This window comes from Hemiscyllium ocellatum, chromosome 11 (genome assembly GCF_020745735.1).
Source record: "Hemiscyllium ocellatum isolate sHemOce1 chromosome 11, sHemOce1.pat.X.cur, whole genome shotgun sequence".
Classification (NCBI taxonomy): Eukaryota; Metazoa; Chordata; class Chondrichthyes; order Orectolobiformes; family Hemiscylliidae; genus Hemiscyllium; species Hemiscyllium ocellatum.
Genome location: NC_083411.1, coordinates 40,274,447 through 40,418,625, shown reverse-complemented (window position 1 = coordinate 40,418,625; position 144,179 = coordinate 40,274,447). Strand labels below are relative to the sequence as shown.

Here is a 144,179-nt window from a genome sequence, read left to right as displayed (position 1 = left end):
AGAAGACAGAGGTGGTAGTAGATGGAAAGTATTTTGCCTGGAGCTCAGTTAGCAATGGTGTTCCGCAGGGATCTGTTTGATTAGATTAGATTCTCTACAGTATGGAAACAGGCCCTTCAGCCCAACAAGTCCACACCGATCCTCCAAAGAGTAACCCACCCAGACCCATTTCCCTCTGACTAATGTACTTAACACTATGGGCAATTTAGCATGGTTAATTGATCTGACTTGCACATCTTTGGACTGTGGGAGGAAACCGGAGCAAACCAACGCAGACATGGAGAGAACGTACAAACTCTACACAGACAGTTGCCCGAAGCTGGAATCGAACCTGAGACCCTGCTGCTGTGAGGCAGCAGTGCTAACCATTGAGCCACTGTGCCACCCATTTCTGGGATCTCTGCTCTTTGTGATTTTTGTAAATGACTTGGATGCAGAAGTGGAAGGCTGGTTAGTAAGTTTGCCCATGACACAAAGATTGGTGGAATTGTGGATAGTGTGGAGGGACGTTGTAGGTTGCAATGGGACACTAACAGAATGCAGAGCTGGGCTGAGAAGTGGTAGATGGCGTTCAACCTGGAAAAGAGTGAAGTGATTTATTTTGGAAGATTGAATTTGAATGCAGATTATAGGATTAAAGGCAAGATTCTTGGCAATGTGGAGGAACAGAGGGATCTTGGGGTCCACGTCCATAGATCCCTCAAAGTTGCCATCCAAGTTGAGAGGATTGTTAAGACGACATATGGTGTGCTGGTTTTCATAAGCGGGGGATTGAGTTTAAGAGTTGTGAGGTTATGCTGCAGCTCTATAGAGCACTGGTTAGACCACATTTGGAACAGTGTGTTCATTCTGGTTGCCTCATTATAGGAAGGATGTGGAAGCTTTAGTGGGTGCATAGGAGATTTATCAAGATGCTGCCTGGACTGGAGGGCATTTTTTATGAAGGAAGGTTGAGGGAGCTAGGGCTTTTCTCATTAGAGTGATGAATGATGAGAGGTGACTTGATAGAGGTGTACAAAATGATGACAGGCATAGCCAGAGACTTTTTCTCTGGATGGAAATGGCTATTGTGAGGGGGCATAATTTTAATGTAATTGGAGGAATATTTAGTGGAGAAATTAGAAGTTGGTCTTTTACGTGGCGGAGGGGGGGTGGTTGAAATGCACTGCCAACAGTGTTAGTAGAATTAGTAGTGTTTGGGTCTCTTGGATAGGCACGTAATTATACTAAAATGAAGGGTATGTACGTTAGTAAAAGTTTGGCACAACATCGAGGTCCAAAAGGCATATTGTTCTATGATTAGATTAGATTCTCTACAGTGTGGAAACAGGCCCTTCGGCCCAATAATTCCACACTGACCCTCCAAAGAGTAACCTACTCAGACCCATTTCCCTCTGACTAATGCACCTAACACTATGGGCAATTTAGTGTGGCCAATTCAACTGTCTGCACATCTTTGGACCGTGGGAGGAAACCCCTCACAGACACGGGGAGAATGTGCAAACTCCACACAGTCACCTGAGGCTGGAATTGAACCTGGGACCCTGGTGCTGGGACAGCAGTGCTAACCACTGAGCCACTGTGCCACGCAAGTGTAATTCTACAAGTACAAATTCACCCCACAAACTTTTATGTGTATGTGTGGGTGGGTCAGTCGCTCAAGTCAGGAATTGAACCCAGGCCCGTGGCACTGTGAGGCAGCAGTGCTAACCACTGAACCACCATGCCGCCCCAATGTTCTATGCCCTGCAGCAGTTCCATGAAATCCATGCCTCTGGCACCAGGGAGTCAACATAACATCCTGGAGTCACATTTCATACCCCAGTAATGGCTGCCTGATCATAGAATCTCACATCACTTTTGCTATTCTTTATTTTTCTTCCTCCTTTGTACAGCAGAGTCTGAGGCTTTTCTCCGGCTGTGACCCCTTGAGGAACCGTGGCCCACACCAGTCTCCAGAATGGAATCCTGATTAAGAAGCACAGTAGATTCAGGAGACTCCCGCACTGCCTGCCTGGTTTCCTTAGACTACCTGGCAGTCACATTGCCTCTTTGCCAAATAGTCAATGCCATTCCCTCTGCCTTCATGTTTCTAATCTGTCAAGTGACTACATCCTTAGACATGCTCTCCATATAGTTCCCTGCCTTATGGATACATAAAAATAACTTCATCACTTGTTCAAACTTGGAACACGGAGCTCAAACCTGTGCAACCAGTGACACTTCCTGACGATGTGTTTGTCTGGAACACATGGCACATGCGTGTCCATACACTCCCATGGCCCTGCTGAATTGCATCCAGTTAACTCTGAAACTTTAGAATAAATGTAACCTTACTATAAAAACCTCCAAATAACAATTTTATATCACTTACATTACTTTTTTCCTTTGATTTTATTATGTTATTTTATGTTGATAAAACTTAATTTTACCTCCTATTTGCTCGTGTGTTTTTGTCATTTCTACAATATACAGTAAAAACAAGACACCGTTCTCCAGGACCAAGGTGTTACATGGGCAGCACAAACTACACAATCTACACAAGCGGCGTAAAGTGCCCAACTAGCTGCTGCTTCTTCATAAATGACATTGCATTCTTTCTTCATTATATTCGAAGCTATTTGGACTCACTCCCAAACAGCAATTTTTGACCACCAAGGAACTTACAGATATCCCGTGACATCACTGATAGATACTCGTTTTCAAACTCAGCCTCTCTGGGTGCAGTGTTCAGAATGAAGTCACACTGTCGATTCATCACACTCTTTTTAAATTTGCTGCCCCTGTTTTGGGTGTTCTGCTCCAAATGCAGCTACTCCCAACTCTCTTTTTGAACTTGTTGCCTCCTCCTTTGGTGCTGTGTTCAAAATAAAGCCCCTCCATCGCTACCACGCTCTTTTTAAATTTGCTGCTACTGCTCTGGACGTATTGCTCAGAATGCAGACACTCCCCATTCTTTTAAAGTTTACCGCCTCTGCTCTGGGTGCTGTGTTCAGAATAAAGCCACTTCGCACGCTCTACACTCTTTTTAACCTCACTGTCCGCTCTCTGGGCTGTATTCAGAATGAAGCTACACACAGATCTCTGCGCCCATTTTAAATTTGCTGCCTCTTCCCTAGTGCTGTATTCAGAATGAAGTCACGCCTTACTTTCTACGCTCATTTTAAACTTGCTGCCAGTTCCCGCGGTGCTATATTCAGAATGAAGGCACTTCCTGCTTTTTTTAAACTTGCTGCTTCCGATCACAGTGTTCCGTTCAGAATGAAACCACTCTTCATAGAAACATGGAAAATAGGCAGGAGCAGGCCATTTAGTTCTTGGAGCTTGCTCTGCCTTTCAATATGATTATCCAACTCAGTACCCTGTTTCCATTTTCGTTCAATATCTTTTGACCCCTTTCGCCTGAAGGCACCTCCTTCTTGAAAATATTCAATATTTTGACCTCAACATTGTGGCAAAGAATTCCACAGGCTCACCAATCTCTGGACAATGGAGTTTCTTCTCATCTCAGTCCTAAATGACCTACCTCATATCCTTAAATTTATGACCCCTGATTGTGGATTCCCCAGTTATTGGAAACATTCTTCCTGCATTTATCCCATCTAATCAAAAAACAAAGAGAAGAACAACACAGGCAGAGGTCCTTTGACCCTCCAAGCCTGTGCTGATCATCATGCCCTAACTAAACTAATAAAAAGCTTCTGCCCTTATTCGGTCAATATCCCTCTAATCCCAACCTATTTAGGTAACCACCCAGATGCCTCTCAAATGTCATCAACATGCCTGCTTCCACCACCTCTTCTGGCAGTGTGTTTCAGGCCCCTACCACTGTCCACGTGAAAAACCTCCCTCTCTTAAACTTTTCCTCTCTCATTTTGAACCTGTGCCCCCTTGTAATTGTAACTTCAACTCTGGGAAAACACCTTTCACTACCTACCCTATCTATGCCTCTCATAATTTTGTAACCCACTAACAGATCTCCTCTCGGCTTCCATCTTTCTAGTGAAAACAATCCTTGCCTTTTTCACCTTCCCTCATAGACCTTCCCCTTAAGACAAGACAACATCCTCGTGAGCCTTCTCTGCACTCAATCCAAAGCTTCCACGTCTTTCTGGTAGTGTGGTGATCAAAACTGCAAATAATACTCCAAATGCAGCCATAACAAAGGTTTTATATAGCTGCAGACTCTGACTCTGACTCATCAGAATCTCACTTTCTCCTTTTATATAGCTGCAACATGGCTTGTCAATTCTTGTACTCCATGCCCCTGTTGATGAAGGCAAGCATGCCATATGCCTTCTTAATCACATTGGCCACCTTTGTTGCCATTTTTAGGGAACTGTGGACCTGCACGCCCAAATCTGTCTGTATGTTAATGTTCCAAAGGGTTTGCCATTTACAGTATAACTCACACCTAAATTTGATCCTACAAAATGCATCACCATGTATTTGGATGAATTAAACTCCATTAGCCATTTCCGTGTCCAAGTCACCAATTTATCGATATCCTGTTGTATCCTTTCACAACTGGGCGGCACGGTGGCACAGTAGGGCGGCACGGTGGCACAGTGGGGGCGGCACGGTGGCACAGTTGGGCGGCACGGTGGCACAGTGGTTAGCACTGCTGCCTCACAGCTCCAGAGACCCGGGTTCAATTCCCGACTCAGGCGACTGACTGTGTGGAGTTTGCACGTTCTCCCCGTGTCTGCGTGGGTTTCCTCCGGGTGCTCCGGTTTCCTCCCACAGTCCAAAGATGTGCAGGTCAGGTGAATTGGCCATTCTAAATTGCCCGTAGTGTTAGGTAAAGGGTAAATGTAGGGGTGTGGGTGGGTTGCGCTTCGGCGAGTCGGTGTGGACTTGTTGGGCCGAAGGGCCTGTTTCCACACTGTAAGTCTAATCTAAAAAAAACTGTCAGCACTATCAATAACTCCACAAATCCTGTTAGAACTTTATAGATTTCTGTGAGATCTGGATAATCCAAGATGGAGGACGGAAAAAATGTGTCTATAAGAACTGCTCCCTTTTTGATGTAATTTAGGTGTTGGAGGTGATTTCATCAAATTCTGGGAGCAGCAATTATTGTTTTATGTGCTTTTGCATTGTTTTGGAACTTAGAGAAAGAAATGATCAAAGCAACAACACTTTAAAAAAGGAGAAAGACAGACAAAGGCAGTGGTCAGGAAAAGATTGGGGATGGCACAGTGACTCAGTAGTTAACACTGCTGCCTCAGAGCACCAGGGACCTGGGTTCGATTCCCGCCTCAGGCGCCTGTCTGTGTGGAGTTTGCACATTCTCCCTGTGTCCATGTGGGTTTCCTCCAGGTGCTCCAGTTTCCTCCCACAATCCAAAGATGAGCAGGTTAGGTGAATTGGCTATGCTAAATTGCCCATAGTGTTCAGGGATGTGTAGGTTAGATGCATTAGTCAAGCGTAAATGTAGAGTAATAGTTACCGAGACCTGTCTTTTGATTAAATTTTCAAAATATAAAACATAAGTACTAAGTATCCTGGAGCAATTTTATTTTAGCAATTTTCTGGGTCTACAGATTGTGAAGGAGCAAAGATGGCCTTTAGTAGGATAATATGCTTTTCCTATCGGATGTGGGAGTTTCGGGAGAGTTTCTGTGTTACTGATGATTATGTCTGCAGGAAGTGTCTTTGGTTGCGAATCCTATCACATTGCATGAATCAGTTGGAGTGGCAATTAGAGGCAATAAGGAAGTCATGGGAGTTAGGGGTGTGATGCAGTTGAAGGAAGGGAGAAAAGCCAGGACATTGGGTTAGCTCCAGGAATGGTAGGAGAGGAAGGCAGGTAATGCAGCACTCTCGTTTGGCTAACCCCATCCCAAATAAGTATGTTGTTTTGGAAAATGGAGGGGTGACGGACTCTTAGGGAATGTAGTACAAACAGCCAAGTTTCTGGTACTGAGAAGGGGTACATCAGTTTCCAAGCAATCAATTGTGATAGAGGACTCTCCAGTCACAGGCACAGACAGATAGCTGCCATAGAGAAATCAGAAAGGTGTGTTGCTTCTCTAGTGCCAGGATCAAGGATTCTCGGAGAGGACGCGGAATGTTCTCAATGGGGAGAGGGACCAGCAGGAGATGGTTGAACACATTGGAACTAATGACATAGGAAGGGAAAAGGATGAGATTCTGAAGGGAGAATATAGAAAGTTAGGCAGGAATTTTAAAAGGAGGTCCTTGAGGGTAGTAGTATCTGGATTAGTCTGGGTGCTATGAGCTAGTGAGGATAAGAATAGGAGGATAGAGCAGATGAATGTGTGGCTGAGGAGCTGGTGCATAGGAGAAGGGTTCACAATTTTGGATTATTGTAATGTCTTCTGGGGTAGAAGTGACCAGTACAAGAAGGACAGACTGAATTGGAAGGGGACCTGAATTGGCAGGGAGATTTGCTAGAGCTGCTCAGGAAGATTTAAACTAGTAAGGTGTAGGTGGGACCCAGAGAGACAGTGAGGAAAGCGATCAATCTGAGACTGGTACAAGTCAAACAGTCAGGGCAGGCAGGGACAAAGCAGAGAACAATGAAAGACTGATGAATTAAACTGCATTTACTTCAATGCAAGAGGCTTAACAGGGCAGGCAGATGAACTCAGAACATGGTTAGGAACATGGGACTAGGATATCATAACAATTACAGAAACATGGCTCAGGGATGGACAAGACTGGCAGCTTAATGTTCCAGGATAAAAATGCAATAGGAAGGATAGAAGAGAGGCAAGAGAGGAGGGAGAGTGGCATTTTTGATAAGCGATAGCATTACAGATGTACTGAGGGAGGATATTCCAGGGAATACATCCAGTGAAGTTATTTGGGTGAAACTGAGAAATAAGAGAGGATGATCACCTTATTGGGATTGTATTATAGACTCCCCAATAGTCAGCGGGAAATTGAGAAACAAATTTGTAAGGAGATCTCAGTTATCTGTAAGAATAATAGAGTGGTTATGGGTAGGGGATTTTAACTTTCCAAAAATAGACTAGGACTGCTATAATGTTAAGGGTTTAAATGAAGAGGAAATTAAGTGTGTACAAGAAAATGTTCTGATTCAGTACCAGAGAAGGTACAAAACTTGACCTACTCTTGGGAAATAAGGCAGGGTAGGTGACTGAGGTGTCAGTGGGGGAGCATTTTGGGGCCGGTGACCATAATTCTATTCGTTTTAAAATAATGATGGAAAAGGATAGACCAGATCTAAAAGTTGAAGTTCTAAATTGGTGGAATGCCAATTCTGATGGTATTAGACAAGAACTTTCAAACATTTATTGGGGGCAGATAAAGGGATGGCTGGAACACGGGAAGCCTTCAAAAATGAGATAATAGGAGTCTGACGACAGTATATTCCTGTTCCGGTGAAAGGTAAGGCTGGTAGGTGTAGGGGAATGCTGGATGACAAGAGAAATTAAGACAAAGAAGGAAGCATATGTCAAGTATAGTAGAGATCGAGCGAGTCCTTAGAAGAGTATAAAGGCAGTAGGAGTATACTTAAAAGGGAAAGCAGGAGTGCAAAAAGGGGACATAAGATAGCTTTGGCAAATAGGGTTAAGGAGAATCCAAAGGGTTTTTGTAAATACATTAAGGAAAAAAAAGTAACTACGGAGAGAATAAGGCCCCTTTCTCCTCAGAGAATAAGGCCCCTCAAAGATCAGCAAGGCAGCCCATGTATGGAACCACAGAAGATAGAGGAGATACTAAATGAATATTTTGCATCACTGTTTACTGTGGAGAAGGACATGGAAGATATAGAAAGTGGGGGAAACTGATGGTGGCATCGTGAAAAATGTCCACATAACAGAGAAGGAGGTGCTGAATGTCTTAAAATGCATAAAGGTGGATAAATCCCCAGGATCTGATCAGGTGTACACTTGAACTCCGTGGGAAGTTAGGGAAGTGATTGCTGGGCCTCTTGCTGATAGATTTGTATCACTGATAGTCACAGGTGAGGTGCCAGTAGATTGGAGTTTGGATAATATGGTTCCACTATTTAAGAAAGGTGGTAAGGAAAAGGGAACTGGAGACTGGTGAGGCTGACATCAGTTCAGGCAGCATCCAAGGAGCAGGAGATTCGACGTTTCGGGCATAAGCCCTTCTTTATGCCAGAAACGTCGAATCTCCTGCTCCTTGGATGCTGCCTGACCTGCTGCACTTTTCCAGCAACACATTTTCAGCTCTGATCTCCAGCATCTGCAGACCTCACTTTCTCCAGGCTGACATCAGTGCCACGTAAGTTGTTGGAGGGAATCCTGAGGGACAGGACTTACATGTATTTGGAAAGGCAAGGACTGATTAGGCATAGTCAATATGGCTTTGTGCATGGGAAATCATGTTTCACTAACTTGAGTTTTTTTGAAGAAGTAATGAAGAGGATTGATGAGGTCAGAACAGTAGACGTGATCTATATGGACTTCAGAAAGACATTTGACAAGTTTACTCATGGCAGATTGGTGAGCAAGGTTAGATCTCATGGAATACAGGGAGAACTAGCTATCTGGATACAGAACTGGTTCAAAAGTAAAAGACAGACAGTGATGGTGGAGGGTTGCTTCTCAGACTGGTGTGCCAGAAGATTCGGTGCTGGGTCATTTATATAAATGATTTGGATGTGAACGTGGTAGATGCAGTGAGTAAGTTTGCAGATGGCATCAAAATTGGAGGTGTAGTGGACAGCAAAGAAGGTTACCTCAGAGTGCAGCGGCATCGTGATCAGCTAGGTCTGAGGAGTGGTAGATGGAGTTTGATTTAGATAAATATGAGGTGCTGCATTTTAGGAAAGCAAATCTTAGCAGGACTTATACACTTAATGGTAAAGTCCTAAGGAGTGTTGCTGAACAAAAAGTTCCTTAAAAGTAGAGTACAGGTAGATAGGATAGTGGTATTTGGTATTCTTTATTTTATTGGTCAGAGTACTGAGTATAGAAGTTGGGAGGTTATGTTGCAGCTGTACAGGTCATTGATTAGGTCACTTTTGGAATATTGTGGAATATTCTGGTCTTTCCTATTGGAAGGCTGTTGTGAAATTTGAAAGGGTTCAGAAAAGGTTTACAAGAATGTTGCCAGGGTTGGGGGATTTGAGCTCTCAGGAAAGGCTGAATAGGCTGGGGCTATTTTCCCTAGAGTATCAGAGGCTGAAAAGTGACCTAATAGAAGTTTATAAAATCATGAGGGGCATGGATAGGGTAAATAGACAAGGTCTTTATCCTGGGATGTATGAATAGCAAGGGTTTAAAGGGATATGGGCCAAGTGCTGGCAAATGGGGCTAAATTAAGTTCGGACATCTAGTCAGTATGGACGGGGACGACTGAAGTTTCCTGTTGAAGGGCTTACTCTCGAAATGTTGATTCTCCTCCTCCTCAGATGCTGCCTGACCTGCTGTGCTTTCCCAGCAACACACTCTCTTCTCTGATCTCCAGCATCTGCAGTCCTCACTTTCTCTGAGTTGGAATGAAGGGTCTGTTTTCATGCTGTACATCTTTATGATTCTGTCTGCCCTCATTGTTCTAAACTACAGTAAATATAGCTCTAACTGATCCAATCTCTCTTTATACATCAGTTCCACCATTCCAGAAATCAGTGTCAGTCTGGTAAACCTGCACTGAACTTCCTCCAAAGCCAGAATATCCTTCCTCAGATAAGGAGATCAAAACTATAAGCAATACTTCAGCTGTGAATTCAATAAGGGAAATTGCAGCAAGATGTCCCTGCTCTTGCACTTGATTCCCCTTGCAATTAAGGCCAAAATATCATTCGCCTTCTTCACTGCCTGCTGCACCTGCACGCTTACTTTCAACGATTGGTGTATAAGGATATCCAGGTCTCATTGTACTTTGTCCTTTCCTAATCTACCGTCATTCATATGACAATCTGCCTTTCTGTTTTTGCTACCAAGGTGGATAACCTCACATTTACCCACATCATATTTTATCTGTCATTTAGCCATCCACTTAGCTTGCCCAAATCACAATGAAGCATCAGTTCCTTCATGGAAATTATTAATATATCATGAATGATTGGGGTCTAAGCAATGACCCCCGTGGTACTCCACTAGTCACCAGCAGCCACTCAGTTTATTCCTACTCTTTGCTTTTGTCTGCCAACCACTTCTCTATATATGTTAGTACACTACTCTTAATCCTATACACTTTAATATTTCATGCTAATCTCTTATGTGTCACCTTCTTGAAAGTCTTCTGAAAGTGCAAGCAAACTAAATCTACTGCTTCCCCTTAACTATACTTGCTACAACCTCAAAAAATTCCAGTATGTTTCCAGCATGGTCTCCCTTTTGAAATTCCATGCTGACGTTGGTCAATCCTGTCACTGCTTTCTAAGTGATCTGCTAATAAATCTTTTATAATGGACATTAGCACTTTATATTTGTTGCCCTCTTCCTCCGCATTGTGTTCAAAATGAAATTACTCCCCATTCTCCTTGTTCTTTTTAAACTTGCTGCCTCGCTCTACACTGTGTTCAGCATATTGTGGAATACTATACTCAATTCCGACTACCAGATCATAGCAAAGATATTCTGGCTGGGAGGATATGCCAGGTAAATTTATTAGGATTAATCTGAACTCCAAGAGTGTGATTAATGACAGAGAGTGCAAGTTCATAGCTCCTTGAAAGTGGAGTCGCAGGTAGATAGGATAGTGAAGAAGGCGTTTGGTATGCTGTCTTTTATTGGTCAGATTATTGAGTACAAGAGTTGTGCGGTCATGTTGTGGCTGTACAGGACATTGGTTAGGCCACTGTTGGAATATTGTGTGCAATTCAGGTCTCCTTCCTATCGGAAAGATGTTGTGAAACTTGAAAGGATTCAGAAAGATTTGCATGGATCCGTCCCGCGGTTGAACACTTTAACTCCCCCTCCCACTCCGCCAAGGACATGCAGGTCCTTGGCCTCCTCCACTGCCAGACCATGGCAACACGACGCCTAGAGGAAGAGTGACTCATCTTCCGCCTAGGAACTCTCCAACCACAAGGGATGAATGCAGATTTCTCAAGCTTCCTCGTTTCCCCTCCCCCCACCTTATCTCAGTCCCAACCCCCGGATTCAGCACCACCCTCTTTACCTGCAATCTTCTTCCTGACCTCTCTGCCCCCACCCCCTTTCCGGCCTATCGCCCTCACCCTCACCCCCTTCCAACTATCGTATTCCCAGTGCCTCACCCCCAAATTCCCCACCCCCCTATCTTTTATCTCAGCCCGCTTGGCACACCAGCCTCATTCATGAAGAAGGGCTTATGCCCGAAATGTCGATTCTCCAGCTCTGATTCCACCTCCCACCACCAAACTATCATCTCCCAGACCATCCATAACCTCATCACCACAGGGGATCTCCCATTCATCGTCTCCAACCTCATAGTCCCACAACCCTGCACCATCCGTTTCTACCCCCTGACCAAAATCCACGAACTACGACTGCCCCAGCCGACCCATTGTCTCAGCCTGCTCCTGCCCCACGAACTCATCTCTGCATACCTCAACACTGTCCTGTCCCCCTTAGTCCAAGAACTCCCCACCTACGTTCGGGACACTACCCACGATCTCCTCCTCCTCCATGATTTTCACTTCCCCGGCCCCCAACGCCTTACCTTCACTATGGACATGCAGATCCTATACACTTCCATCCACCATCACGAAGGCATCCAAGCCCTCCGCTTCTTCCTCTCCCACCGACCCAACCAGTACACTTCCATTGACACCTTTCTTCGACTGACTGAACTAGTCCTCACTCTTAACAACTTCTCTTTCCAATCCTCCTACTTCCTCCAAACCAAAGGAGTAGCCATTGGCACCCGCATGGGCCCCAGCTATGCCTGCCTCTTCGTAGGATATGTGGAACAGTCCATCTTCCGCAGCTACATTGGCACCAATTCCCTACCTTTTCCTCCATTACATCGATGATTGTATTGGCGCTACCTTGTGTTCGCTCGAGGAGGTTGAACAGTTCATCCACTTTACTAACACCTTCCACACCGATCTCAAATTTACCTGGACCGTCTCAGACTCCTCCCTCCCCTTCCTCGACCTTTCCATTTCTATCTCAGGCGACTGACTCGACACAGATATTTACTACAAACTGACCGACTCACACAGCTACCTAGATAAAACCTCCTCCCATCTTGCCCCCTGTAAAATCGCCATCTCACATTCTCAATTCCTTCAGCTCCGCCACATCTGTCCACTACCGAACAGCCCAAATGGCCTCCTTCTTCAAACACCACAACTTCCCCTCCGATGTGGTTGACAATGCTCTCCACCGCATCTCCTCCACTTCCTGCACCTCCACCCTTGAACCCCGCCCTTCCAATCCCTACCAGGACAGAACCTCACTGGTCCTCACCTTCCACCCCACCAACCTCCGGATACATCGTATCATCTCCATCATTTCCGTCACCTCCAAACAGACCCCACCACCAGGGATGTATTTCCCTCCCCACCCCTATCAGCATTCCGGAGAGACCACTCCCTCCGCGACTCCCTCGTCAGGTCCACACTCCCCACCAACCCAACTTCCACTCCCGGCACCTTCCCCTGCAACTGCAAGAAGTGCAAAACGTGTGCCCACACTTCCCCCCCTCACCTCCCTCCAAGGCCCCAATAGATCCTCCCTCCCAAATCGCCCCTCCCCCAAACTCCCCCCCCCACCTTTCATATCAGTCCGCTTGGAACATCAGCCTCACTCCTGAAGAAGGGCTTATGCCCGAAACGTCGATTCTCCTGCTCCTCGGATGCTGCCTGGCCTGCTGCACTTTTCCAGCACCACACGTTTCAAATCTGGTCTCCAGCATTTGCAGTCCTCACTTTCTCCTCCTTTACAAGGAAGTTGACAGGGTTGGAGGATTTGAGCTATAGGGAGAGGCTGAACAGGCTGGGGCTGTTTTCCCTGGAGTGTGAAAGGCTGAGGGGGGACCTCATAGAGGTTTACAAAATTATGTGGGGCATGGATAGGATAAATAGACTAAGTATTTTCCATGAGGTCGGGGAGTCCAGAACTCGAGGGCATAGGTTTAGGGTGAGAGGGGAAAGATATCAAAGGCTATTTTCTATGATTTCTAGCCCTAAGCCCTAAGGAATCTTTCAGACAGAAGATGGTACGTGTATAGAATGAGCTGCCGGAGGAAGTGGTGGAGGCTGGTACAATTTGGATGGGTATACGAATAGGAAGGGTTTGGAGGGATATGGGCCAGGTACTGGCAGGTGGGACTAGATTGGGTTGGGATATCTGGTCGGCATGGACGGGTTGGACCGAAGGGTCTGTTTCCATGCTGTACATCTCTATGACTCTATTATATAAACTGATAAAATAAAAATGATAAGGTTCAGGAATGATTTGATTGAAATTTTCAAGGTATTGGGGGAGCAAGGAGGCTAAGTACAAAGTATTTCAGTTGGTTGGAGAACATCAGCTGAGAGATCATACCCCCTGCAAGAGAACCAGGTCTTTCTGGGCTCAAGTTAAAAGATGTTTCCCAACACAATGTGTGAGAGAACTTTGGAGCACTCTTCAGCAAACATCAGTTGCCAGATTAATTATCAATTTTCAATCTGTGACTGATTGCTTTCTATTAATTAAAGATATTAACATAGAGTTTCCCAAATTTTTACCCATCGTTATCAAGCTTGTACATCAAGCTTGTTAACCCTCAGTAAGATCTGTAATAATAGGCAGAGATTGAGGGAAAACCTGTGTCACTGGATTGGGTGGGGGCGAGAGAAGGGCTGGTGTTGAAGGGAAACCTGTGAGAGTTGATGGGGAGTGAGGAAAGACCTGTGTCACTTGGTGGAAAGGTGAGGGAGACTTGTGTCACTGGGCGGGGAGTGAAGGGACACTTGTATTCATGAAGTATAAGCAAGTGACCTAAGAAAGTTTGGGAAGGGCTGTGCAAGTTAGGAGAGTGGTTGACTATTAAGGTGCACCTTTGCTCTAACCCATTAGATCTCCACGGTGGCCATTACAGTAATGAATCTTGCAATCTGAAAGTTATGGCTTGCGATCCCACTTGCCAGTCTTGACCCCTACTTTGGGAACTACTGTATTAAAGAATGTGGGGTAAAAAGTGGGTAGCTGGAATTAGGCCAGAGATCAGATATGATGTTTTAAATGTACAAACAGGCTCAAGGATAATATGGCTGCCTCCTGTTGTTTTGGTCGATTTATCATGGTTTGTATATTAACATTTGTTGTGACAGGGTATTGTTAAATTGCAGGATCTGGTGAAGACTCACCTAATGTTTGCAGTGCAGGAGGAAATCAGGATGTTGAAGGAGCAAATCAAGGAACTGGTGGAGAAGAACTCAAATCTGGAGCTGGAGAACAGCTTGCTGAAGAAACTGCTCAGTCCTGAACAGCTCCAAAAACTTCAGTCCCAGAACAAATACAGTGCAACTGAAACAAAGGTTGGGTCTCGTACAGTATCATAGAATCCCTACAGTGTGGAAACAGACCATTAGGCCCAACAAGTCCACAACGACCCACTGAAGAGCAACCCACCCAGTCCCATTCCCCTACCCTAATACTCTACATTTACCCTGACTAATGCACCTAACTTACACATCCCTGAACACTACGGGCAATTTAGCATGGCCAATTCACCTAACTTGCACATCTTTGGATTGACCATGCAATACTCTTGAGTCTGGGTTTAAGAAGCCACACTGGGAACAACAAAACCACATCACGGTATTGACTTCTGCAAGACAGAAAGTAAGACTACAGCTCGTACTGATCAGGTGAGCATTCCATTGGATGCAATATACGTCAACATAATTGACAACCTCCAGTAAGCAAATTTTTCACTGGGACATGGAACAAGCAAGGGTGGGTGGGGGGGAGGGTGGTGGGTTGGGGATTGGGGGGTTGGATGGCATCAGGTGTATCATTCCTTTAAGCCACACAAGCCATAACACTTTGACACTGGCCAGGACCAAGAGAAAGTGAAGTTCAGAAATGGTCACTCTGTTTCACATGTTCTAACGAAGCTGTGATGGAATCTCACAGATTATTGTGGCATTCTGCAACTCAAACAGTGGTGAGATTCTGGGACACTGAATCTCCCATGTATTGTGGTGTACATCACATTGCGTTCTTCCAGAATCCTGTGACTGGATCATTTATGTTTACATTAGTGGTGCGATCAGGGCGTCACCTGATATTACTGGGCTCAGATTGCTTAAGTAGAACTGCAGAATCCAATGTTATCTTCACCAGTGAGTTTGAGAAAGAGGAGCTCAACTTTCTTTTGGGAACTGGCTTGGTGTCAGAGAAATGGGAAACATTAGGAACGAAGCTGAGGGACAATTTCTCCTACTGCTGCTTGGAAGACTGTGAGAGGTCACAAACCATAGATTGTGGCTCAGGATCACATGAGTGGGATTGTATTTTGTTTCTGGGCTATTAAGTCGTGTCTGTAAGTCGATCATATACAATATAATAAATTAAGCTGTTCTATAATCTGGTCTCTTTGTCTCCTCTAATCACAGCATGTTTACAGAAGGCCATTTTACCTGACATGTCTATGCCTGTTTCCGCACTCCCCTGTCTTTTCCCTGTAAACCTGTTATTTCTTAATTAGTTATTCAATTCTTTTGAAATGCCTTGATTGAACGTGCCTCCACCATACTTCCAGGCAATGCATTCCTTACCACTTGCTGAGTAAAAATGCTTTCCCCCATGTTATTCCTAGCTCTTTCATTGATCACCATAGATTGACTGGTTCTCAAACATTCCACCAATGAACTCAATTTCTCACACCCTACATTCTTTCTCCATACAGATGCTGCCTCTCATGATGAGTTTCTTTTTTAGCATTTTCTATTTCATTTCCACCATTCACAGGACCTTACTTTTCATTCTGAGTTTTGTATCCTCTTAATAACTGCCAAGATACCATCTGCTTTATGTAACAGTTTTGCAACTTGCTCTGCCACCTCAAACTGCTTCTTTTTCTTTTATCTTTCATGTGATGTGGGTGTTGCTGGCAAGGCCGGCATTTGCTCCCATCTCCTTAATTTCTGCTCAAAAGGCAGTACCACCCTCTGCATGAAAAAGTTGCCCCTCAGGTCAAGGATGCACATTCAGAAACAATGGACTGACAGAAGAGACACAACAAACAGTGAGACAAAGTACCGTACCCCTGACAACAAAGAAAAGACAAACACACAACCTCAACACCAAGGAGAGGGAAGCACTAAAAACATTAAGAAATGATAAGAACATAATCATACTACAAGCAGACAAAGGCAGAATGACGGTCATCCTGGACAAAGCAGAGTACATCCAGAAAGCACAACAACTACTTGCAGATACCAATACCTACGAAAAGAGAGAGTTTGACCCCACCCCACAGCTCACCAATAGGATAAACAACACATTGAGGAACCTGCAAAAATACAGACAGATAACCAGATTTGACCTACAGAGAATGAAACCTGAAAGCAACACCACCCCCAGATTCTATGGACGACCTAAAGTGCACAAACCAGGCATCCCACCAGGGACACCATCACATAAACTGGCTAAAGAACTACAACAGAAACTGAAACACCTGATCAGCGGATACAGTCAACACAGGAATTCTTGGACGTCACCAGAAATATACATATAGACAAGGAAGAAACTATGGTCTCATTCGATGTAACAACACTGTTCACCTCTATCGACAAAACCCTAGCCATATAAACAACAGCCAGCCTGCTGGACATACAGAACAGACAACAAGACCGGGAACCTATCAACAAAGACTGTATACTCAAACTGCTGGACCTGTGCCTCACAACACACTTCACATTCAACAGACAAACATATGAACAAATTAAAGGCACACCCATGGGCTCACCCATCTCTAGACTCATAGCAGAAGCTGTAATGCAAAGATTAGAACAAACAGCCTTACCCCAAATTCAACCCAAACTCTGGGTTGGATATTGGAGATGACACCTTTGTAATCATTAAAAACACAGAAATAGAAAACACACACAGGATCATCAACGCCACACTCACAGGAATCCGATTCACTAGAGAGGAAGAAAAGGACAACAACTCCCATTCCTAGACGTCATGGTACAGAGAACACCGAACGGAGAATTCACCACAAAGGTATACAGGAAAGCCACACACGCAGACCAAGTCCTGAACTATGAAAGCAACCACCCTAACATACACAAAAGAAGTTGCATCAAGACACTGTTCAAAAGTGCCACAACACACTGCAGTACACCAGAACTGCAAAAAGGGGAAGAAGAACACCTCCGCAATGTATTCGCCAAAAACGGATACCCCTGCAATTTCATCAACAGATGCCTAAGGGAAAGCCAACGGAATGAGGACATGCCACAACCCAAAGGACTAGCCACGTTACCATACATCAAGAACATTTCTGAACTGACAGCCAGACTACTACGACCACTAGGACAGCCGAAGATTTCATTGCATCTTTCCACACTTTCTCAACCTGGTCTGCTGCCTTGAAATCTTTCACCCTTCTGTCCATGTCCTCCTGAAGTTTGTCATTCTTCCCTTTCCAAATCACAACAGTTTTAAGTTTTGTGTCATCTGAAATTGTGCTCTGTACACCCAAATCTTGTTTGATTAATATCCATCAAGAAAAGAAGTTACCCTCTTACTGACCTCAGGAATCTATTTTATGCCTTCTTCCAATGTGGAAAATAACTGTTCACCACCCCTCTCTGTTTCGTGTCATTATCAGCCCCATATCTGTGTTGCCACTGCTCCTCTTATTCCACAAGTTTTAGGTCTGCAGCAGGCCTGTCATGTGGTACTCTGTCGAACATCTTTTGGAACTCCATGTATAACACATCAACATCATCAAAAACCTCAACCAAGTTTGCTAAATACTACTGCCTTTCCTTAATGAAACCACACTTGTCAAAGTGATTGTTTATGAACTTCTGTTTTAGAAGACAAATTTTCAAAGCATTCCCATAATCCCATTGCAGACTGGCCTGTAGTTAATGGATTTATTCTCATAATCGTTGCTGAACAAGAGTGTAGCATTTTCAATTCTGTAGTCCTCTGGCACCATTGCCAGAATTGGGAGAAGGTGAGAGGTTGTCTTTGCGCTTTTGTTTTGATTTGTAGGATTTTACCTTGACATTACGTCTTCTTTAAAGGCAGCCATTGTCCAGATGCAGTTTTGATTCTAATTCACTGTGGCATTATTTGTTCTCAACTCACTGAAATTGGCCTTATTGAATTAAGAATGTTTATTCTAGATTGTCCCTTGTCCTTTTCCTTAGTTCATTTTAACCTTATAAATACTATGAACAGATCAGTTAGATCCATTCTTGCCCTTTCCCTGAAAATGATTTGTCTTCAGATCCATTACATTTGAAAGCATGATTAAATCTGCCTCCAGAAGCTATTCAACTGATGTATTGCAGAGCCTAACCTCTCTCTGTATAAAATGTCCTTCCTCACATCACCATTAGTTCTTTCATCACTCACCTTATATTGGGTAAGCCCTAATTCTCAATCTTTCCACCAATAAGAACAACTTCTAAGAAATGGGAGCAGGTGTAGACCATTCAGCTCCTCAATCCTGCACCCCCCCCCATCATTATAGATCATGCATGATCATCTACCTCAACACCACGTTCTCATGCTATCCCCATATCCCTTGATGTCACTACTGTATAGAAATCTATCAATCTGTGTCTTGAATCTGCGCAATAAGTCTCTACAGTTCTATGAAGTAGAAAATTCCAAAGATTCACTAACCTTTGAGTGAAGAACTCTCTCTTCATCTCATTCCTACATGGCTTGCCTTTTATTCTGAGACCATTTCCCCCGCTTTTAGACTCACGAAGTCAGGGGAAACATCCTTTCTGCATCCACCCTGTCACACCCTCTAAGAATTTTTAGGTTTCGATCAGATCACTTCTCAGTTTTCTAAATTTCAGAAAATACAGACTTGGTCTCCTCAGCAACTACAGCAAGGCAGTTTCATTGCTATACTCAAATTCTCTCTCGACACTGTCCCTGAAAATTATGATCAATATTCCATAAATGATCATGACTGACACTTCTCCCATTTCATTCCCTAGAACTAGATTCAGCAAAAGATCTTTCCTCAATAAGCTGGTTCAAGACTATTTTACTGAAAAAAAATCAGAAATTCTTCCAAAACTCTCCCCTCCACTCAGCCTTCTGCCTTTACTCTATACTGAAACAAATAAATGTAAGACCATAAGACCATAAGACATAGGAGTGGAAGTAAGGCCATTCGGCCCATCGAGTCCACTCCGCCATTCAATCATGGCTGATGAGCATTTCAACTCCACTTACCTGCATTCTCCCCGTAGCCCTTAATTCCTTGTGACATCAAGAATTTATCAACTCTGCTTGAAGACATTTAGCATCCCGGCCTCCACTGCACTCTGCGGCAATGAATTCCACAGGTAAATTCTGAATTTACCCCCTCTAATTCTAAGGCTGTGTCCACGGGTCCTAGTCTCATCGCCTAACGGAAACAATTTCCTAGCATCCACCTTTTCCAAGCCATATATTATCCTGTAAGTTTCTATTAAATCTCCCCTTAATCTTCTAAACTTCAATGAATACAATCCCAAGATCCTCAGCCGTTCCTCATATGTTAAACCAACCATTCCAGGCAACATTCCTGTGAATCTCCGCTGGACACGCCAGTATGTTCTTCCTGAGGTGTGGGGACCAAAACTGGACACAGTACTCCAAATGGGGCCTAACCAGAGCTTTGTAAAGTCTCAGTAGCACAACGGTGCTTTTATATTCCAACCCTCTTGAGATAAATTTTTTCCCAATAATTTCCCAACAATTTATTCCTCTATATCTTCCTTACTAGTTTGTTGACTTTTCCTGCTGTCTGGAGTACTAACTATTTAAGTCAATTTATTGAATTTTTGATTTGACGATATTCAGTGAACTTTATTTTTAACAGTTCCCCAAATACAGGTAACAACACTAATGCCTTGTCTTCAGCAATAAAATTGGACTTTTATCTGGTCTAGCTTTGCTTGTTGAACACTTTTCAAATATGTTTTGGCCAACATGCAAGCTTTGGTTAGTTTTTACTTCTTGGAAACATAACACATAGGTCAGAAATGTTGTTTCTGAACTTTGATTTCCAATTTTTTCCTTAATTAATTCAATTTGGCCTCTCACCTCATGTCCATGTGTCAGATCATAAGGTCTGAACATTGTTGACTCATTAAGGGCATTCCAAATGGCAAATAGTAGTAAGGGCACCTTTTATATAAACCATTAAGATATTTTTGATAATAAGCTCTAATCTCAGTATTTTCAATGCCATCTTTCCAATGCTCCTTGAGAATATGAATGCTAAACCGAGAATATAATTTATTTTACTTGCAAACTTTTCATCATTGCTTTAAACATTCGTGATCCCAAACATATCTTTTTTCTCTTGTTAGTTCTACAAATGTTTGATTAGGTTTCTTTCTTAGAGTCCTATGTTTTAATTGACAAACTTTAGGTAGAAGTTTGTAAGGATTGGGTATTGTTCATTTACCAGTCTGTAGATTATTTTTCTAATAAACCTGTGCACACTTTCATAGCTATATCTATCAACGCATTGTAATATTATGGTTTTTGGCATTTAACTTTCAAGTAATCTTGAAATGAGGTGAAATATCTTTCAACACCATCCTCCGTAAATTTCAGCACTAAAAGCAGTTTCTACTCAAGTCAAATCCCTCATTGGAACAATAATTCTAGAGCTCATACCTTTTCATTCTTCCTTTCTTCTAGGTCATATCGTCAGATTTCTCACTCTCTTTAGAATTAAAGTACATTTTAATTCAATTTCAATTTCCTTTCTTTTTGGTCCTCCTCATTTTCCAATTCAAATTTTCAGTTCCATCAGACCATATGACATAGGAATGGAAGTAAGTACACTCCACCACTGAGTCATAGCTGATGGGCATTTCAACACCTCTTACCCACACTCTCCCCGTATCTCCTTTCCTTTCCCCTCCCTTTCCATTGCTTTTTTCTCGCCATTCTCAACCCTTCCATTTCTTTTTTACTTTTTCTCCTCTCACAAGGCTGCCAATGTACTTTTAAGATCAGAACTAAAGCTTTGTAACACAAAGAAACAAAAGCTACATATAAGAACATTTTGAAAGATCATAAACAACAAAAAGAACTATTCCATGCTAATTCACATGAATAATGATTTCAGACAACAGACAAGGTTGTAAGAGTTTCCTTTCAGTGATTTCCTGCACATTAACCAGATGTGATTCTCTCTATCTCTCAGATACACAGACTCAGGCTAACTGTCAAGATATTTCCTCTCATGGTTTTGTAGACCTCAATCAGGTCTCTCCTCAATCTCCATCTTTCTTATGAAAATAATCCTAATCTACTCAACCTCTCTTCATAGCTAGCACCCTGCATACCAGTCAACACCCTGATGAACCTCTTCTGTACCATCTCCAAAGCATCTGCAACCTTTTGATAATGTGACAACTGAACTGTATGCAGCATTTCAAAAATTGGCTGAGATGAGGAGAAATTTCTTCACCCAGTGAGTGGTGAGCCTATGGAATTCTGGCAAGAACTGAGCCTATGGAATTCTGGCAAGAACAGAGCAGGAATGATAGCTCAGTATTTCTGGTTAGTGTGTTATGCCCAGGCTAGACCCCCTCAAAATATTTCAAGAAGGTAGCCTCTCCCCTAACTCTTTCTTATTTCAAAGGTAATTGAGAAGTGGATGTTCCAGGTGTGATGCAACTGGTCAAACCTCTTTGCTTTAAGCAAAACAGAATTTATTTAAACACTATAGTTGAAATATGAACAAAAGAAAGCAGAATTTCAAATAACTTAATTATTGGAAAACTTAACTGACCCAATACAACAACTTAACTAATTAACTGTTCCAATATAGTAACATCCCATAAACACACCCCTTGGTAAAAAGCTAAATTCAAACACAGGAACTTACAGACAGGATAGAACAACATCCAGAGACAGAGATTTCAGACAAAGTCAGTTAGGAATCATTTACTGAAGATTGCAACCTTTCTGGACTCCAACAACTTGTGACTGCTACTCTTGTGGAGATGAAGGCGTGTATTGTACTTTTAAGAGCGAGTGCAAGTTGAAAAGCTGGCAAACACCTGCAGACACAAAGTGTACTGGAAAATTTAAAGGTGTTACATTTGAGCTGTAACTCAGAACAACCATTCAAATTCAACCAATCAGTTTAGATTATGCACCAAGATACTAAAACCTGATTGAATTTGAATTTTACTGTTTTGACAATGTCAAACTAATGAGACGATCCGTTGTTTTGGGGTATAAAAAGCAGGCATTTTAGACAGTTAGCCAGAGACCAAGAACACCTACTGCCAACAATAGGCTGCCCGCAGACCCTCTCTCTAAAAGGCACCTTTTTCATATGAAACATCTTTGCAGCAGAAGACCGGAGACAACCTAGGGGAACTCTACAGACAGAGAACGTTCAATACCTGAAGATGACAACTGGTTTTGAAAAGTGATTTGCTGTAAATTTTATAGGTGCTTTATTGGATCAGTATATTGTTATAGAGTGGGAGGTAGATAACAATTTTTAAGAGAAAGGAGGCTTATAGATGGAGATGGTTGTTGTTTAATGTTCTCTTTTGGAGTTAAATAATAAATTGCTAGTTTTTTTCTTGAAATAGTGGAATTTGGATAGTTCTGTCACTCATAATTTAAAGATTAAGAGGCAAGATGAACTTTTCTGTGCATTTGGTTTAAATTAGCAAAAAAGCTCCATGTCGTAACACTGGAGCTAAAATAACTAGAAAACTGGAACTGGGAGAACTGGCCACATCACTTCCATTGTTAAACTGTTAAAAAAAAGCTCCCTACACTCTTGGAAACCTCGGCTTTTATAACCTCTCTTCAAATGAACTCAGGACAAAATAATCTCTTTAAAGTGACAGCATCGGCACAAGTATTTTCAGACTGGACGAATATGGGATAAATTGTTGAGGAGAAAAGAGGGTAATTTGCATTAGTGGTTAATGAAGCAGTCACAGCATGAGGAGAGATAAGCTGCCAGACGGGTCATCAAATTAAGCCATAGCAGTTAAACTGAGGCATAAAAAAGGGGGATAATTATATTGTTGGAAAACTACCACAGGCCCAGAAATGTCAGAGGGAGATTGAACACCAAAAACACAGGCAAATTGTTGAGTAAGACTTGGAGATGCCAATTATCTTGATGTTACCTGAGATGATATCAGTATTAAGTAATAGAGGGTGCCAATTCTTTAAATACATTCAGGTGAACTTAAGCAGTCTGTGGTAAACAAATAAGCGAAGGGGCAGCTCTTGGTTTTAATTTTAAAAAGACGTACGGAAGGGGTATTACTGGAACAACAATTTGTGAGCCCAGGACATCAATGCAAAAGACACAGCTGAAGGTCTTGCATTCAATTTCAATCAGAATTGATGACTAGGTGATCCTTTGGAGTATGGTGTATCGTACTGGTTACCCTGCTAAAGAAAGGACATTATTAAACTGGAGAGGATTGCCGAGATTGGAAGGTATCAGGATAGGATGGAGAGTCTGGGGTTTCTTTGATTGGAGCATAGGAGGTTGAGGGGTGACCTTATAGAGGTTTATAAAGTCATGAGGGGCACAGATATTGTGAACAGCAAAGATATTTTCCATATGGTGGTTGAGTTCAAAACTAGGGCACATATTTTTAAGGTGAGAGGAGAAAGATTTAACAGGGATCTGTGGGGCAACGTTTTCACACATCATATTTGGAACAGACTGCCAGAGGAAGTAGTAGATGCAGGTACAGTTTAAACATTTAAAAGACATTTGGATAGGAACATGAAAAGGAAATAGGCATTTGGGCAAAACACAGGCAACTGGGGACGAGTCTAGTTTGGAAAACTTGGTTAGCATGGACTGGTTGGAATGAAGGGTTTGTTTCTGTTCTGTATCATGGAATTTAAGTAGTAGAATTTGGGAGTTCTCTGTCACTCATAGTTTAACAGATTATGAGGCGAGGCGAGCTTTTCTGCATGTTTGGTTTAATTAACAGAAGGGTTCACAGCTGTGTCATAACAAATGTGATATTTTGCAAATGTCACTGTATGATTCCTTTGGCGGTTCCTAAAATCACAGATATCGGTCTTCAATCAATTTTATTTACTCCACATCGTGTTACGAAATGGCTGTAGGCATTGAATACTGTAAAGGTTAATGGCCTTGACAAAATTCTGAAAACAGTTTAGCAGACTTGTGCTCTGAACTAGCCAGATCCTATGCCAGCTATTTCAGTATGTATCTGGCAATTCTACAAGTACCAGAAAATGACTAAACTCAACAAGCAAGAATGTTAGCATATTTTGATGTTCATGTCCCCCATTATCAAAACCCTGAGATCACCAAAGACCAAAAAACAAACTAGACTAACCATATAAATAAATACTATTGGCTACAAGAGCAGGTCAGAGGCTTGATGTACTGTGACAGGTAACTCATCTCCAAACTCCCCATAGTCTGTCCACAATCTACAAGGAATAAATCAGGAGTGTGACAGACTATCTCCTACTTTCTTGGAGAAGTGTATCTTCAATAATGGAAAAGAGGTTTCTCCCCAAATTCCATATCATGAGACATGGAGAGAGATTTCTTCAGTGCCATTGGGTCAAAATCCTGGAGCTCCCTCCCTAATAGCAATCCCACCACAGCTCACAATCAACCACATCACACCAACCCCTTTCATAGTCACCCACACCCTTACTCTCTCCAAATAGTCACCCCGGACAAGCTAAAAATCATCGTCATAAAGGTTCAGCATTTCATAATGGGTGGATCTGTCTGGAGGGTTCATACAGCCCATGCCTACTGCCAACTCCCATCCATTGCTAGCTATCTGGACAAAATAAGCTGGAGATCAGTAATAAATATGCAAAGTACTAGAGAAACTCAGCAGGTCTTGACTGAGATTTTTGAGTAAGTGACAAAGGTGGTTTATAAGGGTAAGGCAGTGAACGTTGTCTACATGGACTTGACTGAAGCATTTGATCAAGTCCATCATGGTATACTGGTCCAGAAGACTTACTCACATGTGACCCATGGCGAGGTGGTAATTGGCTTGGTCATATAAGACAGAGGTGGAGGGAGCTTTTCTGACTGAAGGTCTGTGACCAGTAGTGTTCCACAAGAATCAATGGTGGATCTGCATTGTTTGTAACATATTTAAATGATTTGTTTCATAAAGATGGGCTGGGGCGGCATGGTGGTTCAGTGGTTAGCACTGTTGCCTCACGGTGCCAGGGACCCAGGTTCAATTCCAACCTCGGCGACTGTCTGTGTGGAGTTTGCACATTCTCCCCGTGTCTGTGTGGGACTCCTCCGAGTGCTCTGGTTTCCTCCCACAGTCCAAAGATGTGCTGGTTAGATGAATTGGTGATGCTAAATTGCCCATAGTGTTCCGGGATGTGTAGGTTAGAGAAATAGGATAGGAGAATGGGTCTAGGTTGGATACTCTTCGGAAGGTTGGTGTGGACATGTTGGGCCAAATGGCCCGTTCTCACACTGTAGGGATTCTACAATTTGGATGAAAATTTAGGTCGTAACATCTATAGAGAAAGAAAGAGAATTACCGTTTCCAGTACAATATGTGAACTGGAGAAAATAGACTGGAGCCGGATGTTTCAGGTGAAGCCCACATCTGACACGTAGGATTCTTTCAAAGACCAGTTGATCAGTGCTCAGGACCAGCATGTTCCTGTGAGGAAGAAAGATAAGGATGGCAAGATTATGGAATCCTGGATGAGAAAAGATATTGAAAGTCAAAAAGAAGGAAGCATCGGCAAGGCACTTGATGAGTATAAAGAAAGCAGCCAAGAGCTTAAACAAGGAATTAGGAGGGCTAAAAGGCAACATGAAATGTCCTTGGAAACTGGGATTAAGGAGAATCCAAAAGCATTTTGTACAGATATTATTAGCAAGGGGTTAGCTGGGGAAAGAGCAGGTCTACACAAGGACAAAGGAGGCAATTTACGCATGGAGCCAGAGAATTGGGTGAGATCCTCAATGAGTACTTTGCATCAGTATTAACCAAGGAGAAGGACATGAACGATGTTAATTTTAGGGAGAGGTTTATTGATATTCTTTGCATATCGATACTAAGTAGTTGGTGGTGATCGGTATCTTGGAAAACATTAAGGTAGATAGGCCCCAGAGCCTGATGGAATCTATCTCAGGATATCGATGGAGGTAAGGAAGGAGATTGCTGGGTCTTGGCAAAGATCTTTGTATTCGCTTTTGCCACAGGCGAGGTTCCAGAAGATTGGAAAATAGTCAATGTTCTTTCTTTGTTTAAGAAGGGCAACAAGGATAAACCAGGAAACTATGGGCCAATAAGCTTTACATTCATAGTAGGTAAATTACTGGAGAAGACTCTTAGGGACAGGGTTTACTCGTATTGGGAAAAGAATGGAATTATTGGAGACAGTCAGCATAGCTTTGTACAGGGCAGGTCTTGCCTCACAAATGTGATTGAGGTTTTTGAGGAAGTGACGAAGGTAACTTATGAGGGCAGGGCAGTGGATATTGTCTACATGGACTTGATTAAAGCATATGACCAGTTCCCTCATGGTAGACTGGTCTAGAACTTAGTCACATGTAGTCCATGAGGTGGTAATTGGCTTGCTCATATAAGAGGTGGAGAGGACCTTTTCTAACTGAACGTCTATGATCAGTGGTGTTCTGCAAGGATCAGTGCTGGCACCTCTGTTGTTTGTAATTTATGTAAATGATATAGGTGAAAACGTAGGTGGTCTGATTAATTAGTTAGCTGCTGAAAAATGTGTTGCTGGAAAAGCGCAGCAGGCCAGGCAGTGTCAAAGGAGCAGGAGAATCGACATCTCGGGCATAAGCCCTTCTTCAGGCTTTTCAGCAACACATTTTTCAGCTTTGATCTCCAGCATCTGCAGTCCTCACTTTCTCCTAATTAATTAGTTAGCAGACAACACAAAAGTTATCAAAGGATACAGCAGGATATCAGTCAGTTGGAAAGTTGTCAGAGAAATGGCACATGGAGGTTAAACAAGTGTGAGCTGTTGCATTTTGTGAGGTCAAACACTAGAGGAATGTACACAGTAAATTGCAGGACCCTTATATAGAGGGATCTTGGGACCCAAGTTCATTAATCCTTGAAAGTAGTTATATAATTGAATAAAGTGGTAACGAAGGTATTGCCATTTCAAACATGCTTGCCTTCATCAGTTGGTCATTGAGCATAAAGTTGGCAAATCATGTTCCAGCTGAATAAACTTTAGTTATGGCTACATTTGGAGTACTGTGTGCAGTTCTGCTGGCCACACTGTAGGAAGGATGTGGAGGCTTTGGAGATGGTGCATATGAGGATGTTGTGTCAATTGAAATGTAATAGCTGCAAGGAGATGTTGGGCAAACTTGGTTTGGTTTTGCTGGAGCTTTGGAGGCTGAGGGGTGACCAGATAGAAATGTATAATATTATAAGAGGCATGGACAGGGTGGACAAGTTGGAGTCTTTTACCAAGGGTGGAAATGTCAAATACTAGGGGTCACAGTGGGTGATGTTTAAAAGAAATATGCAAGGCAAGCTTTTTTTAAATGGAGATTGGTAAGTTCCTGAAACATAATGCCTGGGGAGGTGAGAGAAGCAGATACTATAGCAATACCTAAGAGGTATGGAGACAAACACATGAAAAGACAGGCAATGTAAGGAAACAGACCATGTACTGGCAGGTGGGATTAGTTTAAAATGGCATCATGGTATCACAGACAGGTGATTTGAAGGGTCTGTTCCTTTGATGTGCTGGACTATTAGTCTTTTTTGGGAATGGATGAGAGGGGTTGATGGTGAAAGTTTACATCTATCTCTCTCTCCTTCTACAGAGGCTGCCTAATCTTCAGAGCTACCCAAGCACTCTATTGTCAACTATGCCATAAAACTGGTTACCTTTATTTACTCCTGGTTACCTGACAGCTCTAGCTATCCACAGTTAATTCTGATTATCTCTAGTTACTGTGCTTACCTCTAGTTGTATCTGGTTACTCATGGTTATTTCTAGATATCTGCAGTTATCTTTATTGATGTTATCTCTGGTTCTCTGTGGTTATCTCTAGTTGCAGGTGATTATCTCCGATTACCTTTCATTAATTCAGGTTCTGATTTTCTGCGTTTCTCTGGCTATCTCCAGCCACGGTTTACTCTGTATACCCTTATCTCTGATCCACTCTATTTACATATGATTATCACTAACTACCTGAGGGTCTCTCTGGTTCCTGACAAGTCTCGTTATTTACTCTGGGTTTCTCTGGACTCTGATTTGCCATGGGTCTCGCCGAGTCTCTTCACTTACTGTAGGTATCTCTGGATCTCTCTATTTACTATAAGTATCCCTGGGTATGTTTACCGTGGGTTTCTCCGGGTCGATTTCATGCGGACGTCTCTTAGTCTCCATGTCTAATTATTGTGCGTTATGAAAAGAGACCTAAGGGACAACTTTTTCACACAGAGGGTGGTATGTGTATGGAATGAGGTGCCAGTGGAAGTGGTGGAGGCTGGTACAATTGCAACATTTAAGAGGCATTTGGATGGGTATATGAATAGGAAGGGTTTGGAGGGATATAGGCCGGGTGCTGGCAGGTGGGACTAGATTGGGTTGGGACATCTGGTCGGCATGGACGGGTTGGACCGAAGGGTCTGTTTCCATCCGGTCTATCTCTATGACTCTATGTGTGAGTCTCTCAATTGAATGTGATCATTTCTGGGTCTCCATACTGACTCTGGGTCTGTGTGTTTACAGTAAGTATCCCTGGTTTTCTCAGCTTAAAATGGGTCTCTCTCTCTCTATTTATTCAGAGTCTCTATTTACTGTCGCTCCCAACGCTAACTACGAGCTCGACCGTCCGGATGCCCTCGTCGCCCCGGTAACGGCAGCTTCCGGGTCATGCGGAAGTGACGGTGGAGTAAGAGGCGTCGGAGAACGGTCATATTGTCCCCTTCCTTTCCCAGGAGGTGCCGATAGGGAAAGACGGACACTAACACACATACACACCTCTATGAGGGAAATCCTCCGCTCGGAGACTAATAGGCAAAAAGAAAAGGCCGGGGGAGGTTAAAGAGCTCGGTTCTGGAAGGCCCCTCTTAAGTTGCACTTCTGTTTCAGATTTGCATCACTCACAGGGTGACAGTCAGTGCATCTCTGGGATTCCCATTGCGAAAACTGACGAGTGCGAAATGCCCTGAGGAGACTGGTCACTGAGTTGCGCCTGCCAGGTAAACACTGCACCCAAACCTGTCGTTGCCCATCTGGCGAGCTGTCTGATTATTTCATTGGCGTTTGCTCCTTTCACAGTTAGAACTGGCGACGGTCGGGAGATGTCCAACCTAAACTGGAAACCTTTTGTCTATGGGGGCCTGGCTTCTGTCACTGCTGAGTTTGGTAAGTGTGTACTTTCACAGTCTTTTCACAGTCAATTCTTCAGCTGCCCTCTATGTTCGTAGTTGCTAACCAGTCAGCCTGTCACAATTAGATAATAGATGCAGGCATGGTCACAGGCGGGACACTTGCTTACTGAAATATATGTAAGATGGCATCTTCATTTTGTATGGACCACCAGGAAAAGGTCTAAAAGCCTATTTATTCTAGACTGCCATTCAATAAATGGATGTAGAATAATATGGTTGTGCTGAGTATGATGCCAAATTAAGCTATTCCCTTCTGCCTGCCCTTAGTCTATATCCCTCCATTTCTTGCACATTCATGTGCTTGCCTAAATGTCCATTAAATTCCCCGATCACATCTGCCTTCTCTATCACCTGGCAGTGCGTTCCAGATTCCTGCCACTCTGTGGAAAAAAAACCTTGCCCCTCACATCTCCTTGTAACTTTAGTCCACTTACCTCAAATGGGGTTGCCATCTAGTATGAGACGTTTCATCTCTGGGAAAAAGATTCTGACCGTCATCCTATTTATTGCATTTTGTAATTTTATAGACTTCTATCAAGTTGCCCCTTAGCCTTTGCCATGGTGATAAACTTCTTTTGCACCCTCTCCAAAACCTCCACGTTGTTCTTGTAATCTGGCAAAAAGGAGTGCAATACTCGTAAATGTGGTCTAACTGAAGTCTTACAGAGGTGCAACATGACATCTTCTCTCTTGTACTCAGTCCCCCAACTAATAAAAGCAAGCATGCAATACTCTGTCTTTACCACTGTCTACTTGTGTGGCCACTTTCAAGGAACTATTGACTTGAACCCCAAGAAATCGCTATATGTCAACATTGTTCAGGGTCCTGCTATTAATTGCATACCTTTCCTTAACATTTGATCTCCCAAAGTGCAGCACCTCACACTTGCCCAAATTAAACTCCATCTGCCATTTCTCTGCTCATATCTGCAACTGATTTATAACCTGCTGTATCCTTTGATAACCTTCTGCACTGTTCACAGCTCCACCAATCTTTGTATCGTCTGCAAATTTACTAACCCATCCATCTACATTTTCATCCAAGTTATTTTTCACAGACAACAGAGACACCAATATGGATCTCTGCAGAACACAACTAGTCACAGACCTCCAGCCAGAAAAACAGGCTTCCACCGCTACCCTCTGCCTCCTGTGGGCAAGCCAATTCTGTACCAATGCAGCCAAGTTACTGTGGATCCTATGCATCTTAATCTTCTGGATGAGACTACTATGAGGGATATTTGTTGAACGCATAGATAAAATCCATGTAGACAGCATCCACTGCTCTACCCTCATTGATCACCTTTGTCACCTTATCTAAAAATTCAGTCAAGTTAGTAAGACATGACCTGCACTGCACTGCACAAAGCCATGCTGACTGTCCCTAATTAGGTATGTTTTTCCAAATGAGCGTAAATCCGCAGAATTCTCCCCAACAGCTTCTCAATCACTGATGTGAGATTCACTGGTCTATAGTTTCCTAGATTGTCCCTATTTACCTTCTTGAACAGAGAAATAACATTAGCTACACGTTAGCTCTCTAGGACCTCTCCAGTGACTAACAAGGATACAGAGATCTTGGTCAATGCCCAGCAATCTCCTCTCTTGCCCCTCTCCGTAACCTGGGGTAGATTTCCTCATGCCCTGGGGACGTATCTCTTAATACAATAATGTTTAATTGAATACTTCAATACCTTTTATCCATCCAAGCCCTTAGCTCTGTGGGCCACTAGTGATCAAAAATCTATACCTTAAACATACTGAGTCTGTAGTGAGGGGAACCAATGTCGAGACCCACTGTTTGAGTATGCTTAAGGTATAGATTTACAATTAGCAGTGGTCAAGGATTCCAAAGGCTTATGCTCTTCTGAGTAAAAACATTTCCCTTCATCTTGGATCTAAGTGATGGGGACTTCATCTCTTATTTTTAAATTTGCCCTGATTCTAGAATCCTCAACCGAGGGAAACATCTTACCTGCATTTTCCTTTTTTTATTCATTCACGTATGAGGGCAGAGCAGACTAGACTGGCATTTATTGCCCAGAGGGCAATAAAGATTTAACTACATTGGACTTAACTATATGGACGGCACAGTGGTTAGCACTACTGCCTCACAGCGCCAGAGACCCAGGTTCAATTCCTGCCTCAGGTAACTGTCAGTGTGGAGTTTGCACATTCTTCTTGTGTCTGCGTGGGTTTCCTCCGGGTGCTCCGATTTCCTCCCACAGTCCAAAAATGTGCAGGTTAGGTGAATTGGCCATGCTAAACTACCCATAGTGTTAAGTGAAAGGATAAATGTAGGGAAATGGGTCTGGGTGGGTTGCTCTTCGGAAGGACGGTGTGGGCTTGTTTCCATACTGTAAGTAATCTAATCTAATCTAAAATTGCTGTGTGTCTGGAGTTAACATATAGGCTGGCTCAGGTAAGGATGACAAATTTCCTTAATGGAAATTAGTGAACCAAATTTTTTTTTCTAACAATTGATAATGGATTTGTGGTTATCATTAGGCTGTTAATCCCAGATTATGTTTTCATTGAACTCAAATTCCACAAATCTGCTATGGTAGGATTTGAATCCGGGTCCCCAAATCCTTACCTGGGTCTCTGGATTCACAGTCCAATGATAGTCCCACTAGGCCATTGGCTTCCTAAATTCTATTGCTTTAAATACCATCTGCTATATTCTTGCCCATTCACAGCCCATCCAGTTCATCTGAATACGTTTTACATCATCCTAATCGCACTTCGCTTTGTATCATCTGCAAATTTGTAAATACACATATTACATTTGGTTACCAACTCCAAATCATTGGTATATATTGTGATATAATCAGGTACCATCATAACCTACCACCACAAGAAAGACCCATTTATTTCTTTCCTCTGTTCACTTTGTTAACCAATCAGTAATTCATGCCAGTACTTTACCTTCTATCTCATGTCTGACAATTTTCTAACCAGCTTCCTGTACGGGGACTTTCTCAAAATCTGAGTGCTATGTCTGTCAGATCTCCTTTATAAATTTTGTCTTCTGGCTCCACGCATAGATTGTCCCTTTTGATCCCCAGTGGGTACTGCCATTTCCCTGGTTATCTTCTTGTACTTAATGTACTTATAAAATACTTCTAGTTTTTTTTAATACTATTATTCCTCAGTGTTTTTTCATGTCCTATCTTTGCTCTCCTTATTTATTTAAGTAATTACCATACTTTCTATGCTACCCTAGGGCACCTGTTGTTTTGAGCCCTTGGTATCTGCCATAACCTTCCCTTTTTCCCTTGTCCAATCCTGCATGTCTTTCAACACTCACCATTCCCTGGACTTGTTGGTCACATACTTCACCTCTATGGGAACATGTTGGTCCTGCTTTCTCACTATTATCTTTCTGAATAATGACTTTTCTGATGTGGACTTTCCTGAAAATCCTGCTGCCTGTCTACTTTTGGCCAGACCTGAAAATGTATTGCTGGAAAAGCGCAGCAGGTCAAGCAGCATCCAAGGAGCAGGAGAATCGACGTTTCGGGCATGAGCCCTTCTTCAGGATGCTCCTTGGATGCTGCCTGACCTGCATTTTTCCAGCAACACATTTTCAGCTCTGATCTCCAGCATCTGCAGTCCTCACTTTCTCCTACTTTTGGCCAGATCCTGTCTTATGTTAAAATTGGCCATGACCCAAGTCCGAGGCTTTATTTCTTAGTCCTTATCCATAATTACCTTAAATATCACAGAAATGTGGTCACTGTTACCAAACTACTCCCTCATGACACCTCTACCAGTTACCACGCTTTGTTCTCTAAAATTAAGTGCAGCACGACCCTCTTTCTTATTGGACTTTCTAAGTGCTGGCTTAAAAAGTTCTCCCGGATGCATTTTAAGAAATCCACCCCTTCGAAGTCTTTCACATTTTGTCTATGCCGGTTACTACTAGGGAAGTTGAAATCCCCTAATATTTTTACACCTCTTTAAGAATGACCTACACATATCTTTTTATTTCTTGTTGACCTCTTGAAGGCCTGTAGTACACCTCCACCCAGCAAAGCACTCATCCCCTTTTTAAGTTCTCCCCTTTGGCCTCATTTAATCAACCTTCTAAAATAATGTCCATCCTTACTAATTGACTCTGATCAACATTGCACTGCCACGTCCTCTTTTACACCTTGCCCCCATCTGTTTAAAAGATTCTGTACTGTGGAGCTGCTAGTCCTGCTTCCTTCCTCAGTCATGTCTCCATGATCGTAATGATATCACATTCATCCTTTTAATCAATACTCTCAACTTATTTGCCCTATTCTCCAGACTCCTTGCATTAAAATAAATGCCATCCTCTTCTTTGTGCCTTTAACTTGATTATATTTGCATGACTTCCTAAACTGATATTGTTGTCCTATACTTTGTGCCTATTTCCATTCTCTATCCCAGTCCCCTGCCAAATTAACTTTAACTTCCACCAATTGCATTTGCAAAACACCTCTGCCGCAAGAAAGATACTGATTTTGTTCCATCTCAGATATTGTCAATCAGACTTATAAAGCTCCCACCATCCCCAGAAATAAACACAGTGATCCAAGAATCCATAGCCCTTCCTCTTGCTCAAACTCTTTTGCCATAAGTCCCCTGAGCTGGATGGGATTTATCCTAGCATTCTGTGGGAAGCCAGGGAGGAGATTGCAGAGCCTTTGGCTTTGATATTCATGTTGTGCCAGAAGTCTGGAGGATAGCAAATGTTGTCTCCTTCTTCAAGAAGGGGAGTAGAGACAACCCTGGTAATTATAGGCCAAAGGTTATAAGAGATAGGACTTTTATTCCTCCAATGTTGATTAGGGATATTGAACACCGTTTTATGAAGGGTAAGTTGTGCCTCTCAAACCTTCTTGAGTTCGTTTGAGAAAGTGACCAAACAGGTCGATGAGGGTAAAGAGGTTGATGTGGTGTATATGGGTTTCAGTAAGGTGTTTGATAAGGTTCCCCACCATAAGCTATTGCACAAAATATGGAACCATGGGATTGAGGATGATTTAGTGGTTTAGATCAGAAGTTTGCTCACTGAAAGAAGACTGAGGATGGTGGTTGATGGGGAAATGTTCATCCTGGAGTTCAGTTACTCGTGGTGTACTGCAAGGTTCTGTTTTGGGGAAAACAGTTTGTCATTTTACAAATGATCTAGCTGAGGGTGTAGAAGGATGGGTTAGTAAATTTGCAGATGACACTAAGGTCGATGGAGTTGTGGATAATGCTGAATGATATTGCAGGTTAGAGAGCAACATAGATAAGCCGCAGAGCTGGGCTCAGAGGTGGCAAGTGGAGTTTAATGCAGAAAGTGTGAGGTGATTCACTTTGGAAGGAGCAACAGGAATGCAGAGTGCTGTGCTAATAGTAAGATTCTTCGTAGTGTAGATGAGCAGAGAGATCTGTGTTCATGTATATAGATCCCTGGAAGTTGCCACCCTGGTTGATAGGTTTGTTACAAAGGCATACAGTGTGTTAGCTTTTATTGGTAGAGGGATTGAGTTTCGGAGACGTGCAGTCATGCTGCAGCTGTACAAAACTCTGGTGCAGCCACACTTGGTGTATTGCGTACAGTTCTGGTTCATTGCATTATCAGAAGGATGTGGAAAGGGCTCTGAGGAGATTTACTATGATGTTGCCTGTTATGGAGGGCAGGTCTTATGAGGAAAGGTTGAGGGACTTGAGGCTGTTTTCGTTAGAGAGACGAAGATTGAGAGGTGACTTAATTGAGACATGTAAAATAATCAGAGGGTCATATGGGGTGGACAGTTCCCTTTGGATGGTAACAGCTAGCACGAGGGGTTGTAGCTTTAAATTGAGCGGTCATAGATATAGGATAGATGTCAAGAGTATTTCCTTTACTTGGAGAGTTGTAGGGCATGGAAAACACTGCTTGCAACAGTTGTAGACTCGCCAACTTTCGGGGCTTAAATGGTTTTGAATAGTATAGTACATGTTAGATGGACTTCAGATTGGTTCCACAGTTGGCGCAACATTGAGGGCTGAAGGGCGTGTGCTGGGCTGAAATGTTCTCTGCTCTGTTTGTTCAATCCATCTTCTCTTGTACTCATTAGCACTGGGAGTGCAACCTTTGAGGTCTTGTTTTTCAATCTTCTATTAGTCTTCCTATATTATTATTGCAGGACCTCATTTCTCTTTCTGTATATCATTGTTCCCGATGTGAACTGCAGTGTCTGTGCATTTGCCCCCTCCCGTCAGAATGCCCTGTAGCTGTTCATTGACATTTCAGACCCTGGTCCTAGGGAAGCAACATACTATCCTGGAGTCATGTCTGCAGCTTCAGAAATACCAGCCTGTAACCCTCACAATTGAGTCTTGAGTCTCCTGCCACTATTGTTCTCCTTTCTTTCTCCTCCCACCTTCTACAGCTAGGCTCTGGCTATGTTCGCAGAAGAATTACCCTTCTCAATATTTTCCAACACAGAAAATCAGTTCTTTAGTGTCTTGGGCTCTGAGACCTTGCTGACTATCACCTTTCTTCTGACTGCAATTCCTTACGTGCATGGTGATCACATTAAAAATTTAAAAATCACACAACACCAGGTTATAGTCCAAAAGGTTTAATTAGAAGCACTGGCATTTGTAGCACTGCTCCTCCTCAGGAGCATCGATGAAGGAATAGTACTCCAAAAGCCACTGCTTCCAAATAAACTGGTTGGACTATAACCTGGTGTTGTGTAATTTTTAACTTTGTGCTGAAGGTTTTGAGTGGACTGAGGTCCCCTGCCATTTCTGGTCTTAAACTTACTTTCTTTATGTTTGTTTTACTTTTTACTTTTTCCCTGATCCTATTTTGACCTTGTGTATTATGTCATTATTTTGGCCCTGACTTTCACTTATTTTCGGTGGTTCTGTCTTCGTCATTTCTTTCAAATACAAAAATACACTTAGGCCATAAGACATAGGAGTGGAAGTAAGGCCATTCAGCCCATCGAGTCCACTCTGCCATTCAATCGTGGCTGATGGTCATTTCAACTCCACTCACCCGCATTCTCCCCGTAGCCCTTAATTCCTCGAGACATCAAGAATCTATCAATCTCCGCCTTGAAGACATTTAGCGTCCCGGCCTCCACTGCACTCTGCAGCAATGAATTCCACAGGCCCACCACACTCTGGTTGAAGAAATGTCTCCGCATTTCTTTTCTGAATTGACCCCTCTCTAATTCTAAGGCTGTGTCCACGGGTCCTAGTCTCCTCGCCTCACGGAAAAAATTTCCTAGCATCCGCCCTTTCCAAGCCATGTATTATCTTGTAAGTTTCTATTAAATCTCCCCTTAATCTTCTAAACTCCAATGAATACAATCCCAGGATCCTCAGCCATTCCTCGTATGTTAGACCAACCATTCCAGGGATCGTCCGTGTGAATCTCCGCTGGACACGTTCCAGTGCCAGTATGTCCTTCCTGAGGTGTGGGGACCAAAACTGGATACAGTACTCCAAATAGGGCCTTACCAGAGCTTTATAAAGTCTCAGTAGCACAACGGTGCTTTTATATTCCAACCCTCTTGAGATAAGTGACAACATTGCATTCGCTTTCTTAATCACGAACTCAACCTGCATGTTTACCTTTAGAGAATCCTCGACTAGCACTCCCAGATCCCTTTGTACTTTGGCTTTACGAATTTTCTCACCGTTTAGAAAGTAGTCTATGCTTTTATTCTTTTTACCAAAGTGCAAGACCTCTCATTTGCTCACGTTGAATTCCATCAGCCATTTCCTGGACTACTCTCCCAAACTGTCTAGATCCTTCTGCAACCTCCCCACTTCCTCAGTACTACCTGCCTGTCCACTTAACTTCGCATCATCGACAAACTTTGCTAGAATGCCCCCAGTCCCTTCATCCAGATCATTAATATATAATGTAAACTTTTCAACCACATTGCTGTGGGTCACGAGTCACTAAGGTCAGACCAGATCTGCCAGATGATGGCAGATTTCCTCCCCTGATGGACATTAGTGAACCAGGAGTGTTTTTCCAACAATGTATGATGGTGACATGGTTGTCATTAGGTTAGCATTTCATTCCAGATTTGCTTATGCAAATTACAACATCTGATTTGAACCCTCATGCCCAAAATATTAACCAGAATTTCTGGATTACTAATGCAGTAACATTATCACCACCATCCGACATTTCTTCAGTGTTGCTGAGTCAAATGCTTTCCCTAACCGAAACCCATGGGCTGTAGTGGTTGAAGCGAGCAGCTCCCTACTCTTTCAAGAACAATAAGGAATGAATAATTAATGTTAGACTGTCCAGCTAAACTCTCATAGAGACGTACAGCACAGAAACAGAACCTTCAGTCCAACTCATCCGTGCAGACCAGGTATCCTAAACTGATCAAATCCCATTTGCCAGCATTTGGCCCATATCCCTCTCAAACATTCCTATTCAAGTACCCATTCAGATGCCTTTTAAATGTTGTTATTGTACCTGCCTCCTACGCCTCCTCTGACAGCTCGTTCCATACAGATATGACACACTGCGTGAAATCTTGCCCCTCTTACCTTAAACCTATGCCCTCTAGTTTTGGACTTCCCTTTTCTGGGAGAAAGGCCTTCGCTAGTAACCCTATCCATACCCATGATGACTTTATAGATCTCTGTAAGGTCACCCCTCAGCCTCCGATGCAGGGAAGAAAGCCCCAGCCTATTCAGCCTATCCCTGTAGCTCAAACCCAGGAGAGGACCCATGAAGACGTTCTCAGACTTGCCCAATCTGTCTGCATCAGAAGCCCAAAGAATGGGAACATGGTCCTGAAGTGCAACCATAAGCACAACAAATATTTTGCAAATGATTGAAAAGGGATACAATTGCCTGCAACCAATATATGTATTCCATGGACTCCACAGCACTGTACAATAAATAGTTGGGCTTTGAGTCTGTGAATCTTCGCAATTTGCAATTTTAAGGAATTGCTGTGTCCAATACTCTACCTCAGGTCTCCAATGGAAAATGAGAGAAGTCTAATGTTGATACGAGGGCCCCTGCTACCTGGCAGCATATAAGCACACCAAGGCATTTCTCGGTGGTGAATAAGAGTCCAGGTGTAACAAAAGGTTGTACAAACAAGCACCTTAGCAAGGCAAAAAGATACACTGGGCATACCTAAGAGTTGTGGGGCACAGGAGGCCAATGTGAAATTCTGTTGGAGCAAGGGTACATGCCCACAGCAATCCACCACATACCTGAGCATCTTCCAACTGGTGCATGTCATCAGGTCTGAGCACCACTGTTGACAGGTGACAGATGGCATTGGCTGCTAGCTGGATGTTTACCAGTGCCATGTTTGCGAATCCCTGCGGCAACATTCTGCTCAGGCCTATGCCCCCCTGCATGTCCCTGTCTCTGGTCACCCCCACAGCCACAGCTCTCTTCTCCTCCAGCCACTTGAACCTGTAATGGTGGAGGTCTGGATTCCTGAGCAGTGGTTCTCTGATGATAGCCGCTATGCCTGACAACAGAAAGCCCCAGTGTGGGTCAACCATGAGTGTAGTGTTAAAAGACAGGGAGCATCCCGAGAGGGACTCGAAGATCGTCATGGTCATTGAACAGAAGCTGCAAAATACATTTTTACACTTGGGACTACAATTAGAATATCCCAGAATTGCAGTAATGTTACAACAGGGAATGATGCCAATTACCCCGTCATATCTGGACTGGTTGCCTGAGGGTGCAATTCACCTTCTTCAATTATTGCACATGCTTCCCATAACCCTATGCATTATTCCTGTTCAGAGAGTTATCCAGCTGTCTTTTAAAGCATTTGATTGAATTAGCCTCCACATCATTCTTACAAATAAGTTTGACAGGGTGAAGAAAGACATTGTGCTTCCACTAGTTGGCATTGTCAGTCATTAGGGGTCATGAGTGGAAGTGAATTCTGTAGGAGGTTGCAAAAGAGAGCTGGATATATATTTAAGTTAAGAATCACACAACACCAGGTTATAGTCCAATAGGTTTAATTGGAAGCACTAGCTTTCGGAGCGCTGCTCCTTCAGGTGGTTGTGGAGTACACAATTGTAAGAGACAGAATTTATAGCAAAATTTTACAGTGTGATGTAACTGAAATTATACATTGAAAAATACCTTGGTTGTTTGCAGAGTCTCTCATGGATATATATTTGAAAGTGATGAATTTGGAGGGCTATAGAGATAGGTCTAGAGAATGGGGACTAGCTGGGTTGATTTTTCAGAAGCCAGTAAAGAGACAATGAGCCAAATGACGTCATGTAAAATTCTATGATTCTTAGGTACTTCATATCAGATCTTAACCACTCACTACATGAAAATGTTCTCCTCATGTCTCCATTGTTACTTTTGCCAATCACCTTAAATCTGTCTCCTTTGCTTCTGATCTGGGAACAATTTCTGTCTATCTGCTCTGTCCAGATCCCACATGATTTTGAGCATCTTGGTCAATCTCCTCTCCACTCTCCCATCACGAAGGTAAATGTCCCAACCTCTCCAGTCCATCCACTTGACTGAAGTTCCTCGTACTTCACATTATTTTGAATTTTCTCCATGAACAATTCCACTTTTTACCAAGGTGCCTGCATCCAACTTAAATATCAAATGCTCGACTGAAATGATTCTTATAAGACTATTCCAATTGTGAATCAACACAGAATTATTTTCCTGAATGCATAGAATGAATTATCTTCCAATATAAAGCCAAGATATATTTTTACTTCAGTAGGGGGATGGGAACCTGAATTGTAGCTCCTGAGTACAGGAGGTTGAGTGTAGTGAGGTCAGAAATAAGGTTTCATGGTCGCAAGGGTGTATCGGCAGGCAGGAAGATGGTTTGAAGTGTGTCTATTTCAATGCCAGGAGCATCCAGGATAAGGTGGGTGACCTATCACCATGGGTTGGTATCTGGGACTTTGAAGTTGTGGCCATTTCGGAGACATGGATAGAGCAGGGACAGGAATGGTTGTTGCAGGTTCCAGGGTTTAGCTTGTTTCACTAAGAACAGAGAAGGTGATAAAAGAGGAGAGGTGTGACATTCTTAGTCAAGGACAATGTTATGGCTGCAGAAAGGATGTTTGATGACGGTTTGTCCACTGAAATAGTATGGGCTGAGGTTAGAAACCGGAAAGGAGAGGTCATCCTGTTGGGAGTTTTCTATAGGCTTCTGAATTGTTCCAGAGATGTAGTGGAAAGGGCTGCAAAGATGATGCTGGATAGGAGCGAAAGTAACAGGTTAGTTGTTATGGGGGAGTTTAACTTTACAAATATTGACGGGAAATACTATATTTTGAGTACTTTAGATGAGTCAGTTTTTGTCCAATGAGTGCAGGAGGACTTCCTGACGCAATACATAGGCCAACAAGAGGCAAGGCCACATTGGATTTGGTATTGGATAATGAACCAGGCCAGGTGTTAGATTTGAACGTAAGTTAGCACTTTGGTGATCGTGACCATAATTCAACTATGTTTATTTCAGCGATGGAAAGGTGTATACCACAGGGCAAGAGGTATAGCTGGGGGAAAGGCAATTATGATACGATTAGGTAAGATTTAGGATGCGCAGGATGGGGAATGAAACTGCAGGGGATGGGCACAACTGAAATGTGGAGCTTGTTGATGGAACTTCTACTGTATGTCCTTGATAAGACAGGGTTGAGTGAGGGAACCGTGGCTTCCTTAAGAGGAAGAAGGAGGCGTGTATATAGATGAGATGTGAAGGCTCAGTTATGGTACTTGAGAGTTACAAGTTAACCAGGAAGGACCTAAAGAGAGAGCTAAGAAGAGCAAGGAGAGGACATGATAAGTTGTTTGCAGATAGGATCAAGGTAAACCCTAAAGTTTTTCTCTAGATCTGTCAGGAATAAAAGAATTACTCGAGTAAGATCAGGGCCAGTCAAGGACAGTAATGAGGAGTTGTGTTTGGAGACCAAGGAGATAGGAGAGGTTTCACAGGTTGGCGAAACATTGAGGGCTGAAGGGCCTGTACTGTGCTGTAATGTGTGTTCCATGTTTTGAAGTTCATTCCTCATATTGAAAATGTGCAACTTTTGCGGCTGATACTATTTCATTAAAAAGAAGTATGCTTGAAATGGCTGATGTTTATGTGGCAAGAGGTCACCTATACTCTGTTCCAATAATATTGCGGATGAACTATTTTTATCCAGAAGCTGAAAGAGAGTCTACAAAGAATCACTGTCCCTCTTTCAACTTCGATGTTAATGACTGGATGCTTTTAACAAGATACTCACAACTGACATGTTCCTTTGTTGCTATGATAATTGTGTTATTTGATCAGTGGGATCATCTGTGCTCATTGGATTTAACCAATGCTCCAGTAAAGATGTAGCTACCTCCAGCAAATGCTGAAACGAATAACCCACCATTGCTCCAAACTGAAAGGTATCATCATATCAAAGATTTTGATTGTGGGAGAACCTATCACATTAAATCATCAGTTCAGCTTCAGATTGGGTACTCCTTCATATCAATTAAAAAGAAATCAGTGACACTAAAAGATGTTGATTTCCACAAGGATTGATTCTGGAAGTGCTTGTGTTCAAGGCAGTGTTTTTGTTCTGGGTTAGTGTTCATTCTCCTGTGTGTGAGATTGCAGGATGCTTCACCCAATATACTTCAGTTTGTAACTGGTAAGATGGAGTGCTTTGATATGAATTTATAGTTTATTCATTCATGCAATATGTGTATCACTAACTGGGCCAGCACTTGTTGCTTATCCCTAGTTGCCTGCCACTGCTTGACTTGCTAGACTATTTCAGGAGACAGTTAAAAATAAGTTACGTTGTTTAAGGTCCAGGATCACATGCAGTGTTCCTTTAAATTGGATGTCTGTGCACTCACTCGGAAACTATTATGCATGCTAATCAGCGTACGATGCATTGATTTCTGCACAGACCTCAGAAGATGACTCTGTGGAAAGACACATTAAGGGTGAGTGTTGGTCATATGTAGACCAGAACAGGTAAGAATGCAGAAAACAAAAATAGAAGTTGTTGGAAAAGCTCAGTAGGTCTGGCAGCATCTGTGAAGAGAAATCAGAGTTAACATTTCGGATCTGGCAACCCTCCCTCAGAACTGTTCAGAACTTGTCCAGCACTTTGTGTTTGTTTCTCATTTACAGCACCTGTAGTACTTTGAGTTTTTATTTAGCTAAGACAGTTTTCCTTTCCTAAAGGACATTTCTAAATTAGATAGTTTTTTTTAAACAGGGATTGACAGTCTTCATTGCATTTTTAATTCCAGGTTTTTATTGAATTCAAATTTCCCCACCTGTTATGGTGGGATTTAAGCCCATCTTCCAGGTAACTACCCGAGTCTCTGGATTGCTAGTGCAGAGACAACATTACTGTCTTTCCACAGTAGCACAGGTAAATGTTATGGATTTTGAGCTGTTTCTCGGCAGAAGTAGTGTTTTTTTTGAGTTGTAAAAAGCTGCTTTCTCTTTCCCTTAGGGACATTTCCAATTGACCTGACAAAAACTCGGCTGCAGGTTCAGGGTCAGCTTATTGACTCTCGTTACAAGGAGATTAAGTACAGAGGAATGTTGCATGCCTTACTCAAGATATGTAAGGAGGAAGGATTGAGGGCTCTTTATTCCGGGTAGGTGAATTGCACTTGTTGTATTAATGGGATTCATCAGATGTGGACAGATTTTCTATGCTGTAACCATTTGATCTGTCATGCCTGGAGAGACTGATCCAGCTAGGGATGTGTTTATACTGTAGTATGTGTAGAACCATGAACATGGATGTGAGTTAAGAATGGAAATGTTCTCTCTCCCATCATCCAGGAAAACACAGTATTCATTTAAAAACTAGTTGCCTTAATTCTCTATACTAACTGTGCAGCTGAATCAAAATGTTCACTATCTGACTTGGAGGTGGCTTTCCATTCACATATTGATGCATATACCTGTCCCATCGCCAAGCCATCTATTTTCACCTCTATCACATTGCGTGACCATGCCCCATCTTGACATACCTGCTGCTGAAACTTCTGTCTGGTGAAGCAAGATATCATGTCACCTTCAATGATTTGTACACACGTACACCCTTATTCCCCTGCCTTTGTATCACTTCAGAATTTTCCATTTATTTCGTTGTCTGTGTTTTATCAACAATGAATCACTCATTTTGCTGCATTAAATTTCCCCTGCCACTTGTGTCTCCATTCCACCAACGCATCTTTGTCCTTTTGAAGTCCTACATTGTTGGCCTTACTGTAATTATTAAACCAAACGTGGTCTCCCCTAGTTGAATCAAGCATACATTGTAGAAAATTATCCTTTGTTTACACTCAAAATTCACCAGTTATGCTATGTTTAAAATAATCTTGGTTTACATGAACATTACCATAACATGTAGGAGCAGCAGTAGGCCATTCAGTACACAGAGCAGCCTCTGTTCTGCCATTCGATGAAATTATGGCTGATCTGACAAACCTCAACTCCACTTTCCTACCATATTCCTTAATCTTGATCCTGTTGCTGCCCATAAAATTTCCATCCTAGCTTTGAATATACTGAATGACCAAGACTCTAGAGGCATCGATAATTGACTACTATCTAAGTGAAGAAATTCCTCCTCATCTCTATTCTAGTGGGTGGCACAGTGGTTAGCACTGCTGCCTCACAGCACCAGAGACCCGGGTTCAATTCCCAACTCAGGCGACTGACTGTGTGGAGTTTGCACATTCTCCCCGTGTCTGCGTGGGTTTCCTCCGGGTGCTCCGGTTTCCTCCCACAGTCCAAAGATGTGCAGGTCAGGTGAATTGGCCATGCTAAATTGCCCATAGTGTTAGGTAAGGAGTAAATGTAGGGGTATGGGTGGGTTGCGCTTTGGCGGGTCGGTGTGGACTTGTAGGGCCAAAGGGCCTGTTTCCACACTGTAAGTAATCTAATCTAATCTTAAATGGACCTCTATTCTGACATCAGACACTCTCGATCCAGACTCTCCCACAAGAGGAAAACAACCTCTCAGCAGCTATCTTATCAAGCCTCCTCAGAATCAAGTATGTTCCAATAAGATTGCCTCATTTTTCTAACTTCCCATGAGTACCAGCCTAACCTACTCAACCTTTCTTTATAAGAATATCCATCCTTGGCTGGGATCAACCTGTTGAACCTTTTCCTGGACTCCAGTGGAAGTATATATGTCCTTAGATATGGGAACCAAAAGTATTTACAGTGGTCTGACTGCTACCTTGTATAGTATTACAACACATCGATGAATTCCTCTGTTAATTAAACACCCAAAAAAGCTCACCTCGCGAAATTACACTATTTAAAGAAAATAATGTAAATTTATTTTTAAGAAGTGAATATTAAGCAACTATGCACAAATCTAAGCCCCCTTTCAATTCACTGCTTATTATCAGCCTCCAACTGTATAATAATATACTGTACCAATAAACACTTAATAAAATGACATCACCTTAATTTCAAAACCATACAGTAGATGACGTCTGTAGTGTCTTTCTTCTCCCAGCTGTAAATCTCCCTGGGTCGTCATCTTTCTTTTACAGCGAATATGTTTCGTATGAAAAGGTACCTTTGATAGAGAGTGTTTCAAATGGCAGTTGCTCTGACTTTCAAACTGCCTGCCTTTTTTATACCATCGTCTCATTATTTTTGCCAACATCAAACCAATAAATTCAAACTTGATCGTGTTTTAGTATCCTGGGTCATGATTTAAATTGGTTAAATTCAAATTGTCAAAACAGCAACCAACTCAGGTATCTATTTCACAACCAAATATGACGTATTGCCAATTTTCAAGTACACTCTGAGACAGCTGGTTAGTCATATGACAGATGCTTATAAGCTCTCACTGTAAAACAGCGTTCACACTCTCTTAAAGATACAATACGCACCTTCAATGTCATAACATCTCCCCCCTTTAGAAGAAAAAGAACCATCATAATGAAGAGGTGGCTTCATTTTTATTTCTAATTCTTAATCTCATTACAACAAAATATATAGGTCATTAATCTAAAATTTATATTAATTTCTGCACGCATGTGTGTATGTGTGCGCATATTTATATTATATATAAAACCATTGGAGTCTGTTCAATCTTATGTATACTTTACCCTTTAAATCCGTGATAGCGCATCTGCTATCACATTTTTACGACCCACAACATGTACATTTTGTAAATTAAAAGAATGTAACAGAAGACTGCAACGAAATAGGCTCATATTTTTGTTCTTAAATTGTACCAAGAATGTAAGAGGATTCTGATCCGTGCACATAACAGTCTCTGACATATCGCTTATCACACAAACATGAAAATGTTGTAAGGTCAGTACCAAACTCAATAATTCCTTTTCGATGGTAGAATATTTTCTCTGGTGGGTATTGAGTTTCTTTGAAAAGTAGCCAATTGGCCGTTTAATTCCATCATCATCTTCCTTTAGCAGTACAGCTCCAACTCCTATATCGCTAGTATCGATCACAACTTTGTTGAAATTTTTTTAAACCTTCAAAGTTAAAAATCACACAACACCAGGTTACAGTCCAACAGGTTTATTTGGAAGCACGAGCTTTCGAAACGCTGCATCTTCATCAGGTGGCTGTTGGACTCTAACCTGGTGTTGTGTGATTTTTAACTTTGTCCACCTCAGTCCAACACCAGCACCTCCAAATAAAAAAAAAATGGGTGCTGTGGTTAATACTGCTTTTAAATTCTCAAATGCCTCCTTGCATTGTTCTGTCCACCAAAATTTTGTATTTTTCTTCAATAAATCTGTTAACATTACCACCACGCTGCTGAAGTTTGGAATAAGCTTCCGGTAGAATTCCAGATGAAGGGCTTTTGCCTGAAGCATGATTTTCCTGCTCCTTGGACTTCGGGGACAGTGACCACAACTCGGTGACTTTTACTCTAGTGATGGAGAGGGATAAGTGTGCATTGCAGGGCAAGAGTTATAGCTGGGGGCAGGGAAATTATGATATGGTGAGGCATGACTTAGAATGTGTGGATTGGAAAAATAGGCTTCAAGGGAAGGACACACATGATATGTGGAGCTTGTTCAAGGAGCAGCTATTGGGTGTCCTTGATAAGTATGTACCAGTCAGGCAGGGAGGAAAGGGTCTTGTGAGGGAGCCGTGGTTTAATAAGGAATTGGAATCTCTTGTCAAAGGGAAGAGGGCGGCCTATGTAAAGATGAGGCGTGAAGGTTCAGTTGGGGCGATTGAGAGTTATAAGGTAGCCAGGAAGGATCTAAAGAGAGAGCTAAGAGCAGCGAGAAGGAGACATGAAAAGTCCTTGGTTGGTAGGATTAGGGAAAACCCTAAGGCTTTCTATAGGTATGTCAGGAATAAAAGGATGACTAGGGTAGGTATCGGTCCAGTCAAGGATAGTAGTGGGAAGTTGTGCATGGAGGCGGAGGAGATTGGAGAGACACTAAATCAATACTTTTCGTCAGTATTCACTCAGGAACAGGACATAGAATGGATGGCTTTGAGGTATGTAGGGAAGAGGTCCGGGGAATACTGGAAAGGATGAAAATAGATAAGTCCCCTGGGCCTGATGGCATTTATCCTAGGATCCTCTGGGAAGCTAGGGAGGAGATAGCGGAGCCATTGGCCTTGATTTTTATGTCGTCGTTGTCTACAGGAATAGTGCCAGAAGACTGGAGGATAGCGAATGTGGTCCCCTTGTTCAAGAAGGGGAGTAGGGATAGCCCTTGTAACTATAGGCCAGTGAGTCTCACTTCTGTTGTGGGCAAAGTCTTAGAGAGAATTGAAAGGGATAGGATTTATGAACATCTGGATAGGAATAATGTGATCAAGGATAGTCAGCATGGTTTTGTGAAGGGCAGGTCGTGCCTCACAAACCTTATTGAGTTCTTTGAGGAGGTGACCAAGGAAGTGGACGAGGGTAAAGCAGTAGATGTGGTGTATATGGATTTTAGCAAGGCGTCCGATAAGGTACCCCATGGTAGGCTACTCCAAAAATTACGGAGGTATGGCATTGAGGGTGCATTAGAGGTTTGGATTAGGAATTGGCTGGCTGGAAGGAGACAGAGGGTAGTAGTTGATGGTAAAGGTTCATCTTGGAGTGCAGTTACGAGCGGTGTTCCACAAGGATCTGTTTTGGGACCATTGCTGTTTGTCATTTTTATAAATGACCTGGAGGAGGGGCTTGAAGGCTGGGTGAGCAAGTTTGCGGATGATACGAAAGTCGGTGGAGTGGTGGACAGCGAAAAGGATGTGGCAGGTTACAGCTGGATATAAATAAGTTGCAGAGCTGGGCAGAAAGGTGGCAAATGAAGTTCAATGTAGCTAAGTCTGAAGTGATTCACTTTGGTAGGAGTAACAAGAAGATGGATTACTGGGTTAATGGTAGGCTACTTGGTAGTGTGGATGAGCAGAGGGATCTTGGTGTCCATGTACACAGATCTCTGAAAGTTGCCACCCAGGTAAATAGTGCTGTGAAGAAGGCATTTGGCGTACTGGGCTTTATTAGTAGAGGAATTGAGTTCCGGAGTCCTGAGGTCATGTTGCAGTTGTATAAGACTCTGGTGCGGCCTTATCTGGAGTATTGTGTGCAGTTTTGGTTGCCATACTATAGAAAGGATGTGGAGGCACTGGAACGGGTACAGAGGAGGTTTACCAGGATGTTGCCTGGCATGGTAGGAAGATCGTATGAGGAAAGGCTGAGGCACTTGGGGCTGTTCTCATTGGAGAAAAGAAGGTTTAGGGGAGATTTGGTTGAGGTGTACAAGATGATTAGGGATTTAGATAGGGTTGACAGTGAGAACCTTTTTCCACGTATGGAGTCAGCTTTAAATTAAGGGGGGGGTTGGTATAGGACAGATGTTAGGGGTAGATTCTTTACTCAGCAGGTTGTGAGTTCATGGAATGCCCTGCCAGTATCAGTGGTGGACTCTCCCTCTTTATGGTCATTCAAGCGGGCATTGGATAAGCATATGGAGGTTATTGGGCTAGTGTAGGTTAGGTAGGCTTCGTTCGGCGGAACATCGAGGGCCAGAGGACCTGTACTGTGCTGTATTTTTCTATGTTTCTATGTTTGTTTCTATGTAACTCACTAAGGTTTGTGAGGCATGACCTACCCTTCACAAGACCATGTTGACTATCCCTAATCAACTTCTTCCTTTCTAGATGATTATAAATCCTATCTCTTATAACCCTTTCCAACACTTTACCCACAATCAAAGTAAGGCTCACTGGTCTATAATTACCAGGGATGTCTCTACTCCCCTTCTTGAACAAGGGGATAACTTTGCTATCTTCCAGTCTTCTGGAACTATCCCTGTAGACAATGATGACATAAAGTTCAAAGCCAAAGGCTCTGCAATCTCCTCCCTGGCTTCCCAGAGAATCCTGGGATAAATCCCATCCGGTTCAGAGGACTTATCTATTTTCACACTTTGCAGAATTGCCAACACCTTCTCCTTGTGAACCTCAAGCCCATCTAGTCCAGTAGCCTGTATCTCAGTATTCTCTCCAGTGTGTTTTTCCAGTGTGAATATTGACGAAAAATATTCATTTAGCGCTACCCCTATTTCCTCTGACTCCACACACAACTTCCCACTACAGTCCTTGATTAGCCCTAATCTTACTCTAGTCATTCTGATATAACATTAGAAGGCTCACTGGTTTTCCTTGATCCTATCCGTCAACGACTTCTGATGTTCCCGCCTGTCTCTTCATAGCTCTTTCTTTAGGTCTTTCCTGGCTAACTTCTAAATCTCGAGTGCCCTAACTGAGCCTTCATCTTTCATTCTAAAGTAGGCCGCTTTCTTCCTCTTGAAAAGAACTTCAACGTCTTTAGTAAATCATGCCTCCCTCACTGAACAACTTCCTGTCTGCCGGACATGTATATACTTAGCAAGAACACGCAGTAGCTGTTCCTTGAATAAGCTCCACGTTTCAATTGTGCCCCGACTCTGCAGTTTCCTTCTCCATCCTGATTCTTGCCTAATTGCATCATAATTGCCTTTCCCCTGCCAAGTAACCCTGCAGTGTATACCTATCCCTTTCTATCCCTAAAGTAAACATCATCGAATTGAGATCACTATTGCCAAAGTGCTCACCTACCTCCAATTCTAACGCCTGGCCAGGTTCATTACCCAGTATCAAATCAATATGGCATCTCGTCTTGTTGGCCTGTCTACATACTGTCAGAAAACCCTCTTGCATACATTGGACAGAAATTGACTCATCTAAAGTACTTGAACTATGGTATTCCCAGTCAAGTTAAAGTCCCCCATAACAGCTACCCTGTCACACTCAGTCCTATCGAGAATCATCATTGCTATCCTTTCCTCTATGGAACTATTTGGAAGCCTATAGAAAACTCCCAGCAAGGTGACTTCTCTTTTCCTGTTTCTAACCTCAGCGTATACTCCATCAGTAGATGACTTCTCAAATGTCCTTTGCAGCCACCGTAAAACTGTCCTTGATTAACAATGCCACAACACTCTTCTCCTCCGCTCCCCCTCCAACTACCATCTTCTGTGTTCTTATAGAAACATCTAAATCCTGGAATCTGCAATTACTATACTTGTTCCTGCTCTACCCATGTCTCCGAAACAACATTGAAAAAGCAGGTACCAACCCATGCTACAAGCTCACCCATCTTATTCCGGATGCTCCTGGTGTTGGAGTAGACACGCTTCAAACTAACATCTTGCTTGCCAGTGAACTCTTGCGACCTTGAAACCTTATTTCTGACCTCACTACTCTCAACCTCCTGTATACTGGAACTACAACTTAGGTTCCCATCCTCCCAAAGAGCATTAGCAAATTTCTCCCCCAAGATCTTTGTACCTTTTGTGTTTCAGGTAAAGACCATCCTGTTTGTAGAGGTCTCACCTACCCCAGAAAGATTCCCAATTAACCAGAATCCAAAACCCTCCCTCCTGCACCATTCCTGTAGCCATGTGTTCAACTCTTCTCCCTCCATATTCCTCACCTTGCTAGCATGTAGCATGGGCTGGGCAACAAACCTGCAATAACAACTCTGTTTGTCCTTGCTTTAAGCTTCCACCCGAGCTCCCTGAATTTCTTCCTTCAATCCCATCTCTCTTCCGACCTATGTCATTGGTGCTATGTGAACCACAACTTAGGGGTTCTTCTCCCTCAACACACTGCTCATGTAGTGTTTCATGTCAAGCAACCACCCACTTACCCAGCAATCCCGTGTCCGCTCCTGCCAGCATGTGCATCGCCTATACATGAGGGAAGTTTTTATATTTTAAATTTACCTTTTCCTCAGGCCTCTGGTCCTCACTGTCATATTCAATGATATAACTGATACAGTTATACCAGATAGCTAACCTTGCTTATTTTTTTTTCAATTTGATAGTGTCCAATTAAACCTAGCTTTGAAGGGACCTCCAACCACTGGTAACAATACTAATACATTATCCTCATGGGTAAACTTCCGAATTTCAGAATTTTTATCTGCCACCTGCTTCATTCTATGCTGTACCTTCTTCAGATGCTTTTTAGCTAATTCACCTACCCAATTTAATCTCTCCCTCATCTCAGAGATATAATCCAAGTGTGAGATCTCGAACTTCGACTTTGCTCCTGTCAATTTCTCTTTAATTTCAAAGATCCTCTCACTTCCTGTCCGAGTATTAACTCAAAGGGAATAAACTGATTTGTTTGTCACGTCTCTAATGGCAATCGATACATAGGGATACCTTTATCCGAATCATTCGGGTAATCTAACAGTGTGCTGTTAACATGGTCTTCAGGGTCTGATGCCACCTTTGCAAAACTCCCTGGGATTCAGAATGGTACACACTTGAATTGAAGTTCTGTATGCCTAAGTTATCCATGATTTAGAGATGCCAGTGTTGGACTAGGGTGTATAAAGTTTAAAAATCACACAACACCAGGTTATAGTCCAACAGGTTTAATTGGAAGCATACTAGCTTTCGGAGCATCACTCCTTCAGATCACCTGATGAAGGAGCGGTGCTCCGAAAACTACTGTGCTTCCAGTTAAACCTGTTGGACTATAACCTGGTGTTGTGTGATTTTTAACTAAGTTATCCATGACTTCCTTAAGCAACCTAGCAGCAAAATTAGGCCCTTGTTCTCACTGAATCTCTTTGGGTTCCCCACATCGCATGAAGAAAGCTACTAACTCCTCCAGCGCTCTTTTTTGCCTGAATATTCCCAAATGGAATTGCCTCTGGAAATCTGGTAGATACATCCACTATGGTGAGCAAGTACCGGTTCCCACTTTTAGTTTTAGGAAGGGGACCTACACAATTGATCATAGTCCATGTGAAACGTACTTTGAATGCTGGAATTAACAACAAAGGTGCTGGTTTTATTACTGCCTGTGGCTTTCCTACCATTTGGCATCTGTGACATGTACAGCAAAATTTAACCACATCCTTTTGTAGTCCAGGCCAATAGAAATGCACTTGGACCTTAGCCTGAGTCTTCCATACACCTCGGTGACCTCCTACTAGTAATTCATGTGCTACCTGTAACAATTTCTGTCTGTATACTACCGGCAACACAATCTAGTGCCCTTCTGCCCATTTCTGCTCTGCACTAAACTGCCTCCATTTTCGTCTTAGGATTTTATTTTTAAGATAATAACCCTCAGGAATATATTCTGACTCCTTTACTGAGTATGCATCAAAATATATATCTTTTATGGTCTCGTCTTACTGTTATAAGTCCATTAGCCTTTCAGGACTAAACACTTCTGTCTGACCCTCTGCCTGTTCAGGTTTTTCCTGCACCATTACATCAAACAGGGTGCCCGCTAACTGAACCTCAACTCCTTCGTCTTTCTCTTTTGTTTTTGCTTCGTGCTATGACTTATGACAGTGGGATCTTGTTGCTGCACAGTCTGGAAAAATTCCAGGGTATTTTTCTTTTAACTCCTCAGTTCCCTGGTTTTCCTTTGGCTTCTCCACTACTACCTTGGACCCTGCTAAATCGTTCTCAAGATCAAACTGTATTTCTGGAACTGACGGTCTGTCAATCACTCCCGCTGTTACTTCCCCAGTCTTGAGTTGGCACTCTAACCTGATCCTACATAGAGTCAAGCTAGATTTCTGTCCATCAATGCCACAAATTACCACACTCGCAGGTAATGGGTCAGAAAGAGTGTAAATACATTCATGTATTTACTGATTAGATCCTGTATCTCTTAAAAGTAAAACTTCTTTCCCTTCTCCTGAATAAACTTTCCCCACAGAGTTGAAGTCTTTATAGAGTCAGGCACGAACTCCATACCCAGCTCCTGCCTAGGCTGTGTACTGTCCTGCAGCTCCTTGACTTTTCTTGGGATTTCCTTTACTACTTACACTAATACCATTGGCTTAGCCTCTTTTACCACATATTTTCCACATTGCCTTTCCTCAATGACCAGCACAGTGACTTAACATGTCCCACCTTCTGGCAGTGAAAACACCTTTTCCCACTGTCTGTCTTGAACCATCAGCATTGTAATTTTCTGTGTCCCACTCCATTGCAATGAAAACACCTGAGGCCTTTCACCTTCTTTCCACCCTCTTGGGCTTCTTTTTCCACCTGTGGTAAACTATTACCAGTGTACTCTAAATCTTTGTTTTGTAGTGCAGGATCTCCCCTTCTCCCAATTTTTATCCCTCGTGGGATGAAATTCTTGCCGGAAGCTAAATTTTGCCTTATGCACTAATGCATTTTCATCTTCCACTCTGCTGCTCTTCTCACTTCTTGAACTTTCTGTTTATTCTCATGAATCCTTAAAAACTCTGGAAGAGGGTTTTTATAGTCCTCCAGCAGAATAATCTCTCTTGGAGCCTCATAGGTCTTATCTATTTTTAAGGCTCGCACCCATCTCTCAAAATTACTTTGTTAAAATCTTTCGAACTCAACAGAAGTTGGACTTGGTTCCTGCTTTATGTTTCTGAACCACTGTTTATGTGCTTCTGGTACCAATTTGTAAGCACTTAGGTTGTCTGTTTGATGTCTGCATAATTTCTTGAGCCTTCATCTGACAGCGCAGCAAATACCTCACTGGTTCTACCTCCCAGCATAGTCTGAACTCTCATGGCTCTTCCTTCCCTTTCTTTACCTTCTAACTCCATTGGCCTCCATTGTTTTTAAGTTTTTCTAACGCTACTGCACTTGTCTGTTCCTCTGACACACCTAAGTGCTTGGCTAATTCGCTTTCCTTTTTTCCCAGTTAGACCCAATTCTAATCTATTTGCTAATTCCACAAGTATGCCCTTTCTCTGTCTTCCTAAACTATTTTGGAAATTTGGCAATCATCTTCAAGGAGGAGAAAGTTAGGACTGCAGATGCTGGGGATCAGAGCTTAAAAATGTGTTGCTGGAAAAGCGCAGCAGGTCAGGCAGCATCAAAGGAGAAGGAGAATCGACGTTTCAGGCATAAGCCCTTCTTCAGGAATGAGGAGGGTGTACTAAGCAGACTAAGATAAAAGGTAGGGAGGAGGGACTTGGGGGAGGGGCATTGGGAATGTGATAAGTGGAAGGAGGTTAAGGTAAGGGTGATGGGGCGGAGAGGTCGGGATGAAGATTGCAGATCAAGAAGGCGGTGCTGAGTCTGAGGGTTGGGACTGAGAAAAGGTGGGGGGAGGGGAAATGAGGAACCTGGAGAAATCTGCATTCGTCCCTTGTGGTTGGAGGGTTCCTAGGCGGAAGATGAGGTGCTCTTCCTCCAGGCGTCGTGTTGCCATGGTCTGGCGATGGAGGAAGCCAAGGACCTGCATGTCCTTGGCATTGGAAAGAACAATTCAGATGGCCGCCTCCTTCAAAGAACCCAATTTCCTCTCAGACGTGGTTGACAATGCTCTCCACCGTATCTCCTCCACTTTCCGCTCCTCCATCCTTAAACCCCGCCCCTCCTATCGCCACCAGGACAGAACCCCACTAGTCCTCACCTACCACCCCACCAACCTCCAGATACATCGGATCATCCTTCGTCATTTCCGTCACCTCCAAATGCACCCCACCACCAAGGATATATTTCCCTCCCCACCCCTATTAACCTTTCCGGAAAGACCACTCCCTCCGCGACTCCCTTGTCAGATCCACACCCCTCCACCAACCCAACTTCCACTCCCGGCACCTTCCCTTGCAACCGCAAAAAATGCAAAACTTGCGCCCACACCTCCCCCTCACTTCCCTCCAAGGCCCCAAGGGATCCCTCAATATCCATCAGAAATTCACCTGCACCTCCACACACATCATTTACTGCATCCGCTGCACCCGATATAGCCTCCTATACACTGGGGAGACAGGCCGCCTACTTGCGGAACGTTTCAGAGAACACCTCTGGGACACCCGCACCAACCAACCCAACCGGTCCGTGGCTGAACACTTTAAGTCCCCCTCCCACTCCGCCAAGGACATGCAGATCCTTGGCCGCCTCCATCGCCAGACCATAGCAACACGACACCTGGAGGAAGAGCGCCTCATCTTCGCCTAGGAACCCTCTAACCACAAGGGATGAATGCAGATTTCTCCAGCTTCCTCATTTCCCCTCCCCCCACCTTATCTCAGTCCCAACCCCTGGGTTCAGCATCACCCTCTTGACCTGCAATCTTCTCCCCGACCTCTCCAGCCCCAACCCCTCTCCAGCCTATCACCCTCACCTTAACCTCCTTCCACCTATCGTATTCCCAGTGCCCCCCCCCCCCCCCCCCCCCCCCACCTTTTATCTCACCGCGCTTGGCACACCCTCCTCATTCCTGAAGAAGGGCTTGTGCCCGAAACGTCGATTCTCCTTCTCCTTTGATGCTGCCTGACCTGCTGCGCTTTTCCAGTAACACATTTTTAAGCAATCATCTTCGACCCAGAACTGTTTTGGCAGTCTTAAGAGCCAATTCTCTCACTTTTAAATCGTGTAACCACAAGAAATTAAACAAATTGTCTCACCTATGTTTTATTTAAAGATTGGTAAGTGTTTAAATTTGCTGGGATCTTTTGTGCCCTAAATCTGTCCAAATCGCAGACTGGATCTGTCTACACCTGTCCAAATCACGGACCTGAAGCCCCAAACTATTACGCCATGGCTGTGAACCCCTCTGTTAATTAAATCAAGAACCCAGAACAGCTCACCTCCCCTCGTAATCTGTAAAAATATGAATGACAGAGAACTCCCAAATTCCACTATTTAAAGAAAATAGTTTCAATTTATTCTTTAACTCTAAATGTGAACATTAAACAACAATTATTCCCAACTCTATACCCCCTTTCTCTTAACTGCTTATTATCTGCCTCCAACCATATAATAATATACTGTTCCAATAAAAAACTTATTAAAATTACATCAACTTAATTTCAAAACTATACAGCAGATGTCCTCCTCCTTCCAGCTGAAAATCACCCTGGGTCACCGTCCCTCTTTTACTGTGAATATGTTTCATATGAAAAGGTACCTTTGATAGAGACTGTTTCAGATGGCAACATTCATTCAACTTCATAACAATAGTTTAAAAAATGTTTATATTGTGTCAAATTATGTTGTTTATATGTAGGGTCGACATCCTGGAATTCCCTCCTTTTAAAAGAATTGTTGATCAAACCACAGCATGTGGACTGCAACTGTACAAGAAAGCAGCTCACCTTTTCATGGGCAATTCGGGATAGGCAATAAATGCTAGCCAGCCAGTTTCATGAACAAACAAAATAAATAAATAATTCCATTCCCTTTGCAAAAGGGTCAACAGTTCATTTTGATTAATTTTCAAGGACCCCCAATTCCTCTGCAGTGGTTAAATGAGAATGTTACTGGCCTAGTAATTGTATACCATATGTTAATGTTTTGGGAACATAGGATTGAATCACCCATGGCAAACGATGAAATTTGAATTCACAGAAAGTCTGGAATGAAAAGATCAGCGTATTGGCGACCATGTAACCAATGCTGATATTTGTTTTAAAAAAAACATCTAATTCACTAATGTCCGTCTGGGAAAGCTATCCTTATCTGATTTGGTCTATGTGTGACTCCAAAGCATAGCAATTTGGTTGATTTTTAACTGCCCTTGGATAATTAGGGATAAGCAATAAATGCTGGTCCATCTCACAAAGCGTACATTTAATGAATGATTGACAAAGAATTCCTCTGCGTTACAGATTTATACAATCGTTTCTCATTTAAATAATATTCAGCTCCTGTTTTCATCCAGTCAAAGTACACAAATTTTGTTTTAACTGGCATTCTCAATAAACTAGCAAATTATATACTGAAATACTGCAAGTTTACTGTATTATCGCAATTCCTGCGATGTTGGAATGGTTAGTTGGGAAGTAAGAAGACTCTGCCGCTAAGTTTTACGCCAGGCAAAGTTACATTATTATTTAAGTGAGTTATTCTGTAAATAAAGTATAACACTAATTACACAGTGTGTGTTTTTACATTGCTTATGTGCACTTCTTGATCAACTGGATTTTTTGATCAACTGGTAAAAGCCTCGTCCCACAGGTAGTGGTTAATGTTTGCATACATGACCTCATTTTTTCATTTGCTAGCTTTTGGATAGTATGGTTGTTCAGTGGTTAGCCCTGCTGACTCACTGCTCCAGGGACCAGGGTTCAATTCCAGCCTCTGGCCTGTTTGTGTAGAGTTTGCACGTTCTTCCTGTGTCTGCATGGGTTACCTCTGGGTACTCCAGTTACCACTCTCAGACTAACCATGTGCAGGTTACATGGATTGGTCAGACTAAATTGCCATAGTCTTCAGGGATGTGCAGGCTAGGTGGATTATCCATGGGAAATGCAGTGTTATAGGGCTAGAATAAGGGGCTGAGTTTGGGTGGGATGCGCTTTGGAGAGTCGGTGTGGACTTGTTGGGCTAAGTGGTCTGTTTCCACACTAAGTATTTTATTCTATTCTTTTGCCTACTCAATTAGCCTGTCTATCCTTTTGTAGAATCTGTCAACTTCACTAACTTGCCTTTTAAATATTGTGATTATGCAGTGGCATTACGAGGTGTATTTTGGTGTTTTTTTAATGAAGAAAGGTTGAGACAGAGGTGTTGAGTGGTCTGCTCAAAGCCAATAAAGAAAATAGCTTGTGAGGCCTTGTATTTTAACTAATGTTGGAACAATAGAAGCAGCCTAAATGGGCAGTGTCCAGCTCCCGCAGAACCTGTAGTTGCTGGAGTCTTGAAGCTGGATGTGGTAGCTCTTGTTCCTTTCTGTTACAGCTAAAAGCTGGGGTTCGCTTGTTGCTACTAGAATTGCATGTAAGACAATCGGTTTTATTGAATTTGCCGTTTGAAATGTTACTATATTGGAACAGTTGTATTTTAACTGCAGTGTGTTTTGCTTAAAGTCAAGTAGTTTGACCAAGCAAATTTCATCTGGATGACTTGCAGTAATCTTTAAAATAAGAACAAGTTAGGATGTAGGCTATCTTCTTCATATTTTTTGAGGGGGTTTGGTCTGGTCCATAACAAATTGGGGTGAAAGAAAACCCAAGGCCACACAAGCTGTTTACTTTATTGGCTTTGAGCAGATCACTTTCTACCTCTGTTTCAGCCTTAACTTGAAAAGAAAAGGACAAAATACACCTCAAATACACCATAGTATTGTCACGGTGTATAATAAATAATTGCAGCCAAGCACTAATCCTGATAACAATTCATTAGTTACAGGTTGTTATTCAGAAAATTCCTCCTTATCTTAACTCTTTGCCTACTGCTGGTTAGCCAATCCTCTATCCATGATCATATATTACCACCATTACCATAGACACGTACCTTTTCAAATGCCTTTGAGGTGCAATACCTTATCAAATGACCTTTGGAAATCCAAAGATATTAAATCTGCTGGTTCCCCTTTATTATTCTGCTTGTTATCTTTTAAAGATCTCTGATAACATTTGTCAGGCATGTTTTCCCTTTCATGAAGCCAAATACCATATTTTTTTTAAACTCTGCTTTTAAATCCTTTATAATTTCAAGTTAACTGGCCTGCAGTAACCTGCTTTTGTCTTCCCTTTTGAATCACGGTGATATGTCAGCGGCAGTTTCCAATCCTCTGGGACATTATCTTAGGAATCCTTGGAAGATTACTACCCGTGCAGTTGCTATCTCTGGAGCTACTTCTAGGATACATCCCATCAGGTCTGGAGATCTATCAGCTTTTTGCTCCATTGGTTTGTCAAGTACTTTGTTTCTGGTTTTTGTGATCACCACTGTATCATTTGTGAGGAAACCTGATAGACAACTATTACAATCTTAAATATTTTTTCGCTTGTTCCCATAAACTTCCACTGCCCCGTTCTCATTATACCCTGAGTTATCACTGGTGATTTCATCCTTAATCATTTAGGCACATTCCTCCCCTTCCATAATTTTCCTATTCTTCCCTGTGGACCTTGAAATAAGATAATGTAGATGCCGGAGACCTGAAATAAGAAGTGTTAGAAACGCTCAGCAGGTCAGCCAGCTCATAAGAAAAGAGAAATAAAATTGACCTTTTAAGTTCATATCTCCTCTTCAGGACTGAGGGAAAATAGAAATGTAATTGGTTTTGAGCCAGTGAAATGTTGCCTTGCCAGGCTCAAGGTTTCCTTCTCAGTTGTGGGATATTTTGGTTCATGATCATTCGGTTTTCTGAAAAAATACCAAATAGGGCTTTATATTTTCTTGTCGTCTTATAAGAGTATAGTGCCAATACCCACATCACTCACATTGATAGCTAACTTGAATGGCTTTGCATAATTATGTGTGGCTAACCCTTGAACAGTGGTCAACACAGTTTTCAGGCTGTCAGATACCTTCTGATAGTCTGCCATCACTGAGATTTTCTGCACCTCTTGAGTAAGTCAGTCAGTGGAACAACCACACTGCTAAAATTCGGTACGGCCTTCCAATACAACCCATTCATAGTGCTGCCCTCTGCATCGATGGTATGGGAACCTCCCCAATAATCTTTGTTTTCACATCCATGGAGCGATCTGACCATGTCTGAAAATCAGGCCTTTGCTCCGATTGGTTTGCTCATTACCACAATCCTCCTCACTGAGGCCACCTTCACTTCTGCCCTTTTAAGTTGACTTCCCTCTCTAATTGCCAACTTCTGAAGTTCAAATTCTCTCTTTTTTTTTTGCTTTTCTTCTCTTTTTCCGTCTTCTGCTCGGGCCTTCCTCTCTTCTTTTTCCCCCAGCTTTTAGTCATAACGCAAACTGCTTCATTTCTCTTTTTGTTTTGCCAGGTTTATACTTTCCTTTTCTTTTGCCTCTAATTCAAACTGCTTAGTTTGCATTTGAATTTCAGCCATTTACAAAGATTCTGATGGCATTTCCAGCAAGTTTACAATACAGTGCAAATGCCACAATTATCTCCCCTTGTTAACCTAAGCAACCCCAATTCCAGCTTGTTTGACAATTATGAACGCTTTGTCTTGCTCACTTATTGTAAAACTCCCTAAGTCACTTCTTTCACCCCCAGAAAACTTAGTGACCCAAAGAGTCATTACTCCACAAGGCACATCCTGTTTAAATCAACTCTTCTTCAAGACACCACATCTTATTTGCCCGAGTTTCCTGGCTTCCATGTCTGTTTCCATAGTAAAACTTGATTAGAAATATTCATTTAGGATCTCCCCTATCTCCTGCAGTACCACGCATAGACAAACGCATTGAGCTTTAAGGAGTCCTATTCTCTGCCTAGTTACTCTTATGCTCTTAATGTGCTTGTAGAACCTCCAGATGTATGTTTGTGTAAGTTTTTAATTTCAGCATTGAGTTGTCTTCATCCCCAAATCACTTAAATTGCTGCTTTTTTGTTTAATCTGATGTATCCTCTTAATTTCCTGTTCTCCCAGGTATTGTAATAAAAGTTGCAATCCTGTCTGTGAAAAAGATGTGGTCCTTCATATAAGTGTGCTACATTCTTAACTAATATACCCACCTGACTATTTTATTCACTTCAATCACTCTTCATTCTCCTAAACCCTAGTGGATACAAGCACAGCATGTCCAGTCTCTCCTCATAAGTCAGACCCCTCATTCCAGGTAGCAATATAGTAAACTTCCTCTGACGGCTTCCAATGCATTAAATCCTTCCTTAAATCAGGCACTTATCTGCAAGGTGTGCATGAAGTCTGAAAGAAACTGTTCTAATATTGCACCTTATCCATGTCTTCAGCTCGATGATTTTGAGCAGGAGCAATTGAAGATGGCAACACCTCCCGTGGATATTGTTCACTTGGAAGCTCTTGTAGTCTACACACAGCAACATACTGTCAACTAATCAAATAAACTGTCAAATCTTAATCTGAATTAATTATATAGGTTTTAATTTGTTGCAAATTGTCTCCTTTTTTAAATAGGTCAGGCAGAATCCGAGGAACAGGAGAATCGAAGTTTCGGGCATAAGCCCTTCTTCAGGAATGAGGATTATGTCCGAAACCTCAATTCCCCTGTTCCTCGGATGCTGCCTGACCTGCTGCGCTTTCCCAGCAACACATTTTCAGCTCTGATCTCCAGCATCTGCAGTCCTCATTTTCTCCTTTTTTTTAATATAACTTGTACAAAGTAACAAACATACATTTTAAACTTTGGAAGCTTCCACAAGATGTATTGGAGGTTTTGAAAAAAATCTATTTTCTTCATCTTCTGCACCAAATTCTCACCAAAATCTCAAATTTTCCTCCTGGAATGCTGTGTTCAGCTCTGGATCCTGTACCTCTACAAAGATGATGTACAATGGGATGGTTATAGCTCAGGAAGAAGCCATTCAGCCCATCTTGTCTTTTCAAGTACATTCTAGTCCCACATACATTTCCCAATGGCCAATCCAATTTTCTCTTTTCATAATGATCAAAGTCTCTTTAAAAACCTTGATTTGCTTGTACCATAGGCCTAAACACTCACTGCGTGTCAGCGTTTTTTATCCTGTTGTTGCTACTTGCTTGACAGAACACCTTAAACTGATATCCTCCATTCCCCTCAATGGGAATAGTTCTTCCAGCTCAATCTGTTCAGTGTCCTGGTGATTTCTGCTTTGGACAGGGTGTGACACAGAATTGTCAGTGATGTTGCAGTTTATAGGATTAAGCAGTTAGAATTTGCATAATTTTTTTTCTCTCTTTGAGTTTGGAGGTGATTAAATTGTTTGCAATGATTAATGGACGCAATAGGATCGATTTGGAAAAGTTATTTCTACTGGTGGGAGTTCAGAGCAAGGGACTTTAAAATTCAGGCAAAGCCATACAGGTGTAAACATTCTTGATCTCTCCTCCTTATACTGCTATTCTCCTCTCATGGTCTTAAAATGGATAAAATCATTTCTGACGGATTCTTGAATCTTCCCCAGCCACTTTATCCTTCCTGTTCCCTATGCCACCTCATTACTGGTGAAATTGTTCTCAAGTCACAACTGCACCTGTAAAAGTCTCCACTCAACATAACATTACTGCTTTTCATCACATTCTCGTAACTTTCACCTTTGATGACATTGCCCCTTGTTGCAGTCATTGTTCTTTTACCTGACTCTTCATCTGGTGGTAACCCAATATCTTGAGACATGAAGTCCAACAGACGGTATCTTGAATGTATCTGGCAAATAACTGCTTAAATCATCCAGTTCTGGATCTGACTGCAACACATCAAACATGATTGAGCCCTAGTATGTTCAGATAGAACTCTTCAGGATACCAGATATAACCTCCTCTTTCCCTTCTGAAATCTGTCTTTCCAATTCCTATGCTCTCAAAGCCAACAAATGAGAGGAGCTCATTGACCTCTTCATCACAACAGCTGAAACCATTATGTTGTCCATAGTGGCTTAATATTCATGTTTGAGTTCAGGGTTATGAGGTTCCAGTCTGATTCTAGAACTTCACAAAACTCCAGACTGAAACTGCATGCCAGTACTGTCCAACAGTACTATTTTTCAAAGTTCTTTCTGTCCTCCCCAGTGAGCATTCGAGATCCTATGGTAAAAGTTAACACAAAGCAGTCAAGTTCTACCCAGAGTCTCAGCCAGTACTTGTCCCTCAATCAGCATCCCAAAAGAAAAGCAACTATTTGGTAATTACCACATTGCAGTTGGTGGGAGCTAGCTGTTTATAAGCTATCACAAATAGCAACAATATTTTTGGAGATGGCTGTTGGTTGTAAAAGGGTGTTCTATATCTGGTAATAGAAAATTTACCCACTTGCACTGTTAAGTTGAACTTTCTCCACCCTGTGTTGTAATAACCTCTGCAATTTCATTGTGTCTATGAGGCCCTCCTCTTGACCCCTTAACCCTTTCCCACTAAATTGTTGACTATCCAACCTTCTGTTCTAGCTGCCATATGGCTCATGTACTAAATCGTTCTCTTCGGCCCATTAGTCCCTCCATTTTACAAAATTAGTGCCTCCACCAACTGTTTTTTGAAAAGAAAATCCACCAAGGCTTTCTCTTTGTAAATTGCTGTGCCATCTAAAATCTTGCTTTACCCTTTGACCAAGTTTAAGTCATCCCATTTCTTTCTTCAGCTCTATTTGTGATCATTGTCTTAATGGACAGTTTTCTCAGCACTGCTGCCTCACAGGGCCAGGGACCTGCGTTCGATTCCAGCCTTAGACAGTTGTCTGTGTGGACTTTGCACATGCTCCCTGTTTCTGCGAGGGTTTCCTCTTGGTGCTAAGATTTCCTGCCAAGGTAGATTGGCCACGCTAAATTGCCCATAGTGTCCAGGGATGTGTAGATTATCCATGGGAGCTGCAGAGTTGCAGGGATAGGATAGAGGAGTGAGTCTAAGTGGGATGCTCTTTAAACAGTTGATGTAGATTTATTGGGCCAAATGGCCTGTTTCTACACTCTGGGGATTCTAGTCTTCTAGCTATGATAACTGAATGCAAGTGGTTGAATTGGTTGGATTTAAGTCTTTACTGGAGATTACAAGTCTCCAAAAGCAGATTGAGCAGCAGAAAAAATGTCAAGGTCCAATGGAACATGTGCAGGTGAGTGATTGGGAAATGGGAAAGTTGAAAAGAATTGGAAAAGTTCTTGCATCAGGTTGGATTCCTTCTTAAGTATAATTTTATTGTATGGACTGATTGTGTAGGATAATCCAATCTAGAGCTGGTAGACAGAGTGACTTTCTAATGTGTTTTAGTGACTCTGACCTGACAGTGCAGAAGAATTGGGCTAAATACTGATTGTAAACAAGAGCTTCTCACGCAGACATAAAATATTGGAGCAGAATAGCTCCATTCAGCTGTGCTGTTGATTAAGACCATGCTAATCAGTTGTCTTCAGAATTTCATATTCTCATCTACCCTGATAAGCTTTGATTCCCTTGGCTGACAAGACTGTCTACTTTAATAGTGTTCACATACATGCCCCAACTGCCTTTTTGGACAGACAGTTTCAAAATTGCAAAATCCTTGGAGAGAGGGGGGAAGAAAAGTTCCCTCATCCCTCTCTTGAAAGGAAAACATTACATCTGAAAACAGTGCCCTCTAATTCTGAACACACCCTAAAGAGGAAGTATCCATTCCATGCCCGCCTTGTCAAGACCATTCAGGATGTTATTTCTTTGAAGAGGCACCCTCACTCTTTTAAACTCCATTGGAACCAAGTATAGACCTGTCTAACTTATACTCAAGGCAACTCCAGTTCTCGATAACAATTCAATAATTCTCCCCTGACCAGCGTCCAATGTATTTCCATCCTTCCTTGAATGAGTTGATTAGTTTTGTAGACAATATTCGAATTGTGGTCTTGCCAGTGTCCTATAAATCTGAAACATGTTATTCTTGCATATGAAGGTGAAAAGGACATGATTCTTAGAATGTTAAACATTGCACTGGGGAGTGATGTTTTGTTATATGCTCTGATCAATTGTAATGTCTTTATTTCTTAATACAGCATCAGTCCAGCTCTGCTGCGTCAGGCATCCTATGGCACCATCAAGATTGGAACTTATCAAAGTTTGAAGCGCCTTTTTGTAAGCTGTCCACAAGGTTTGTTTCATTTCAAATAAATATTTGGTGATTATTTTCCCAAATCTAATTTACACTGAAACATTTGGTGTGATTCTCCAATTTGATTGCACTGTGCTTATCACAATCCAAGAGCACTCAACCACATGAACAAGCCAGATGGCACTTTCTTGCTTAGCTTGAGTGAATCTCTTGTTGATTCTGTACAGTCCAGTGATCCGAGGATGATACAAGCAACAGTTTGAAATAATCAGTTTTAGTTTGATTCAGATCAAAAACTTATTGTTCGCATTAAAGATATCAATTATTTATCAAAGAAGAGAATTGCAGGTGCCTTATCAGAGAACAATATTAATAATTGTTCAGTTGCATAGATCTTGAGAATTGCTGAAAAATACATATTTGTCAATTTTTTTCATCTTACACTCACCAGGAAAATTCAAAAGAATGCCACTGTAAAGGGCAGCAGTATTTTAAACTATAAGTAAGAGCCCTGATTGATAATGGAGTTGCCATGGAGAATATACCGTTGGATGATGGCTGGCATTTAACTGCTAAGCTTATTTAAACTTAAACTAGGAATGTGACTCTGGCCTTTTAAAATGATGAAGGGATTGGGTACCATGTGTTTTGTTGTGTTACAGAGGAACATGGGTACATGAGTAGGCCATTCAGCCCCTCAAACCTGTTCCATTGTTGAGTGAGATCATGGCTGATCTGTGGCCTAACTCCACTTACCTGCTTTTGTTTCATAACTCTCTATCAATACCTTTGCTTAACACTAATTTATCTATCTTGGATTTAAAATTAATGACTGATCTTGCATCCATTAGCTTTTGTGGAAGAGAGTTCCAAACATGTACCACTCCCTGTGTGTTGAAGTTCTCCCTAACATCACTCCTGAATGTTCTGGCCCAAATTCTGAGACTATGCCCATTAGTTCTAGAATCATACTGCCTGTGATACTTGCCCATGATTGTGAATGGGAAGGCATTGTTTTTATTTTCGTTACTGATTGATCTCCAATGTGGGAGAATTTCATGAGGAAGGATGAGGATGAAGATTAAAGAAACAGTTTTGTTATTTACTATAAGGCCTTTTGGAAGTGCCAATTGAAAGTACTTCAAGTATACTTCAGAAAGAGGCTGGTTGGAAAGAGTGTATTGGAAAGGGGGAGGCAATGGCTTAGTGGTATTATCTCCAGACTATTAATCCAGAAAGGCAGCTAATGTTCTGGTGACTCATTTCAGATCCCACTATGGCAGGTGGTGGAATTTGAATTCAATAAAGAACCTGGAATTGAGTGTCTAATAATGACAATGAGACCAATATCGATTTTTGGAAAAACCCATCTGTTTCATTAATAACCTTCAGGGAAAGAAATCTTTCATCCTTATCGGGACTGGCCTACATGTGACTCCAGAGCCACAACAATGTTGACTTTTAACTGCCCTCTGGGCAATTAGAACTGGCCTAGCCAGTGATGTCCACGTCCTGAGAGTAAATAAAAACAAAAGATTTTTCAGTGTGGTGGTCCTGGGAATGCAAAATCTCTTGTGCCTTTTGATATGTGTACCCACAATTTTTTGAGGTATTAGCATTACTTCTAGTTGGTATATCCTTGGTTTGGCTTTGCACCAATGTGCATTATTTTCAATTTACAGATGAAACGCTCTTTGTAAATGTTCTGTGTGGGATTCTTGCTGGTGTGGTTTCGTCGTCTATTGCCAACCCTACAGATGTGTTAAAGGTACGTGGAATAATTCCCAAAATTATGGTATGCTCCTTTTAATACATACTTGTAGGAAGCCAAGTCCACTCCATGGCTTGATGAGGTGTGTATTGGTGGGAGCCTGGCACATGCAAAAGCCCATCCATCACGTGACACAGTATCAGTTTCAGCATCAGGCCCATACATGCTCTCAAAAATAACAACCTGCATTTTTTTGATGCTTTTTATGTGATAAAATATCCCAAGACATTTCACAGGATTGTTCATTAGGTATGGTTTGAAAATGGAATTAAGCAAGGTTCAAATTCAACCAAGTGACTGAAAGCTTGGCTGGAGAGAGAGAGTTTCAAAAGCTGTATCTCAAAAGAAGAGAGTAAGTTTGGAGATATGGAATGGTTGGGGAGGCAATTCCCAAGTTTAGAAATTAGACAGACCACTAATGTTAGGGTGATTTTAAAAAAAGGAATGTGCAAGAGACCACAGTATGAGGATTCTGAGGCTTGTAAAACTAGAGGGTATTTCAGAGAAAGTGATGGGGTCATATAGGAATGGATTAAAATAGACGACTGAGAATTTTAAAAATGACTAATTTCATCCAAGGTGGTGGTCCGATGTAGCTCTGCACTGACTTTATAACTTGGTCATATCTAACTTTCAGGAAGCTGAGTTTTTGGTGAATTCACACTTACTGGGGTGGAGGTTAGATGGGAGGGTAACCAGAAGAAAATGGAAATAGTTGTGTTTTGAGATATCAGAGTTGCCGGAATGGGATTTCAGCAGTGGTAGTACTTCATCTGAGGTGGGTGAAGGTGGATGATGGTGCAGATGGGGAACTATGCATTTTGGAGATTGGGATGATATGGGGATTGGAGGTTGAAGATAAGGAAAAAAGGACAATAAGTTTATTTTTAAAAATCTCTGTTTCAGGCAGTACCCAGGGAGAAGGGTACAATTGGTGGCAGCAGCTAAGGTTGTTAGTTTTAGTTTTTCATTACTTACTTGGAGGTGATTTATGCCTATCCATCAGCATGGCGTATCAGAGGCAGTGGAGTGTTTGAGAGGTGGTGGTGGTTACCTAGAGCTGGAAGTCATCAGAGGACAACCTAATGGGTTTTGTGGATAATGTTGCTGATGTGGTTGCCAAGGAGTTATCAGAAGGAACAGTGTGGGAGTGAAAACAGAAGCCACAGCAATTAATTCTCTGGATAGAAAAATAAGGAACCAGGCAAATTTGATTTTCCAGTCTCCAGTTTATAATAAATCAAACATTAAATAAAGTTAAGCCATGGCAGGACAGTTCTGCTGCATAGTGAGCAGCACGGTGGCACAGTGGTTAGCACTGCTGTGTCACAGTGCCTGAGACCCGGGTTCAATTCCCGACTCAGGTGACTGGCTGTGTGGAGTTTGCACGTTCTCCCCGTGTCTGCGTGGGTTTCCTCCGGGTGCTTCGGTTTCCTCCCACAGTCCAAAGATGTGCGGGTCAGGTGAATCGGCCATGCTAAATTGCCCGTAGTGTTAGGTAAAGGGTAAATGTTGGGGTATGGGTGGGTTGCGCTTCGGCGGGTCGGTGTGGACTTGTTGGGCCGAAGGGCCTGTTTCCACACTGTAAGTAATCTAATCTAATCTAAAAACACACCTGTGACATGTGGGATGTCAAGAATGCTTCCCATGTACATGAAATGTAGCCCTGTTGTACAAATGAGAGTTCCAGACTTTGGAAAGAATAAGATCGTAAGACCTAGGAGCAGAAGTTAGGCCATTCAATCATGGCTGATCAGTTTTTCAACCACATTCTCCTGCTTTCTCCCCATGACCGTTGATCCTTTTGATACTCAAGAACCTGTGCATCTCAGTCTTAAATATACTTAATGACCTGGCCTCCACAGCCTTCTGTGGCAAGGAATTCCATAGATTCACCACTCTCTGGCTGAAAAGGTTTATCCTTATCTCCATTCTAAAAGGTCTTTCCCTTCATTCCAAGTCTATGCCATCAGGTCTAATGGAAACATCTTCCCAACATCTACTCTGTCCAGGTCATTGAGTATTCTGTATGCATCAGTTAGATTTCCCCCCCACCCCACCCCACCCCACCCCACCCCACCGGTACTTCTAAACTCACATGAAGTGTAAACCCAGGGTCCTCAAATGTTCCTCATACGTTAAGGTTTTCATTCCTGGGAACATTCTCATGAACCTCCTCTGATTACACTCCAAGGTCAGTACATCCTTCCTGAGATGTGGGACCCAAAACTGCTCACAATACTCCAAATGTGGTCTGACCAGAGCCTTATAGAGCTGCTTTTATATTCAATTCCCCTCAAAATAAACGCCATCATTGCATTTGCCTTCTTAACTACTAACTCAGTATGCAAATTTACTTTGAGAGAATCCTTGATGAGAACTCTCCAGTCTCTTTGCACTTCAGACTTCAGAATTTTCTCCCCATTTACAAAAAAACGTCCATGCCTCTATTCTTCCTATCAAACTGCGTGACCTCACCTTTTTCCACATTGACTCCATTTACTACTTGTTTGCCAACTCTCCTAACCTGTTCAAATCCTTTGCAGCCTCCCTGCCTCCTCAATGCAGCAAACTTAGCCAGAATGCCCTCAGCTCCTTCATCTAGATCATTAATTTATAAAGTGAAACGTTTTGGTCCCAACACTGAGCTTTGCCAAACACCACAGGCTGCCATCCTGAGAAAGACCCTTTAATCCCCGCTGTCTGCTTTCTGCCAGACAGCCAAGCTTCTATCCATGTTAGCACCTTGCCTCTAGCATCATGGGCCCTTATTTTACTCAGTAGCCTCCTGGTCAAAGGTCTTCTTGACAGTCCAGGTGAATAATATCCATTGGCTGTCCTTGGTCTAACCTGCTTGTTACTTCCTCAAAGAAATCTAGCAGATTTGTCAGGCATGATGCCCCCTTGATGAAACCATGATGACTTTGCCCTTTTTTTTACCATACACTTGCAAGTATTCAGAAATCTCACCCTTCACAATGGATTCCAGGATCTTATCCACGACCGAGGTTAGGCTAATCAGTCTGAAACTTTCCATCTTTCGCCTTGCTCCTTTTTTAAACAGTGTCACATTAGCAATGTTTGCAGTCCTCCCTGATTCTAGAGATTCCTGAAAGATCACTACTAACATCTCCACTATTTCTTCATCTATCTATCTCCCTTTGAACTCTTGGGCGTAGTCCAAGTCTAGCTAATTTATCCACCTTTGGGCCACTCAGTGTTTCTCGCACTTCCTCTTTGCTGATAGTCACCATACTTAGCTCTGCCTCCTCACTGTCTTGAATTTTTGGGGTATTACTTGTGTCTTCCACTGTAAAGACTGACATGAAGTAATTATTCAGTTCCTCAGCCATTTCCTTGTTCCACTACTGTGTGACTCTGACAGTCTCCTTATTTCTTTTTTTTTTGTTGCCCCCTGTTGGTCTTTAAGCTTCCCAATCCTCTGGTTTCTCACTGCCCTTTGCCACATTGTATGCTTTCTTTTTTGCTTTTGTGCTATCCCTAACTTCCCTAGTCAGCCACGGTTGCCTCATTCTCCCTGCAAATCGAGGAATGGTTCTGTCACTGTTGGGCAGGCGTGAGGGTGAAAGTTATGGGGTTATCTTGCTTAGGGAGGTGATCATACTACAGGTTTAGAGAGACAAGGCAGAAAAGGAATGGGTGACTGTCAGGCAACTGGTGCAGGCACTTTCCAATTTGGATTTTGCTGAGCATGATGGTTCCTGAGAGGAGTGCAGCCAGAGTCAAGTCTGTGTCACTGAGTGGCAATCAAGGAGGGGTGTTAGAGGAAGGGAAGACCAACAGCATATTCAATACTTGGGGATCAGACAGTGTGTCTGTGGTGATAGACTTGACTCCACAATTAAATTACTTTCATAGTGAGATGGTATTGCATATCATAGAACCCCTATAGCGGGGAAACAGGCCATTTGGCCCAACATGTCCACACAGATCCTCCAAAGAGTAAACCATCCTGACCCATTCCCTGATTGTATTACTCTACATTTACCCCTGACTGACGCATCTAATCCACACATCCTAGAACACTATGGGCAACTTTAGCATGGCCAATTCACCTAAACTGCACGTCTTTTGGATTGTGGAAGGAAACAGGAGCACCTGGAGGAAACCCACACAGACACAGACAGTTGCTGAGGCTGGAATCAAACCCAGGTCCCTGGTGCTGTGTGGCAGCAGTGCCAACCACTGAGCCCATGGTTTTAAAATAGGGTTTGAAAAACAGAAAAATATTAAAAAGGCAAAATGAAAAGCACTAATAGAAAGCCCATTGCTTTCAATGCAAGGTTGGTAAATTGATGGTATAGATAGAAGTAAATAGGCATCATTCAGTTGCCATTGCAGAGACATGGCTCCAGAATGACCAGGGTTAGTTAAGGATTCTTGCGACTTGGGGGGAACTGGGCAAGAACATGTAATGACATAGTGCTGTTGACAAAGGACACGATCAATACGTTAGTGAAAGGGAATTTTAGATGGGAGGATCAAGATGTAAACTCTGTTTGGATGGAGCTAAGAAACTGTAAGGAGCAGCAAACATTTATGAGCATTGTTTGTCAACCACCAAACAGTATATGTTACATAGGGTGCAGTATACACAAGAGGTGCATGTAACAATAATAAAGACGTTAATCATGAGGGACTTCAATCTGCATATAGACTGGGAAAACCCAATCAGTACTATATTGAGAAAATATCTAGAATGCCTGCAAACTGGTTTTCTGGATAAGTATGTTGAACCAACTGAGAACAAGCTATTTTCGATCCAGTTCAGTGCAATTAAGAAAGGATTCATAAATACCCTTGTTGCAGAGAGCCTTTAGGGAAGAATAGCCATAATGTAATATAATTTTATGTTAGAATATAGAACAGTACAGCACAGGAACAAGCCCTTTGACACTTCATTCCTGTGTCGATTATGATGCCATTCCAAACTAATCTCATCTGCTTGCATATGGTCCATATCCCTCTATTCCCTGCCTATACCTTGTATATGTCAAAATGTTTCTTAAGTATATCTACTAATATCTTGCTAATATATTTACTTTGAACACCTCACCTGGCAGTGCTGCGGTTGAGAATCCCAGAGTGAAAAAAATCCTGCCCACTGTCATAAATGATTTATCTTTTATTCTGAGACTGTGTAAAAAAGAAACTTCTCTCTCATATCTCTTTTTAAAAAGAAATCCTCTTCTTATCTTAAACCTATGCACCTTAGTGTTTGATATTTGCACCCCAGGAAAAAGTCTTTGACAATGAATGAAAGGTTTCTACTAGGTTTGAAACTGATGTAGCACAATCTGGAATTGGAGTCAAAACTAAACAATGAGTATCATAATGGGTAATTTGGCTATGGTGGTTTGGGAAGCTACATTAGAAGGTATGATGCTAAGTAATGCCTAATGATTTCTTAACACACTGAAACAAATGTTTTGAGGCTCGAACCCATGAGAAAGGTAATCCAATCATAGCTAATACTGTACTGGATCAACAAGTAAAGCTTATACACTTCTCAAAGCAAAGTAATGAAGCTGAGGATTGGGAATGTTCTAGCAAAAATAGTGAGAGGATAAGTGAGTGTCTAGAAGAAGCAGAGTGAAAGTAGAGAGAGTACTGAAAGTTGGAATTCTCAACCTCCGCCAGCTGTGGATGCTCAAGCATCAAATATATTCAAGACTAAAATCAGTGGATTTCCAGTTACTGATAACAGTGAGGGATATGATGATAGCACAGGAAATTACATTATGTTAGATATTCAGCCATGATCTAGTTGAATGGCACCGTCGATTTGAAGGGCTGAATGGCCTATGTGTTTATATGTTAAATCTACAGGCATTGGCAATTACAGTCCAGACCATGGCACCAAAGGGCAACGGGCAATTTAGGAGAGAATAACAATGCATAGTAACACAGATATTACAGGAAATTCGTGGATAAGGAGAAATCTGTGACCATTTCATGAGTTCTGCATGGTATCCGGATAAAGGACATCATGGGGAACAAGCAGAATGTTTTCCATAGGAAAGGAGTGAGACAGAAATGGTACCAGTATTTACTAATGACAGAGAAGCAAGCTATTAACTTCCTGAAGAACTGACACACAGACAGTCACCTAAGACTGGAATTGAACCTAGGGCCTTGGCGTTGAGAGGTGGCAGTGCTAATCACTGTGCCAGTGTGCCACCCTGATGTTATAGCTATTGTGAAGACTTGAACAACGAAGGGGCAGGAAAGGTTGTTGGATGGCGCAGTGGCTCAGTGGTTAGCACTGCTGCCTCACAGCACCAGGGTCCTGGATTCGATTCCTGCCTGTCTGTGTGGAGTTTGCCCATTCTCCCTGTGTCTACGTGGGTTTCCTCCGGTTGCTCTGGTTTCCTCCCACAATCCAAAAGATGTGCAGATCAGATGAACTGGCCATGCTAAATTGCCCACAGTGTTAGGTGTGTTAGTCGGGTAAATATAGGGTAGAGTGGATTTCTCTTTGGATGGGCAGTGTGGACTTGTTGGGCCGAAGGGCCTGTTTCCACACTGTACAGAATCTAATCTAACCTAATGTTCCAGGGTTTAGATGTTTCAAAAGGAATAGGAATGCAGGTAAAAGAGGTGGGAGGGTGGCATTGCTAATCAGAGATGGCATAAAAACTGCAGAAAGGGAGATCGTTGAGGGTTTGTCTACTGAGTCCTTTTGGGTGGAAGTCAGAAACCAGAAAGGAGCAGTCACTTTATTGAGAGTTTTCTGGAGATCCCCAATAGCAACAGAGGAGGAGCAGATTGGAAGGCAGATTTTGGATAGGTACAGAAGTAACAGGGTTGTTGTCATGGGTGACTTCAACTTCCCTAATATTGATTGGAATATCCTTAGTGCAAATAGTTTGGATGGAGCAGACTTTGTCACGTGTGTCCAGAAAGGATTCCTGACTCAATATGTAGATAGATCGACTAGAGAGGAGGCCATATTGGATTTGGTGAGAACCAGGTCAAGTATCAGATAGGAAAGCATTTCGGTGATAGTGATCACAATTCCCTTACCTCGACTGTAGTCATGGAGAAGGATAGGAGCAGACGGCATAGGACAGTATTTAATTGGGGAGGCGGAATTATAATGCAATTAAGCAGGAACTGTGGAGCATAAATTGGGAACAGATATTCTCGGAAATGCAGAGTTTGCTGCGAGTGCTGGTTAGGTTTGTCCCACTAAGGCAAGGAAGGGATGGTAGGGTGAAGGAACCTTGGATGACACGAGATGCGAACATCTAGTCAAGAGGAAGAAGAAAGCTTACTTAAGGCTGAGGAAACAAAGATCAGACAGGACTCTAGAGGGTTACAAGGTAGCTGGGAAGGAACTAAAGGATGGACTAAGAAGAGCTAGAAGGGGGCATGAGAAAGCTTTAGCAAGTAGGATTAAGGAAGACCCAAAGGCTACTACGCTATGTGAGGAACAAGAGGATGGCCAGAGTGAGGGTAGTGCTGATCAAGGATAGTGGAGGGAACATGCTCCTGGAATCGGAGGTATTAGGGGAGGTCCTTAATGAATACTTTGCTTCAGTATTCACTACTGAGAGGGACTTGTCCTTTGTGAGGACAGTGTGAAACAGAATGATACGCTTGAGCAGGTTGATGTTAAGAAAGATGATGTGCTGGAAATTATTTAAAACATAAGGATTGATACGTCCCTTGGGCCAAATGGGATATACCCAAAGTTACTACGGGAAGCAAGGGAAGTGATTACTACACCTTGGGCTATAATCTTTACATCCACACTGTCCACTGGAATTGTACCAGGTGACTGGAGGGTGGCAAATTTTATTTCCTGGTTCTAGAAAGGGAATAGAGATAATCCTGGGAATTACCTACCAGTCAGTCTTGCGTTGGTGGGGGGCAAATTATTGGAGAGGATTCTGATTATTATGATCTGTTCTGGAGCCTCTGCTCTTTGTGATTTTTATAAATGACTTGGATTAGGAAGTGGAAAGGTAGGTTAGTAAGTTTGCCGATGTCAAGGTTGGTGGAGTTGTGAATAGAATCAGAGAATCCCTACAGTGTGAATACAGGCCCTTCGCCTAACCAGTCCACACTGACCCTCCGAAGAGTAACCCACCCATACCCATTCCCCTACCCTATTACTTTACATTTACTCTGACGAATGCACCTAGCCTACACATCCTTGAATGGGCAATTTAGCTTGGCCATTTCACCTAACCAACTCATCTTTGGACTATGGGAGGAAACCGGGGCACTTGGAGGAAACTCACACAGACACTGGGAGACAGTGCAAACTCCACACAGTCACCCGAGGCAGGGATTGAACCCAGGTCCTGACGCTGTGAGGCAGCAGTAGTAGCTGCTGTGCCGCCCCAGTGTGGAGGGCTGTTGTAGGATGCATCTGGACTTTGACAGGATATAGAGCTGGGCTGAGAAGTGGCAGGTAGAGTTCATCCTGAAAAAGTGTGAAGAGATTCATTTTGGAAGGTCCCCAGATTATTGTTGTACCTTTCTGACGAGTTCCCATGATTTCTTCCTTCATGTTCTGTTCATGCTATAATTCACTGCACTGCCTCTCCCTCCTTCCTCATCTCGCCACATTTTATGTATTACTGGACCCAGATGATTTAATTGCCTGTCAGAACTCAGTGTTACATTTGAGTTGAAAGTTGTGGGTTTGAACCCCACTCAGACTTCACTTATAATCCACACTGTAATATTGAAGCACAGCCAAACATGATGTTGGTTAACTCAGCAGTTAATCTGAGAATCAGTCTGCTTTCTTGGGTGAATGTAACAATCTCCAGTCTCTGCTGAAGAGCAGGAGAATTCTCCCTATCCGGCCAATACTTCACACAGAAACCATTCATCACACTGGTTTTATTGGGTGAATTCTCTCACTGGTATTTGTGCTCAATATTGCTGTCAGATTAACTATGTTATCACTGTAACTACACTTCAAGCGAAAATGCTTTGGGAGATGCTGAGGACATGAAAGATACTATAAAACTTAACATTTCTTTCGACAGATTCTAGTTTTTTTTGGTCCTTAAAGTGTTTTGAAGTTTTTCATGGATTTTACAATGGAAACTGTTCATACCAGAAATTCTCTCAGCTTAATGCTGAACTGTTTGTTGTCAACTTTGAATACTATAATAAAAAAAAGTGCATTATCACCGAGCTTTGAGTGCTGAACTGCAGGCTAACTTGCTCAAAAATGGAGTCCTGAGCTACAGGTGCAGTAACATCTTCAAGAGGTCAACTTCAGCCATAGCAACCACTCAGGTCATAATAGCAGCTCCTAGAGCTGAGCTCCAGTACCCTGGAAGAACACAGAGTTGATGTACAGGCACAGTAACAGCTCCAATAAATCACTATGTCATTGTAAATCTGTCGAACTTCACACAAGGAGGGATTATTCTATCATTATGGATGAATTATGCATTCTCACTATAAGAAATCATGAAAGAACAAAAGAACAATCCTCAATTCTGTTCATTCTCTTGGCCAACAGTCGGTACGGTGTGGAATTCTTCATTCTTTGCTTTGTTGTCTTTTCAGATTCGGATGCAGGCTCAAAGTGGTCTGTGTCAAGGGAGTATGATTGGGAATTTTATTAATATCTATCAGCAAGAGGGCACCAAAGGATTATGGAGGGTATGTATTGAATATCTTGTGTGGTAACAGTACTGAAATCAGGGTAAACTGTTTTCAGTCCAGTTTTTCTCTCATCCTCTCCAAAACTTGAGAGCAGCATGATGGTTCAGTGGTTAGCACTGCTGCCTCGCAACACCAGCGACCCGGGTTCAATTCCAGCCTCAGGCAACTATCTGTGTGGAGTTTGCATATTCTCCCCATGGCTGTGTGGGTTTCCTCCCTCAATCCAAAGATGCACCGGTTAGGTGATGTGTTAGGGATATGTAGGTTAGGTGCATTAATGGGGATAAATGTAGAGTAATAGTGTAGGGGAATGGGTGTGGGTAGGTTATTCTTTGACAGGTCGGTGTGGACTTGTTGGGCTGAAGGACCTGTTTCCACACTGTATGGATTCTAGATGTTGACTTCTATTGGGCTACTGTGACACAGGCAGCAATTATTTACAGATGTTATTTAATTTCAGTTAACGTAGCTGCAAGATTGGTGAACCATATCAAAAATTTGCAACTTCAGCTGTTTGCAAGAAGCAGGGAACTGACTGTACCAACTAATCGATGCTTGCAAAACTCAAAACACAATGTCCAATTTTATGTCCAATTCCATGATTGGATAACCTTTATAAAATAATCCTGAGTACACAACAAAGTATGTTGATGGCCGATTTAAGGTGATCAATCAAGCTAATAGTGGTGTCCTGTAACTATATTTATTGATGTACAATATCCTGTTCTTTCAGACGAAAAAAATGTACAGGCACTGCACTTGGTTAGCTCAACAAAATAGGTGAAAGCCAATCTGATTCATTCTTCAGGACAAGGACTTAACCAAAATGATTCAGTTCACCTAGTTTAATTTTGAACAAAGCTTAACAGTTAACTGATGCATTTTCCGTGGCAATGCCTCTTCCAATTAGACTGCACTTGCCAATTAATCGGTAGTCCCCTCTCATACAGTATAGAATGTTGTTCCCCTTTATATAAGTATTCTTTTAAATTATCCTGTTGCGTACAAGATAAAACAAAACTTTGACAAAATATTGAAGACTTCTGAGGAAGGATCACTTGATCTGAAATGTTAACTCTGATTTCCCCCCTCGGAAGCTGCCAGACTTGCTGAGCTTTCCCAGCAATTTCTGTTGTTGTTTCCACAATGTGTCTTTTTCAGCAACACTGAATCCTTGAATTTTGGCAATGCAATCCAGACTGGATGGTACATAAAAGCACTAATCAGTCCAGACTAATATCTTTTAAACACAAACCCGGAATGTTGAATTAAGGAAAGCCAAAAGTGAAAGTGAATAGTGATTTTTATAAATGTAACAGAATATTCTGGTCGCAGGGAAGAATATTTCTATGAATTTGAAGAAATTATTTTGCCATTATGGAAATAGAAGTACAAGTGCCCCATTTCTGAAATGAATCGCTGAGAAACATTTGCAAAAATGAGATCTAGATGTTGTGTTTTGAAGAGAGATTGTGTAGCCTGGAGCTTTATTCCCCGGAATGCTATGTGAAAGTGGTGTTGAGGTAGGTCATTAACCAGGATTTTAATTAACTTTTAGTGGAGTTAAAATGTTAATTTGTGCTCATACATTTATTATTCCTGAAGAACCAAAGATTCTCCTGTAGATTAACACTTCTCATCTGTACATTGTAACACCAGAGCATTACAGAAAAGATGAGTTAAAAAATTTTAATGATGAGGTCTGTGATGGATAACAACTTATAAGAGACCCATGATTTCCTTTAGTGGTGCTGAAATGAATGTGATATGTTTGTTTGCTGCAAGCTGTGCTGTATATCCTATTCAGATATTGTTCTCTTTGTGATTGACAGGGAGTGAGCCTCACTGCTCAACGAGCAGCCATTGTGGTTGGCGTGGAGTTGCCAGTCTACGATATCACCAAAAAGCACATCATCCTGTCTGGCTTCATGGGAGACACAGTCTACACACACTTTCTGTAAGTTTCTACATCACCAGTTGATTACATTGATATTGTACCCTTCACATGGAATAAATATGCCAGAGCACTTTTGTGTGTGTGCTGGAAAATTCACCCCAAGTTAAAGAAGAAGCATTTGGGTAACAGTAGAAAGCAAACCAAAAGTAAAATATTATAAATACCGGATGGCTGAGATAAAAACAAAGTACTGGAAAGACTTTGCAAGTCAGTCAGCAACTGAGGAGAGAGAAACAGTTAACCTTTTGAGCCCATTCTGACTCTTCAGGGCAGTTCTTTCAGAACAACTCTTTATGTTTGCATTTCAGAATGGAAAGCAAGCTGATTATTTCAGTTAATCAGTAATTTTTTGATTAGTAAAGTTTAAACAAATGCTATTTATATCTGATTAAAAGTTCCTTTATAAATAACTGAAATTGCCTAAAAATGTCTCCCATTAGAAATTTGTACCTTCAATAATTAAGGGAATTCGATTGACTTGGTTACCTGAATTGCTGTCTCAAAAAAACATCCTGTCAGTAATTTAGTTTCTGCCAATTCAAACAGGCCAGAAAACCTTGCGTTCATTAAGGTCGTTAAATTCAGCAATGAATTTGTAGTGAATCCTGTTTCTACATCTTGGATTTGATGTCTAAGAAGCAGGTGAGAAATTCAGGCAATATGTCCAGGTAAATAATAAACTCCAAAAGTTCTTCTCTTTCATGCAAAGACACCTTTAGTGTAGTTGATCTTCTTACAAGTTGTATACAAGTAGAATTCTAGCTTTATTCAAAAAACACTCCAGTGGGGCAAATACTAAGTAGAGTTATCACTGTTGTTGGTGTTGCTTTGGCAGGGTAGAAAAGTCAAACCTTAGGGGAGGGTATCCAAAGCCTCCAAATGTATTATTAATCTGTAACCTTCAGATAAAGATAACTGAACTGGGTGTCTGCTCTTCTTGATTGGCTGTTGTGCTATTACACAAGCTATTACACCAATCAGAGATGACCAACTACCAGCAGCTGTGGACCTCAAGTGAATATATACCACTAAAGAATGGAGAGATGAGGTGAGTTTGAGGGTGAAGAACTTCACATTGAAACGTTGAGTTGACTGAAACCACAAAATTAAGTGAAGATGTGAGCTTTTAATCTATTGTTGTGTTTTTTTTCCAAAGATATACTTTCCTCATTTTAAAAAAAGGCTTCAGCAAAAAGACCTTACATGGTGATCTGTCCTCATTGTCCCTTGGCAGCAACTACTCAAAGCTTTAGTGTGTCCATCAGCACATAGTCTTGGACGTTGGAATAGAATAGAATTGTTGTCACAGTGTTTAAATTGACATATTCCAGTGCCTATATGCCACAATCTGTCAAGGCCAACTCCTTGCTCTGGAAGACCAGCAATGTTTGGGCAGACCAGAGTATCTTTCAGACACAGTCAGTGTTTGTCTCAGTATGCATCCCGGGGAACAGCCCATGGAACGCAGCCCTGGTTTACGGAGCTGCTCATGACAAACCTCGACAAAAACCTGTCGTCGTGATGATGAGGAAGGTCCAGATTAAGGGCTGTTAGAAATTCAGGTAGCAGGTAGGTCTGTTTCTGATTGGATGGTGTCTGTCACTCCTTAAAGTAGCTATGATTGTTTAAAAATAAGTTGCCCAGTATCCTCTTGTGCAAAATAGGAACCCCTGTGAGCTGAAATGGACTTATATACTCTTCCTCAGGATTGACAGAGTAAGGAGTAGAGGCATGCTGACAATTGTGAACTTCTCCAATTAAGAATAAGACAGTATTTCTGGTAGGACTTATTCACTTAGACCAGTACATCTACTGTCATGTATTCATATAAATTAATGTGAACACTGCCACTGTCTTGCGTAAGTTACCTTCAGTGAGTTTTCCAACATATTTAGTTGGATAAGTCATAGGAAGCATTGCATATTGGTGAGTGTTCTCTTTTTTTTCGGGGACCTGTACTTGAATTATTGGTTTTTTTTTATCTATAGTTCCTGATCTGGTGAGGACAATGAGAAACTTAGACACAGACAGGCAGTGGAATAGGAAAACATAACAGATAAACGTGAATTGCAGAGAAGTGTTAAATGATGCATTTTGGGAGGAAGTGTGAGGAAAGGCAATATAAAATAAAGAGTAGAATTATAAAGGGATTGGAGGGATATGGGGAACTGGGTACAGGTTCACAAATCATGGATAGTTGTCAGACAATTTGAGAAAGATGTTAATAAAGCAAATAAGATCCTAAATACAGTGAAAGAGTATAAGAGCAAGGAAATTATATTGGGTCTTTGATTTAAAAAGAAAACTATTTTGGGCTTTGATTGGAGTGTTGTGACCTGTTTCGAGCACTGTACTCTATGCAGTTCATGAAGACCACTGAAGGATGCAAAAAGAGGGATGAAGAACTTCATTTATGAGAATTGAATGGAGATGATGTCCCTTAGAGAAGAGAAGGTTGAGAGGAGATTTGATTGAGATGCTCAAAATCATCAGTGGTTTCACTAGTTTCTAATTTTAGCTAGACCTTCCTATTTTTATATTTTGTTCCAATTAAAATGCAGGCCAACATTCCATGTGCCTTCCTGATTACCTGCTGAGCTTGTATGCTAGCTGTTCTTATTATGTACAAGAAGTCACAAATCCTCCTCTACTGCAATATTCTGCAGTCTTTCTCCATTTAAATAATATTCAGCTTCTCTATTCTTTCTGCCAAAGTCATATTTCCCCACAAATAACCCCTCATTTTACCATTAGGGATGGCTTCTCACATAGTGAGTGGCTAGGACCTGGAATACATTGCCTAGGTGTGTTTGAGGCAAATATAATCACAGCTTTCAAAGCCATGTTGAATTAATTAAAGAAAAACTATTTGCAGGGTTGTGGGGAAACAGTGGGAAACTGAGCCTTATTGCGTTTCCCGGCAAAGCTAGCACAGACACGATAGGCCACTTCTGTGCTGAGCCATTCTTGATTCGACTATTCTATTTATCTCAGCTTTTGCTGAGCAAGAAGTTAGCTACTTCCTGTTGTTGTCTCAACCTCTACAATTTGTACCCTCTCCTGAACCAAAGAAGCAAAGTTACTAATTTCAGTAAACATAGAACATACAGCATCGGAGCAGACCCTTCAGCCCACCATATCTATGTCATCCGTGATGTCGTTTTAAACTGATTTCATCTGCCTGCGTGTGGTTTGAATCCCACTAATCCCTGCCTAAATACTTCTTAAACTCCGTTAACTTATCTGCTTCAACCACCTTCCCTGGCTGCACAATCTACCATTCTCTGTTTAAAAATAACTTGCACATTTCCTTGTAACTTCTCCCCTCTCACTTTAAGCCTATACTCCCTCATATTTGACATTTTCAACATGGGGATTTGAAGGACAAACTTTTTTACACAGAGTGGTAGGAGTCTGAAAAGCACAGCCAGGGTCGTGGTGGATGCTGGTCCGAAAAGGGCATTTAAGAGACTTTTCGATAAACACATGAATACATAAAGAATGGCATGATATGGACCAAGGGCAGGCAGAAGGGATTAGTTTAATTTGGTTTCATGTTTGGCACAACATCGTGGGCCAAAGGGCCTGTGCTGTGCAATTCTATGTTCTGTTAGAGAATGATGAGCATGTGAGTGAATGCATTCTTGGCTCCATATTATCTAAAGTCTGCATGATATGTTTTTCTGGCTTGTTTTATCTAGATTTTATTCATGATATAAGTTTTTTGTTAACTTAATAAGAAAAAGAACATTACACTTTACATGTTTCCCCATACTTAATTGGGCAAGAAGTACAGCAAAATTACAAGAGGTGACCTATGGGGGGGAAATTTTTTTTTTGCAAATATCCTGAATTTAAAATTGTGTTCACAGTTGGGTAGTGGAAATACATTTATCGTTATTCTTCAAAACAGAATCTATCACAACCACACTGGATGTGTTTTTAGTGTGACCCATGAACTGTGAAATTATGTAGCAGATTTCTTTGACTTTTGAGTGTTCCCGTTTGAAAAATAGTCAACATCAAAGCTCTTCTTTTAGACAAGGTCAAAAGTCAGTATATTATTCCTGGATGTTACTCAGTTATACATGATATAGTTGTTAGACCAAATGCAATTGTGAAGATAGAGAGTAAATACAGATAACATAAAACTTCCAAAAGATATCGGTCTGTTGTTACATAGGAACAGAACGAGGCTGATCAAACACTTCAATGCCTTTTACCCTAACTATTCCCATGACACTGTTCTCTAACATTCTCTAACAGAACATAGAATTGCACAGCACAGGCCCTTTGGCCCACGATGTTGTGCCAAACATGAAACCAAATTAAAATAATCAAAAATTAATCCATCTCATAAAAATACTCCCAAGTCTGAGTTTCCACAGCCCCCAAAGTTTACAAATTCTGAAGATTCATAACCTTCACAGTAAAAACATTGCTCCTCATCTCTGTCTTAAATGGCATCCCCTTTTTTTTTCAAATTGTGCCTCTGATTCAAGACTCCCCAACTAGAGAAACATCCTACCTCCATCTCCCCTGTCTTTCCCTTTAAGTATTCTGCATTATTCAATGAGATCACTTCTCATTCTTTGAAACTTTGAGTATACGTATAGAGAATATACAGAATGTATTTCTATTTCAGCCTGTACAAAGAAGGCCCTACATGAGTGTGTTACAAAGTCAAAAGTATGTTCACTTTAAAATGGAAAGTGTTTTCTGAATATTGAAGTAAATTTAAAGTGCAGGCTCAGCTGCCCAAATAGAAGGGCTGGGAGATGGGCTGTTCCAAAACAGTTGACTGTTAAATGGATACCTGAGTTTTGATTGTTGTTTGACAACAATTTGACTTTAGCCAGTTAGTTTAAATTATGCCCAGGGCCCTCCAACCACGCAAAATCAATGTGGATTTCACCAAGTTCCCCATTTCTCCTCTCCCCACCTTATCCCAGCCTCAACCTTTCAACTCGGCATCGCCATCTTGAATGGTCCTATCTGTCCATCTTCCTTCCCACCTATCTACTCCGCCCTCCTTTTGGACCTATCACTTTCACCCCCACCTCCATCTACTCATTGCATTCCCAGCTACCTTCCACTAGCCCTGCCCGACTCCCATTTATCTCCAAGTTCCATGGCCCACATTCCTCATTCCTGAAGAAGGGCATATGCCCAAAACGTGGACTCCTCTCCTCGGATGCTACCTGATTTATACATTCTTCGATTTATACAATGGAACAACATTAGCCACTCTCCAGTCTTTCGGAACTTCAGCAGTGGCTAGAGCAAAAATCTCTGCAAGGGCCTCTGCAATTTCTTCCCTCGCCTTCCACAATGTCCAAGGGTGCACACAATCAGGCCCAAGAGATTTATCCATTTCAATGTGCCTTAAGGCTGCAAACACTTCCTCTCTTGTAACATATATGTGGTCCAAAACATCCCCACCTCTTTCCTTTAATTCCTTAGCATCCATGATTGTTTCCTCATTAAGCACTGAGGAGAAATATTCATTAATCATCTACCCCATTATGTGTGGCACCACACACCGATGGCTATGCTGGTCTTTAAGGAGACTTATTCTCTCCTGAGCCACCCTTTTATTATAGCTATATATCATCTTGGGATTATCTTTTAACCTTACCTGCCAGATCCATGTCATACCCTCTTTTTGCTCTTCTGATTTCCCTTTTAATTGTACTCCTACACTTTTATTATAGTGGATTCACTAGGGATTTTCTAAAGATTCACTTGAGCCCGATAGCTTAAACCCAATGTATGCCTTCTTTTTCCTGACCGGAGCCTTAATATCTCTCGTCAGCCAGGGATCCCTGAATCTGTCAGCTTTTCCTTTCACCCAGCAGGGACATACTGTCCATGGACTCTTGATATCACACTTTTCAAAGCCTCCCATTTGCCAGTCGTTCCTTTTCCTTCAAACAGACACACCCAACTGACTTCTCTTACATCATGCCAAATGGCCCCAAAATTGGCCCTGTTCCAGTTTAGCACCTGTTCGATGTTAAGGAAAAGTGTACAGATAATGGCAGGACCCTGAATAGCATTGATATACAGCATGATCTTGGATTTTCAAATCCATAGCTCCCTAGCAAAAAGGTAGTAAAGAAGGCATATGGCATGCTTTGTTTTGTTGGTTGGGGAACTGAGTACAAGAGTCAGGATATTATGTTGCAACTTTATAAAACTCAGGCTAGAGTAATGCTTTCAATTCTGCTGTCTGCATTACAGGAAGGAATGGGCGAACTTTGGAAAGGTTGCAGAAGAGGATTCCCAGATGCTGCCTGGATTAGAGAGTATGAGATAGAAGGATAGGGTAGAATAACTAGGATTGTTTTCCCTGGAACGGCGGAGGCTGAGGGGAGATTTGATAGAAATCTACAAAATTATGAGATGCATAGATAGGGTTGACGGTCGGAATATTTTTCCTAGAGTTAAAATGTCTAGTACTAGGGGGAGAGGGCTAAGCTCAAAGGAAATGTGAGCAGCAAATATTTTTAAACAGTGTGTGTTAGGAGTTGAGAACATGTTGAAGCGTTTAAGAGATTTTTAGATAAGCACATGAATATCCAGGTGATGGAGGACTGTGGACCAAGAGCAGGCAGAAGGGTTTAGGTTAATTTAGTGTCATGTTCGATGCAACATCATGAGCCAAAGGGCCAGTTCATGTGCTGTTCTATGTACTATGAACCTTATGTATACCCCTCATAATCTTTTAAACTTCTACAAGGTCACCTCTCAACCTCCAGTGGAAAGAAATCCTCACCTGTCCAGCCTTTCTTTATAGCTTAAATCTTCGATATTCAGCTACATCCTGGTAGATCTCTTCTGAACCCTCTCCAACTTAACAATATCCTTCCTATAACTGAACTGGATAGGCAACCAGAACTGGACACAGTGCTCCAGAATAGCCCTCACCAATGTCATTTACAACCTCAACATGACATTTCAATTCTAAGGATTGAGCAATGAAGGCAAGCATGTTAAACGCCTTTTTAACCACTCTGTCAATATGTGACGCAAACTTCAATGAATTATGTACCTGAATCCCTCGATCCAGTGTTCTTTCATATATCCGTCCTGCCATCCTGAGTATCAGTCTAGTGAACATTTGTTGGATTCCCTCAATAGTAAGAATATTCTTCCACAAACTAGGAGACCAAAACTGAACACAATACTCAGGGTGTGGCCTCACCAAGGCCCTGTATAACTGCAGCAAGACATCCCTACTCCTGTACTTAGACACACTCTCAATGAAGGCCAATGTGCCATGAGCTTTCCTCATCACCTGCTGCACCTGCATGCCAACCATCAGCTTCTGTTCCACCAATGACACTCCAGTCTTGCTGCACCTCACTTTTTCCTAAACTGTCACCATTCAGATTATCTACTTTCCTGTTTTGCCGCAAGTGGATAACTTCACATTTATCCACATTAATAATGCATTTGAGAAGTGTTTGCTCACTCCCCCAACCTATCCAAATAACCTTACATCCTCTTAGCATCCTTCTCACAACACACACCGCCACCCAGCTTAGTGTCATCTGCACGCTTGGAGATATTACATCCAACTCCTTCGCTTAAATCATTAATGTATATTGTGAACAGCTGGCATCCCTGTACTGAATCCTGCAGTACCCCACTCATCACTACCTACCACCCTGAAAAGGATCTGTTTATTACAACTCTTTGCTTCCTGTCTGCCAGCAAGTTTTCCATCCACGTCAATGTAATACCTCTGAAACCATGATCTTTAATTCTCCTAACTAATCTCTTTTATGGGACCTTGTCAAAAACCTTTTGAAAGTCCAGGTACATAATATCCATTGATTCACCTTTGCCCACTCTACTGGTCATATCCTCAAAGAATTCCCAGAAGATTTGTCAAGCATGATTTCCCTTGTGTGAATCCATGCTGACTTGGATCAATTCTTTCACTGCTTTCCAAATGCTCAGTTATCATATCTTTATTAACTCACTCCAGTATTTTCCCCACCACTGATGTCAGGATAAACGGCCTATAATTACTCGTTGCTCTCTGCGTTTTTAACAAGTGGTATTATGTTAGCTACCCTCCAGCCCATTGGAGCTTTTTCAAAGTCTATAGAATGCTGGAAAATGATCACCAATGCACCCACTATTTCAAGAGCTATTTCACTAAGTACTCTGGGATGCACAGCATCAGGCCATAGGGACTTATTGGGTTTAAATCCCATCAATTTCCCCAAATACCATTTCTTGATTAATAAGGATTTCCTTCAATCCCTCCTTCGAGCTTGACCTTCTGTCCTCTAGCATTTCCAGAAGGTTATTTGTGTCCTCTTTAGTGAACACAGATCCAAAGTATTTGTTCAGCTGGTCTGTCATCTCTTTTGCCTGATTCTACCTTTTAAGGGACGTACATTTGTCTGTTAAAGTACCTATTTGAGATGGCTAAAGGAATCCCTTTTGGACTTGACCTGTAAGCCTCTCTTGGTTCGTCCCGGAGATCGTACTCTGTGGTAGTCTGGAATATAAAAGTCTTAGAGACAGTTTAGTTTAAATTATTACCTTTATTTACCAGTGGCATCAATGTTACACTATAACATAATCAGGCTTGAGCTCAGGTTTTAAAACCATTAGCAGAGGTGCGGCGCCAGCTCTTACCCCTAAGAGCTCCCTCAGGCTACTACCCTCATTGCTGCAAACAAGCTGTCCTTATACAGAAATTGGTACTGAGATTACAAGAAAACAAATGTCTTGAATCAGGTAAGCAGCAATAAAATGGCGAAAGTTTGTAGAGGAAGAGAAACTAATTGACAGGTTTTAGTACGTTTGACTAATTAAGCTACATGCACATCAAGGTGGGAAACCCTGATCAAGTCAGTTCAAATGCCTTAGCTAGATAACCTTCCCTTTTAACAGTGAGTCATAAGGAGGGACTAATCTAAGTTATATGGGAAAAGGTCATGAGGTAACCTTGCTCAGCTAACATGCCCAGTATCATTGTCCTACAAAATGGCTATTTTAATAATCATCTTAGATTCCCAAAATGCAAATGAAATTCATAACATTCCCGGATCTCGAGCTCCAGAGAACAACACACAAACATTCAATCCATGACAAGCAAGTGTACACGCAAATCAGACCACAAAGAGTTAACCTTTCTACCAGCTTCCATTTTCGTTTCTCTCTCTCTCTCATGAACACCTTTCGGCGTTCTCACTATCTCAGTTTCAGCCTTTGTCTTTTCCTAGCTGGTAAGGGTAATGAGACATTCACATTCCAGAATGGTGAATATGAGGGAGCTCAACTTTATAAATTCAAATCTGCTCAGTGTGGTATACATGAAAATGTATCAGGGTTATTGTAGCATATTCCACTCATCTTATTGAATTACAATTTCTTTTCCTGTTGAGTATGTGTGTTGTTAAGTCTTCAATATAAATCAGAAATTCAGTTATCCAACACGCAGTTATAAAATATGTGTAACTCCCAGTCCCCAGGGTCAAAAGGAAGTGTTGCCATACATTCCTCAAGTGAATATATGTTATCACCTTACTTACACCAATCCATTGACACTAAGAACAGATATCCTTAAGACCCCACCCCCCGGTGGTCAAGCACTTTCCTGCATGTCCTGTGTGTGTAGCAGATGTGTCACATGTCTTTCTCATGTCGTCTTCAGTTTTATTCTCTTCATACATCTTTAGAAGCTTTTGCAGTCAGCTTTCCACAGCTTTTACTCTCTGTATTCTATTTTCCCCTTCCTAATTAAACTCTTTGTCATCTTCTAAATTGTACATTTTTCCCAGTCCTCTGGTTTGCTGTTTTTTCTAGCTAATTTATCTGCCTCTTCTTTGGCTTTAACACTATCCCTCATTTCCCTTGTTAGCCACCTTTTCTGTTTTCCTCTTATGCCAGACAGGGACTCACAATTGTCAAAGTTCATCCCTGTGTTCTTTGAATGTCTGCCGCTGGCTGTCCAATGTCAAACCGTTAAGTGCCTTTGCCAGGTTATTCTTTCCGATGCAAATCTCATTCCATCAATGTTAGCTTTCTTTAAGTTCAGGACCCTGGGTGACGTCACTCACAATAACTGCTGTATCCTTATTGCATGCATCTCTGATTTCTTGTTTGATGCCATCCCAAACGCAGAGCTACTGTTTGGTACACAAATCCTACTGTAATAATTTACTCTTTGGTGTTCCGCACTTCCACCCATACAGAATCCACATTGTCAAGGCTAATGTCCTTTGCTATTATTGTGTTAATTTCCTCCTTAACCAGCAAAGCTACCCAAACCCCCTTTCGCTTACAAACTCCTTTTCACTTAACACTGGTCCCATCCTTCGTCATTCTGTGGATATGATCCCAATTGCATCGTGCGCAGTAATAACTGTCTGTGTAGTCACTCAGTCCACCTTATTACAAGGCTCCTTATGTTGAGTCAGAGCTTTCAGGCTTGTTTCTTCAGATTCCAGGCATAAATTTCCTTTACTATCCCTGATCGACCCTACCCTCTCTCGGATCATTCTCTTATTCCTCACGTATGTGTAGAATGCCTTTGGGGTTTCCCTGATCCTTCCTGCCAAGGCTTTTTTGTGCCGTCTCCTAGCCCTCCTCAGTCCATTTTTGAGTTCTTTCTTAGCTACACTGTAATCGTCAAACCTGTGCCAGACCTTGCTTCCTCCTTTGTCTTGACAAGGACCTCCTTTTAAAGCTCTTTCACCTTATCATTCCTTGCCTGTCTCAGTGGAACAAAATTATCCAACACTCGTAACAAGTCTCCCTTAAACAGCCTTCACATTTCTGTTGTGCATTTCCTTTCGAACAATTGTTCCCAACTTATATTCCACAGCTCCTGTTTAATAACAGTATAAATTCCCTTCCCCCAATTAAATACCTTCCCAGTGGTTAGCATTGCTGCCTCAGCGCCAGAGACCCGGGTTCAATTCCTGCCTCAGGCGACTGACTATGTGGAGTTTGCACATTCTTCCCGTGTGTGCATATGTTTCCTACGGGTGTTCTGGTTTCCTCCCACAGTCCAAAAACGTACAGGTTAGGTGAATTGATCACGTTAAATTGCCCATAGTGTTAGGGGCAGGGGTAAATGTAGGGGAATGGGGCAGGGTGGGTTGCGCTTCGGTGAGTCGGTGTGGGCTTGTTGGGCCGAAGGGCCTGTTTCCACACTGTAAGTAATCTAATCTAATCTAATACTGTCTTCTCCTATCCCTCTCAATGGCTATGGTAAAAGTTGTGGTCACTTCACTGAAATGTTCTCCCACTGAAAGATCTGACACCTGGCCTCGCTCATTGCCTAGCACCAAATCCAATATGGCCTCCCCCCAATCGGCCTAAATACATATTGAGTCAAGAACCCTTCCTGGACATACCTGACAAAATCAGCTCCATCCAGTCTATCTGCACTAAGGAGTTTCCAATCAATATTGGGAAGTTGAAGTCACACATAATAACAACTCTGTTACATTTGCACCTTTCCAAGCTCTGTTGTCCAATCTGTTCTTCCATCTCTCTGCTGCTATTGGGGGTCGATAGAAAACACCCAATAAAGTGATTGCTCCTTTCCTGTTACTGACTTCCACCCATACTGACTCAGTAGACAAACCCTCCTCAGCGACTTCCTTTTCTGCAGCTGTGATGCACTCTCTAACAATTAGATAATTCCTGATGAAGGGCTTTTTCCCGAAACATCAAGTTTCCTGCTCCTTGGATGCTTCTGACCGGCTTTGCTTTTGCAGCACCACTCTAATCCAGACTCTGGTTTCCAGCATCTGCAGTCCTCGTTTTTATCTCTCTAATTAACAATGCTACTCCCCCTGCTCTTTTACCCAATCCCTGTTTTTTTTTAAAAGATCTAAACTCTGGGACATCCAGCAACCATTCCTGTCATTGTGAAATCCATGTCTCCATTATGGTCACCTCATAGTTCCAAGTACTGATCCATGCTCTTAACTTCATCAGTCTTATTCCTGACACCCCTTGCATTGAAACAGACATGCTTTAACCTTTGCCCCATCAGCTGTGTATGTTTCCTGACAGACTCTCTGCATTCTATTTCTGCCCGTTCAACAACTGCCCTCTCCTCTGATCTGTAGCTCTGGTTCCCATCCCCCTGCCAAACGAGTTTAAACCCTCTTGAAATGCTCAAGCAAATCTCCCATTCAGGACGTTGGCGCCCCTCTAGTTTAAGTGCAATGCATCCTTCATGTACAGGTCCCACCTTCCCCAGAAGGTACCCCAAAGATCTACATACTGAAGCCCTGTCTCCTGTTCCAGCCCGTCACCACATGTTTAGTTGTGCTCACTCCCTATTCCTCGCCTCACTAGCACGTAGCACTAGTAGTAATCCTGAGATTACTACTCTACTTTTCCTGCAGCCCCTGGTCCTTGCTCTTACCTCTCCTGCTCCTGCTGCAAAAATGGAAGCTGCTGATTCCACAAGTTGTTATTAAACTGTAGCTATTCTGTCATTCTTACTCAGACTAGCACGTGGTATTGGTAACAATTCAGCTTGTAGGATGTCATCCTTTTTTTAAATGCATTATCATCAGTTCCTAAATGCACCACGACAGCTGGTTGTTCTCTAAGCCTTCCTCAATCCCTTTCACAGATATGGTGAGTGAGCTGACTTCTCCCAGAATCCAGTGCAGTCACTTCTCACTAGTACCCACTGTTGGATGCTCATGCTCTTGCTTTTGCTTGAGCACCAAGCCCTCCTTGACCCCCTTCACAGATGCGGTTACTGAGCTGACTTCTCCTCAAATCCAGTGCAGCCACTTCTCATTAAAAACCATTGCTGAATGCTCTCAGTTTGTTGAGTGAGGCAAGGTGAGAAAAAGCAGATTTGCTTGCAAATATTTTCAATTCCTCTTTAGCCACAGAACAGGTGCCAGACGATTGGCGGACAACTGGTGTGGTACTGTTATTCAAGAAGGGAGCAAGGTTAAAACCAGAAAACTACAGACGAATCAATCCAATATCAGTGGTGAGGAAACTATTGGAAACAATTCTGGTGGATAGAATGAATCTCCACTTGAAGAGTCAGGAATTAACAAGTATAATTTTGTTAAGGGGAAATCATGCATAACCAACTTTTTTGAAGCAGTGATCAGGTATGTAATGCGGGTAATGCATTTCATGTAGTTTACTTGGACTTCAGCAAAGCTCATAAGGTCTTGCGTGGGAGACTGTTGGCAAAGGTAAGAGCCCAGGGATCCAGGAAATTTAGCAAATTGGATCCAAATTGGCTGAGTGGCAAGAAGTAGAGAGTGACGCTCAATAGGCGTTTTGTGACTGGAAGCCTGTGACTAGTGGGGTTCTGCAAGGATCAATGATAGGACCCTTGCTGTTTGCAGGATGCATGATGATATGCATTTAAATGTAAGAGGATCAGTAGGGGCGGAAAATAGTGAGTAGGATAGCCTTAAATTATAATAGGATACAGATGGACTGGACAGATGAGCTAATCAGTAGCAAATACAGAACAGACAACAAGACCAGGAACCTATCAACAAAGACTGCATACTCAAACTACTGGACCTGTGCCTCACTTCATATTCAACAACCAAATAGATGAACAAATCAACGGCACACCCATGGGCTCACCCATCTCTGTTCTCATAGCAGAAGCGGTAATGCAAAGGTTAGAACAAACAAGTCTTACCGCAAATTCAACCCAAACTCTGGGTCAAATATGTAGATGATACCTTTGTAATCATTAAAAATACAGAAATAGAGAACACACACCGGATCATCAACGCCACGCTCGCAGGAATCCAATTCACTAAAGAGTGAAGAAAAGTACAACTAACTCCCATTCCTAGACGTGATGGTACAGAGAACACCGAACGGAGAATTCATCACAAAGGTATACAGGAAAGCCACACACACAGACCTAAACTACGAAAGCAACCACCCCAACACACACAAAAGAAGTTGCATCAAGACACTATTCAAAAGGGCCACAACACATTGCAGTACACCAGAACTGCAAAAAGAGGAAGAAGAACATCTATACAATGTATTCGCCAAAAAATGGATACCCCCACAATTTCATCAACAGATGCTTAAGGGAAAGACAATGGAATAAGGACATGTCACAACCCAAAGGACTAGCCATACTACCATACATCAAAAACATTTCTGAACTGACAGCCAGACTACTGCGACCACTAGGACTCATAACAGCACACAAGCCAACAGCCACTCTCAGACAACAACTCACCAGGACAAAGGACCCGATACCCAGCATGAGCAAAACCAATGTAGTGTACAAATCCCATGCGAGGACTGCAAAAAACACTACATAGGACAAACAGGAAGACAGCTAACAATCCACATCCACGAACACCAACTAGCCACAAAACGACATGACCTTAGTAGCCACGCACGCAGATGACAAGCAACATGAGTTCGACTTGGACAACACTATTATTATAGGACAAGCCAAACAGAGAACAGTCAGGGAATTCCTAGAGACATGGCACTCATCCACTGATTCAATTAACAAGCACATCGACCTGGACCCAATATACCGGCCACTGCAGCGGACAGCTGGAACTGACAACCGGAAGCGGCAGATACAAATCACTATAAATGCTGGAGGAAACATCACAGAAGCGCTTCACAGGAGGCTCCCAAGCACTGAGGATGTCACCTAGACAGGGGATGAAACGTCTGCAACACAAATTTCCAGCTCAGCGAACAGAACCAGAACAATGAGTACTCGAGCTACAAATCTTCTCCCAAACTTTGGGAGGAATGTATCCGGTCGGTGGTTGGGAGCAATCTAAAGGATGGAGAGGGGCTGGGAAGGTCAGGGAAGTTATTTGAAATTGGCAAACTCAGTATTGAGTCCTGGCGGTGGAGCCTCAGAGTTGGCAGAAGTGTTTAAGGATGATGCATTGGATGCAGAGACTGGTGGGGTGGTAGGTGAGGCTGGGCGATCTGTCTTTATTGCATTGGCAGGGGGTGTTCAGAGCAGTGGAACGGACAATGGAGGTGGTGTGGCAGAGGGCTGTCTGGATGACAGAGGGAAGAAAAGCATGTTGTTCAAAATAGGTGGACATCTAGAATGCTTGTGAATGGAATGTCTCCCCCTCCCAGCAGATGCGGTGGAGGCCGAGGAATTCGGAGTATGCATTAGAGTTCTTGCAGGATACTGCATGGGAAGAAATATCGTCCAGGTAGTTATGGGCGTCTGCAGGTGTGTCATAGACATCCATCTGGAGACTGTCACTGGAGATGGAAATTATGAGATCAAGAAAGGGGAGGTAGGTGTCCAAGATGGGCCAAGTGAATTTGAGGGTGGAGTGGAAGTTGTGGGCAAAGTCAATGAACTGCTCCAGTTCAGCCTGGGTGCAGGACACTGCTCTGATGCAGTCATCGATGTAACGGTAAAAGAGTTGGGGCACGGTGCCTGTGTCGGCACTGAGGGGGGACTGTTTGATATAATCAACAGAGGCAAGTGGAGCTGGCACCCATGCATGGCCACCCTCTTGATTTGGAGGAGTGAAATGAAAAGTTATTGAGGTGTGAAGGATGGCAGTTTCAGGAAGGTACGAAAACCCCAGATACAGTCAAGTAAATGAGCCACCTCTAGAAAGGTTAGGAGAGGTAGGCAGGTAGTGCAGAAGTCTCTTGTGGCTATCCCCATATCAAACAAGTATGCTGTTTTGGAAAATGTAGGTGGCAGTGGACTGTCAGGAGAATGTAGCACTGACAACCAGGTTACTGCTACCGTGACTGGCTCTACTGTATCAAGGTGTGTATCAGGTTCCAAGTGATTGATGGGGACTCTCTCTAGTCAGAGGCATAGATGTCTTTGTTACTGAGGCCTGTGCAAAAAGGTTTCTTTAAATTGCCCAACTGTGTTTTTATGTCTGTCTATTGCAATATTAATCTGATTCTCAGGTGTTCAATAAATGTCTTAGCTATCTTTGGTTGCTGGAATAGTTTGTCATGTTGGAATTTGTTGTTGACGCAGATCAAGCTTTACCTGCGGCTTAGCTGGTGCCTTGGCCTCCAATCCCGTTGATGTAGTGCGGACTCGCATGATGAACCAGAAAGTGCTTTCAGGGACTCACATCATTTACAAGGGGACCCTGGATGGTCTTCTACAAGTAAGTCTAAACTAGGGTTGTATTACTAATGGGAGCACATTGATTCATTAACTGCTGAACAATTGTAAGGAACTGTTCACAGATTTACAGAGTAGTGTAGGCAGGAAATGGAAGTGGAAGATTCATTCGTGTCCATCAGAACTATATGACAGCCAAGAATGTCAACCCATGGACTGAGACTTGAGTAGAATCTAGCATATGATTGGATAGATTAGTTATCTTTCTAGTAATTCCTGTCTCATTTTGGAAGAAGTTGCTGGGAGACTTTGTAACCCGTGTATGACAAACAGCATGTTCCTGAATGTTTAATATCTAGTTACACTCAATATTTTCTTCCTCTCACCTTTCGACTGTCTTGTCCTCTCTCTACTCTCCCTCTTTTTACTTTCTTTCCTTTACTATGTCTCCTCTTTGTTCTCTCTTATCTCTCTTTTCTTGCTGTTTTGTTTGTGTGTCTCTCTCTCTCTCACTCTCTCTCCTAAACAGATCCATATGCACACACACAGACATGCTAGCCCATGCACACATGTAGATATTTGGTGTGTTTTATGCATTTTTTTTGCCCATGATGACAGTTCAGTTTATGTAGTTTAAATGGATTTTAGTAAAGCTCTTGACAAGGTACCACGTGAGAGAATGATTGAAAAAGTAAAAGCACATGGAATTCAAGGAAACTGGGTGAGATGAATGAGAAACTGGCTTATAAACAGGCCACAAAGGGTGTACAGATCTGATCACCTCACTACAGACAGGATGGAATAGCACTAGGGGAGGTTCACCCAGATATTGCCTGGGATGGAACAGTTGAACAATAACAAGAGACTGGATAGATTTGGATTGCTTTCTTTAGAGCAGAGAAGGCTGAAGGGGGACGTAATTGAGTTGTATCAGAATACGACTTGCATGGACAGGATGAATAAAGAGCAGCTATTTCCTTTGGTTGACAGGTCAGTCACGAGAGGACATAGTTTCAGGGTAAGGGGCAGGTGATTCAGAGGGGTTTTGAGAAAAAACATTTTCACTCTGAGAGTGGTGGGAATCTGGAATGCACTGCCTTATGATCTTGAAAAAGATATTTGGATGAGTGCTTGAAATATCATAACATTCAAGGATATGGGACAGGTGTGGGGAATTGGGTAGTTATGTCAGTGCAGACTCACTGTGCCGCAGAGCGTTTTCTTAGCTGTATGAATCTCTGTTGAATGTTGACAGACTATTCTATTGGAACAGTATGAAAATTCTCTGAACTTCTTTTTATCATCCTTTCATATGCAATATTGTGCAGGATGACTGGATGTGATCAGCAGTATGCACCCTGCGTGTTTGGACCAGATTGCTGCTTTCACTGAAAATATTTTGCATTCCAACATTAGCAGATTCCCATTTAGAACAATTTAAAAATCTACCAGACATTGATGCACAATTAATGCTCCAATTTTAAGTTTTTCTCCTCACACTGCTGGAGATGAGTACAGGTTTGAGAAGTGCCTAACTCATTCACATGTCCCAGAACCTTGCTGCAATTCCTACAGGTGAGAGACTGGGGCAGTGTTAGTATGAGGTGTGTGGAAGTCTGTTGTAACATTTTCTCTTTGTGTTGTCAGACATGGAGGACTGAAGGTTTCTTGGCTCTGTACAAAGGATTCTGGCCCAATTGGTTACGTCTGGGGCCTTGGAATATCATTGTATCCTTTCTGCTTCACTTGATTGTCATTCACTTTATTTTAAACAGTGTGCTAGGACTTTTCTTACGTAACACAGGATCCTGCCAAGGTCATCGCAGATTGTATCTCCAGGCACAAGCCCCTTCGTTATCTTCATCACCGTTCATCACCACTTCTTTCCACACCAGGATAAGTCATGATTGCCATGCAGTCAGTATCCTCATTGTATACTGCATTATTTTGTCAATGCTTTTGAAGAGGCATTGTGTGAAAGTCAGGATAATATCTGCAGTATGCAAAAGGAAGGTTTGACGTTTTATATAAAGCTTTACATGTGGAATAATTAATGAAGTAACTTCGAAGAGTAATTATTCCCTCTTAGTATTAGCAAGGTGGGAAGGACACTGCACTGTACCCCAATCATGCTCGTTCCATCCTCAGTAAGCCAATGTAATATGAATCCAGGTCACAAACTGGTCCCTTCAGACTTGTGCAGCTCAGTACAACGTTGGGCATTTGCCAGTGAAGCTATCCGATAAAAGAATCTTCCTAATACAACTTGGATGGGGTAGGGCTGGTTGAGGCTGAGCTGAGTGTTAAAGTGATACAAATTATGAGTGTTATTCAACTGAGAAGTGTATAAGAGGTTTTCATATTTCTATACTGTGCTTGCTGACCAATAATTAACTCAAATATATTGTGTATCCTTAACTGTTCCTTTCAGTTCTTCATTACATATGAACAGCTCAGAAAGATCCCTGTATGATGTCTTGTTAGTCTCTGCAGGACTGTTCTTCATGCTTGCACTGCTGCCTGGCATTTGTTTGTTGACAGGAGGGAAGCCTTCATTCACCCCGTTGCCTTTTCTTCCACCCTTGTAGGGTGCTGCATGAATGTTACTGCATTTGAATTCAGATGCCTCGCATACAGAGACCAATGACTTTAATTTTCTGGTAACAATTGAGAAGATTCAATGAGTTACAGTCCCATTTGATGATGGTGATGCTGTCAAATAGGAAACCTCTTAATAGAAACAGGGTTGGGGGATGGGGGAAGCACGACTCAACTGCCAATGTCAGGCTGCACATACATGTCCTCACACATTCACATGCATTGTATGCTCAACACATAACCGGGAATCTGTCAGTGGGAAGGTGTACATAAATGTGAGGGTTACTCATAAAGAGGTCTTTTGCACTTGAAGCCAAACTTGTCTTTAAGCTGCCTGTACTTGAATGTTCTCGGCTTCAAATGTTTGCCTGTGGCCCCTGATCAACATATCAGCTTATGTTCTCATTAATGAGTGTGCTCATTAAGATCCTAAATCGGGATTTATCTACCAGTGATACAAGAGCAGTGATTCTGGCAGCTCAGAACACATTGGTTGTCAACTGAGCAGAGTGATGCAGACTCAAAGATGATTTATTGGATCTTGGGCCCTCATCTTGCACAATGCAGAAGTAGGGATATCTTGGGCGTAGACCTTTGAATGCATTACGCACAACATAAAAAGTGAGATTCTGTGGCTCAGGTTCTTCAGCAAATGCGCACAATGTCGAGGGTAGTTTTCAGGATGTTGGAACCCTTGGCCACATTTCACACAATGTTGAAATGCCAAATCAATTAGTAACTCAGAAACTGTATTCAGTCCTCTTATGCCAGTTGTAATGAGAAATTTTACAAAGTTGACTGGTTTGGAGGAAGAACATTTGAAGTACATTGGATATTGTTATGTCAGGACTGAGCTTCGGTTAGATACAGTCACTATACAACACTCATCAGAAAGTTGCTTCTCAACTTTCAAAAACAATGATTCCTGAAGAAGAGTCAATCAAATTTGCAGTAGATTTTCAGTCTGATTTTCTTTTGCATATTCCTGAAAGTATAAATTTGCTTGCTGAACTAGTTCATTCTGCTTTCTAGCTGAAAGTGTTGATGCATTAATTTAACCACCTTGCTTTCTCACTCAGTTCAAAATGTCAGTGTCAATCCAGTTGGCCAGCACTTCTCACCCTCAAGCAGAGCAGCCTGGGACTAGGAAATGAGTCTGCAGCATGGTCTGCAAGTGCTTTCCTCCACAAAGATCTTTATTTTTACCCTCTCTACATACTTGAGGTGTTTTGCTGGTTATGCACCAGTGCTTTGAGGGACTGTCTCTAAATCACAGGAGCCTAAATTACACAGCCTCCCTTTGTCTTGCAATGTGATCATAGAGAGGAATTATCTACAGCTTCTGATAGTCAACCTTTAGGACTGCCTGTTGGAGAAAAACAAATACTTATCATTTGACGACTGCCTCCATATCAGATCTCAGCATCATTTCAGTATTAAATTTAATTTGGAAAAATCATTTTTAAAAAAGAGATACTCAAGTTGAAGTATTTTTAAGCTGTTAGTAACTAAATCCAAGACAATCTGCAAACATTTGTGGTTACTGATTTATTTTTGGGCCAATATGACATGCCATTGGAAGCAGTAAAGCTTGTCCTCAGGGATGGATTTTATTAACACTGCATGTTAGTGACATTGTTCATACGTGTCTGTGGGCACTGTGGCCTGTCTTGACCATGTTCCCCATTTAGGTTGGTGATATAGTGCTCAAGTCTCGATGGAGCTAGTGACTTCTAGATCAGGTATTATTGCAATGCAGATGTGTGTAATGTGGTTCCTTGATCCTATTCAGATTACACTCAACATTGGGGTTGGAAAATCCTCATGAGATAACCTAGTATATATTGAATTGTCAGATTTAATTTTGAAATACAAAGCACGAATGGTTTCTCTATTTTATGTGAGCCTGAAAGCTGGTGCTGGACAGATTGAGCTCTTGTCAAATTTTTCAAAGTAACACAGAATGTTGAACAATCTCTGAGAGAGTTGTCCCATGTGGGTGCCTGTTTTGTTTAATCAGTTTTGATATGTATATGCTTGGAGTTTGTCAAGGCTTTTTCAGGCTTGGGCTTGAACACAATGGGATTTGCAAATCTCTCCCTGTGTGATTTGTATTTATGTAATAATATAACAATAATGAATGTTATAATTATGTACATTTGTGGATCAACTTCATTTAATTTTGAACATCCTAAATATTATATCAATACAGCATTTGTTGGATGCTATCACCCTGTTCTCAAAGTCTGACTTCTCACACATCAGCGCCTTGCTGTCCTGCTTATGTCTCTGTCTCCTGTTATTAAATAATTAATCCAGGGCTTTCTCATGCAGCTGGTATGTAATGTTCCTTCACAACCAGTACTGACAGAGCAACTGATTGTTACATCAACATCTTAATTATTTTCTCACATCTCAGCTTTAATTTGAGAACTATGCTTTATGATATATTTGTAGTTCTTCCAAAGTCTTTGCGTGGAAAAAAATGGTTAAGTGATCTTCAAATATGGCTAAGTTAAAAATCACACAACACCAGGTTATAAGTACAACAGGTTTATTTGGAAGCTCTAGCTTTCGGCACATTGCTCCTTCCACAGGTGGTTGTGGAGTATAAGATCGTAAGACACAGAATTTATAGCAAAAGTTTACAGTGTGATGTAACTGAAATTATGTGTTGAAAAAGACCTAGATTGTTTGTTAAGTCTCACCTTTTAGAATGACGATGTTGGTTTCAGTTCTTTCATACCTAAATCGCAAAACTTCTTTAAAAGTTACATTCTCAAATGAACTTCAACAATTGGTGTCATGTCAGCCCAGATAATGCATTGAAGGTGCCCTGTGTGAGGCTGTCTGTGCCACAATGTGCAGACTGATTCTAATGTAAAAAATGGATTAATGCAGTGTTTAAGCAAAGTCATGTAATTCTGCAAGTACCCATTCACCCCTCAAACTTATATGTGTATGTGTGTATGGGGTGGGGGGGGAGGTAGGGGCGGGGGTTATGAGTGTCTGTGAGAGAGTGTGTATGTGTGAGTATCAGTATAAAGGTGTATAAGTCTGTGTGTGAGAGAGAGAGTGTGGGAGTGTATGGGTCTGTAGGGGTGTGTGTGTGTGTGTGTGTGTAGGAATGTCCTTGTCTGTATGTGTGTATACTGCAACGGTGTCCCCTGTAAAATGACATGAACCCAAGGTTCTGGTTGAGGCCCTCCCAATGGGTATCGAACTTGGCTATCAGCCTCTGCTCAGCCGCTTTGTGTTGTTGCCGTTTGTTACCTTGGGGGCCGGTCACCCGAAGGTCTGAGGTCGAATGTCCCACACCGCTGAAGTGTTCCCCAACTGGGAGGGAACACAATTGAAGGGACTGGGAGCCATGAATACACCAGAAAAGAATATTTCTTGTTTCTTCACGAGTAATTATGATTAAGACATTAGCAGCACATTGGTCTGGGATATTGTTCATCAATTGAGTCTTATTGCTTTATCTCAATATTTCATCAGCGATGCGTATTAGATATCACTGGACTCAGATGTTTTCAGCTGTTCATTGCACAGTTCCACTCTGGATTATTGCACAAAACCATTCAAATGGAAAATAAAATATACGTTGTGCAATGATTTTTCTTAGCTTCCTCTCTTATTTACCATAAGATTTGATCAAGGGTTATAGATTGCTAACAATGGTTAAGAATTCACAAGTGGTTGTTGAGAAGTGATGGTTATAAGTCAACCAGGAAAGACATCATGGATGCACAACATGTAACAGATGAGAGCAGTTTACAGGGCCTGGGTTAGATGGCATGGCAGAGAAGTCTGATCTTTGTTAGCCTTCAGCAATGATATCTTCCACCCTCTGAGCATGGATTGACTTGTGAGTTGTCATCTACCTTCAAACCCTCCTGTTTTAAGTGTCCATTTAAGGGGCTGATAGATAGGCATGTCAATCATGGCCTTAATTATATTTATTCAATTGTCCAAAGACAGGGAAGAGATAATCAGATCGTATGTGTACTATAATCGGCTCCACACCTGCGATGTCATTCCTTTGCTGAGGGACAGATACCTTGTCTCTTTCCCCACTCATTAAGAGATGTGAGTCATGAGATTTCTTCCAGTCTTTCTTGTGAGACAGCTAATCTAACAGGATTTACTAACAATACAGACTGCCCCCTGAGGGTGCTGACTCACTCTGTCTCTCCTGAAGATGCTGACTGTCTCTTCCCTGAAGGTTCTGTCTCTCTCTCTGTTCCCACTGAAGACGCTGACTCTCTCTCTTTCATCATTTTTATATGGCTGTACTACTTCGAAATACCCAAACTTATAAGCTAAGCAGACTCAGACCTGGATAGTAATTGGATGGGAGACTGCTGGTAATACCAGGTGTAATAGGTTTAGGATTCTTGTGGCATAGTGGTAATGTCCCTATCCTCTCACAGAAAGCTTGGGTTCAAGTCCTACATGTTCCAGAAGTCTGTCATAACGTCTCTGAAGGGGTTGATTAAAAATTCCTTGCTGATTTTTCAAATATCATTAGCTGAATTATTGTAGTCAGAGCACTGTGGCATGGAGAGAGGCCCTTCAGCCCAAACTGGTCCATGCCAACCAAAAATGTCCCATCCATGCTAACCACATTTCCTTGCACTTGGCCCATATCCTTCTAAACCTTTCCTATCCATTCTAACTGTTGTTTATACCTGCCTCAACCACTATTACCCTCTGATTCCTACCATCAAGCCAATTGGGTATCCACTTTGTGAGGTACCCCTGAATTCCATGTGATCTAACCTTCCAGAGCAGTCTATCATGTGGAACCTTATCAAAGGCCTTACTGAAATCTGTATAGACACATCAACTGCCATGCCCTCGTCATCCTTCCTGGTCACTTCATCAAAGAACTCTTAACAAATTTGTGAAGCATGATCTCCCACTCTCAAAGCCATGCTGACTACTTCAAGTCAAACCCTGTCTTTCCAAATGGATGTATATCTTATCTCTCAGAATCTTCTCAAGTAACTTAAAACACCATAGATTTTAAGCTTCTTGGTATGTAATTTCCAGGCTTTTCTTTGCAACCCTTCTTGAATAATGGCACAATATTCGCTACCTTTTTGTCTTCAGTGACCTCACCAATGGCTAACGATGTTGAAAAAATATTGGCCTCTGGCCTTTTGCAATGTTCTTGGCTATATCTGGTAAGGATTGGGAGATTTATCCACCTTCATATATTCTAATATATCTAACACCTCCTCTACTATGATATGGACTGCCACGAAGCTATCACCACAAACTTCCCCAAGTTCCCTAGTATTCCTGTCTTTCTCCACAGCGGAGAAATATTCATTGAGAATCTCACCTCTGTCCTGTCATTCTACACATACATGTACACCTTGGTCCTTGAGGGGCCCTATTCTATCCCTAGTTTTTTTTTACTTTAGTGTACTTAAAGAACATAGAACAATACTGCACAGAACAGGCCCTTCGGCCCACGATGTTGTGCCAAACATCTATCCTAGATTAAGCACTCATCCATGTACCTATCCAATTGCTGCTTAAAGGTCGCCAATGATTCTGACTCTACCACTCCCACGGGCAGCGCATTCCATGCCCCCACCACTCTCTGGGTAAAGAACTCACCCCTGACATCTCCCCTATACTTTCCACCCTTCACCTTAAATTTATGTCCCCTTGTAACACTCTGTTGACTGTCTACTCTATCTATTCCTCTGATCATCTTATAAACCTCTATCAAGTCACCCCTCATCCTTCACCGTTCCAACGAGAAAAGGCCGAGAACTCTCAACCTATCCTTGTACGACCTATTCTCCATTCCAGGCAACATCCTGGTAAATCTTCTCTGTACCCTCTCCAAAGCTTCCACATCTTTCCTAAAGTGAGGCGACCAGAACTGCGCACAGTACTCCAAATGTGGCCTAACCAAAGTCCTGTACAGCTGCAACATCATGTCACGACTCTTGAATTCAATCCCTCTGCTAATGAACGCTAATACACCATAGGCCTTCTTACAAGCTCTATCCACCTGAGTGGCAACTTTCAAAGATCTATGTACATAGACCCCAAGATCCCTCTGTTCCTCCACCTGACTAAGAACCCTACCGTTAACCCTGTATTCCGCATTCTTATTTGTTCTTCCAAAATGGACAACCTCACACTTGGCAGGGTTGAACTCCATCTGCCACTCCTCAGCCCAGCTCTGCATCATATCTAAGTCCCTTTGCAGCCGACAACAGCCCTCCTCACTGTCCACAACTCCACCAATCTTCGTATCATCTGCAAATTTACTGACCCACCCTTCGACTCCCTCATCCAAGTCATTAATAAAAATTACAAACAGCAGAGGACCCAGAACTGATCCCTGCGGAACTCCACTTGTAACTGGGCTCCAGGCTGAATATTTACCATCTACCACCACTCTCTGACTTCAACCGGTTAACCAGTTTTCTATCCAATTGGCCAAATTTCCCTCTATCCCATCCCTCCTGACTTTCCGCATAAGCCTACCATGGGGAACCTTATCAAATGCCTTACTAAAATCCATGTACACTACATCCACCGCTCTACCCTCATCCACATGCTTGGTCACCTCCTCAAAGAATTCAATAAGACTTGTAAGGCAAGACCTACCCTTCACAAATCCGTGCTGGCTGTCCCTAATCAAGCAGTGTCTTTCCAGATACTTATAAATCCTATCCCTCAGTACCCTTTCCATTACTTTGCCTGCCACAGAAGTAAGACTAACTGGCCTGTAATTCCCGGGGTTATCCCTATTCCCTTTTTTGAACGGGGCACAACATTCGCTACTCTCCAGTCCCCTGGTACCACCCCCGTTGACAATGAAGACGAGAAGATCATTGCCAACGGTACTGCAATTTCCTCTCTTGCTTCCCACATAATCCTAGGATATATCCCGTCAGGCCCGGGGAACTTGTCTATCCTCAAGTTGTTCAAAATGTCCAACACATCTTCCTTCCTAACAAGTATCTCTTCTAGCTTACCAGTCCATTTCACACTCTCCTCTTCAACAATACGGTCCCTCTCGTTCGTAAATACTGAAGAAAAGTACTCATTCAAGACCTCTCCTATCTCTTCCGACTCAATGCACACTCTCCCACTACTGTCCTTGATCGGACCTACCCTCGTTCTCGTCATTCTCATGTTTCTCACATACGCATAAAATGCCTTGGGGTTATCCTTGATCCTATCCGCCAAGGATTTTTCATGCCCTCTCTTAGCTCTCCTAATCCCTTTCTTCAGGTCCCTCTGGCTATCCTGTATCCCTCCACTGCTCTGTCTGAACCCTGTTTCCTCAACCTTATGTAAGCCTCCTTCTTCCTCTTTACTAGACATTCAACCTCCCTCGTCAACCAAGGCTCCCTCACACGACCATTTCTTTCCTGCCTGGTAGGTACATACATATCAAGGACACGTCGTATCTACTCCTTGAAAAAGTTCCACATTTCCACCACATCCTTCCCTGACAGCCTATGCTCCCAACTTATGCTCCTCGAATCCTGTCTTACAGCATTGTAATTTCCCTTCCCCCAATTGTAAAATCTACCCTGTTGTGCGCACCTATCTCTCTCCATAACCAAGGTGAAAGTCACAGAATTGTGGTCACCATCACCAAAATGTTCACCCACTAACAAGCCCATCACTTGTCCCGGTTCATTACCGAGTACTAAATCCAATATGGCCTCCCCTCTGGTTGGACAATCTACATACTGAGTTAGAAAAGCTTCCTGGACACACTGCACAAACACCGCCCCATCCAATCTACTTGATCTAAAGAGCTTCCAATCAATATTTGGGAAGTTGAAGTCTCCCATGACTACGATCCTGTGGCTTCTGCACCTTTCCAAAATCTGTTTCTCCACATCTCTGCTGCTATTGTGGGGCCTATAGTAAACACCCAACAAGGTGACTGCACCTTTCCTATTTCTGACTTCAGCCCATACTACCTCCAAAGGCAGATCCCCCTCAAACTTACTTTCTGCAGCCGTTATACCATTTCTAATTAGCAATGCCACACCACCCCCCCCCTCCTTTTTTACCACCCTCCCTAATCTTACTGAAACATCTGTAACCAGGAACCTCCAACAACCATTCCTGTCCCTCATCTATCCACGTTTCCGTGATGGCCACAACATCGTAGTCCCAGGTACCGATCCATGCCTTAAGTTCACCCACCTTATTTCTGATACTCCTTGCGTTGAAGTATACGCACTTGAGCCCATCTCTGTGTCCGCAAGTATTCCCTGTCAGTGCTCCCTTCTCCACAGCCTCCCTACATTCTTGGACATCCTGACAAACAGCTAGCTTACTTGCTGGACTACAAGTCCAGATCCCATCCCCCTGCCAAATTAGTTTAAACCCCCCCCCGAAGAGTGCTAGCAAACGTACCCTCCAGGATATTGGTGCCCTTCTGGTTCAGGTGCAACCCGTCCTGTTTGTACAGGTCCCACCTCCCCCAGAATGCAGTCCAATTGTCCAAATACCTGAAGCCCTCCCTCCTACACCATCCTTGCAGCCATGTGTTCAACTGCACTCTCTCCCTATTCCTTGCCTCACTGTCACGTGGCACCGGCAACAACCCAGAGATGACGACTCTGTCTGTCCTAGCTTTTAGCTTCCAGCCCAACTCCCTGAGCTCTTGAATGACCTCCCCACCCCTCTTCCTACCTATGTCGTTGGTACCAATGTGTACCACGACTTCTGGCTGCACACCCTCTCCCTTAAGGATTCTGAAGACACGGTCCGAGACGTCTCGGACCCTGGCACCCGGGAGGCAACAAACCATCCGAGAGTCTCGCCCATGTCCACAGAACTGCCTGTCTGTCCCTCTAACTAGAGAGTCTCCTATAACTAGCGCTCTCCTCCTCTCCCCCTTTCCCTTCTGAGTCTCAGAGCCAGACCTCATGCCCCAGACCCTGTCACTGCAGCTTACACCTGCAAGGCTGTCCCCCCCCAACAGTTTCCAAAGCTCTATACTTATTGTTTAGGGGAACGACCACAGGGGAACCCTGCACTGCCTGCTTCTTCCCCTTCCCACCTCTAACTGTTACCCAGCTACCTCTGTTCTCCGGCGTAACTATGTCCCTGTAGCTTCTACCAATCAGCCTCTCGAATAATCCTCAGTTCATCCAACTCCAGTTCCAGTTCCCTAACTCGTTCAGTGAGGAGCAGGATCTGACTGCATTTCCTGCAGACGAAGTCGGCAGGAGTATCGGTGGTCACCCCTACCTCAAACATCCTGCAGGAGGAACAATCCACTGCCTGCGCTGCCGTGACTGTACACTTTGTCTCCAAAACAAGAACACTGAGTCAATAACACTGAGTCGCTTACCTGTGGACTTTAAAGTTAGGTTAGAGGAGGAGGATGGGAGGGAGGCCCTACAAAATAGGGCCTGGGGTCTAGAACACACCCACTCAAATACCAATCACTTACCTTCCCGACCAGCTCTGTGTTCCAACCTCACTTCCGCCCAGCTCGCACCGCTCTCTGCGGTGAAAAGACCGTTGGCATCGAGGTAAGTTCTTTAAATACCAATCACTTACCTTCCCGACCAGCTCTGCGCTCCAACCTCACCTCCGCCCAGCTCGCACCGCCCTCCACGGTGAAAAGACCGTTGGCGTCGAACCTCTTTGAATTCACCCTAACCTTTTCAGCCAAGGCTATCTCGTATCCTCTTTTGCCCTCCTGGTTTCCTCCTTTAGTAAATTCCTGTATTCTCTGTATACCTCCAGGAATTCCCTTGATTCCTGCTCCCTGTTCCTGAGCCACACCTTTTTTTTAATGGTTAAAGCCTCAATACGTCTTGTCATCCAGGGTTCCCTAATCCTGTCAACATTGACCATCACCCTCACAGGAATATATAGACCTTTGAATTCTAGCTATCTCACTTTTAAAGACCTCCCAGTTGCCAGAAGCACCTTTGCCTGCAAACAAACTACTCCAATAAATCCCTGCAGGCTCCTTAGTAATTCCATCAAAGTTTGTGAGAAGATTTGTAGCTTGGGTGCTCATTGTTGTGGTTCTGTTCGCCAAGCTGGGAATTTGTGTTGCAGATGTTTTGTCCCCTGTCTAGGTGACGTCCTCCGTGCTTGGGAGCCTCCTGTGAAGCGCTTCTGTGATATTTCCTCTGGCATAGCCAGGGAATTCCTAGAGGCATGGCACTCATCCACAACAGCCAGGGAATTTCTTGAGGCATAGCACTCATCCATAACAGAGAACAGCCTGGGAATTCCTAGAGGCATGGCACTCATCCAAAGATTCAATCAATAAGCACACCGACTTGGACCCAATAATCCGACCAGTGCAGCGGACAGCTGGAACTGACAACCGGAAGCAGCAGATTCAAACCTCTACAAATGCCGGAGGAAAGATCACAGAAATGCTTCACAAGAGGCTCCCAAGCACTGAGGATGTCACCTAGACAGGGAAAGAAACGTCTGCAACACAAATTCCTAGCTCGGCGAACAGAGCCACAATAATTCCATCAAAATTCACCTTGCCCCAATTTAGAACTCGAACCTGTCGACCAGTGTTGTCACTGTCCATAATTATTTTGAAATTAATAGGACTATGGTCACTGATCCCAAAGTGCTCCCCCACCAAGACCTCCATCGTCTGAACTGCCCAATTTCCCAAGAGTAGGTTGAGTTTGTCCCTTTTGGTGAGGGACCCTCTACTACTTGAAACTTTCCTGAATGCACTGTAGTTTCTCACATCTTTCACTCTTCACTCCTTTGTCTCACATTTCTCAGCATTTCTTGTTTTCCATATTTTTCACTTAGCTTTTATCTCATCAGTATGACATTTACTTTTTTCCTCACCCAACACTTTGAGTGAAAAATGCATGAAACACAATACTTTTTCATCTTCCAATTTTCACACCATTTTGTTAAGTTTATCTCTGTACATTTCCTCACCTTGTTTCACATTATATTTCTTAAATTTCACTCAGACTTTTCCTCAGTTTTCAGTGGATTTTCCTTTTTTAACCATGTAATGCATATCTGCACAATTTTTCATTGTTGCACTAATCCGTGACACTTTGAGTGTTTCTCAGGTTAATCTCATGTTTCGCATTCCATATTTTCTCACATTGTACATTTTCATGCCATTTGCAGTTTCCACATTTTTCACTCTATTTTTATACTCCCTTTTCTTCGCTTCACATTCAGTTTCTCACTGTTCCATTGGTCCAGAGTTAGTGTCACTGTCCATCCTCACTGTCATTATTGTCAATAACTGACAGCTCCAACTTCCATTCCGTCGTGCGTGTAAACACATCTTCTGGTGGTTGGGGGATGGGGTGGTTTGGAAGTGGCTGTCAGTAGCTTCCTTCAATTCCACAGGGTCAGCTATTGCCATCTGAGTGACAACAGGAATTGCATTTCTTATTGCACATTATTTTCACTGTGATACTGTCGAAAAACCTACACCTTGTTAAGTAATGTGGCTTTTGATGACATACTAACATTTCCAACCTTTATTGGTGCCATCAGCAAATGTAATTAACATACATGCAGGCACCTTATCCAATTCATTGATATAGACCATAAATAGTTGAGGACTCAGCACACGGCCCAGTGGCTTTCCACTCGTTACAGCTTCAAATCCCTACTTTCAGCATCCTGTTAGCTTACTAGTCCTTTATCCACATGAATATGTTTCCTACACATAGGTGGCAACTTTTGATGTGGCACCTTTTAAAATGCCTTTTGAAAATCCAAGTATATATCATCTAGTGCCTTCTCCCTATCCAACACGAACGTTACATAAACATAGAAAACAGGAGTAGACTATTCAGCCCTTTAAGCCTGCTCCGTCAATCAATATGATTGTGGCTGGTCTCCCACTGCAGTACTCTGTCCCTTCTTTCTCCCATACGCCTTAATACTTTCAGCCCCTAAAAACTCGATCCTGTGGTAAAATCCACAGTCTCACCACTTTCTAGGGAAAGAATATTTTCCTTAACTCAGTCCAACATGGCCCACCTTATATGACCCTGGTTCTAGCCTCCCTGGTTATTGGGAACATACTTCCTGTACTTACTTTGTAATCTGCTGCTTAGAACTGCAATGTGTCACTGCTTCTTTTATCAGTTGCAATCTCAAATGGCGAGAGACAGTGGCATAGCGATATTGTTGGACTGTTAATTCAGGGAGCCGTGTAATGTACTGAGGTCTTGAGTTTGAATGCTTCCATGGCAGATGATAGAATTTGAACATTTTTTTTAAAATTCTGAAGTGTCTAATGATGACGATGGTCGTAAAATCCTAATTCCCTTTTAGGGAAATCTGGTCTACATGTGATTCCATAGCCACAGCATTGTGGTTCTGAAATAATCTGGAATGTCGATTAGTTGAAGGCCAATGAGGAATGGGCAATTGATGCCCTTAATGACCACAATGAAAACTACTATGGATGGTAGGTGCAGACTCAGTGGGCTGAATTGCCTTCTTCTATGCTGTAATCATTCTGAGTCTGTAACATTCAGAGGAAGTCAGAGTGAATATAAAGGATATAGTCTTTGGGACAGCCAATGTTCTGAGGCAGCTTTCAATGAAAAGAACAATAGAAAGTTGAGAAATGGTGTTAGACTAATTAGTCTAATTAGACTATTAGACTAACTAGTTATTCTGACTATCATGGACACAATGGGTTTCCACACTAATAGCCTATGACTCCATGAGGACAAGAGACTAGAGTAGGGGGCTCGGATGGAGTCGGAATACTAGGAATTGGAAATTTATTTGCTCTGTGAGAGAAGAGAGGAAGGTTCTTGGCTGAAGATAAGAGTGAGGCAGCAAAGGTGACAGAAGAGCATAGGATCATGCTGAGCTTAAACTTCGAGGTGGTGCCATAACAATATGAATCTGACGCCTTTGCTCGAGACAATTTTTTTTAAAAATTACTCATTCACAGGGTGAGGGCATCACTGGCTCGACAGCATTTATTGCCCATCCCTAATTGTCCAGAATGTAGTTAAGAGTCAACCACATTGCTGTGGGTCTGGAGTCACATGTAGGGCCAGATGTGGGTAAGGATGGCAGTTCCCTTCCGAAAAGGACATTAGTGAACTAATTGGGTATTTTCCAACAATCGACAATGGAGTCATGGTCATCATTAGACTCTTAAGTTCCAGGCTTTTTAAAATTGAATTCAAATTCCACCATCTGCCATGGGGGGCTTTGAGCCCTGGTCCCCAGAACATCAGCTGGGTCTCTGGATAATTCCACTCGGTCATCACTTCAAATTGTTCAGAATGAGAGAGGAGCAGTTTGAGGGCATCATGAATATATTCAATCAGGGGTGAGCTTCGAAAGAGACTTGGCCGGATGGAGGAGTTTGGGAAGAAAGATTTACAACGTGTCTATCTCTGATCAGTTGAATTTTAGAAGTGGTACAGGATCAAAAAAACTAGAATTCAGGTACAGGAATTGTGACATGTAATGTGATAAACTAGTGAACTGTTACACTGGCATGTGGGGCATGTAAGTTTTAAAAATAGAAGCAGAGACCAAAAGCAAGGAAGTTCATAATGAACTCACCTGAAGTATGAGTTCAGGGTTGACTGGAGAATTCCAGGCACATCTGTTTGGGAAAGATATCAGAACCCTCTTGAGGGTGCAGACAAAATTTACCAACATTGCATAATGGAAGAAGAGGGATTTCTATTCGATGGAAGGAGTACCTGGAATTGTTCTTGTTGGAGTAGAGAAAATTGAGCAGAACTTTTATTAAGATATTCAGAATAGCAAAAGGATTCTTTTTGTTTGGATTACGCTATTGCCAGTCTGGTTTGATCTGAGTTCTGTTCCTACAATGTTAACCTTTGTATACTAATGAGATTGCGTTCTTGGTGAGACAGATGTCTTAAGGTTTAGTAACACTAACTATTTACACTGTTAGAAGATCTCAGACATCTACATAGTCTGAGTTCTGTGTTTCTGACAGCTACGTTAAGTGACAGCAGCACTCTGCCTGGCTGACTGCAAGCTACACTGCATCCATTGTGCTGGGAGCAGAAGGAGGCAGATAAAATGTTGAAGATGCAATGCGGATCTTTATACAGGGACATTACATGTCTTGACATCACCTACCTGTCTTCAAATTACATTATCTTTCTGAGATCCATGCAAAAATACAGTAGTTATGATGAGGTAAATAAGAAATTATATAGGGTGGCATGGTTGCTCAGTAGTTAGCACTGCTACCCCGCAGTGCCAGGGACCTGGGTTCGATTCCAGCCTCGGGTGACTGTGTGGACTTTACGCATTCTTTCTCTATCTGTGTGGGTTTCGTCTGGGGGTTCTGGTTTCCTTCCACAATTCAAAGATGTGCAGGTTAGGTGAATTAGCCTTGCTAAATTGTCCATAGTGTTCAGGGATGTGTTAGTTAGATGCATTAGTCAGGGGCAAATATAGTGTAGGGGAATGGGTCTAGGTGGGTTACTCTTCACAGGATCAGTGTGAACTTGTTGACCCAAAGGGCCTGTTTCCACACTAGATGATTCTAATTCTAATATTTTGTGGCAGGTTAGTCAAGACAGTCATAACTATTAGAAAAAAAACAAATCATAGAATCCTTATGGTGTGAAAGCAGGCCATTCAAGCCATGAAGGCAGTTGTGAGGACTGCAGATGCAGGAGGTTAGAATAAATTAGAGTGGTGCTGGAAAAACACAGCAGGTCAGGCAGCATCTGAGGAGCAGGAACATCGATGTTTCGGGCAAAAGCCCTTCATCAGGAATGGGGGCCATTCGGGCCATTAAGTCCACCCTATCCTTGTAATCCACCATTTCTCATGGCCAATCTACCTAACCTGCACATCTTTGGACTATGAGAGGAAACCAGAGCACCCAGAGGAAACCCACACAGACACAGAGAGAATGTGCAAACTCTACACATACGGATGTCCAAGAGTTGAATCGAACCTGATGCTGTGAGGTAGTAGTGCTAACCACTGAACCACCGTACCCCCACACTTGACTCTGGTGGAACATGAACCCACAATCTTTGATTAACAGCTCCCCAAGTCCAATGCATGCACCACTGTGCCACAAAGGTGCAAGGCTTGGTGACAGTGCAAGAGCACTCTTGACACATTGAGGTAACAGACAAAAACACAACTAGAAAGCAGAACAGAACTCCAGTGCTTCACTGGAGGTTCAGTGATGATGTTACCTATCATGGTGATGAAACGTATGAGAACACACCTACCGCGCAAGCCTACAACTTGAACATCAACCTGAGCTGCAGACCTTCTCAAAAACCACAATGAAGTGTTTTGATTTGCTGGAGAGGGTGGTAGACGCAGATTCAATGGGTAGCTGTCACAGAAACATTTGACTTAGCAAAGGGAAAAGTGCAAGGAAGTGGGACTGTTGGAATAATTCTTACAAAGGGCTGGCCCAGGCACAATTAGTGACCTTTTATGCTGCGTCAGTCTATGGTTCTATTAGGTGTATGAGTTGAGATGGGGTTAGTTATACAAGATGTCTCATACATAGACAGGTACCGCTCCCATCCACAAAGACCTAGAGCAGAGCCAAATGTAGACATGGGCAGTAGTGATGTAAAGGGCAGAAGTGCATCTGGGAAAAGATCTGCCACCCTGCATACCCATAGCATAGCCATACAGAACATAGAAAATCAAGCCTGTCCAAACCATATAAGAAACACCCAGAATGCCTCAGCATTGACCAAACAGGCTGACAAGGGAAACTAGACATGATCAGCGTCACTCGCAAACCAGGGAATACAATTCCCAAGGCAACCTGACAATAAGCTTCCTGGATCCGGAAAGCATAGCTGTCCCAAAACCCTAAGGGCAATCTCGTACCCCAGTGATACCAAAGCCACACAAAGGACAGGTCAGACGGAGAGGCATCAGAATATCTTGCTCACAGGAGAGCAACAATGGAAACACCTTACTGCTGCCAAGAAAAGGGATATTCTCACCTACCCTTGAAGAGAGCTGGAGTCTCCTGATCCCTCCTAATCAGCAATGATTAATGCTGCCGGACACTGCAGGGTGTCTAGGTTCAGGACATTCTTCTGATAACTGTTTTGCAATTATCACCATCGTAATGTGATTACTTGATTATCAAGACCATTGTATTTTCACTATTTTTAATTAGCATCGTTGTACTGTATTCCTATAAAAACTGTCTTGATACTCGTCTTGGGGAAGAGAGTTTCAGCTACTTGGGCAAACTGTGCTGTTTCAACTTGGTCAATTTCTCTTCCACGCTTTCGCTGTGTTAATAAACCGATTGTTAATTTCACTTCGATCTGCGTTTTGTGATCTCTGCTCTATTGGGCTAATTTCTCCAATGGTGGGCAATAATAAGTGTGTTCAGGAGAAATTTCTACAATATGTTTTCAATCCAATGGGAAATAAGTCACTGCTAGACTTGATTGATGGGAATGAGTTAGGCCAAATGCATCAAGTGATCATTGTACTGTAAGGTTTAGAATCATGGTGAAAATGGATAATGGACAATCCAGAGTGAGAAAAATTAACTGGGGGAGGGAGAGCCGACTTTAGTAAAACAAGACTGGATCTGACCAGTGGGAGAGATGATACACTAATAGCCGTATGCATTAGATTGGAGAATTTACAAGTATTTTAATTGGGGGAGAAGATTGAGAGGAGATTTAATTAAAGTGTTCAAAATTATGAAGGGTCTCTAAAGTGTGAATAGTTCGCATTGGCAGAAGGTTTCAGCGCTGGATAACACCACTTTAAAGTAGTTCGGGTATGGAATGCATTACCTGAGAGTGTGATGGAAGCAGGTTCAATTGAGGAAATTGAGGGAGAATTGAATAAACATCTGAAAGGAGAATCATTACAATGTGGGGAACAGGCAATGAATACAATTGACTGGTTTGCTGTTTTAGAGTCAAACATGTGATAAACATCATGACCTCCATCTGTGTTATAATCATGCTATGGTCTTATGAACTTGCCCACCTCTTGGTGTCCCAGTGCAGTGCTTTTGATGTGCATTTGTAATTGTAACGCAGGAAATATGCATAATGGCCAAGTCAGGTGTCAGATTTCTCAGTGGGAGAGCATTTTGGTGACAGAGACCACAACTGCCTCACCTTTACCATAGCCATGGAGAAGGACAGGAGCAGATAGCATGGGAAGGTATTTAATTGGGGGAGGGGAAATAATACTGCTATTAGACAGGAGCTGTGGAGTATAAATTGGGAACAGTTGTTCTGCAGGAAATGCACAACAGAAACGTGGAGGCTGTTTAAGGAGCACTTTTGCAAATGTTAGATAGCTTTGTCCCACTGAGAGAGGCAAGGAATGGTAATGTGAAGGAGCCTTGGATGACAAGGGGAGAGGAGCTTCTCATTGAAAGGAAGAAGGAAACTTACTTAAAGTTGAGGAAACAAGGATCTGGCAAAGCTTTAGACGATTACAGGGTAGCTAGGAAAGAACTTAAAATGGACTGAGGAGAGTGAGGAGGGGGCACTATAAAGCATTGATGGGAAGGATCAGGGATTTGGGGTGGCATGGTGGCTCAGTGGTTAGCACTACTGCCTCACAGCGGCAGGGACCGGGTTTGATTCCAGCCTTGGGCGGCTGCCCGTGTGGAGTTTGCGCATTCCCCCTGTTTCTGTGTGGGTTCGCTCGAGGAGCTTTGGTTTCCTCCCACAATCCAAAGATGTGCAGGTTAGATAAATTGGCCATGCTAAATTGCCCATAATGTTAGGTGCATTAGTCGAGAGAAATGGGTCTGGGTGGGTTACTCTTTAGAGGGTCGGTGTGGACTTGTGGGGCCAAAGGGCTTGATTCCACACTGTAGGGGATCTAATCTAAAACCCAAAGGAGTTCTACACGTATGTGAGGAAGAAGAGAATGATCTTTTTACCTGAGAGAAAGTCGGGCCAATCAGGGATAGAGGAGGGAACTCGTGCCTGGAGTCAGAAGAGGTAGGGGAGGTTCTAAATGAGTTTTGTTGCTTCAGTATTCACCAGAGAGAGGGATGTTGTTGATAGTGAGAACACCGTGGACCAGGCTAATAGGCTTGAACAGATTGATATTAAGAAGGTGAATGTGCTGGAAATTCTGGGAAGAATGAAGATAGGTTAAGTATCCAGCGCCGGCCCAAATATATCAAAGGTTACTAGGGGAAGTGAGGAATGAGATTGCTTCTCCTCTGGTAATGATCTTTGCATCTTCACGGACGTGAGTGTTGTTCCTCTGATCAAAAAGGGGAATAGGGAAATCCCTGGGAATTACAAGCCAGCCAGTCTTAGGTCTGTGGTAAGCAAGGTACTGAAAAGGATTCTGAGAGATAGGATTTATGACAATTTAGAAAAACATAGTTTGATTAAAGATAGTCAGCATGGCTTTGTGAGGGGCAGGTCTTGCTTCACAAACCTTCTTGAGTTCTTTGAGGATGTGATGAGACAAGTTGAGCAGTGGACGTGGTGTATATGGATTTCATAAGGCATTTGATAAGGTTCCCTATGGTTGGCTCATTCAGAAAGTTAGGAGATATGGGATACAGGGAAATTTGGCTGCCTGGATTGGCTGGCCGAAAGAAGACGGCGAGTGGTAGTGGATGGAAAGTGTTCCGCTTGGAGGTCGGTGACCAGTGGTGTCCCACAGGGATCTGTTCTGGGACCTGTGCTCTTTGTAGTTTTTTCTAAATGACTTGCATGAAGAAGTGGAAGGATGGGTTAGTAAGTTTGCCAATGGCACAAAAGTCAGTCGTGTTGTAGATAGTGTCGAGGGCTGTTGCGGGCTATAATAAGACATTAACAAGATGCAGAACTGGGCCGATGGAGTTCAACCTGGATAACTATGAAGTGATTCATTTTGGAAGGTGAATGCTGAATATGGGATTAAAGATAGGATTCTTGGCACTGTGGAGGAACAGCAGGATCTTGGGGTCCATATTCCTAAATCCTTCAAAGTTGCCACTCAAGTTGAGAGGGTTGTTAAGAAGACATATGGTGTTTCGACTTTCATTATCAGTGGATTGAGTTAAAGAGCCACGAGGTTTTGCTGCAGCTCTATAAAACCCTGCTTAGACCGTACTTGGAGTATTGTGTGTGATTCTGGTCACCTCATTATAGGAAGGATGTAGATGCTTTAGAGAGGATGCAGAGGAGATTTATCAGGATGTTGCCTGGATTGGAGGACATGTCTTATGAAGAGAGGTTGAGTGAGCTCGGGCTTTTCACACTGGAGAGACGAAGGAAGAGAGGTGACTTGACAGAGGTGTACTAGGTAATGAGAGGCACAGATAGACTAGATAGCCAGAGACATTTCCCCAGGGCAGAAATGGCAGTCCTGAGCGGGTCATAGTTTTAAGGTGATTGGAGGAAGTTTTAGGGAAGAGGTTCTTTATGCAGAAAGTGGTGGGTGCATGGAATGCATGGCCAATGGTGGTAATAGAGTCAGAGACATTGGGAACACTTAAGAGACTGCTGAACAACCACATGGATGGCAGTAAATTGAGGGGTGTGTAGGTTAGGTTGATCTTAGATTAAGATAAATACTCAGCACAACATCATGGGCCAAAGGACCTGTACTATGCTGTACTGTTCTATGTTCTATGACCACAAAAAGCAATGTAATCACCCACATTTCTGAGGCATAAATCTTGGCCATGGCACTAGAGAAAATCCCCCAGCTCTTCCTCAAAATAATAACCTAACTTAACCCTAACCCTAACTTTGACCAAAACGCTTTCAACATCCAACTTGGAAGGAAGATGTGGCTTTCTTCAAGATCTCATGTGAAAGAAAATACTTCTGATAGGGCAATACTGTCTTCATACCACACTGTACTTAGGGAGGATATTCCTGAAATGTATCCAGGGAAGTTATTTGGGTGGAATTCAGAAATAAGAACGGGATGATTACCTTTATATTGTGGACCCCTCAATAGTCAGCGGGAAATTGAGAAACAAAGTTGTAAGGAGATCTCAGTAACCTGTAAGAATAATTCCAAACATAGACTAGAACTGCCATACTGTTAAGGGTTCAGATGGAGAGGAATTTGTTAAAAGTGTACAAGAAAATTTTCTGATTCAGTTGTGGATGTACCTACTAGAGAAGGTGCGAAACTTGACCTACTCTTCAGAAATAAGGCAGGGCAGGTGAGTAAGGGGCCATTGGTGGTGCACTTTGGGGCCAGCAGCCATAATTCTATTAATTTTAAAATAGTGATGGAAAGGGATAGACCGGATCTAAAAGTTAAAATTCTAAATTAGGGAAAGGCCAATTTTGACGGTATAAGGCAAGAACTTTCAGAAGTTGATTGGGGTCAGATGTTTGCAAGCAAAGGAACGGCTGGAAAATGGGAAGCCTTCAAACATGAGATAACAAGAGTCCAGAGACAGTATGTTTCTATTTGAGTGAAAGGCAAGGCTGGTAGGGAATGCCGGATGAGTTGAGCAATTGATGTTTTGGTCCAGAGAAAGAACAATGCATATGTTAGGTAGAGACAGCAGAGATCAAATGAATCCTTAGAAGAGTATAAAGACAGTAGGAGTATACTTAAGAAGGAAATCAGGAGGGCAAAAAGGGGACATGAGATAGCTTTGGGAAATAGGATTCAGGAGAATCCAAGGGGATTTTATAAATACATTATGGACAAAAGATAATTAGGGAGAGAATAGGGCCCCTCGAAGATCAGCAAGGCCACCTATGTATGGAACCGCAGGAGATGAAGGAGATACTAAATGAGTATTTCACATCAATGTTTACTGTGGAGAAGGATATGGAAGATGTAGAACGTGGAGAAATAAATAGTTACATCTTGAAAACTGTCCATGTTTCAGAGGAGAAGGTGATGAATGGCTTAAAATGCATAAAGGTGGATAAATCCCCAGGATTTGATCAGGCCTTGAATGCTATGAGAAGCTAGGGAATGCTATGAGAAGCTGGGCCCTTGCTGAGATATTTGAATCATGATGGCCACAGGTCAGGTGCCGGAACACTGGAGGGTGGGTGACATTCCAATAATTAAGAAAGGTGGTAAGGGAACTGAAGGATAGGATTTACATGTATTGGAAAGGCAAGGTTTGTTAGGGATAGTCAACATGGCTTTGTATGTGGGAAACTGTGTCTCACTAGCTAGAGTATTTTGAAGAAATGATGAAGAAGATGAATGTGGCAATGTGGTGGGTGTGATCTATATGGACTTCAGTAAGGCATTCCTCATGGTAGATGTTAGCAAAGTTGGATCACATGGAATACAGGGAGAATCAGCCATTTGGAAACAGAACCAGCTCTGAGGTAGAAGACATAGGGTGATAATGTAGGCTTGCTTTTCAGGCTGGAGGCTTGTGACCAGTGGTGTGGCACAAGGATCAGTGCTGGATCCACCGCCTTTTGTCAATTTCATAAATGATTTGGATGTGAACATAGGAGATATAGTTAATTAGTTTGCAGGTAACACCAAAGTTGGAGGTGCAGTGAACAGCCAAGAAGGTTACCTCAGAGTACAATGGGATCTTGATCAGATGGGCCAATGGGCTGAGGACTGGCAGATGGAATTTAATTTAAATAAATATGAAGTGCTGCATTTTGGAAAGGCAAATCAGGGTCGGACTTATACACTGAATGGTAGGGTCCTGGGGAGTGTTGCTGAAAAAAGAAGAGACCTTGGAGTGCAGGTTCATAGATCCTCGGAAGTGGAGACATAAGTAAATAGGGTAGCGAAGGAGGTGTTTGGTATGCTTTCCTTTCTTAGTGCATTGAGACTAGGAGTTGGGAGGTCATGTTGTAGCTGTATAGGATATTGGTTACGTCACTTTTGGAATACTGTGTGCAATTCTGGTCTCCCTGCTCTGGGAAAAATGTGAAACTTGAAGGGGTTCAGAAAAGATTTGCAAGGATATTGCAGGGTTGGAGGATTTGACCTATAGGGAGAGGCTAGATGCGCTGGGACTATTTTCCTTGAAGCATTGGAAGCTGAAGGGTAACCTAGATAGGGGTTTATAAAATCACAAGGTATATGGTTATGGTAAATAGGCAAGGTCTATTGACCCTGGGGTGAGAAGGTCAAAAATTAAGAGCATAGATTAGACTTACAGTGTGGAAACAGGCCCTTCGGCCCAACAAGTCCACACCGACCCGCCGAAGCGAAACCCACCCATACCCTTACATTTACCCCTTACCTAACACTACGGGCAATTTAGCATGGCCAATTCACCTGACCCGCACATCTTTGGACTGTGGGAGGAAACCGGAGCACCCGGAGGAAACCCACACAGACACGGGGAGAACGTGCAAACTCCACACAGTCAGTCGCCTGAGTCGGGAATTGAACCCAGGTCTCTGTTGCTGTGAGGCAGCAGTGCTAACCACTGTGCCACCGTGCCGCATAGATTTAAGTTGAGATGGGAAATACTTAAAAGGGAGCAAAAGTGCAACTTTTTCACGCAGAGGGTGTACGTGTATGGAATGAACTGCCAGAGGACGGCATGGGCGGCATGGTGGCACAGTGGTTAGCAATTGGCCATGCTAAATTGCCCATAGTGTTAGGTAAGGGGTAAATGTAGGGGTATGGGTGGGTTTCGCTTCGGCGGGTCGGTGTGGACTTGTTGGGCCGAAGGGCCTGTTTCCACACTGTAAATCTAATCTAAAAAAAAATCTAATCAGGAAGTTATGGAGACTGGTACAAATACAACATTTAAATGGCATCTGGGTGGGTATATGAATAGGAAAGGATTCGAGGGATATGGGTCAAATATTGGCAAATAGGACTCTATTTATTTAGGATATTTGGTTGGCATGGATGAGGAGGCCTGAAAGGTTTGTTTCCATGAGTACATCTCTATGTCTGGAGTGCCAGCTTTTTCATTTATGTGCCAAAAGCCTGAACTTACAACCTTCTGATTCCAAGGTGAAAATGATCGCCACTGAGCCATAGTGTGACAGTGAAATTATTACTATGAAGCCATGTTACTGACCCTGTGGTAGAATGCAAATTGGATTGAATGTGAGATTAGATTTGGTTCTGGTGTTTGGTTGTTCAGATGTCATGGTTTAATGAGTTTTACAAAAACAGTAAAGGGATATTGTCCAAAATTCTTCAGCTGGTGTCGAAACTCAGTTTGTGTCACAGCATAAATCACAGTGTTTGTACAACAACTCAGGAGCTGCAACATGAATCCAATTTCTTGTAAAAAATCAGGGAGACGTACAAATACATACCCCCAAATCCCACATTCGTGACCAAATAGAATTCACCATAAACAATGACCACAGTAATATGAAATTTCCTGAGATAACAAACAGTAAAATAATGGATTTCCTTTGACACTCAATTTCTGAATCTCTGGTTTTATCTCCCCTGCTGTGAACCCTGAGTCTGCTGCGGGCTCGACTGGCCAACAAAATGTGTTTGACAGTTAAAGCATTGAGCAACAAAATCAGGACAAATGAGATCCCTGGTGTTATTAGATAATGAACCAGCTCAATTATTGCCCATCCCAGTGATTACCCAATAGTGATTGCTACATAACAAAACCAGGGGAAATTCAGAAGCCTATATTCACCCGCATATGTAAAATACCAGGTGATGTTCTTCAAACAACTCAATACTGTCACTGTTCCCAGAACCACAGCTGCTGTTTTTTCACTGCAATATTTAGATTTCAGCTTCTGGCAGCAAATTGCTAGAAATCGATCAAAGGTGAAAGTAACAGTGAACCAAACAGAACAATCAGTGACTGCATAAAGCAGGGCTGCATGAATATTGCACACCGAGATGGAATACATGAATGTAAACTGATACCAATAGATAATTGGAATATGCCTCAATATCAAGTCAAGGATAACGACCAGTAGATCTGCCAAAGCCATAGCCACCAGGTAGCAGGTAATACTTTTGGAGAGATCGCACTTTCCCTGATACAGAATTCCAATTGTCAATAAGTTAACTGTTAGGGAAGAAAACACACAATAATATGAAAGATTGTTCTCGGAGCAAAGTTATCAGTTCAACTCAAATTTGATGTTTGATATATCCAATGACAGTTCCTGTGGTAGAGTTAGCTACTGGAGACAGAATCATTATTCAATGAAGTAAACTTTCATATAGGAATTCATATTGAGGATGAAATATCTACTGATAAAAAGCAATTTATAAGAAATCAGATTTCTCAATGTAGTAAAGAGAGCTGAGTATTTTGCCAAATAATAAAGACCTTGGAACAATTTTTAGTTGTAGAATGTAAAACTGTGTTCCACATAGTTCCATACTGTGTTCCATACTGAGTTTGTGTGGAGCGGTCTGCCCAAATTCACGCTACTGACCATTCTCAGTGACACTGGAAAAAGGATTTGATAAACTATAATGTCTGATCACTGCTCAATATTTCATTGCAATGTAGGTTTAAGTTGTCAGTTATTATTCTGTTTTACCTTTGATACAGGCAATTATGTTGTAATTGATATACCTGAAGAAATATGACTCCATTATTTTAACATATATGGTTTAAAAGTAGCTAATGTACCTGATACCACCACTAGCTATGCTTAAGAAAAAATACAGGAACTGGTTTAGAAAATTAAGTGGTGTAAAGGAAGTGTAGATGGAATCAAACCTTTCATATTCCCAGGAAGAAACCCATTGCTGACAGGGGCATTGCAGTCAACAAGTGAGTAACTCTCCTCCTGACTTCCTCAAAGCCTGCCCACCGTCTAAAATCAGGAATATTGCCCACATATGAAGATAAGTGCAGCTCCAACTTCAATCAGGAAGTTTGACACTCACAAAAGTGTGCTTGATTAGCAAACCTTCAATTACCTTCAACAACCTCTCCCTCCACCACTGATGTTCAGTAGCAGCTGTGTTTACCATCTACAAGATGCACTGCTGCAACTCACCTGGGCTCCTTTGATAGCATCTTAAAAAACTATAACCATCACAATTTCGAAGGACAAGGGCAGCAGATGCATGAGAGCACATTCCCCTCACTGACACTCACTTTTCTGACATGGAAATATATCACTGTTACTTTACTGTCACTGGGGCAAAATCCTGGAACTCCTTCTGCAACAGCATTGCAGCTATGACTACACCCCAAAATCTGCAGTGATTCAAGAAGGCAGCTCACCATCACTTTCCCATGGGCAATTAGAGGTGGGCAATAAATGCTGGCTCTAATGATGGCATTCTCAGCTTATAATTTTTCTTAAAATGTTGAAGGAAGGAAAGGAAAATTTGATAAAAGACAGATCAAAGTTGGAAGTCTTTGACACCATGATGTTTTCTTGGTTCAACTCACAGTTAAATTGTTTATTTTAAGTGAAACTAAGAAACCAGTTATGTGTTCTAACCAAAACCATCAGGCCAACTTTTTCGTTGATGAGAAAGTTGATTTTCCGAAATGAGGACAAATACTTTTTTCAGAATTTGATGAGGATCACTGAGGTTCCAGAAACATCCTGAGCAACATGAAGAGAATGACGTAAATCCCGCTAACTTTCTGAAAATAATAGATCTATTTTTAAATGAGGTCCGGCAGCCTCCGAGGAGCAGGAGTGTTGACATTTCGGACATAAGCTCTTCATCAGGAATGCCCAAAACATCGATTCTCCTTCTCCTCCGATGCTGCTTGACCTGCTGTGCTTTTCCAGTACCATGCTCTTGACTTTGATCTCCAGCATCTGCAGCCCTCACTTTCTCCTATCTTTAATGGACAATATTGTAAATCGCACTTTAACCTGAAATTCACAATTCACATCATTATCAAAAGACACACATGCTGTCAAACAGAGAAAGTCATGTTAGGTAACTGTAGGCAATCTTAAAAAAAAACAGAGACTTTGTACATTGAACTTTGAAGATGATGGGGCCAGTTTAACTAAGCAGTTCATGAAGTATATGTTCTTGGCTACACAAAATGGGAACTCTCCTCCACCTTTGCACAATGCCAGTCCATTCTCACCTGGAGTATTATGTTCAATACAGGACTCCAAACTTGAAGAAGAGTGTGAAGGCATTGGAAGGAGTACGAGCTATCTCATGAACAAGGGTGAGCAGACTGGAAAATTGGTGTTGTTTTTCCCAAAGGAGAAGAGAAAATTTGACAGTGGTGTTTCCAACTGTAGAGAGTTTTGGTCAAGAAAGGTCAGACATTTGGGGGAGGGATGGGGAGGCGATGGATTGTAAACGGAATCAGTGTTAGGGATGAGTGCTTGTCAATGTGGTCTTCCACAGATTAAAAAAACAAGAATACCTTTGTGGAATATAGTTTGGAACATGAAATGACAAATAAATGCAGTTGGCAAAGGATTGTGGAGTTCATCCTTGAAGCAGACGCTGACTTGTAACCAGAAGAACAGTTGGAAATAAATTGTAAGGTTGATCAGATAATTCTCAGCAGTTTATGTAAAGACTTACCAGGGACACCAACAGAAGCAAGGAGTGGATAGTAAATCTTTTGAATAATCATAAGTGCCAACTTTATCCGATCTGTTAAGGATAATCTGTCATAATATGCAGAAAGATAGTCAAACTCCCAGAAGAAACTCCTGCCTGTTCTGGAGAAATTCCAATTTGTTGCTCTCTGATTCCATCCCATTGTCTTAACACCCAAAATGCTTTTTCTCAGATTTTTGCTGACTTCTCTCTTCCTCCTGAAGCCTGTTTTTTTGCATCTGTGTTGGATGTAATACACTTCCCAGAGATTATTGGCTAACATTGTGAAATGAGCTACTTATTAAGAGCAGGGAGATGACATTCCTCAGGTTGATGGTGACTGATATTAATTACACTTTACTGAACAAACAGATTCGGTTAACTCCTGATAAGCCAAGCATTTTGTATCATATTGAAGTCAAACATTTTGTATCATATTGAAGTCCTGATGGAGTTGATGAGAGATGAAATGGCAAATTATCAGATTTTTCAATCCTCTTTGGATGTGGGAGAGGTATCAGAAAATTGCAAAGGGTGACAAGTAACACCTGTTGACAAAAGAAGCAGGTTTAATGAAAACTGTTTTACTGTATACGTATTACGTAAGGTGCCTACGTATGTCATAAATATACATAGATCTTTTTAGAATTCGTGTGAATGAAATGGTGAGTGGAATAAATGAGAACAGTGAATAAGGGGCCGAGTGAATGAGTGAGTAACTGAAAAACTGTCCGTTTACAATGAGTGAGTAAATGAAAGGTTGTGTGTGAGAATGTGAGTGTCAGTGAATGAATGAGGGATTGTGTGTGTGAATGAGAGGGTGAGTGAGTGAATGTGAGGGCGAGTGACTGAATAAGAGCATGAGTGAAAAATGAGGTCTGCAGATGCTGGAGATCACAGCTGCAAATGTGTTGCTGGTCAAAGCACAGCAGGCCAGGCAGCATCTCAGGAATAGAGAATTCGACGTTTCGAGCATAAGCCCTTCATCAGGAATAAGAGAGAGAGCCAAGCAGGCTAAGATAAAAGGTAGGGAGGAGGGACTAGGGGGAGGGGCGATGGAGGTGGGATAGGTGGAAGGAGGTCAAGGTGAGGGTGATAGGCCGGAGTGGGGTGGGGGCGGAGAGGTCAGGAAGAGGATTGCAGGTTAGGAGGGCGGTGCTGAGTTGAGGGAACCGACTGAGACAAGGTGGGGGGAGGGGAAATGAGGAAACTGGAGAAATCTGAATTCATACCTTGTGGTTGGAGGGTTCCCAGGCGGAAGATGAGGCGCTCCTTCTCCAGCCGTCGTGTTGTTGTGTTCTGCCGGTGGAGGAGTCCAAGGACCTGCATGTCCTCGGTGGAGTGGGAGGGAGAGTTAAAGTGTTGAGCCACGGGGTGATTGGGTTGGTTGGTCCGGGCGGCCCAGAGGTGTTCTCTGAAGTGTTCCGCAAGTAAGCGGCCTGTCTCACCAATATAGAGGAGGCCACATCGGGTGCAGCGGATGCAATAACTTCTATTTTCAATCCTCCCACTTCCTCCAAACTAAAGGAGTTGCCATGGGCACCCGCATGGGCCCCAGCTATGCCTGCCTCTTCGTAGGATATGTGGAACAGTCCATCTTCCGCAACTACACTGGCACCACCCCCCACCTTTTCCTCCGCTACATCGATGACTGTATCGGCGCTGCCTCGTGCTCCCACGAGGAGGTTGAACAGTTCATCAACTTTACTAACACCTTCCATCCCGACCTGAAATTCACCTGGACTGTCTCAGACTCCTCCCTCCCCTTCCTAGACCTTTCCATTTCTATCTCGGGCGACCGACTCAACACAGACATCTATTATAAACCGACTGACTCCCACAGCTACCTGGACTACACCTCCTCCCACCCTGCCCCCTGTAAAAACGCCATCCCATATTCCCAATTCCTTCGTCTCCGCCGCATCTGCCCCCAGGAGAACCAATTCCAACACCGCACAGCCCAGATGGCCTCCTTCTTCAAGGACCGCAGATTCCCCCCAGACGTGATCGACGATGCCCTCCACCGCATCTCCTCCACTTCCCGCTCCTCCGCCCTTGAGCCCTGCTCCTCCAACCGCCACCAAGACAGAACCCCACTGGTTCTCACCTACCACCCCACCAACCTCCGCATACAACGTATTATCCGCCGCCATTTCCGCCACCTCCAAACGGACCCCACCACCAAGGATATATTTCCCTCCCCTCCCCTATCAGCGTTCCGCAAGGACCACTCCCTTCATGACTCCCTCGTCAGATCCACACCCCCCACCAACCCAACCTCCACCCCTGGCACCTTCCCCTGCAACCGCAGGAAATGTAAAACTTGCGCCCACACCTCCACACTCACTTCCCTCCAAGGCCCCAAGGGATCCTTCCATATCCGCCACAAGTTCACCTGTACCTCCACACACATCATCTATTGCATCTGCTGCACCCGATGTGGCCTCCTCTATATTGGTGAGACAGGCTGCTTACTTGCGGAACGCTTCAGAGAACACCTCTGGGCCGCCCGGACCAACCAACCCAATCACCCCGTGGCTCAACACTTTAACTCTCCCTCCCACTCCACCGAGGACATGCAGGTCCTTGGACTCCTCCACCGGCAGAACACAACAACACGATGGCTGGAGGAGGAGCGCCTCATCTTCCGCCTGGGAACCCTCCAACCACAAGGTATGAATTCAGATTTCTCCAGTTTCCTCATTTCCCCTCCCCCAACCTTGTCTCAGTCGGTTCCCTCAACTCAGCACCGCCCTCCTAACCTGCAATCCTCTTCCTGACCTCTCCGCCCCCACCCCACTCCGGCCTATCACCCTCACCTTGACCTCCTTCCACCTATCCCACCTCCATCACCCCTCCCCCTAGTCCCTCCTCCCTACCTTTTATCTTAGCCTGCTTGGCTCTCTCTCTTATTCCTGATGAAGGGCTTATGCTCGAAACGTCAAATTCTCTATTCCTGAGATGCTGCCTGGCCTGCTGTGCTTTGACCAGCAACACATTTGCAGCTGAATAAGAGCATGACTGAGTGAGTGAATGAGAAATTGTGTATGAGAATGAGTGAGTGACTGAGTAAGTGAATGAGAAATTCTGTGTCAGAATGAGAGCCTGAGGGAGTGAGTGAATGAAATACGTGTGAAAATCTGAGAGTGAATAAATGAAAGGTTAGAAAGAGCAAGTGACTGAGAAGGGTGGGTACGTGAAAGAAAGGGTGAGTCATTGAATGATGGACGACTAAGTGTAAGAGAGGGCAAGTGAATGAATAAGAGAGCAAATGAGTGAAATGCGAGGGTGAGTCATTGAATGAGAGTGTGAATGAATGAGAGATTGAGTATGTGAATGAAAGTGTGAGTGGCTGAATGAGTGAGCAAGTGATTGAATGAGAAATTCTGGATCAGAATGAGAGGGCGAGGGAGTGAGTGAATGAAATATTGTGTGTCAAAATGTGAGAGCAAGTGCATAAATGAGCGGTTGAGTGAGTGATTGAAAGAACACGTGAGTGAATGAGAGGGCAATTGAATGAGAGATTGTGTATGAGAATGAGAGCATGAGTGAGTAAAAGAGAGGGTGAGTTAGTGAATAAGAGATTATGTACAAGAATGAGAGCACAAGTGACAGAATGAGAGGGTGGGTAAGTGAAAGAGAGAACGAGTGAGTGAATGAGAGGGCAGGTAGGTGAAACAGAGGGTGGTGAATGATTAAGAGAGCAAACGAATGAATGCAAGCATGAGTGAGTGAATGAGAGATTAACAGAGAATGAGAGCATGAGTGAGTGAATGAGGGATTAACAGAGAATGAGAGTATGAGTGAATGAATGAGAGATTAACAGAGAATGAGAGTGCAAGTTAGTAAACAAGTGATTGCATTAATGAGAGTTTGTGTGCGAGAATGAGAGGGCAAGTGAGTGAATGACAAATTGTGCCCGAGAACAAGAAAGCGAGTGAATGCAATAAAAAAGCGGGTTGTCATTATGGGTGATTTTAACTTCCCTAATATTAACTTGGACTCTCTTAGAGCAAAAGATTTAGATGGGGCAGATTTGTTAAGTGCATCCAAGAGAGTTTCTTGATACAGTATGTGTATAGACCAACTAGAGGAGGGGCCATACTGGACCTTATTAATAGCTAATAAGGCTGTCCAGGCAGTGATAACAATTCCTGAAGTTTTCAGATAGCTATGAGAAAAGATAAGTTAAGAAGGGACATGAGCTAGCTTTGCAAATAGGGTTCAGGCAAATCCAAAGGGATTTTGTAAATACATTAAGGACAAAAGAGTAACGAGGAAGAGAATAGGACTCCTCACAGATCAACAAGGCAGCTAATGTGTGGAACCACAGGAGATGGGAGAGATGCTACCTGAATATTTTGCATCAGTGTTTACTGTGGAGGAGGACATGGAAGATGTAGAAAGTGGGAAAACAGATGGTGACATCTTGAAAATGTCCATGTTACAGAGTAGGAGGTGATGAATTCTAAAAACGCAGAAAGGTGGATAAATCCCTCGGACCTGATCAGATGTGCCCTAGTACTCTGTGGGAAGCTAGGGAAGTGTTTGCTGGGCCCCTTGCTGAGATATTTGTATCATTGATAGTCACAGGTAAGGTGCATAAAGACAAGAGGTAGGCTCATGTGGTTCCACTATTTAAGTAAGGTGGTAAGGAAAAGCCAGGGAACCATAGACGAATGAGCCAGACATTGGTGATGGAGAAATTGTTGAAGAGAATCTGAAGGAACAGGATTTACATCTATTTGGAAAGGCAAAGACTGATTAGGGATAACATGGCTTTATATGTGGGAAATCATGTCTCACTAAGTTAATTGTTTTTTGTAAAAGTAACAAAGAAGATTGATGAGGGCAGAGTGCTCTATATGGGCTTCAGTAAGGCATTGGGCAAAGTTCCTCACGGTAGACTAGCTAGCAAGGTGAGATCACATGGAATACAGGGAGAACTAGCTATTTGAATACAGAACTGGCTCAAAGTTAGAAGACAGAGGATCGCGGTTGGGGGTTACCCTTAGGACTGGAGGCCTTCTGACCAAGAGTGTACCCAAAGATCAGTGCTAGGTCGACTGCTTTTCCTCATTTACATAAATACTTTGGATGTGAACATAGGAGGTATACTTAGAAAGTTTGCAGATGACACCAAAATTGGAAGTGGAGTGGACAACAAAGAAGGTTACCTCAGAGTACAGCGGGATCTTGACCAGATGGGCCAATGGGCCGAGGAGTGGCAGATGAAGTTTAATTTAGATAAATGTGAGGTGTTGCATTTTGGAAACCAAATCAGGGCAGGACTTATGCACTGAATGGAAAGGTAATGGGGAGTGTTGCTGAACAAATGGACCTTGAAATGTAGGTTCATAGCTCCTTGATAGTATCGTGAAGAAGGCGTTTAGTATGCTTTCCTTTATTGGTCAGAGCATCGAGTATAGGAGTTGGGAGGTCATGTTTTGCCTGTGCAGTATATTGGTTAGGCCACTTTTGGAATATTGCATGCAATTTTGGTCTCCCTGCTATCAGATGGATGTTGTGAAACTTGAAAAGGTTCCGAGAAGATTTACAATGATATTGCCAGGGTTGGAGAGCTTGAGCTATAGGGAGAGGCTGAATAGGCTGGGGCTGTTTTCCCTGCAGTGTCAGAGGTTGAGGGGTGACTTATAGAGGTTTATAAAATCATGAGGGGCATGTATAAGGTAAATAGACAAGGCCTTTTCCCTGGGATGGGGGAGTCCAGAACTAGAGGGCATAGGTTTAGGGGAAGAGGGGAAAGACATTAAAGAGACCTAAGGGGCAACTTTTTCCCATAGAGTGTTGTGTGTGTATGGAATGAACTGCCAGAGGAAGTGGTGGAGACTGGTACACTTACAACATTTAAAAGGCATCTGGATGGGTTTATGAATAGGAAAGGTTGAGAGGGATATGGGCCAAGTGCTGGCAAATGGGATGAGATTAGTTGAGGATATCTGATTGGCATGGACGAATTGGACGGAAGTATCTGTTTCTGTGCTGTACATTTCTAGGACTCTAGGACCTTTTGGGAAGGCACTAAATTGGGGAGGGCAAATTGAATCAGGAGCTAGGGAGTGTTAATTGAGAGGAACTATTACTGGGAAAGTCCACATTTGAAATGTGGAAGCTATTTAAAGACATGCTGATCAAAGTTCAGGACTGCATGTTCCAGTAAGGAGGAAGGACAAGGATGGCAAGGTAAGGGACCCTCAGATAAGGAGGGATATTGTGAATTTAGTCAAAAGGAAGCACATGCAAGGTTTAGGAAGCTAAAATTGTACAGGAACTGTGAGGAATATAAAGAGAGCAGGAAATAACTCAAGCAGGGAAATTGGAGAGCAAGAAGGGGCCATGAAATAACCTGGGCAAGTCGGGTTAAAGGGAATCCCAATACATACTATACATACATTAAAAATAAAAAGGATAAAAATGAAGAAGGTAGGAACACTCAAGGATACAGCAGGGAACTTGCACTGGGAGGCAGAGGGTGTGGGCGAGGTCCTAAATCAGTACTTTACATCAGTAGTCAGAACTAGAGGGCATAGGTTTAGGGTGAGAGGGGAAATATATAAAAGGGGCCTAAGTGGCAATTTTTTCACGCAAAGGATAGTGCATATATGGAATGAGTTGCCACAGGAATTTGTGGAGGCTGGTACAATTGCAGCATTTAAAAGGCATCTTGATGGATATATGATTAGGAAGGGTTTAGATTAGATTAGATTCCCTACAGTGTAGAAACAGGCCCTTCGGCCCAACAAGTCCACACCGACCCTCCGAAGAGTAACCCACCCAGACCATTTTCCTCTGACTAATGCATCTAACACTATGGACAATTTAGCATAGCCAATTCATCTGAACTGCACATCATTTGTGGGCGGCACGGTGGCACAGTGGTTAGCACTGCTGCCTCACAGCACCTGAGACCCGGGTTCAATTCCTGACTCAGGCGACTGACTGTATGGAGTTTGCACGTTCTCCCCGTGTCTGCGTGGGTTTCCTCCGGGTGCTCCGGTTTCCTCCCACGGTCCAAAGATGTGCGGGTCAGGTGAATTGGCCATGCTAAATTGCCCGTAGTGTTAGGTAAGGGGTAAATGTAGGGGTATGGGTGGGTTGCGCTTCGGTGGATCGGTGTGGACTTGTTGTTTAGAGGGATATGGACCAAGTGCAGGCAAATGGGACTAGATTAGGTTTGCATATCTAGTCGGCATGGATGAGTTGGACCAAAGTGTCTGTTTCTGTGCTGTACATCTCTATGACTCTATTGGTTTGAACAATAGGGTACATGTACCATACAACTGCTGAAGATGGGGTAACTGTATGTCATCTGATGGGTTCTTTCCACTCAGCCTACTGTAACTGCTCCCAGAGATCACGTCTCTTCATCTCTGCAACAGTTTGGCATAAAAGCCAATTGCCCTTTTAATTAAGTTTTATCTCATTTTCACTAATACCACTTTCATTGTTTTAAAGTCAGCTTCTCTATGCATTGTGTGTCAGTGCCTTATAATTTAAACTATGTTTGTTTTTGTGCTCTTCCAGGCCACAAATAACCATTTTGTCAAGTAAGTGTATGTCACAGACTCGTTCTTCAGTGCATTTTCAGCATATTACTTAGATTTAGATTTAGATTACTTACAGTGTGGAAACAGGCCCTTCAGCCCAACAAGTCCACACCGACCCGCCGAAGCGCAACCCACCCATATCCCTACATATACCCCTTACCTAACACTACGGGCAATTTAGCATGGCCAATTCACCTGACCCGCACGTCTTTGGACTGTGGGAGGAAACCGGAGCACCCGGAGGAAACCCACGCAGACACGGGGAGAACGTGCAAACTCCACACAGTCAGTCGCCTGAGTCGGGAATTGAACCCAGGTCCCTGGCGCTGTGAGGCAGCAGTGCTAACCACTGTGCCACCGTGCCGCCCTCTTATGTTCTCTTATGTTTGTTACTTCAGATGTAACAATCACTTTGCACGCTTACATTGGTACCCAAAGATTAGGCACACAATCTTGACTTTCAGCTAATGTTTAGAAAGGGCAAAAGTGAGTGAAGGGTGCCTGTGTATCACCTTTGCCTAGTTCTGATGTTCTGGATGGTGACGAAATCACCCAATTCAGTTTCCTTTAAAAAAAAATTTAACAAGGGCACATATAGCTCCAAGGAAAAACAGTTAATTATCTAATTCTAATTTACACTTTAATTTTATTGGATATATTCCATTTAACTACATCCAAAGTGAGTCATAGAGTCATTGAGTCCTACAGCACAGAAACAGGCCCTTTGGCCCAAACTGGTCCATGCCAACCAAAGCGTCCATCCACTCCAACCCCATTTCCCTGCACTTGGCCCATATCCTTCTAAACCTTTCCTATCCATGTATTTGTCCAAATGCCTTTTAAATGTTGTTAATGTACCCACCTCAACCACTTCTGCTAGGCAAAAGTGAGGACTGCAGATGCTGGAAACCAGAGTTTAGATCAGAGTGGTGCTGGAAAAGCACAGCAGGTCAGGCAGCATCCGAGGAGCAGGAAAATCGACGTTTCGAGCAAAAGCCCTTCATCAGGAATAGAGGCAGGAACCCTACAGAGTGGAGAGATAAATGGGGGAGTTGGGGGGGGGGGGGGTGGGGGGGAGGCGCCTGGGGAGAAGATAGCAAAGAGTACAATAGGTGAATGGGGGTGGGGATGGAGATGATAGGTCAGAGGGGAGGGTGGAGTGGATAAGTGGGAAGGAAGATTGGCAGGTAGGACAAGTCATAACGACAGTGCTGAGCTGGAAGGTTGGAACTGAGGTAAGATGGGGGAGGGGAAATGAGGAACCTGGTAAAGTCTACATTGATGCCCTAGGGTTGAAGTGTTCCTAGGCAGAAGATGAGGCATTCTTCCTCCAAGCGTCGGGTGGTGAGGGAGCAGCAGTGAAGGAGGCCCAGGACCTCCATGTCCTCGGCAGAGTGGGAGGGGGAGTTGAAATGTTGGGCCCCGGGGCGGTGGGGATGATTGGTGCGGGTGTCCTGGAGATGTTCCCTAAAGTGCTCTGCGAAGGTGTCTGGTCTCCCCAACCGCATCGGGAGCAATGGATACAATAAATGATATTGGTGGATGTGCAGGTAAAATTTTGATGGATGTGGAAAGCTCCTTTGGGGATTTGGATGGAGGTGAGGAAGGAGGTGTGGGCGCAGGTTTTGCAATTCCTGCGTTGGCAGGGGGAGTGCCAGGATGGGAGGGTGGGTTGTTGGGGGGCAAGGACCTGACCAGGTAGTCACGGAGGGAATAGTCTTGCGGAAAGTGGAAATGGTTGGTGGGGTCCGTTTGGAGGTGGCGGAAATGTCAGTGGATGATGCGATTAATGCGAAGGTTGGTAGGGTGGAAAGTGAGGACCAGGAGGGTTCTGTCCTTGTTACGGTTGGAGGGATGGGGGTTTGAGGGTGGAGGTGCGGGATGTGGATGAGATGCGTTGGAGGGCTACCTCCTCATGATCTTATACACTTCTGAAGATCCCCCCTCCCCACCTCAGTCTCCTACATTCTAAAGAAAAATGTCCTAGCTTGTCCAACCTCTCCCTATAACTTACACTGTTGAGTCCTTAAATTTCTTCTGTGCTCTTTCCAGTTTAATGATATCCTTCCTATAACAAGGTGACCAAAGCTGAACACAATACTGCAAGTATCCTCACCAACATCCTGTACAACTGCAACGTAACTTCCCAACTTCTCTACTCAATGTCCTGACTGGTGAAGGCCAGTGTGCCAAAAGCCTTCTTTATTGCCCTGTCTACCTGTGACTCTATTTTCAAAGAACCGTGCACCTGAAATCCAAGGTTCCTCAGTTCCACTGCATTCCTTAAGGCTCTACTATTCACCATGAAATTCCCACCTTGATTTGACTTTCCAACATACAAGACCTCATATTTATTTATATTAAACTCTATTAACCATTTCTTGGCCCACTCACAGCACCAGGGACCCGGGTTCAATTCCAGCTTCGAGCGACTGTCTGTGTGGAGTTTACACATTCTTCCTGTATCTGCGTGGGTTTCCTCCGGGTGCTCTGGTTTCCTCCCACAGGGTCGGCATGTACGTGTTGGGCCATATGGCCTGTTTCCACACTGTAGGGATTCTATATAGATATAGAACATTATAGCACAGTACAGGCTCTTAGGCCCTCGATGTTGCGCAAACCTGTGAAACCAATCTGAAGCTCATCTAATCTACACTATTCTATTGTCATCCAAATGTCTATCCAATGACCATTTAATACCCTTAACGTTGGTGAGTCTACTACTGTTGCAGGCAGTGTGTTCCATGCCCCTACTACTCTCTGAGTAAAGAAACTACCTTTGACATCTGTCCTTTGTCAATCTCCCCTCAATTTAACGCTGTATCCCCTCATGCTAGCCATCACCATCCGAGGAAAAAGGTTGTCCCTGTCCCTCTGATTTTCTTTCATGTCTTAAGTCACTTCTCAACCTTCTTCTAACTAAAACAGCTTCAAGTCCCTCAGCCTTTCCTCATAAGACCTTCCCTCCATATTAAGCAACATCCTAGTAAATGTCCTCTGAATCCTTTCCAAAGTTTCCACATCCTTCCAATAATGCGGTGACCAGAACTGAATGCAATAATCCAAGCGTGGCCGCACCAGAGTTTTGTTACAGCTGCAGCATGTCCTCGTGGCTCCAAAACTCAATCCTTCTTCCAATAAAAGCTATTCTCCTCTATTCAAGTCAATTCCATTTCCATTTAATGTTGTGTCACTTTTTCTCTGGACAAACCTTACTGTCCATCAAATTCCTAGGAAGAGCCTCGAGCTTCTACTGCTATTTAGAAAGAAAGAAAGAAAATTTACAGCCCAGGAACAGGCCTTTCAGCCCTCCAAGCCTGGCCAATCCAAATGTACTATCTAAACCTGTCAGTCAATTCCTAAGCCTCTATATCCTTCTGTTCCCCACCTACTCATGCATTTGTCCAGACGCATCTTAATGTACTGTGCCTGACTCTACCACCTCTGCTAAGAACGCATTCCAAACGCCCACCACCCTCTGTGTGAAGTACTTGCAGCCTGTATCCCCCTTAAACCTTCCACCTCTCACCTTGAAAGAGTGACCTCTCGTTGTTGAATCCTTCCCCCTGGGAAAAAGCTCTATCCACCCTGTCTATACCCTTCATGATTTTGTAAACCTCAATCAGGTCTTCCCTCAATCTCCTTTTTTCCAATGAAAATAAACCTAACCTACACAAGCTTTCCTCATAGCTAGCACCTTCCATACCAGGCAACATCCTCGTAAACCTTCTCTGCACCCTCTCCAAAGCGTCTACATCCTTTTCGTAATGTGGCTTCCAAAACTGTACACAGTATTCTAAATGCGGCTGAACCAATGTCTTGTACAATTTTAACAAAACTTGCCAGCTCTTATGCTCAATACCCCATCCAATGAAGGCAAGCATACTATGTGCCTTCTTGACCACTCTATCCACCTGTGTAGCAACTGTCAGGGTACAATGGACGCGCACTCCCTGATCTCTCTACCCATCAACTTTTCCCAAGGGTCTTCCGTTCATTGTATATTCACTCTAGAATTAGTCTTGCCTAAATGCATCACCTCAAATTTGTCTGGATTGAAAACCCTCTGCCACTTTTCCACCCAACTCTCCAGTCTATCTATATTCTGCTTTCTGCTACTCCACCAATCTTCGTGCCATCCGCAAACTTGCTGATCATACCAGCAGTGCTCTCTTCCAGATCATTTATGTATATTACAAACAACAGTGGCCCCAACACTGACCCCTGTGGAACACCACTGGTCACCTTTCTCCATTTTGAGAAACTCCCTTCAACTACTACTTTCTGTCTTTTGTTGTTCAACCAGTTCTTTATCCATTTAGCTAGAACACCCTGCACACCATGTAACTTGACTTTCTCTATTAGTCTACCATGGGGAACCTTATCAAATGCTTTACTAAAGTCCATGTATATGATATCAACAGCCCTCCCTTCATTTATCAACTTGGTCAATTCCTCGAAGATCTCTATTAAGTTGGTAAGGCATGATCTCCCCTGCACAAAACCATGTTGCCTATCACTGATAAGTCCATTCTTTTCTAATATAAGTAGCTCCTATCCCTCAGTACCTTCTCCCACAACTTTCCTACCACTGACATCAGGCTCACTGGTCTGTAGTTACCTGGAATATCCCTACTACCCTTCTCGTACAGGGGGACAACATGAGTCTAGTCCTCCAACACTTCACCAGTGTTTAAGGATGCCACAAAGTTATCTTTCAGGGCCCCAGCTATTTCCTCTCTCACCTCCTTCAGCAACCTGGGATAGATCCCATCCGGTCCTGGGGATTTGTCCGCCTTAATAACCTCTAGCCTACCCAATACATCTTCCCTACTTATGTCAATGTGATCCAGACTAATCAAACTTCTATCTCTAATCTCAATATTCATCATGTTCCTCTCCTCCGTGAACACTGATGCAAAGTAATCATTCAGAATCTCAACCATTCTCTCAGGTTTGACACACAGCCTTCCTTTGTTACCCTTTAGTGGACCAATAATTTCTCTAGTAACCCTTACATAAGGGTTCTTATATAAGAATAAAAGGCTTTGGGATTCTCCTTAATTCTACTCACTAAAGCTATTTCATGACCCCTTTTAGCCCTCTTCATTCCTCATTTAAGACTTGTCCTACTCTTCCGATATTCCTCCAGGGCCCGTTCTGTTCTTAGCTGCCTAGACCTTATGTATGCTTCCCTTTTCCTCCTGGCTAGTCGTACAATTTCTCCTGTCACCCATGGTTCATGAATCTTGCCCTTCCTGTCCTTTGCCTTCAATGGGACATGCCTATCCTGCACTATCTTTAATCTATCTTTGAGAGCCTCCAACATCTCAAATGTAGACTTCCCTTCAAATAGCTGTGTCCAATCCACATTTCCGAGCTCCTGCCTAATTTTGATATAATTGGCCTTGGCCTAATTTAGTACTCTTCCCTTAGGACCACTCTCTTCTTTATCTACGAGTACTCTAAAACTTATAGAATTGTGATCACTGTTCCCAAAAAAATCCCCCACCACAACTTCTACCACCTGTCCTGGCTCGTTCCCCAGTACCAGGTCCAATATAGCTCCTTCCCTTAATTTAATTTAATTTAATTTAATTTAATTTAATTTAATTTTGATTCCTTTCATTTCCCCCAGGATTTCTTTAAAGAGATCATTGTATTTGTCCGGGATTGCTTGCAAACTCATTTTGAGATTGCCAGCTAATTGACCATGCCTCACTTCAACCTTAATTTTTATAACAAGGAGCATCTGAATAATGCAGGGTATTCACTTCTTACTATGTAAAGTGGCAATTTTGCTGACAATTCCTAACTGTATTTTCACGAGTCAATTGTCCTTAAGTGGCACCACATGAAACCTCGCTTAATAGAAAATAGTTTAATCCACAAATTGGGGCTTATGGGAAAAATGGGGTTGGGGCAGACCAGCAAAACCAAACACTCAGAAATCACCCAAAAGTACAGCCTGAATGGATTTGAATTTACATGTTGATTGGTCAAACCAGGTCAGTGAGGTTGGGTTCATTGAGTATATCTGTGATAGTTTTCTTGAAAAGTATGTAATAGAACTGACAAGGGAGCAAGCTGTCCTAGACCTGGTCCTGTGTAATGAGGCAGGAATAATTAATGACCTCATAGTTAGGGTTCCTCCTGGAAGGAGTGATCACAGTATGGTTGAATTTAGAATACATATGGAAAGTGGAAAGATAAAATCCAATGCCAGGGTCCTGCGCTTAAACAAAGGATTCGGCAATAGGATGAGGGAGCAGTTGGCTAAAGTAGACTGGAAGCAAAGATTTTATGGTGGGATAGTTGTTGAACAATGAAGGATTTTAAAAGGGATTTTCCAAAGTGCTCAGCAAAAGTATATACTAGTGACAGGGAAGGCAGGAAAAAGGGTAATCTGCCATGGGTGTATAAGGAAATAAGGGAGGCTATCAAATTGAAAGAGAAGACATACAACGTGGCCAAGGTCAGTGGGAAAGCTTTAAAGGTCAACAGAAAGCCACAAAAAAAGCTATAAAGCAAAGTAAGATAGATCATGAGAATGAACTAGCTCAGAATATAAAGACAGATAGCAAAAGTTTCTATAAATATATAAAATGAAAAAGAGTGGCTAAAGTAAACATTGGTCCTTAAGAGGATGCGAAGAAGGATTTTGTAATAGGATATGAGGAAATGGCCAAGGCATTGAGCAGGTATTTTATGTTGGTCTTCACAGTGGAAGACACGAATAACCTGCCAGTAATTGACGAAGAGATGAAGGTAGGTGAGGACCTGGAAACAATCATTTTCTCAGAAGAGGTAGTGTTGGGTAAGCTAATGGAGCTAAAGGTAGATAAGTCTCCTCACCATTATTGAATACATCCTACGATACTAAAAGAGATAGCAGCAGAAATAGCAAAAACACTTGTGGTAATTTTCCATAATTCACTGGACTCTGGGGCAGTTCCAGCAGATTGGAAAACAGCAAATGTGATGCCACTGTTGGTCTGCATGTGCAACAGATAATTAAGAAGGCAAATGGAATTTTGTCCTTCATTGCTAAATGGATTGAGTTTAAAAGCAGGAAGGTTATGTTGTAACTGTGTAGGGTGCTGGTGAGGCCACACCTGGTGTACTTTGTACAGCTTTGGTCTCCTGACTTGAGAAAGGATGTACCGGAACTGGAGGGGGTGCAAAGGAGGTTGACAAGTTTGATTCTGGAGTTGAGGGGGTTAGCTTATGAGGAGAGACTGAGTAGATTGGGATTATATTCATTGGAATTTAAAAGAATGGGGAGATCTTATACAAACATATAAAATTATGAAGGGAGAAGATAGAAGTGGGCCGCACAGTGGTTAGCACTGCTGCCTCACAGCGCCAGAGATCCGGGTTCAATTCCCGCCTTCGGTGACTGTCTGTGTGGAGTTTGCACATTCTCCCCGTGTTTGTGTAGGTTTCCTCCGCTTTCCTCCCATAGTCCAAAAATGTGCAGGTTAGGTGAATTGGCCATGTTAAATTGCCCATAGTGTTAGGTGAAGGGGTAAATGTAGGGAAATGGGTCTGGGTGGGTTGCTCTTCGGAGAATCGGTGTGGACTTGTTGGGCTGAAGGGCCTGTTTCCACACTGTAAATAATCTTAAAAAAATAGTATTCTAAAAGTAGAGACAATGTTTCGACTGGCTGGTGAAACTAGGACAAGAGGGCATAGCCTCAAAATTAGGAGGAGCACATTTTGAATTGAATTGGTAAGGAACTTCTTCACCCAGAGGGTTGTGAATCTCTGGAATTCCCTGCCCAGTGAAGTAGTTGAGGCTTCCTCAGTAAATGCTTTTAAACCTAAGATCAATCATTTTTTGAACAGTAAAGGAATTCAGGGTTATAGTGAGAGGGCAGATAAGTGATTTTATTGAATGGCAAAGTAAGCTCGAAAGGCCAGATGGCCTACTCTTGCTGCTAGTTCTTATGTTCTTACGAATGAAGGTTTAAGTCATATTTATTAACGAAACAAAAGTAAATTTAACAGATTACATTTTGAAAAAATATTGTTAATGCAGGGACAGAGGATCATCATCGTCACCTGCAGTTGTGGTAACAGAAGTGGATGGCTGTGGTTGATTGTCTTCTGACTGCCTCTTGGGGGTTGGTTTAGATTGTGGGATGTGCAGGTGCGTATGTATAATAGTATGCATAAGAGTAATATAGTCCTGCAAGAATTATACAGGGGCTAAGACAGAAATTATACAAGAATATTCTTGTCTCAGAGGTAAAGCAATGAACATTTCTTTGTTCAATTTTTGAGATGAAGCTGCTCAATAGCACTGTATCTTTCATATACTCTGACAGCAGCTGCTATCAGTGCAACTGGAACTGCATAGAGACTTCGGCGCTGATATTGATGCACATGCAGAATGGCACGGAGAGTTCGGCACTGACATCAGCACATGTGCAGAATGGCACAGAGACTTCTGACATAACACGTACACAGAACAAAACATACAAACGACAGTGTCTGGAATTGCGCTATTCTCAAAAATACCATTCCGTAATTCTTTGCAAAGTTACAGCCAAATTAGGCTTTATACAAGAACTACCTGTAGTCTAATGTTGGCAGATTTCAATAGTAGTGCTCTCAACTTCTTCCTGTAGACTGGTTCAGGAATCAGGGAAACCGCTGCATCCATATCAATTTCCATATTTACCATCTTCCCCTCTACTTTGGGAAGAACCCAGAAATGATCAGCTTCACCCCGTGCCTGTAGGATGTTTAACTAAAACTATGATGACTCTGCACCTTCTGAATCTCTCAAGACCTGGCTGATCCCACTCTACTCCCTGGCTGGCGACATCTACCTTATCTCTTGGCCTTGGGGTTGTTTCTTTGTGACCCTCCCTTCTCTTGTTTGAGTTGTACCCGGCAATTCCAGGCAATATGCCCCACTCCCTTGCACTCACAGCACTGTGCTTCTCAAGTCCAACACATTGACTCGGTTGTGGCCACTCATGCCATGCTGGCAGCATTCTGCAGTTGATACCACACTGTGCCGTGTTTCCATTATTTGATGTACCTACCCATTGTCAGCCAATTGCATTGCTTTGTTGGCTAACTCCATTGAAATAGCAATTTTGAAATTTGCCTTGAAATCCAGGTCTCTCTTTGTTAGTGGCTTCCATTGTATGGCTTTGTTTTAGAGACTACAAATCAAATGATTCCACAAGGCATCTTAGAGCAACCCTCTGAATTTGTATGATTCCATTAATCTTTTTCAGGCAACAAGTAATTGGGTGATTAACTCTCCTTTATTTACATGTGCATAGTTTTTGACACTGGCCCAAGTCCCTCCTCAGAGCTAGCTGCCAGAGTGAGCAGAACCTCTGACACTCCAATTTGTATCCTCCCTTTTCTTTTAAAGAGAGATGTACAGCACAGAAACAAACCCTTCAGTCTAACTTGTCCACGCCGACCAAATGTTCAAAGTTAAAAATCACACAACACCAGGTTATAGTCCAACAGGTTTAATTGGAAGCACACTAGCTTTCGGAGCGACACTCCTTCATCAGGTAATAGTGGAGGGCTCGATCGTAACACAGAATTTATAGCAAAGATTTACAGTGTGATGTAACTGAAATTATACATTGAAAAATTGATTGTCCGTTAAGCCTTTCATCTGTTAGAATACAGTGATAGTTTCAATTCTTTCATGTGTAAATCACAAAACCTTTTTTTAAAAAAGTTGCATTCTCGGGTTAGCTGTTAACAATAGTGATAGCTATGCAATATGTTGAAGGTGTTGGCCCCCTGTGTTCTCTGTCTATGCCATGATGCTTAGTTTGATTCTAATCTAAAAAGTGAGATAACGGAGTTTTACATAAATTCATACAGTTTTTGAGCTCCGAGTTCTACATGATTGCATGCAGTTTTTGAGCAAAGTACAATGTAACTCTGCAAGTACAAATTCATCCCACAAAATATATGTGTGCATGTGGGTCTTTGTCTATCTGTGTGTGTCTGTCTGGGTTGGGGGTTGTGAGTGTGAGAAAGTGTGTGTGTGTGTGTGTGTGTGTGTATAGTGAGTGCAGAGTGTCTTAATTTTGTGAGGGGGTGCATGTGTGAGTGTGGGTGTGTGTGGTCTGTGTACGCGTCTGTGTGTGTGTGTGTCCGTCTGTATCTGAGAGTGTGTGTGTGTAGGAGTATCTGCGTGTGTGTATAGTGCAATGGTGGTCACCTGTAATGTGACATGAACCCAAGGTCCCAGTTGAGGCCCTCCCTATGGGTACTGAACTTAGCTATCAGCCTCTGCTTGGCCACTTTTCTCTGCTGCCTGTCCCGAAGTCCACCTTGGAGGATGGTCACCCGAAGGTCCGAGGCTGAATGTCCTGGACCACTGAGGTGTTTCCCAACTGGGAAGGAACCCTCCTGTCTGTTGATTGTTGTGCGGTGCCCATTCATCCATTGTTGTAGCCTTTGCTCAGTTTCCCCAATGTACCATGCCTCCGGGCATCCTTGCCTGCAACATATAAGATAGACAATGTTGGCTGAGTCACATGAGTACCTGCCATGTACAAGGTGGGAGGTGTTCCTACGTGTAATAGTGGTATCTATGTCTACACTCTACAGGTCTTGCAGCATCCACCGTGACAGGGTTGTATGGAGTTGTCCTGAGAGTCGGGCAGCTTGCTACGAATAACGATCTGTTTGAGGTTTGGCAGTTGTTTGAAGACAAGTAGTGGAGGTGTGGGGAAGGCCTTGGTGAGGCGCTCATCCTCATTGATAATGTGTTGCAAGTCACAAAGAACATGGTGTAATTTTTCAGCTCCTGGGAAATACTGAACAACGAAGGGTACCCTGTCAGTTGCAGCACGTGCCTGTCTCCTGAGGAGGTCATTACGGTTTCTTGCTGTGGCATGTCGGAACTGGTGGTCGATGAGTTAAGCATTGTACCCCATTCGTGTGAGGGCATTCTTGAGGACTTCCAGGTGTCCGTCACGTTCCTCCTCATCTGAGCAAATTCGGTATATGCGCAGGGCCTGTCCATAGGGGATGGCTGTTTTAATATGTTTTGGCTGGAAGCTGGAGAAGTGTAGCATTGTGAGGTTGTCTGTGGGTTTGCAGTAGAGTGTGGTGCTGAGGTGTCCATCCTTGATGAAGACGCATGCGTCCAAGAATGAGACAGATAGTTGAGAGTAGTCCATGGTGAGTTTGATGGTGGGATGAAACTTGTTGATGTCACTGTGTAGTTTTATCAGTGACTCCTCACCATGGGTCCAGAGGAAGAAAATGTTGTCAATGTACCTGGTGTATAATGTTGGTTGGAGATCCTGCATAGAGAAAAAGTCTTGTTCGAACTTGTGCATACAAATGTTGGCGTATTGGTGTGCAAATTTGGTCCCCATGGCTGTTCCCTGTGTCTGGATTAAGAACCGGTTGTCAAAGGTGATCAAGGATAAAGTGGATGAGTTGTAGAATGGTGTTTGGAGATTGGCAGTTGGTGGTGTTGAGCACTGAGGCTGTTGCCGCGATGCCATCATTGTGGAGGATGCTGCTGTAGAATGTGGAAGTGTCCATTGTGACGAGGAATGTTCCCGGTTCGACTGGTCCGTGGGTGCTGAGTTTCTGTAAGAAATCCGTAATGTCGCGACAGAAGCTGGAGGTAGGTTTCAAGATGCCTTCCACATAGCCGGAGAGATTCTCACATAGGGTCCCATTGCCCGACACGATGGGACGTCCTGGTGTGTTGGCTTTGTGTACCTTTGGAAGGCAGTAGACGTCGCCTACACGAGAAGTACGTAGGATGAGGGCAGTTCATGACCAAATGTTGTAACCATATCTAGTCCCATTTGCTAGCACTTAGCCCATATCTGCCTAAATCCTTCCCATTCATGTACCCACCCAGATGCTTTTAAAAGCTGCAATTATACCAGGCTCCACCACTTCCTCTGGCAGCTCATTCCATACACCCACCATCCTTTGCCTAAAAAAGTTGTCCCTTAGGTCCCTTTTATATCTTTCTCCTCTCACCTTAAACCTATGCCCTCTAGTTCTGGACTCCCCCATCCAGGGAATAGACCTTGTCTATTTATCCTATCAATGCCCCTCATGATTTTATAAACCTCTATAAGGTCACCCCTCAGACTCCGATGCTCCAGGAAAAACAGCCCAGCCTATTCAACCACTCCATATTGCTCAAATCCTCCAACCCTGGCAACATCCTTGTACATCTTTTCTGAACCCTTTCAAGTTCCATAACATCCTTCCGATAGGTGGGAAACCAGAATTGCACGCAATATTCCAAAAGTGGCCAAACCAATGTCCTTTTTTAAATTCTGTTTTTACACCCCCACAGTACTGTTATATAACAATTGTGCTTATTTGTTTCCCACAGCACCCATGTTGTGTGTGTCTGTGCAAGTGCAGGACTCAGTAAAAACATCATGTGCTAAATAATTTTATTCAACATTTCCACCACCAGGAAAAGCACATGTGGCCAGGAAACGAGTAACAAGCAGAGCCTGGAAGCGACAATACTTATAGGAAAGAGCATTGGAGAGGGACACTCCTGTTTTTTTTTAACTTTTGTTTCTTTTTTTTAAAATGTTATTAAACAGTATAGTTTTCAAACAGTTAACATTGACATACGTATACAGACAAACAGCAACTTACAAGGGAGAGGAGCAGCAAAGCCAAACCACGAACCCCACTGTTCAACCAGTTTCCAAGGAAATGAGGGCAAACCTCAAATCCCAGACACTGCTATTTACACCTGTCAGCCAGACCTTCCTGATTGGACCAGATGAACAGCCAAATCAGGGAAATCATATTCTGTTAGGTCTACCTGGCTGACCTTATTACAATCACTACACCCTCCTCCTCTAAGACCAGGGGCATAGGTCTGAACTGAATTGAATTGAATTGAATCAAATTGAATTGAATTTATTGTCACGTGTACCGAGACGCAGGCAGATCACCAAATAGCATAGATAAGTGAATAATAGGTAAACAGCTGCAAAAACATAAACCCAGGTACAGGCGAATGTTAAGAGTTTGAGTCCACTCAGTATTCTAACAACAGTAGGGTAGAAACTGTTATGAAATCTGCTGGTACGTGTGTTCAGGCTTCGTACCTTCTCTCTGATGGTAGAAGTTGCAGAAAAACATTACCAGGGTGGGATGGATCTTTGAGAATGCTGGCGGCCTTTCCTTGACAGCAGGCCTGGTAGATGGATTCTACGGATGGAAGGTTGGCCTTTGTGATTGTCTGGGCTAAGTTCTCCACTCTCTGTAACCGTCTCCAATCTTGAATGGTACAGTTACCATACCAGGTAGTGATACATCCAGACAGAATGCTCTCAATGGCACACCCATAAAAGTTGGCAAGGGTGTCATGCCAAATTTCCTCAGCTGCCTGAAGAAGAAGAGACATTGTTGGGCCTTTGTAACCAGTGCAGAAAGTGAGGACTGCAGATGCTGGAGATCAGAACTGAAAAATGTGTTGCTGGAAAAGCACAGCAGGTCCGGCAGCATCAAAGGATTCTCCTGCTCCTTTGATGCTGCCTGACCTGCTGCACTTTTCCAGCAACACATTTTTCAGCTTTGTAACCAGTGCGTCCACATGAAGAGTCCAACAAAGCTTGTTGTGGATGACCACTCCCAGGAGCTTGATCCTCTCTCCTCTTCCCACCTCTGTGCTGTTAATGTGA

At 42.8% G+C, this 144,179-nt stretch overlaps 1 protein-coding gene across 1 annotated transcript; it reads left to right on the top strand.

The window, feature by feature from the left end:
* The first annotated feature begins 29,020 nt into the window (after positions 1-29,020).
* Positions 29,021-99,461, top strand: slc25a14 (solute carrier family 25 member 14). Its single transcript, XM_060832544.1, has 10 exons — positions 29,021-29,326; positions 29,406-29,492; positions 42,989-43,136; positions 64,365-64,459; positions 66,103-66,188; positions 75,753-75,848; positions 77,684-77,808; positions 93,809-93,944; positions 95,549-95,629; positions 96,333-99,461. Exons 2-10 carry the CDS (start codon positions 29,429-29,431, stop codon positions 96,372-96,374), a joined length of 873 nt encoding a protein of 290 aa, XP_060688527.1. The 5' UTR covers positions 29,021-29,326; positions 29,406-29,428; the 3' UTR covers positions 96,375-99,461.
* The last annotated feature ends 44,718 nt before the right edge of the window (positions 99,462-144,179 follow it).

Coding starts and splice junctions, on each gene's coding strand:
- slc25a14 (XM_060832544.1), top strand. CDS start 29,429: ATGTCCAACCTAAACTGGAAACCTTTTGTCTATGGGGGCCTGGCTTCT. Junction 93,945..95,548: donor CCCTGGATGGTCTTCTACAA/GTAAGTCTAAAC, acceptor TTGTGTTGTCAG/ACATGGAGGACTGAAGGTTT. Junction 95,630..96,332: donor TGGGGCCTTGGAATATCATT/GTATCCTTTCTG, acceptor TGTTCCTTTCAG/TTCTTCATTACATATGAACA.